At 44.6% G+C, this 132,670-nt stretch overlaps 4 protein-coding genes and 1 non-coding gene across 8 annotated transcripts; 4 read left to right on the top strand and 1 right to left on the bottom strand.

Annotated features, from left to right (window-relative positions):
* Positions 1-8,336: 8,336 nt before the first annotated feature.
* Positions 8,337-11,443, bottom strand: LOC124961417 (alpha-1,6-mannosyl-glycoprotein 4-beta-N-acetylglucosaminyltransferase-like). The gene is made up of 3 exons (XM_047519974.1): positions 11,339-11,443; positions 10,222-10,378; positions 8,337-9,466 (listed from the first exon to the last, which is right to left on the bottom strand). The coding sequence occupies exons 1-3, from the start codon at positions 11,441-11,443 to the stop codon at positions 8,337-8,339; spliced, it is 1,392 nt and encodes a 463-aa protein (XP_047375930.1).
* LOC124961416 (ubiquitin carboxyl-terminal hydrolase 12-like) lies at positions 11,442-15,271 on the top strand. The gene is made up of 2 exons (XM_047519973.1): positions 11,442-11,476; positions 14,023-15,271. The coding sequence occupies exons 1-2, from the start codon at positions 11,442-11,444 to the stop codon at positions 15,110-15,112; spliced, it is 1,125 nt and encodes a 374-aa protein (XP_047375929.1). The 3' UTR covers positions 15,113-15,271.
* Positions 15,272-66,891: 51,620 nt separating this feature from the next.
* On the top strand, positions 66,892-79,934 carry Tmem183a (transmembrane protein 183A). The gene is made up of 8 exons (XM_047521471.1): positions 66,892-67,094; positions 67,283-67,372; positions 68,196-68,363; positions 70,327-70,486; positions 71,444-71,624; positions 74,026-74,106; positions 76,312-76,467; positions 77,932-79,934. The coding sequence occupies exons 1-8, from the start codon at positions 66,986-66,988 to the stop codon at positions 78,115-78,117; spliced, it is 1,131 nt and encodes a 376-aa protein (XP_047377427.1). The 5' UTR covers positions 66,892-66,985; the 3' UTR covers positions 78,118-79,934.
* On the top strand, positions 69,670-69,743 carry Trnam-cau (transfer RNA methionine (anticodon CAU)). The gene has a single exon. It is a non-coding gene; the product is annotated as a tRNA-Met (tRNA).
* A 1,216-nt stretch (positions 79,935-81,150) lies between the features above and the next one.
* Positions 81,151-129,456, top strand: Ppfia4 (PTPRF interacting protein alpha 4). 4 transcript variants are annotated; one of them, XM_047520318.1, is made up of 31 exons: positions 81,151-81,307; positions 91,524-92,157; positions 95,638-95,739; positions 96,143-96,307; positions 96,576-96,650; positions 96,867-96,956; positions 97,536-97,727; positions 98,019-98,165; positions 98,432-98,566; positions 100,339-100,422; positions 100,675-100,806; positions 101,128-101,190; positions 101,802-101,893; positions 103,753-103,861; positions 105,375-105,583; positions 107,214-107,454; positions 108,091-108,126; positions 108,370-108,503; positions 108,800-108,966; positions 111,185-111,278; positions 111,749-111,830; positions 112,448-112,648; positions 113,261-113,323; positions 113,908-113,934; positions 115,700-115,875; positions 119,417-119,514; positions 120,038-120,213; positions 122,828-122,896; positions 126,448-126,625; positions 126,860-126,966; positions 127,207-129,456. In XM_047520318.1, exons 2-30 carry the CDS (start codon positions 91,924-91,926, stop codon positions 126,916-126,918), a joined length of 3,630 nt encoding a protein of 1,209 aa, XP_047376274.1. In that variant the 5' UTR covers positions 81,151-81,307; positions 91,524-91,923; the 3' UTR covers positions 126,919-126,966; positions 127,207-129,456. The 4 variants fall into 4 exon arrangements, with proteins under 4 accessions (XP_047376274.1, XP_047376276.1, XP_047376275.1 ...); XM_047520320.1 differs by lacking the exon at positions 113,908-113,934; XM_047520319.1 differs by lacking the exon at positions 126,860-126,966.
* Positions 129,457-132,670: the final 3,214 nt, after the last annotated feature.

Genomic DNA, 132,670 nt, shown 5'->3' with positions numbered 1-132,670 from the left:
TTCAGTGGTACAGTGCCCCTGGGTTCAATCCCCAGGAGCAAAAAATAAAAAAATAAAAAATAAAAAACCCCATAAAATATTCAAAGAAATCCTAATAGAAATGATTTGCTTTCACACTTGTGAATTCTTTCTTTTACAAACATTTTCCTACATGTGTATTTTCTAAACCACAACTTACTAAATCTGGATCTGCTACTCTGAACCAGGGTAGAATTGAACCTTTTGGTGTCTCAGTTCCCTGGTTTGTCCAGCGGAGGTCACAGCATCTGTGTCTCAGGGTGGTGGCTCGGAGTGCTGCCTTTTGTGAAGGAAAGCAGTTTTTGGATCCATCTGCGGTTTGAAAGATCTAGTCTTTCCTTATATGACTTCTACACCTCCTGCTATTAGTATACTGGTTTGCTTGTTTGCAGTGCTGGGGATTGAACCTGGGAGTCTTACTGCATGGTAGGCAAGTGCTCCGCCACTGAGCCACATCCCCAGCCCAGCATATTGCTTTCAACTTCTTTGCATCCCCAACTTCTTTGCACTAGATGTAAATGGCATCGTCCACTTGGGACAACCAAAAATATATCCAGACACTGTTGAAGGTCCCCCAGGAGCAAAAATCATCCTGGTTGAGAACACTGTTGAAGATGATCTGGGGACAATAGGCTGCGTGGAGATTGGCATGAAGACATATGCCCAACAGTTCTTTATTGTCTCTTTTTATTTTTGCCTCTGTTCTGGTCTGTGTTACTCTTTGTTATTTAAACAACCCACATCCCTGGGGAATACTGTGTTTCTGGGTCTGCCACACCTTTTGTGACTCTTTTTGGGGGTGGCACAGGCTGAGGGTGAGGAGCTGGTATCTGGAGAGGATTAATTCCTTGCATGTGTACAGAAAGAGCCCTGGGTATTACTGAGATCAATTGCTTCTTTCTCTTTTTCAATTCTTTTTTATCTTAGTTTTCCTGCCTGCTACTCATTGATCGATCTTTCCTAAGGACTAAGGTCTGAATCATGTCCAAGGTCTTCATGTCTTTTTGAACATCGTAATTTTGTCAAACACTAAAGGAAGAAATGACAATCCAGAGATTGAGTACAACAGGATGTTTGGTAGCAAATGAGGCAGCAGATAGAGTTAGTAGTTAGATTGTATTGTTGCTAAAGAACTAGGAGTTAACCCTTTAAGTAATAATGAGAGTAGTAGTTAATATAAACAAGCTCTCCTCTAGTCCTCACAACCCCATGAGTGAGAACTACTATTTTCAGTTATTTTATTTTTTATTTGTTCTTTTTACATATACGTGACAGTAGAGTGTATTTTGACATATTATACACACCTGGAGTAAAACTTCCCATTCTTGGGGTTGTACGTGATGTGGAGTTACATTGGTCATGTATTCATACATGAACACAGGAAAATGATGTCCCATTTGTTCTACTAAGAACTATTTTGATTCCTGTATCAGAGATGAGAAGCGTAAAGCCCAGAGGGGTCAAAATAACTTGCCCGAGAGGTAAAGCTATGTTTGGAATTCATGAATTCCAAGCCTCATCCTAAAGCCCAGTGATATTTACAAACCATAGGCTCACTCTAGAAAAAGCAAGTGACATTGAGAAAGGTTCCTTACAGAAATTTGGGGTTGCTTTGCTAGATTTTTGTTTCTTTCGTTTTGCTTATTGGAATATCTGTGGTTCTGCAGTCACTGGATTGTTGTCCTAGGGGAAGATTTCCCCCAGTACTTGCATAAGAGTGCTGACAAAAATGAAATGTCACCTGGGTCCCTCATGTCTTATATCACTGACACCACATACTGACCATGCATTAAACTGTCCCCTCCACCCCCACTTTTTTTTTTTTTTTTTTTGGTACCAGGGATTGAACCCAGAGGGGCTTAACCATTGAGCTACACACCCAGCCCTTTAGAGACAGGGTCTCACTGAGTTGCTTAGGGCCTTGTTAAGTGGCTGAGGCTGGCTTTGAACTTGTGATCCTCCTGCCTCAGCTCCCTCAGTCCCTGGGGTTACAGCTCAGTTTCCACTTTTTTTTTTTTTTTTTTTTGGGGGTGCTTGGGAATCGAACCCAGGGCCTTGTGCTTACAAGGCAAGCACTCTACCGACTGAGCTATCTCCCCAGCCCCTCAGTTTCTGCTTTCGATCATGCTTCACTCACAGGATGTGCTTTTCCCTTGCTTACCCAGATTTAATGCAGCGGTCTCTTCTATAGTCATGGTCTTGTTTATACTTGTAACTTTGCTTCTGAACTCATTGTGCAACTTGGCAAACTCACAACCCTGTTTAAATTCAATGGTCCATTTCTCTATCTATTCTGAGCCTGCACCTATTCAGCTGACCATGGCAGGGAGAAACACACAATCTGCTGATAAGTGTCACTTTGAATTTGTAGTCATGTACCTTGAGTGGCCCTTAATGCTGCCTGTAGTGCTTCTCTAGTTCATTCTTTTTTATTCTTTAGACAATGTCCCACCTTCTCTGTCCTCTAAAAAACCCTCCAAGACCTTTTCTCTCTCCTCACTCTCAGTTGATGACTTTGCCTCTCTATTCACTGAGAAATCGAAGCAACCAGAATGTCCACACGTTCCTTCTGTCACATCTCCACGCCCACCAGCTCACACCCCCACCTAATTCCCCACCTGCTAACATTGGTTAATTAATCTAAAGTCACTCCATTGTGCCAGCACTGGACCCCATCCCCTTCCCTTCGTCAAGGACCTGGCTATCGAATTTTCCTGTCTATCTTCTACATCATCAACTTTTCTCTCTTTGCTGGCTTCTTACCATCCACATTCTCAAAAAAAGAGAGAAAACTTCTCTGGGCCCTATTTCCTCTACCAGCTACCTATTTATTTGTTTATTTATTGGCTTCCTTTGTATCAAAACTTCTCCAAAGAGTTGTTTCTACGTTTTTTGAATTTTTTCTGGTACTGGGGACTGAACCTGGAGCACTTTGCCACTGAGTTACATCCCCAGCCTTTTTTAGTTTCTGAGACAGGGTCTGGCTGAGTTACCCCAGGCTAGCCTTGAACTTGCCATCCTCTTGCCTCAGCCTCCTGAGTTGGTAGGATTACAGGCATGTGTATTACTGCCCCTAGTTTTTCTAGTTTTTCTGCTTCCAACTTTTCTCCCATTCTTCTTAAGCTCAGTCTAATCAGGTTTCTACCTCTACCATGGAACTAGATATATTTTCCATCGATCTGTGAAAAAAAAAAATGTCTGGCGGGGGAACAAATCCACTGAGCTCCAGGTAATTTTCTACTTCTTACATTACCAGCACTTTGGGTGCCATTATACATACTCCGGTCACTACCTCTCAGAAGTAACCGCTGTGTAGACTTCTCACACCACAAATGAGTTTTGCCTGTTTTAGGAATTTTATAAATGGCACCATACATTATACGTTCTTTATGTCTGCTTCTTTTACATTGTTCATGAGATATATCCACATTGTTGTGGTAGCAGTAATTTTTGCATTTTCCATTGTGTGACTAGACCAAATTTATTTACCCATTCTACTGTACAGATGTACATTTGGATTTTTCTCCAATTTGTGACCATTACACATCATGCTCCTCTACACATTATTGTACATAGACTTGTGCACATAGATTTCTGATGAATACACGCCTAGGAATGCAATCACTCCATCATAAGGTTCAATTGTGGTAGATACTATATGCTGAACAGTTTTCCAAAGTGATTGTGTTGATTTGCCCTACCACCAGCAGCAAAGAGAATTCTTACTTCTCTACATCAGAGGTTGACAAACTTTTCCTGTAAACAGTCAGTCTGTAAACACTTTAGACTGTGAGCTGTAATGCCTGTCATAGCTACTCACCTCTGCCCGTAGAGCATGAGGGCAGTTTTAGACAGGGCATGAGCAAATGATCATGACTGTTATCCAATAAAACTTCATCTGCAAAAATACTTGATGGACTATGTTTGGCCCTTGGGCTACTGCCCTGTTCTGCTTCTACTACATCACAAGGCACTATCAGATTTTTTAAAATTTTAGCCATTTTTGTTTTTACTTGAAGTAATCTGAAGAGAAATGAGATAAGCACCTTTGAAACCAAACCTCTTTTGTCAAACCTCTTGTTGCAGTTTTGACCCGTCGCATATTCTCTCTTTTCTTAGTGACTTGTGGCATTTCTTTTGTGTTTCTGGATAGGTATTCTGTGTCCATTCTTTGTATTGTGATTTTCTCCAATTTGTGATTGACTTGCTCTTTAATTCTCTTTATGATGTTTCTAGATATGTCATTACATACAACAGTATTTTCTTCCTTGTACTTTGTTTTTTGAGATGGGATCTCACTATGTTGCCCAGGTTGGCTTCAAACTCATGAGCTCAAAGGATTCTCTTGTCTCAGTCACCCAAGTATCTAGGACTAAAGCCACATGTCACCATGTGAATTTTTACTTGTTTCTGCTATTTTGCTAAATTTTTATGCTGGTTGCTTAACTTATTAACTTTTAGCCTTATTTACTTTCTAATTTATTAGTCTTATTTTCATTACCTTCGACAACAGGGTTAACTGCATGCATTTGGCTAAATTGTTCAGGCTGAGCTCAAACTTTGGATCCTCTGCCTCAGCCTCCCAAGTAGCTGAAATTATTACGGGGGTGCAATATTATGCCAGCAGTCACTTGTTTCCTTTACTCTCAGCTTCATTATTCAAAGAACATAATAGAAGTTACTTATTATTCTGTGTCTAATAGTTTTAATATTTGAATATTTGAAGTCTTTTCAACTCTGATTCAGTTTTTTTTCTTCTGATTCTCATGGAAACTTATTTCCTTGTGGATATATATATATATATATATATATATATATATATACACACACACACATATATATGTGGAGATATGTATATATATACATGTATATATATATAATTTTTATTTTTATTTTTTTAACTATGAACTTGTGTTTTTAGAATTTTGTGGGGATTCTGTGAGTCCCAGGTTATGCCAAAAGACTTGCATTTGTTTTTTCCATGTATCTTGAGGGGCGGGCACTACCAACTGTGATTGTAATCAATTTAAAACGATTTTGCCGGGTGTGGTAGCACATGCCTGTAATCCTAGCAGCTCGGGAGGCTGAGGCAGGGGGATGGCGAGTTTAAAGGCAACCTCAGCAATTTAGCGAGGCCCTAGGCAACTTAGCATGACCCTGTCTCTAAATAAAATATTAAAAAGGGAGAGGGGCTGGGGATGTGACTCGGTGCTTAAGCACCCCTGAGTTCAATCCCCAGTATCTATCAGTAGATCAGTCAATCAGTAGAACAACAACAAAAAAACTATAATCCTGACTAGAGATTTTGGGGAGCCTCTGGTAGTGTTAATTTGAGGGATTGGCAAATGGAAGGTTTATGTTAGGAATTACCAAGGAAGATAATTTTTTTCTCTGTCTACTAGTGCAAGGATTGAAAAAGGTAATTTTACCTCTGTCCCATTTTGTGGCGTGTGTTTATTTCTAGAGCTCTGTGATGAGTCTGGTCCTTTGATGTTGCAGGTTTCCGGGGTGACCTCCTGTCACATTCTTTGTCTTGGGTAGTCCCTGACATGTTCTCTTGTCTCCTGCACCCCCTGCTGCTGTTAAAAGAGGAACTCAGTGTCCCTGGTGTTTGGCTAATGCCTCCAAGGGCAAAAGCCAGCGTAAGCCCAATTTGTCCATCAGGATTCTTACTTTGGACTCTGAGAATATCTTTTCTTTTAATTTTATTGATAAACTTAAAAACAGCTTTTAAGTATTACATGAAATATATTTAGTTGTTTCAATCAGGAGAGTTTTTGTAGCGATCATAGTTGAACCACATTGACAGAATCCTCTGTAGTTTTTTTGTAATTACACTGAATAGAGATGTATGAATGAATAATTTATTTTACTGAAGTTTGGTCTTTTTATTTAATGGTGTGTCTTCAAGATCTTTTCAAGTTATACATAAAAGCTTTTATCATAGCAAACTAGGCAATCTGAGCCAATCCTCTCATTGAAGATGACTTAAAAAGCTGAAAAAAAAATACAAAATACATTTGCCTGAAAATAATTGTGAAGTAATAAGTTAAAGAATTATCAGGACAATGCAAGAAAGGTTTCTGCCAGTTGACTAAACCCTTGTTGGATTTTTTTTTCATGGAAAGCTTACCCAGAGACTTTTGCTTTTATAGGTCAACCTAAACTTCGAGGGACATGGGAATTCTGTTATTCTTGTCTATTTTATTTTACTTTTTAACAAGAAATTCATATATATACATATTAGTTGTCAATAGACCTTTAATTAATTAATTTATTTATTTATTTACTTATGGTACCTGGGATTGAACTCAGGGGCACTCAACCACTGAGCTACATCCCCTGCCCTATTTTGTATTTTATTTAGAGACAGAGTCTCACTGAATTGCTTAGCACTTCGCTTTTGCTGAGGCTGGCTTTGAACTTGCAATTCTCCTGCCTCAGCCTCCCCAGCTGCTGGGATTATGGGCATGCGCCACTGCACCCAGCTATTTTATTTATTATTTATATGCAGTTCTGAGAGTCGAACCCAGTGCCTCACACATGCCTGAAAAACTCTCTAACATGGAACCACAATCCCAGCCCCTATATTTTATTTTGTTTTTTGAGATGTGGTTTCACTAAGTTGCCCAGGCAGGCCTCAAGCTCATGATCCTTCTGCTTCGGCCGCCTGAGTAGCTGGGATTACAGGCATGCACCACTGTGCCCAATTTTGTTCTCTTTTAGATGTGCACATTATTTTATTTTTAATGAAATGGGAGAATCAATATTGTAATGAAAGGCAACTAGCTATACACAAATATTGTTTTCCATAACTTCAGGGAAAATTTCAAACTAGTAGAAAGACGCTATAAAAAAACTCTCATTTATGTTTTTATTGAAGTTCATCGATTTTATTCATCAATTTGGAGAGAAATGACATTTATGACACATTTTATTTTAATTACTGATTTTTACTATTAAGTCCCTTACTGGTAGAATCCATATTTGGTTCATCTATTATCCAGTCTTTAAAAGGACCCAACATTAAGTATGCTCCCAGACATTTTTAGATACATACACAAAGGAATGAAGGAGTGTGTGGTCCTAACTACTTATTTTTCAATGGAGATAGATATCTCTATAAGAAACATATTGTTTCTTCCCACAAGAAGTTTATGGCTGCCCGTTCAGCTATTCTAAACTTTTTAGGGAATGTATGGAACACTTCAGTGCTCTGATGAGAGTCAAATAGCCACTCCTTAGGAAATAGCACATAAGAGTCTCTACCAAATTTGCACATAATTCCAGGATATTCATGGATACTTGAAACAGCCATTCCTGAATCCCAGATCAGTAAACTTTACTCCAGCAACATCTCAACCTTGGCTCACAGGAGGTTTGAGTCTACACGTAGGAGCCAAAGTCAGTACTAACTTCATGAATATAGTTCTATTGACTTGCCAACTCTAGATAGAGAAATATCTCCCTCAAGGAAAGATCCTAGGACATTGTACCTATGTGTAGTCAAGAACCAAGGCAGCTCATGGTGATGATTCCTCTCTGGTGCTTGGAAACCGGAAGACCATTGGTCTCTGCCCCTCATCCCTGATTATACTGTGTCATTTTATCTGAAGAAGCCTGGAAAACTCAGATTTAGGTAACCACATATATCTCATTTTGCTCAGGACATTCGTGGTTTACATCTATTTATTGTTCTAGTAGAGATTTGTTTTCTTCTTCTCCTCCCTCCACTCCTCTCCCACCTTTTTTTTTTTTTTTTTCTTTTGAGATACTGGGGATTGACCAAGGTGTACTTTACACCCCCAGTGCTTTTTAATTCAATTTAATTTATTTTATTTTAAAATCTTTTTCTACCAGCCCGTGCCTTGTCTTTTCATCTTCTTTTTCCCCCATGTATAACTCTTTCTAAATATTTTTCTTTTATTCATTTATTTTTTTTATGTGGTGCTGAGGATTGAACCCAGTGCCTCACACGTGCAAGGCAAGTGCTCTACCACTGAGCCCCAAACCTAGCTCCTTTTATTTTATTTTGAGACAGAGTCTTACTAAATTACCAAGGCTGACCTCAAACTTGAGATCCTCCTGCCTCAGCCTCTGAAGTAGCTGGGATTATAGGCAGGTACTATCATGTGGGCGCCCTTTAGTATAGTTTTTAACAGCATGTTCTTTCATTTTCTGAAGGATGCCAGTTTGGACAATAAATTACATCATAACTTTATTCAAAAGGACCAGCTCTTGTTCAGTTTCTGGATTTATTTGCCAATCCTGTAGAGCAATTCCCAAGCCCTATTCTTCCAGAATTCCTGCTGTGACCTCTAACTCTCCTCGTCCTCAGGGTCTGTCCAGACTTTGATCTGCCTGATCACAAGCCAGTGCTCTTGAGATGCTGACACCTCCAGTCGTATACAACTCAACTTCTCCATAGAATCTTCATCATAAAATACCCTCTGGTCCAAATTTCCTCCTACCAGTGGCCCTAGCAGGGAATAACGAACACAGTGTTTGGGTTGCTCCATGATGTCATAGCCCAGCAGTACTCTGCCCTTTTGCAGGTGATACATCCCATTTTCCTCAGTGCCTGTCAGCACCACGATTCGGAGGATTTTTTGTGGTCTATCCAGAATCACTGTGAGGTGGTTGCCTTCTATGGGATCCAAGGTAGTGTAGGACTCCTCATTCAGAACATAAGCATATAGTGGAATGATATTCAGCATCGACACCATGTCAGTGAGGACAATAGCAGTGGGATTGTCTGGCTCACCAAAGACCTTGTCCTTCTCCACAGGAAAGCATGTGGCCTCCAATTCAGAATAATTACCCATGTGGTAGAACATGGAGGGACTGAGATGAATTGGACTATTTTGAGCCAAGAGAAGATGGAATCTAGAGAGAAGTAAGTGAGCTGAAGTGTGCTCATGGAAGAGGAGGAAGAAGGAGGCCAGGCGGGAGAGGTCACCAGAGTGGAAAACTTTCCCAGAGAATCTCAGGTTGGAGAACTCCACAATCACCCAAGGGTATTCTTTCCAGGCTGATAATGCCCAGTAGATGGAAGAAACAAAATAGAGGGTGCACTGAACATTATCATCCATCAACAGGAAGTAATCAGAGAGGTTGCTTGCAAAGTTCATGAGGAGGGCATAATCCACTTTCTGCCTGAAATCAAGTTCTTCACAGGGTGAGGACTGGTTTACATTCCTCAGTGGGGAGCCATCCAGAAGTCCGTGGATCACAAGCAGCTCCCTGGCCTCAATGTGTGGCTCAAAGAGGTCTGAAATATTGGCAACTGCTTGGCCCAGCCATTCAGGGTCAGGGTCTGACAGGTGCACCAGCACCACCATAGTCTCCAGCTCAGCTTCGGAGGAAGCTTGGAACAGGGACTGCAGGGTGTCCAGGAGGTAGCTCCCTTGGGGGCGTTGCACTGAGGAGATGCCCACTGTCAGCAGTTCTGGGGGAGACAGGAGGACCTTTAGCACTTCAGGATGGTGGAGAATTCCTAGGACTCTCCTAAGACCCTCCCGTTCATGCCAATCCCTGCAACAAATTCACCTTTCTTCTCACTGGGAGTGTATGGCCCAGGTGAGAGGTTAGTAAGGGATCAGAAGTTGTGAAGCAGTTTCTTTTGTTCAGTACTTTGAAAGGATGTGGAGGAAGCTTTGTGAAGGACATGGTTATCTCTGATGGGGGAGGTCACCATGTAGCAAAGGCAAATATTCTTAGCAAGATCTCGACCTTCAGAATGATCTCAGTCATCATGGATCACTCAGACCTAGATCAGAGGATCTCCATGGACCCCTGTAAGCCCCAGGGCCAGGCAGTGCAGTGCACCGGGACACAAAGCCCACATGCCCTCTTTTCCTTCTACCTGGTTCTCTTTCCCATGGCTCCCCTGGGCTCCTGTCTCATCCTGTCTTCCCTCCCTGGGGGCCTGCCATGAATGAGCTTCACATGGGATGGCTCCATCACAGGGTCACACGATGGTGTCCTCATCCTGTTGGCACTGAAGGGGTGAACAGGCGAGAGGGAAATGCACCCAGCATGCAGCCTGCTGGGAATTCCCTAGCCTGGCCCTGGCTCACAGTGCCCTCCTGTCTGGTCAGCTACCAGCTCACTCCTGCTTTTGACCCTCCCTCCCTTTTCTTGTTGAAATCCCTTGTCAGACCCTCACCCAGTCTCGCTGCTCCCTGCAGCCCCCATACTCACTCTTTTCCTTGGGAAGGGCTCCAGCCAGGAGTTCGTAGTTGGCATGCTGGAGCAGAGGGGAGTTTTTCTGCAGCTCCCTGAAAACTTCCAGGTGGTTACTGACTTCAGAGTTGATTTGTTCCCGAACTGTCTGCTGAAGGATTTCCTTCTTTTCCTTCTGAGGACCAGATAGATACACATCAACCCTGAGGTTTACCCCCAGATCCTCTGGAGACAGTTGAGGAGCACATCCCCCTTGAGGCAGGCTGAGTGAGCCCCAGGACCCTCACCAGGGAGAATGAATGTCAGGACTTGGCTACCCACTCCGTCCACCTTGTCAGGAGACCTCCAGGTGCTTCCCAGCAGAAGCCAGGGTCCTGAGTCAGGCAAGTGTGGCCCAGGTTAGTGTGGAAAGTCTCTAGGGGGTTCCTGTGCCTGTTCAGAGGCAGACTTGCCTGCTGGCCACGCCCCGCATCTCCTGTCTTTACCATCAGCAGGCTGGCCAATGTGGTCTGACTCTCCTGAGGCCTGGGCTGGGTTCTCAGAGAGATGCTGAGGACAAGACCTGGTCCTGTGCTTAGGGAACTTACAGCCACACCTCAGTCTGAGTCTTTTCTCTTGCACAGTCTGACCAGCCAGTTCTGCACCACTTCCCTGGCCACCCTGTGCTGTGTCTGACTGGTCTGAGGTGGTCCAAAGCCTCAGTGGGCCCGTGTGGGATTGGGTGTTCTCATTTGCAGATGTTTACATTGGGGAAGTTCCTTCAAGTCCCTTCATGTGAGAAATGGGATGAATTGCATCTCCCCTGGCAGGCCCTGGTGAGGAAAGTGGCAGCAACCAGGTGGACATGGTAGCCTTCGGTTCTGCCAATCAGCATGGTCCTGCTAATCAGCATAGTCCTCTAGAGGTGGCTGTTTACTACCACACCTCAAGTGCCCCCTTCCTCTTCCCTGCCCCTCCTCAAGTCCTAACCATATCTCAAGGCTGGTTCTAAGTCTATCTCTTCTCTGACACTCTCCGAATTCTTCAGGCACTCTCAGAATGCCTGTGATGAGCCTAGAGTGTTTCACATAATTGTGAACATTTCTCTCCCACTGATGGGTTGGCAACGGGTCCAGCTTGCATCTCTGGTACTCACCAATTTTGTACCATAGTCAACATGTTCTTTATTCTCTTGAAAGTAGAATCTCAGGATGACTAAGGACACAGCAACTATGATACATCTCCACAGGCAAGAGTGCATGGTGCTGGACCTAGAGCAGCTACACAAAAAAATGTGAGCAGCTATGAATTTTTTGTTTGTGTGTGCTGGGAATTGGACCCAGGGCCTTGTGCATGCAAAGCAAACACTCTACCACCTGAGCTCTATCCCCAGGCCCATTTATTTTTACAGTGCTAAGAATTGAACTAGGAACACTCTTCTACTTCCTTTTTATTTTATTTTGAGACAGAATCTCTCAAAATTGTCCAGGCTGGCCTTCAATTTATAATCTTCCTGCCTTAGCCTCCAGAATTATTGGGACTATAGGCATGCTCCATCGTGACCACTTTGTATCACCTATGGATCTTGAGTTCTTCCTGCTCAGAGAACCTGGGGGTGAGCCAGCTTTGATGGAGCATGCCTATAATCCCAGTGACTTGAGAGACTGAGGCAGGGGGAATGCAAGTTGGGGGCCAGACTGGTCAACTTAGGGAGACCTTGTCTCAAAATGATATAAAAAGTGTTGGAGATACAGCTTATTGGTAGAGTGTCCCTGGGTTCTATCCCCAGTACTGATAATGATGATGATGATGATGATGATGATGATGATGATGATAGTGAGGATGTCTGGAAGACTGCCACTTCCTCTTCCCCATTCTTCCTCCTGGACACCATGATCTGTTTTATTATTGCCTTAATCTTTTCCTTTCAAATTCTTCTCTTTCCTCACACATGTACCCATCTGAAGGCATGTGATTCTAATCAGTTTCTACCTTCTCTCTGGGTTACCAAGTGAAACTGGAGGAGCTTCCCTGTTTATCTGCTCTTGGAGACTCAACAAGAAACACTGTGTTGCCCAGAAAAGGAAACTGAGGCTTCAGTGTTCATTACATTCTTCCCAACTTCAAACCCAAAGTCTCCTCATGGGTTCTATGGATCAATAAATTGCATCTTGTCTTTCAGTTCCACACTTACTTTTGTCTGATCCTTTCCAGGATTTTGTAGGTAGATTTTGAATCAAGTCAGAAGGACCCAAGGAAAGCTTGTTGATATATCTCTCAAATGCTAGACTGGTAAGAAGGATGGAAACTTGCAAGTGACCCAAAATTTCTATTCATGTACCTATCTTCACAGTGTCTGGAGTGTTATCTCTATTGAGACAGAGAATAAAATGGCTTGAGGTTTAGCAAAGGGCAAGGATTTCACTTTGGATGGGTTCCCAAAGTGACTTCTATGAGGTAGCTGAAATTAGTCATCCTCCTAGGAAACTGCCCCCTGACAACCATTGTTCACCCTGACTGGGAGCTGCACACCTCTTTGATCTCAAAACAAGCATGTTTCTGGGCAAGATGGAGGCTCTTATGGTTTAATTAAGTGGTGTTCCCCTAAAAGCTCATATGTGAAATAATGCAAGAAATTTAAGAGGTGAAATGATTAGGTTATGAGGGTCTTAACCTAATGAATGGATTAATCCACTGATATGGACTAACTGGTTGGTAACCAGTAGGGAGGTAGAGTGTGACTGGAAGAAGTGGGTCACTGGGGTCATGCCTTTGGGGTTTATATTTTATCTTGGTAACTAGATCTCTCTCTGCTTCTTGATTGCCATGTCCTGAATTGCTTTCCTCTGCCACGCCCTTCCCATGATGTTTGACTTCATCTTGAGTCCATATCTATGGTTTCAGCCAACCACAGACTGAGCCTCTGAAACTGTGAGCCAAAATAAACTTGTCTTCCATTATGTTGTTCTTGTCCAGTCTTCTTGTTACAGCAGTGTGCAACTAACTGAAACAGAGGTGTAGTTTCAAAGCCAGTTTTTCAGTCTTTTGATTTGAAATTTGGAAATTACCTGTCAGTTTGAATCAAACCAGCAAGGGTGGATTCTGAGTTACCCCTCCTTCTATTGGAAGGTGCCTCTGGATAAAGCATGGCTGCCTCCCTCCGCAGATGGGTGTCATGCTAACTGTAGACTTCTACTGCATAACTTCCTTTAAACCTTTTCCCTTTTCTTCTCCCCCTTTTTGAAGTCTCTTCTTTCAATTTTTCCTCTTTCATTCCAGTCACACTGCTTCTAGAAATCAACCAACCAACCAACGAAACTTTAACAATATTTATATTAAAGTTAAGATCAAGAATGCAATTTAGTTTACATTAAAGTTACATGTAATTTCTTTTTCTTTCTTTCTTTCTTTTTTTCTTTTGCAGTGCTGGGGAATTGAACCTAGGGCCTTGAGCTTTCAAGACAAGCACTCTACCAACTGAGCTATATCCCCAGCCCCAAAGTTACATATAATTTTTATGAAGTTTAATTTTTTACTTTTTCTTTTGTGACCAGTGATTTTTCATCTTATTTAAAAATATAATTATTGGAGCGGCGGCCCAGCAGGCTCTGTGCGTGGGTCCGCGGCGGCTCGGGGTCCGCCCGCGGGTTGCGGTGCGAGCGGGGGGCCCGGCTGCCCTCCTCCCCCGCCCGCCGCCGCCGCTGTGATTGGGTGGAAGATGGCGCTGGGCGGATGGAAATCCTAATGACAGTCTCCAAATTCGCTTCCATCTGTACCATGTCTGGACCTGTCAGGAAGTTGAGGACAGGAGTGTAATAAACATGGGCTTCCCAGATTCAGGAGCAGCTCAGTAAGGAAGCAGCAGGGCGCCAATGCCTCGGCATTAGAGAAAGAGATTGGTCCAGAACAGTTTCCAGTTAATGAGCACTATTTTGGATTAGTCAATTTTGGGAATACCTGCTACTGCAATTCAGTTCTTCAAGCACTTTATTTTTGTCGTCCATTTCGGGAAAAAGTTCTAGCATACAAGAGTCAGCCTAGGAAGAAGGAGAACCTTCTTACGTGCTTAGCAGATCTCTTCCATAGCATAGCCACTCAGAAGAAAAAGGTTGGAGTAATTCCTCCGAAGAAGTTCATAACAAGATTACGGAAAGAAAATGAACTTTTTGACAACTACATGCAGCAAGATGCCCATGAATTCTTAAATTACCTACTAAATACAATTGCTGATATTTTACAAGAAGAGAGAAAGCAGGAAAAACAAAATGGTCGTTTACCTAATGGAAATATTGATAGTGAAAATAATAACAGCACACCAGACCCAACGTGGGTACATGAGATTTTTCAGGGAACATTAACTAATGAAACCAGATGTCTTACTTGTGAAACTATAAGCAGCAAAGATGAAGATTTTTTAGACCTTTCTGTTGACGTGGAACAAAACACATCAATTACTCACTGTTTAAGGGGCTTTAGCAACACAGAAACTCTGTGCAGTGAATACAAATATTACTGTGAAGAGTGTCGTAGCAAGCAGGAAGCACATAAACGGATGAAAGTTAAAAAACTGCCTATGATTCTAGCTCTGCACCTGAAGAGATTTAAATATATGGATCAACTTCATCGATACACAAAACTTTCTTACCGGGTAGTTTTTCCTTTAGAACTCCGTCTGTTTAACACTTCAGGTGATGCGACCAATCCTGACAGAATGTACGACCTAGTTGCTGTTGTGGTTCACTGTGGAAGTGGTCCCAATCGAGGCCATTATATTGCAATAGTTAAGAGTCATGACTTTTGGTTGTTGTTTGATGACGACATTGTAGAAAAAATAGATGCACAAGCTATTGAAGAATTCTACGGGTTGACATCAGATATCTCAAAGAACTCTGAGTCTGGTTACATCCTTTTCTATCAGTCTCGGGACTGAGGGGGAACCGTGATGAAGAGATATTTTCTGCCTCATTTCTTCTCTGGTTATTTTGGAAAGGATCAAGCACTGATTTTTCAAGAAAAGAGAAATGCAGGAAGCTCAGGGGGCAGTAGCACACTTTGCACACAATAAAGCAAAGACTCTGGATTAACAAGCCCTTCCTATCATGGTAGTTGATTTATTTGCTCAGGTATCATGCTGTCTGTGCAGTTCCATACAACAAGGAATCTAAATCAGAGATACCAGCTCCTCTTGTAAAACAGCCTTCCAGTTGTTGATATGCATTTTCTCTTTATTAATTGCACCAATAATGATTTGAATTCTTTGGGAGTGTGGTAGAAAGAATTGGAATCTGTGCTAGGTTGTATTGATGATTTAAGGAGAGGATACTCAACACACCGCACACATGCCTGTGTTCGGTATGGTTAGAAGCATATTCCATGGTCTTTTGAAGCATACACCAGAAATACTTTTGGGCCCAACACTTGCAGTTGCCTTCCTGATATAAAAAAACTAACAGATACTAGAATCCAGTGTCAGGAAGACAAATATGTTTTGCTTCTCTGAAGAAGCTTATAATAATATACAGTATATGTATATGTAGGGAACAATTGGTCAAAAGTGGCTTTTTGTTTCCCCAAGGGGAAAGACTGGCTTTGTAATTATAATTTTTTCCTTATTTATTTTACTTAAAACTGGTAGAGTCTAAGTATTGTATGAAGTGCCCATGATTCTGTCAGTAAATTTTAGCATATTTTTATTAGTTGTGTCAGCTTAAGTAGTCCTTTAGTTTGTTTCTATTTTTAAAAAGTGAATTTTAAATTTTATCTGAAATCACTAAGATACCTTGAAAAATTGCAATTAGAGAAGGTAAATATTCTTTTTCAGGAGGAACTGATATCTCTGGCTAAATATTTATTCTTTTGTCATAGTTTATAAGTCAGTTATTTTATTCTGCTTTAATTTCACTAAAATAAAAACTTAAAAATTCCCTGTAGTTCTTGGAATGAAAAAAGTAATTCTGGTGCAGTGGTGATATACCAGTCTTTAGAATTCTTGAATATTTTAATGTTCCAAGTTGAGCCACACTTGGGAAAAATTCATGTCATTGCAGTTATATTATTTTCAAATGTCTTTTCTTTTACTTTGGAAAGAAGTAATATATTCTTTGTAACTCTAGAAACCTGGATAGTAGCTAAAATCCTTTTCAAGATTACATTTTGAAGAAATAGTCCAGTAATCCAAAAACAAGCCCCCCCCCAACCTTACAAATCTGAGTGTTCAGAAATTAAAATTTGTTCATTGAGGGTTTTAAGAAGTAATAAATGTAATGTAAAATGTATGTAAACCATTGCAGTTGGCATTTTCCCATGCATCAGTAAGTTGTCTGACAGTGGTTGAATGTAACTTGCAGGAAACAATGGAAAATTATATTCAAAATAATAATAATCAGGCATTCAATTTTTTTATTGAACTCTTTTCAGGCATAAATTTTTTTAAATTCTCTAAATTTTCTAAAGTTATTTTACTAAAACTGTTGACTCTGGAAAAATAACAAGAGAGTGTTTTTTGTGCTGCTATTTTAACAGTTATTATCTGTATCTTTTAGCTCAGGAAATGACTTCACCTATTCATCCCATAAACAGATCTTTAACAGGGTCACTTACTAATTGGGTTGCTTAGACAGATGTGCTGGAGGAAAATTATGATATTTAGTATTTAGTATTCATACTAAGTATCAAAAATATTTTGACAAATTCATTTTTAAGATGCAGTTTCTAATGCCTTACCCTGGCTGGAGATGTTTTATACAAATTATATATAGCCTGCCTGATCTACTGACATTGCACAGAGAATCACAACCAAGAATGTGAGGAAAGTCTGAGCAGTGGAAGTGCTTGTATTTTAAGGGCTTAAACCAAATTGTGTTGGAACTTAAAACTGTACTTTTACAGTTTTCTGTACAGAGAAAAAGGGTAAAGTGAAGCAGAGTCAGTTTTACCATCAGCTAGGACACAATATGTATAAGAAAGATAGATGAAGTCATTTGCATAAAGGTACAGCATCGAAATACTGTGTTGTGTTTGCTTTTATGTCTTTGGATTAAAAACATGCAGGAAAAACCAAGTTAAATTTCATGGTAGAGCGAGTTCTAGCGTTTGTGTTGGGTTCAATGGTAGTCACACACTTTGTTCACATTTACACCGTTTTTCATAGTATGATTTGTCGGGGGAGGGAGTATGGGGTGATGGTTCTAAATTTACTTTTTACTCTTGGTGCAGCTGGATCTAAGTAAAAATGTTTTGAAGTTTATCAGAAACTCAGTATACTTTTAGAAGAACATTTAGGGTTTAGATTGGGGGAAAAAAATAAAAGTATATAATAAGTAAGAAAAGTGACCCACCTAGAAAGCAATGTGAGTTTGTCCATTGGTTGGCTGTGATTAAAGTGAGGGGCAGGTTCAAGCTGTAAATGGGGCTAATTGCTATATAACTGTACATGTTTGTTGGGATAGCTGTCCCATATTTTGTATATTGGAATAAAAATTTCTATAAATTATAACTAAAAGTAAATATTCTAAATTAAGTCCCACTTCCAAGTCACATGGCTTCTGTCTTAGAAATTTTACTTTTAGAAGTACTTTTAAGACAGGAACCAGAAGACTTTAGGAAAAGGGAAGGAAATGTACTATATGGGTCTTGTGGCCTCTAACCATCAGTGTAGGGTTTTTTCTTTCCTTGATGGCAGTAGAAAGACCTCATGTTCATAACATACTACCCTTGATACTTTCTTTAAAGATACTTTTCATTAAAGATTCTCTCATGAGGTATTTGGCTGGGAGCTGGGAGGCTAAGGCGCTTGGGTCCTGGCTCTTCAGTGAACTTAACTGTGTGACCTTGGGCAAGTCACTTAACCTCTCTGTGCTTCAGTCTCCCTGTCTTGTAAAATGGGAGTAATACCTACCTCACAGGGTTGTTGTGGGGATTAATTAGAGATAATGTCTGTAAAGCATTTAAGGTTCTTGAAGAAGGCGCTATATAAATACAAAATAATATCTATTAAAGTTGGTTTATTTGTGAAAAAAAAATATAATTATTGAGTTGCAAAGATATTCTTCCCTTCTGCTTTTTTTTTTTTTTTTTTTTTTTTTTTTTTTTTTAGTGCTGGGGATTGAACCAAAGGCCTCTGTCACTAAGCTACATCCCCAAATCCCAAGATACTCTCCTATGTTCCCTTTTGGAAGATTTGTAGTGTTCCTTTACCTTTAGGTCTATGATTCATCTCAAATTAATATTTGTTTATAGAACAAGGATCATTTTTGGTATCAACATCCAGTTGTTCCAGCACCTATAGGAAAGACTTTCCCTTACCCTTTGAATTACCTTGGCATCTTTTCACAATTAACTGTGAATGTTTGTGGTTATTTTTTTTACTATTTTTACTTTCACTCATCTATTTAACTATCTTTGCTAGTACACATAGCATTTATTTCCCTCGCCCCTGATTCTGAGTTTTTAAGAGTGGTTTTAGTGTATTCTTCTTATAGTTATGTAGGATAAATTTCTATGTATAAGGTGTTTCAGCATTCCAATCCTATTATTTTCTCCACGTGGATGGCAGTGCATCCTTGTGCTGTTTATTGAAATGAACTTTCTTTCCCACGCATCTGCAGCACCATCTCTTTTATAAATCCAGTTTCTATATATTTCTATTCTTGGGGATTATTTTCTACCAATGTGCTTAAACTATGTCACTATGATTAGAATAATTACCAGTTTTTAAAAAATTTAATTCCACATCACTGAAAAATAATGTATAAATCATTTTAAGCGTACAGTTCATTAAATTTTGACAAATGTCAAAATTACCACCACTACCAACCATGATTGAGATATAGAACAGTTTTTTTTTTAAGTACTGGGGGAACCCAGGGGCATTTTACCACTGAGCTATATCTTCAGTCCCTTTTATTTTTTAAATTTGAAATAGGGTCTCACTAAGATGCTGGGTCAATCCTCAAATTTGAGATCCTCCTGCCTCAATGTCCTGAGTCACTGGGATTACAGGCAAGGACCACCATGGCAATACAGAACAGTTTTATTACCTTAAAAAATTCCTTTGTGGTCCTTTAGAGTGAATCCCTCCCTTTCCCCACCTCTCTTTCCAGGAAATCACTGTGCTTTCTATCACTATGGTTTGCCTTTTCTAGAATTGAATATAAATAGAATCATACAGCATATAGTCTTTCATGTCTAACCCTTAGCATAATGCTTTTGAGATTCATCCATATCATTACATGTATCAGCAATTTGTTCTCTTTTTATTACAGGGTAGTATTCCATTGTATGGATATATCCCACTTTGTTTATTCAAGGTTTTTGATGAACACTTGGGTCGTTTCAGCTTTGTCTTTAATGAATAAAGTACTATGAAAATTATGTGCAAAACTTTGCGTGAAATATGCTTTCTTTTTTATTTGTTCTTTTTACATATATGTGACAGTAGAATGTATTTTGACATATTATACATACATGGAGCATAACTTATTATAATCAGAATCCCATTCTTGTGGTTGCATATGATGAGGAGTTACACTGGTCGTATATTCATTTACGAACATAGGAAAGTTATGTCTGCATTCTACTGTCTTTCCTATTCCCATCCTCTCCCTTCCCTTCATTCCCCTTTGTCTAATCTAATGAACTTCTATTCTTCCCTTCCTCCTGGACATATGCTTTCATTTCTTTTTGGGAAACATCCGAGAATAGAATGGCTGACTTGAGTGGCAGATGTTGATTTAACTTTATAAGAGATCAGCAAACCATTTACTAAAGTGGTTGTGTCATTTTGCATTCCCACTAGCAACATATGAGAATTCAGTCTGTTCAACTCTTTGGCAACGTTTGGCATTGTCAATCCTTTTAGTTTTAACCATTCTAGTAGGCAGATACGAGTATCTCATTGGGTATTTCTTTTATAAATTAAAATATAGCTTTATTTATAATAAAGCCATGTGTTTTAATGTACAGTTTCGACAAACACGTACAGTCAAGTAATCACCACCAAAATCAAGGTACAGGACCATCCATTATCTCTCCAAATATCCCACGCCTTGTTGTGAATCCTAGGAGAGGGAAAAAAAGAATAAGACCTTGCCCAGTGGCTACTGGAGGCCAGTTCAATATGGGAGACAGTAAGTAAAAGATTCAATGGACTTTCCTCTTAGCACTGCCTTCATAGTGTCCCTGAGATCTTGATATGTTGTATTGGTGCTCTCATTTCCCTCTAAGTATTTTTTAATTTCCTCCCTGATTTCTTCTGCTATCCATTGGTCATTCAATAGGATGCTATTTAGTCTCCAGGTGATGGAATATCTTCTTTTTTTTTTTTTTTTTTTGTGGTGTTGGGGATTGAACCCAGGGCCTTGTGCTTGCAAGGCAAGCACTCTGCCAACTGAGCTATATCCCCAGCCTGGAATATCTTCTATTTTTTATTTGATCGTTGATTTCTAGTTTCATTCCATTATGATCTGATAGAATGCAGGGTGGTATTTTTATTTTTTAATTTTTTGTATTTTCTGAGAGTTGCTTTGTGGCATAGTATGGTCTATTTTAGAGAAGGATCCATGTGCTGCTGAGAAGAAATATATTCACTCGATGATGGATAAAATACTCTATATATGTCCGTTAAGTCTAAGTCATTGATTGTATTATTTAGTCCTATAGTTTCTTTTTTTCATTTTTGTTTGGAAGATCTATCCAGTGGTGAGAGAGGTGTGTTAAAGTCACCCAGTATTATTGCATTGTTGTCTATTTGATTCTTGAAATTGAGAAAGGTTTGTTTGATGTACATAGAGACTCCACTGTTTGGGGCATATATATTTACAGTTGTTATGTCTGTTGGTGTATGATTCCCTTAAGCAGTATGAAATGTCCTTCTTTATCCCTACTAATAACTTTGGTTTGAAGTTCACTTTGTCTGATATGAGGATGGAAACCCCTACTTGTTTATGAAGTCCATGTGAGTGATATGTTTTTTTCCCAAACTTTCACCTTCAGTCTGTGGATGTTTTTTCCTAGGAGGTGAGTCTCTTGAAGATGGCATTCTCTTGGGTCTTTTTTTTTTTTTTTTTTTTAAGATATCTTTTCTTTTTTAGTTTGGTTTAGTTTTATTTTGTGTGCGTGTGATTTAAAAAAAAATGTTGTTGGGTCTTTTTAAAAAATCCAATCTGCGTCTATTGACAGATGAATTTAGGCCACTAACATTCAGGGTTATTATAGAGATATGATTTTTATTCCCAGTCATTTTGGTTTATTTTTGGTTTTTAACTTCACTTAGTTTCTCCTTTGATTGGCCTTTCCTTTAGTGTAGTTCCTCCTTTTGCTGATTTTCATTGTTTTTCTTTCTATTTGTTTGTTTCATTTCGTCTTTGTGGACTATTTTGTTGAGAATGTTCTGTCGTGCAGGCTTTCTAGTTGTGAATTCTTTTAACTTTTGTTAATCATGGAAGATTTTTATTTCATCTTCAAATATGAAGTTTAATTTTGCTGGATATAAAATTCTCAGTTGACATCCATTTTCTTTCAGAGCTTGATGTTATTCTAGGACCTCCTGGCATTGAGGGTCTGAGTTGAAATATCAGCTGAAGTCTGAATTATTTTTCCCCTATATATAATTTGATTTTTCTCTCTTGCAGCCTTTAAAATTTTATCTTTATTCTGTATATTAGTCATTCTCATTATAATGTGCCTTGGTGTGGGACTGCTGTAATTTTGTATATTTGGGGTCCTGTAAGTCTCGTGTAGTTGATTTTCCATTTCATTCTTTAGATTTGGGAAGTTTTCAGATATTATGTCATTGAAAAGATTGTGCATTCCTTTGGTTTGTATCTCCATGCCTTTGTCTATTCCAATACCTTTTAAATTTGGTCTTTGCATGTTATCCCATATTTTTTGGAATTTCTGTTCATAGTTTCTTACTATCCTCTCTGTTCAGTTGACTTTATTTTCAGGAGTATATATTTTGTCTTCATTTTCTGAGGTTCTGTCTTCTAAGTGGTCTAGTCTGTTGGTGATACTTCCCATTGAATTTTTAATTTGGTTTATTTATCCTTCATTTCAAGGATTTCTGCTTGATTCCTTTTTATAAACTCCACCTTTTTATTGATCTTTATTTCCTGTATTTTCTCTCTCATACCATCCTTTATTTCAAAGATAAATCTAACTATGTATTTTCTAAACTCCTTCTCTGACATTTCTTCTACTGTGTTGTTTCTGGATTCTGTTGTTGGAATATCTTAGTTTGTTTGAAGTGCTTTGTTCCCTTGTTTTTCATGTTGTTTGTGTGTCTTCTCATCTAGCGGTCTGGATCTAATGCAGTAAAGTTTCTACCCTGTAGTCTTATAGTGTCCCTGAAGGCTTCCAGTACCTCACCTTTAAGGGGGAGACCAATAGTAACAGCACCCAATGCAAACAATATACAACCTTAAACCAAATGACTCCTGTTAAGGCATCTACAGTTTTGGCACGATAAACAGAAATGTGTTCATTTATTGTCTACAGTATAAAAAGTAGGTTTGCTAAAAGGGTTTACCATTTCAAATGGTGAACAATGAGGGAACAGAAATATTGTAAGATGTGATATTCAAGAGGAAGGCGAGAAGATAGAGGTAAAAATTTATAGTAAGAGCGAGCGAGGAATTAATAGAGATTGCCTACTAGGATGAGAGAAGTGAGAAAGACAATTCAGGGAGATAGGTGAGTGAAAAAATATATACAGATTTTAAAAAAAGTAAAAATATAAGAATATACCACAAACTATTCAGAAATCCCATTCCTCAATAAATTAATGCATGAATAATATTTGGATTCAAAGATGTTAGAGGTGTGAGAGAGGGGAACAAAAAAATAAAATAAAGCGAAAAAATCTCAATGGAAAACTAAATAATTGCTTCCATTGGCTTTCAAAAATTTTCTCAGCTTCCCTTCTCTGCCAATAGGTGGGGTTGTCTGAAGTTTGATGTTAGCTCCAGTCCAGTGGGTGTTGGACCGGCTCGGTGGGCAAGCCAATAGCAAGATGCCCTCACAGCCTCTTCCAGTCTTTCCACCTGTTATAGCTGGCCCATTCAGTCCCTGAGCACTTCAGGAATCACTGAGCTGGAGAGAGCCCAGATTTGTCCAGTTCTGCAACCTGTGATCCCCCTGGGAAATTATCCCTAGTCTCCACCTTTCCCTAGGCTTTCCAGACCCAGACTGGCCCACACAAATCCAGCTGCAATCCTGTGGACCTAGGCTTCAGCTTTCCCAGGCTCTGCCTTGCTGCAGTTCCAAGATCTCAGTGCCCTTTCAACTTGGAGAGAGACCTTTCTAGGGATGCACTCACACAAAGGAGAGACCCTGCAAAGAAGCAGCCAGATGGTGGCCACTAGTACATCTAGCAGAAAGACCTGCAGATACCCCAATATATCTCCAGGCCCTGGCCAGTGTTCCCAGACTGTGGTGGCCACGCCCCAGGGGGGCAGCGGTGGCAGCAGTAAACCTGCAGATGTAGGCCCGTGTCCCAAGATGGTGGCAGCTGCGTGTAACCAAACTTGTGGATACTGTGACAATGGATTTCCAGGCAACAATGGGCAGCAGGTGATCCGCTGGCAGTCTGCGATCACTCTGTAGGCTGACAGCAGGTGATCGGCGGGTGAACTGGGAGGCGGGCAATGGGCAGGCAAGAGGCGGGCAGGCAAGAGGTGGCAAATGGGCAAATGGCAGATGATAGGCAGTGATCTGAGATCCATCTGTGTTCACAATGCGGGTTATATGCTGGCAGATGGCATGTGATCACAACGGACTGTTGAATGGGGAATAAACAGCTGGGGATCAGTGGGCAGTGATGGCTGCCACAGGGAGAAAAAGTATTTCCTCTGCTTGAATTCAGAGTCATGAAGCGACAAGGGATGAAGTCTTCCTCTAGTCTGCCATCTTGGGCTCCTTAATATATTTCTTGATTGAAAGAAGTATTATAACAAATTTCAGCATAAAATGTGAACATATCAAAAGGTGTTATTAACCATCTCTGGGTAATCGTGGAAGGTTTCAGAGAGGAGGTGACATTTTAGTCCAATTCATTCAGAATTGGAATTTAGGATTTTAATTAGGATTTTGTATTAGGCAAGACTAAGGAAAAAGGTATAGTGGACAATCTGAATTTGGGGTGGAGCAGGAGATAGTAGGATATGAGTCTGATTGGTCCAGATTATAAAGACTTTTGTAAGTAATGCAAGACTGATGTTCATCCAGGAACCAGTTAGTAAACACCTCTCCTTGGGTTTGTGTGCCTCTGTGTCCCAGCCACGTAGGCCCATTCCCTGAAATTTCTCAGACCTCCCATAATTAGCAGCAAAAGATTTAAGACCTGTCATGGCAGGGGACTTCCAACACCTGTTTTGATTGGAGGGTGCTTCTTCTATCCAGATTCTTAAACATTTCAAGCACCACTTCCTATATAATGCAAAGGAAAATGGAGCCAAGAGAGAGCTAACATTTGTTGAGTAACTCATGTACCAGACTTTGGGGTGATGGTGATGAAAAGTCTATTGCTAACGTGTTTATAGGGAGTCCTCACAAATGACATAAACATTTTTATTATTGTAGAATTAAATTATTATTAAGGGTGAGGAAATGAGGCTAAGAGAAGTAAAGAGAAGGAGCATTTATTAAGGTCCTGCTATTTCTACATGCTGCCTGACTCTTGCCTTTGATGCCTTGGTTCTTTTTGCTTTCATTGCCAGAACCTGACTCTTGGAAAGACTTACCTCAGTGGCCATAGATATCCCAAATTAATTCTAACCCCCCAGGACCAACTGTGTTCTTTGATCTTCACCCACAAATGGATCATAGAATGGACAGAAGGTCAGTAAAAGAGGATAGATTTGGAAGATGTATAAGAACAATATAGTAGAAGAATACCAACCAGGAAGTGGTTACTGAAGACAGGGTTTAGTGCCCCAGGGTTTGCGACCAACCTTTCTTCTATATTAGAGATTGGGAGAAGTTCCAAGTGGCTCATTAATCCTTGCCTTGATTTTGGCCTCATCACAGATATTTCAAATGAGTATTGGGCTCTTTACGGGTAACCTCAGGCCTCCTCTCAGAGAATTTGGTTCAGAGAGCGGGGCAGATCTATAGACCTTAGCCTACATTCCAGCAAGACATGGAACACAAGTCGACTATACTGCCTGTGGGTCCAAAAGTCCCTCAAGTCCATTGATGATATGGTCAGGATTTGCCTGTTCCATTGGTACAATCTCCTGACCTGGAAGACCAGGGGTTGTTGGAGTTTTTCTGAATCTATCCCCACTTTCCAACTGGCACATCATGCCTGGAGGGAATCCATGACTACGATCTAAGTCAGCTGACTGGGTCTTGACACTGTACTAACCTTCTTTTTAAATAACTAAGACCTATTTCTTTTTTGTTTTAAATGGATTTTCTGAAGTGCTACAGATTTGTTAGAAATGTGGCACATCTATAGGTAGAACATCTAAAGCTCAGGGCCTCGACATCTGTACGGTTATACAGACCACGTTCTGTACAAGGGGAGGGATAGGGAACCAAACCCCATCTCTGAGATGGTAGTTCAGTTGTATCTTTAAAAAGTGACTCCAGTGCCCTGTGAGATCAGCTGCTTCTGGGTGGTGCGTTGTTGTGGTTCAGATATGAGATGTCCCTCAAAATTTCATGCGTGAGACAATGCAAGTAGGTTTACAAGTGAAATGGATGGGTTATGAGGGCCCTAACCCAATCAGTGAATTAATCCCCTGATAGAGATTAACTGAGTGGTAACTGAAAACAGGGAGGGTGACTGGAGGAGGTGGGTCATGGGGACAGCCTTCAGGGTTTATATTTTGCTGTGGTAAGGAGAACTCTCTCTCTGCTTCCTGGGTGTCCTGCTCCCCACTGCTTTCCTCTGCCATACACTTCCACCATGATGTTCTGCCACACTTTGGGCCCAGAGCAATGGAGTCAGCCATCTATTGGACTGAGACCTCTGAAACCATGAGCCCCCAAATAAACTTTTCTCCTTGAATTGTTCTCGTCAGGTCTTTTGGTCACAGCAGTGAAAAAGCTGACTGAAACATGTGGTATACTATGACCAGTGAATCTCATGGGCCCCACTTCTGTAACTCCTTTGCTGTGAAGTGAGTCTCCTGCTGTTGTATGGGATTTCATGCCCAATGATTAGGCATTTTATGAACTTCTAGATAGTGGCACCAGCTGAGACTGTGGGCATGAAAGGACCAACCACACCCACCTCCCCAGTAGACATCTGTTTCTGTGAGGATGAACCACTGGCCCTTCCAGACTGGAAGGTCTCCATGTCTAGTCGAGAGTCCATGTCATTGAGCCCTTATGTATCCTCTACATCTTCCACTACACCACTCTGTTCATGTGCCCACTGTCTCATATCCAGGTTGAATATTGTCAATTGGTTGAGTCATTTTACTGCTTGGTTGTTTAGAGCTTCTTCCGTGGAGAAGCCTCCTGGTGAGTATTAACATATGACATAAAAATCTTCACTTTGTGCCCAAGCTCATGTGTTCTTCCACATTCCTCTCTCCCAGTCCTTATCTCCAGTCTTCTAGTTCTCTTCCTTCCAGCCCTGATCAGACAGCCATGCCCTTGGTCACTGCCCAGGAATTGTGAATAACGAGGTACAGTGTTTAGAGTCCTGCCAGGTGGGAAGGTCTTCCTTCTCTACACTCTTTCAAGGTCACCCCTGAATGTGGCAGCCACTATCCATTTTCAGATTATAACCACTTATTGAGCAGATCTATATGTGCACCAAGTTTGGGTCATTTCTCTTTACTCCTGCTGGTCATATGGGACTCTCCATCTGGCTAAAAGTATGAGCTGGGGTAGGATCTGGGGCAACTGTGTTGGGTGACACGGGAGTTCGGACTATCTGCTCAGGCTTGATCCCAGATGTATTGTTTCATCATTTGGTGGGTTGCTGCCAGGTCTATCTGACTTTATGACTTCTGACTTTATGAAAGAATTCAGCTCATAACAGGATGCTTTGCACTCATAGTTACTGGGTGTTCTATGTGGAAACATTTTGTATGTAACAGGGCTCATTGCATGCTAGGAGCTGCTTCTCCAAAGGCCTGTAATTCTCTGCTGCAGATGGCATGGCCTGGCTCCAGAATCCCAGGAGGATGTATTGTGTGTCTTCCGTGGGGGCTCGTCATAAACTCCACCCCTCATCTTTCCCTTTTACTATAACCTCAGAAACGTAGGGTCTGTTGGACTCTGGCCCAAGTTGGCAAGGTTTCTTGCCTTGTAGTCTGGACCTGCTGTGAAGCCTTTTCTTGCTCCAGGAGCCACTCTAAATTGGCACTTTGCAGTGTCACCCAGTAAATGAGCTAGAGCAGTATTCCTAGGTGTGACAAGTGTTGCCTCCAGAACCAAGAAAGCCTAGAAGGAACTTTGCTTTCTTTTTTGATGTAGAAGATACAAAATGTAGCAATTTGTTGTCTACATTGGAAAGAACCCTGCCATTCCCGATCCCTAAACTCTTCACTCAAGCTCACATCCCTAAATCTGTGAAGGGTTTATCTCTCACTCTGTTACCAAGGCCTCCAGCATCTAAGCCACTTCTTACTTGTCCTGCCTAATCAGCATGATGTCATTAATGTGATGGATGGGTAAGGTGTTCTGTGGGATGTCTAGGCAGTCCAAATCTGTTTGGACTGCATTATGAGAGAGGGCAGGAGAGTTAATACAGCTCTGAGGTGAAGATGAAAATGAATATTGTCTCACATGTCTGATATTTTCTAATCAGAATTGAGAAGAATGTATTTGCTAAACCAGTGGCTGCACAGCATATGCCCAAGGACTTATTAATTGTTTAAGCAATGATACCACTTCTGGCATAACAGCTGTGGTTGGGTTTCTAAGTGGATGAATTTGAGATAATCTATGATCATTTTTCAGGATTCATCTGGTTTCTGCAGGATCCAGACTAATGAATTAAACAGGTATTTGATAGGGACTTCACTGTATCCTTTAGGTCTGTAATGGCACTAATATCCTTCCCCAACCTGGGATATAGTATTTCTACTTACTATCTTTGCTTGAACTGGGGGCACTTCAGAGGATTGATCTTCCTCATTTTGAAAACTGCTATACCATAGGCCAAGGAACCAATGTGGAGTGACTTCAACTGTCAAATATATTGATTCTAGTTATACACAGAGTCTGGGAAAATGCTCGCTGTATGGGTCTGGGGACATAGTGGTCCTATGATAAGCATGAATTTAGCAAAGACTCCATTTATAACCTGGCCCCCTTAAGCTCCTAATCTACATGTTTTGAATCTTTGGATACCAGCATTAATCTTGTTTCCAGAGTCATGAAAATTGGCATTTTCCCTTTTCCCAGTTGTTCCCACACAAAAGGTACTTGGTCTCTTTGGGGAAAGATTGGAAAGTCATTACAGTGTATGTATATTTCAGAGTTATATTTCCTTGTAGGGACCTGGTCCCCCTCTTCCATCAATGCTGTGTGTGTGTGTGTGTGTGTGTGTGTGTGTGTGTGTGTGTGTGTGATGCAGGGAATTGAACCCAGTCCCGGCATGTGGTAGGCAAGCACTCTATCTCTGAGCTACATCCCCAGCCTGGATTGTGACTTTTCATTGGGGTGACTACCTCTCAGCCTTCTGCTTATTCATTCTTGGTTTTTGTTTATAGAAATTAGGTGGTGCTTTATTGGCTGCCTATTTTGACTATAGTGATGATACACTCACTTTAACCTCCGTGACCTTATTTTAACCTATAATCTAGTCCCTGAGGGTTGTGAGCAAGCCAGTTCCAAATCCTCATCTTACTGCCTGCTTTCTTAGTGCACTCTTGGAGGAACTTGCATTAGTTCACACCTCCCAAGAAATGGACACAAGACCAGGATTAGACATATTAGAGATTTATTGGTGGGGGAGATGGAAGAAGACAGGGAGAGGCTTTGGTTGATGAAGGTATGACAACTGTTCAAGAAGACAGAGAAGGGAGGGTGGCTAGGAAGAGTCTACCCCTGCAGTGTGGTTTCAAGGAAGTTTTTTTTTTTTTTTTTTTTGCATGGAGTTGGGGATTGAACCCAGGGCCTTGTGCTTACGAGGCAAGCACGCTACCAACTGAGCTATATCCCCAGCCCTTCAAGGAAGTTTTGAACAGGTCGACAGGGAGTCTTCAAGCTAGAGGACTTCCTCATCTTGCAAAAAGGGTCCAGCTTGGTACCCTGCAGTTGTCAGGCAGTCTTTGGGAAGCAAGGCCTTGATACTAACACTGAGGTAGATCCAGAGGGAAGACCTGGGTCTGTCCATTAATGATGACACCTTCATGGCTGCCATATGCATTTGCCCTGTTCTCCTGTATCTGATGCCCCCAGAGGTTCTATCTCTTATTCTTATTTCCTTTCCATTATCCTGTTTCCAGCTCTTTCTAACCATTTTGGTTACAACCGATTTAAGATACTCTGGTTTCCGATTTGAATTTTTCTCAAGTCATTCTCTTAAAATGCTCCTTCCCTTTTCTTTCTTTTCCTGCATTTGTGGATTATAGTTCTCAAACTAGTGAAAATTCCTGCTCAAACACTGCTTCCTAGTTGAGCTAAGGGCTCAGATTTTCTAGGAAGAAAGATTTCATAGTCAAACTAAAGTGAAGACAATAGTAAAACATCTAAACTTATTCCTTTCAGAAATATTCAGGTTACTTAGAGTCCCATAAATAAGCTATGGGGGAGACAGGAGCTACATAAAACCATGGTAAATTATTTCTAATAATAGAGATGCTATTTTAAAGGCATCCCCTGGCAGTTTGGGTGATCATATAGAAGAGAACTCTGACTAACCATAGAAGGCACTCCATAGATATCTATTGAATGAATGAGTACTTTATAGTGGAAATATGAGGTCACAGGAAAAAAATAGTCATGTTCCTGGCCAGTTTACCCTTCCCTGTCCCATAGGAAGTTCACCTCTTTGTGAGTTAATTTCTTGGTTGGTGGAAGGACCCTTTGTCTTTTCCCATGCTCTGTCATAGTCTGGTGATCTGAGAGCATCAATTAGTCTTACTTGCATATTCTTGGTGGTTTTAGAAGCTTTGTGCTCTTGATTCAGGAAAGAATTTTGGATGGTAGAACCATTTGGATAGGAAACCAGAGAAGGTCTTCACAACCCCTACCTTCTATCCTAGACTCTCTGGGACCAAGAGGATGGTACCTTCACTCTGACTTTCAACTGGCTTTGTTTTCTGTATTAAGATTCCTGAAAGGACCCAGAAAGAGATGTCTCTTGCTAATTTCAAGACTTTAATGTTTTGTTACCTCTGTAGAATCTACCTTCAGCCTGCTCACTCCCAGAACTCCAGTGGTTTCTCGTGTAGTTTTTAAACTTTCCTTAACCCAGAGATTGATGCTTCTGACTATTAATCCAGAGGGGAGAGTGGCTGTTATAAGCAATCTCACACATTTCACCTTCTTCCCAGAATCTTCAGATAACACCTGCTTATTTAAGATGCCATTTACTAGCATCCCCAGAAAAATATAGTCATCGCAGTCATGGATCAGATTGGTAGAATCATAGCCCAGTTCTACATGCCCTTCTTTTAGCTGATTCACCCCCTTTACGTTAGAGCCAGTCAGCACTTGAACTCGGAACACTGTGGCAGGTATATCCAAAATCACAGTCAGATGGCTGCCAGCCTTAGCCTCCTTGCTGTAAAAGAAATTTCTATCCAGGCTGTAGGCATTCTTGAGGACAGAGTCATTGGTGACATTAAGGTTGGTATAAATAGTGGCAGCAGGGTTACTGGGAGGGCCAATGTCATCTTCCTCAAACTCTTTATCTTTGAGAGTACTGAATTTGCCATCAAACGAGGAGTAACTGCCCATATGCTGGAAGAGGGAGGGGGAAAATCGGATTCGTTTTTGCTGCATTTGAAGGTCACGAAAATGGGACAAAAGGTAGTCACAGGGCCTTTCTTGGTAAAAGAGGAGAAGGAAACGAACAAAGTAAGGGAGGTCTCTAGTGTGAAAGAGTTTTCCAATGAAGCCCAGCTGAGAGAACTCCAGAGTCACCCAAAATTTCCTTTCCCAGGCAGAGAGTGTGGTAACAATCTGGGTGACAAATTCTGGGGCACATTTTACATCATCTTCAATCATCAGAAAATAGTCAGAGTAGTTGGTGGCAAAGTTCATGAGGAAGGCGTAATCCATGTTCTGCTTGGAGCGAAAGACTACGTAGGCAGGGGTGTCATTGACCCTTTTCTTAAGGTTCTTCAAAGGACGATAGCTTTTAAGAGGAGTATTGATCACTACTAGCTGCCTGGCCTGGATATGGGGTTTAAAGAGGACTGAGATGTTGTAGATCATTTTATCAAGCCATTTGGGGTCAGGATCTCCCAGGTGTACCACAACAGTGAAGTGTTTCTGCTCACACAAGGAAGAAGTAACAAAGAGAGATTGCAGGGTGTCCAAGAGGTAGCTCCCCTGGGGACGCCGCACTGAGGAAATCCCTATGGTCAGCAGTTCTAGGATTAGGGAGAAAAGAGGACCTGTATCAGCTTAGAGAAATGAGGAAGGTGACATTATGTACACTCATAGATCTTCCCATACGCCATCTTCATATGTTCATATGGTTATTTTAATTTTTTCTTTTCCAGGACTGAATATGACCATATTAGGAATTGCTCTCTGGTCAAAGGTGAACTTTTTTGTTTTAACCATTACCTTCCAAAAATTACTGTGAGGGAATTGGATAAAGATGACATACTAAACTTTTTCTAGGAGTTTTATTCTAGAGGCAAATGCTATAGTCAGCAGTCAACTTCTGACCCTCTCTGTTACCTGGAGATCTTGGCTTCAGTTCTAATGTTCTTTCCAGCCCCAGGACTCACCTGTGGGACTTTCTCCTAGCAGAACTTCTACTTTATTTAGACAAAATCCCTTAAAAGTTTAACTTGAGAGTGGATTTGCCACCACCAGCCCCTTGGTCAAATGCCAAATGGTCATGTGGTCAAATGCCAAATGCTATGATAGATCAAGTAAGATCCAGATTGGAAGCTGACCAGTGGGTACAACAATGTGAAAGCCACTGGTTACCTGCACAAGAGTAATTTTGGTAAAATGATGAGGGTAAAAATGTATGGTATCAAAAGAGGTATTCTTTCTTTCATCAAGATTAGAAAAATTACCAGGTGTGGTGGCACATGCCTGTAATCCCAGTGACTTGGAAGACTGAGGCAGGAGAACTGCAAGTTCAAAACCAGCCTCAGCAACTTAGCGAGGCCCTAAGCAACTCAGTGAGACCCTGTCTCTAAATAAAATATAAGAAAGGACTGGGGATGTGACTCAGTGGTTGAGTGCCCCTGGGTTCAATCCCCAGTACCCACCCGCCCACCAAAAAAATTGATGGCCCAGAAAAGAGAAACTCACTGGAGTGATATTCAAGAGTAAGTAAGAGGAGGTGGAATCTAGTGCGAAAGTGGAAAGACTGTAACTAGATAGGACCATGGGTGGTCCATCTACAAGAGGAAAGGGAACTTAGCTATGATTGACCATGAGTCCTAGGGAGCACAGTGGAAAGGTGTCAGAAGTCTAGGAGGTGGGGGTCAGCAAAGAAGGTGTAGAGGGGTTAATGGGAGGAGAGTGTGGGAATGAGAACTACCCTGGGTTTCCTGTAGCAACCTATTTAAACTGGAACATGTTTTTCTTAAAATAGTCTTGAAATACTCCCACTTCCCTCTCCCTGATACTGATTTATTTAGTGAGATGGCAAATATGATATCTCTTTGTCCCACAGTTTTATTTTAGGGTTGGGTTATGATAGCTAGCATGCATATGCAGCCTCATTCTCATCTTCTTTGGTCAAAACTTTCCATCTAGTAGAGCGAGAAGCAGGTGCAACTCTGTTGATTCGAATTTTAAGTGCCTACTCTACAGACCATTTTTCCAGGCTTTGCGTTCCTTTCTTCAGATTTGGGGCCTAAGGGCATTGGAACAGGTGGTAGTGTGATGTATTAGAAAGCTGATTGTGTTCTTAGCCCCCAAATGCACTCTCCAATCCAGATTTATGTGAAAAGGAGGGGCGAGGGATTGCTTCACTAAACTCCCTATTCAACCCCATATGTTTCTGACTTGGCCCAAGATCCATAGGGAAGAGAGACATCTGGAAAAATGTTAAATGAAATCTAGCTCTATATGTTGTATGAAAAACACACACATAAAGAACATGAAAATGTTGAAAAGATAGTAATGAAAACAAACATATATTGTGCAAATCTTGACAAATAGAACTTACATATTTCAACATTATATATGAAATAAAACTTCAGAAATATAAGCAGTAATAATAGATCCATATTACACTTGGAAACATTTTACCTGTGTCAGAAATCAACAGGCTAGCTGGGTGTGGTGGCATACACCTGTAATCCCAGCAGCTTGGGAGGCTGAGGCAGGAGGATTGTGAGTTCAAAGCCAGTCACAGCAATTTAGCGAGGCCCTAAGCAACTTGGTGAGATCCTGTCTCTACATAAAATATAAAAAGGGGCTGGGGATGTGGCTCAGTGGTTGAGTGCCCATGGGTTCAATCCACAGTTCAAAAAAAAAAAAAAAAAAAAAAAAAAGAAATCAACAGACTAAGTAAACAAAAATGAAGATCAAGAGTTCTGAATAACACAAAGAAATTCATTGTATATGTGTGTATATGTGTGTGTGTGTGTGTGTGTGTGTGTGTGTGGTGTACTGTTTATCAGAAGGTACACATTCCTTTCAGATATACTTCAAATATATATTAGACCATATATTAGACAATGAAGCCAATTTTAATTTTAATTATCCTGAAGATAGTAATTATATAGGTTGTATTCTCTGACTATAGCGCAATAAAATTTAGAGTAATCATGGAAGTCTAACCAAAAGCATCCATTTGGAAATGGAAAATCACTGTTCTAAATCTCTGGGATTGATGAATAAATCCAAATGGAAATTACCAGCTACTTAGAAGTAAAAGGGATAAGAATATCAGAGACCAAAACCTGTGGGAAATGGTTTAAAGTGGGATTTAGAGGAGACATAATAGCTCTCAATGTATTTGCTACAATGCAGCATAGAAAATAAATGAAATGAGAAACAAAGGAACTAGGGCAAAAACAAAACTAAGGGAAGCAAAGTGCAGAATTAAGAAGATGAAAGCAGAATGTAATTAAACACAACAGATTAAAGGATGTAGAAGATCAATAAAAGTTGATTTTTAGAAAAAAGATTAACTCGACTTAGAAAACACAAATAGCATTAAGAATGAAAATGCATGATAACTGGTGAAATGAAGAATTTAGAAAATAAGTGTGTGTTAAGTTAGTGTTTTGCGACCTAAATGTCCAACAAGAACAACTTAGAGGAGGAAAAGTTTATTTCAGACTCACGGTTTCAAAAGTTTAGTCCATGATTGACTGAGTCCATTGCTCTGGACCCAAGGTGAGGCAGAACATTATGGCAGAAGAATTTGGTAGAGGCATGCTGCTTCCCTCATTGTAGACAGAAAGCAGAGAGAGTGGACAGACAAGGATAGGGCTCCAGGGAAGATGAATCCTTTTAGGGCACTCCCCCAGTGACCCACCTCCGGCAGCCACATCCTACCTGCCTGCAGTTACCACCCCATCCATTTAAATTAAGAGGGACTGATTAGCTTACAGCTATCACAATCCAATTACTTCACCTCAGAACATTCCTGCATTTAACATAGGTGCTTTTGGGAGATAACTTATAGCCAAACTATAATAAAGTACTAATAAAAATTTTTAAAAATGGACAAAGTTTATGAATTGTCATGTCACAAAGAATAAAACATAAATGATCAATAGACAGTTGCTCAACTGTATTGATAATCAGGGAAGAACAAGTTAAAACCAAAGAATTTCAGAAATCGAACAATCTGACAATAGTAATAGGTGGCAAAGATACAGACCGACATAGATTTGTATCTTGATGGTGGGAATATAAACTGATAAGCCATTAAAAACATTTTTTTTTATTCTGGGTTTCTCTACGTTTCCTAGGCTGGTCTCGAACTCCTGAGCTAGAGAGATCCCTTGCCTCAGGCTCCTGAGCAGCTAAAAAATCTTTAGTATGTCAATTTATTTAAAACATAATTTGCATTAGAGAGTGAACCAGTGATAACTATGACGGGTGTACTTTTTTTTTTCCTTTTGGTAAGTCATTTTAGGGAACAATTTGGCAAAAATCTAATAAAGATATGCCTATCCTGTGTTCTAGCAATTTCACTCTAGGAATGTACCCTTGAAAATTTTTCACATGTATTTATAAGAATTCATGTGCAAGAATATTCATAGCAACATTCTTTTTTTAAAAAAACATTTTTTATACCTTTATTTATTTTTTATTTTTATGCGGTTGCTAAGGATTGAACCTAGCACCTCACACACTAGGTGAGGGCTCGACCACTGAACCACAACCCCAACACCCCCAAAGCAACATTCTTAGTAGTAAAAATCTGGAAGTAACCTAAGTGTTCATCAGCAGAGGAATGGATCAAAACATTGCAATGACTCAAGGGTGAATGAGCAACTACAATGTTTTGATTATACGTTGTATAATACAGATATGATAGTAGGTGGAAAGTAATGAAAGTACAGCATAAAACAAATATGAAGGGCTGGGGAGATAGCTCAGTCGGTAGAGTGCTTACCTTGCAAGCACAAGGCCCTGGGTTCGATCCCCAGCACCCAAAAAAAAACCAACAACAACAACAAAAAAAAACCAAACAAACAAAAAACAAATATGAGATTAAGTATCATCTTTGGGAAATATGATATTGAGTGAAAGGAATGTTATATAACAAGATACTTATAAATTCTATTATATATCCTATTAATAGGGAAGTAAGTGAATAGGAAGGGAAATGAGTCTCACAAAAATAATACTAAGATGGTAGATTGTGAGACAGACATTATTACCCTATATACATGTGTGAAAAGAATTTTAAAAATATTTATCACTGTCAAAAAAAAGTTAATGAAAAGAAATAAAAGTTTAAAAAAAATAATACTGGGGCTAGGGATATAGCTCAGTTGGTAAAGTACTTGCCTTGCAAGCACAGGGCCCTGGGTTTGATCCCCAGCACCGCAAGAAAAAAAAATAATAATAATACTAAGAGAAAAAAGCAAGTACAGGGAAAAAAAAAACACATATGGTTTTATATCACTTTTTTCTTTTCTTTTTTTTTTTTTTGGTGGTGCTGGGGATCAAACCTGAGACCTTACACACACTAAGCAAGCACTTTGCCCCTGAGCTACATCCCCAGCTCCTTCACTACTTTTGTGAAGTAAAAATAGGCAAAATAAAATCAGTTTAGGATAATTACATATCTAGTAAGATTATGAGAAATATAAGGGAATAATAAATATCAAATTCAGCAAAGTGCTACCTCTATGGGAGGGGAAAACCAGGGATTGGCACTATAGATTGGTGGTAAAGCACTTGCCTCTCATTTGTGCAGGTCTTGGGTTCAATCCCCAGCACTGCCAAGAACAACAAAATAAAAATAAGTGGGATTGGTAGGTGAAGAATATAGATCAGAACTTCAATTGTATAATTTATATTTAAACTGGGTATTCTTTTGATATATTTTACATATTGCATAAAATATTCAAAAATTATAAGACTATCAATTACATTATCTATTATGGTTGAAAATACAATGAAAATGAATAATGTCCTAGGAAAATAATGTCCAAATAATCAAAAAGAGTACAGAAAACCTGAATAAAATTAAAGAGTAATTAAAGAACTTTAAAAGAAAGTGAAACCAGGCCTGGTGGCACATGCCTACAATCCCAGCAACTTGGGAAACTGAGGCAGGAGGACTGTTATTTTGAGGTCAGCCTGGGCAATTTATCAAGACCCTATCTCAAAATAAAAATAAAAAGGGGGTCTGGGGGCATAACTCAGTGGTAGAACACCCCTTGGTTATATCCCCAATAGCTAATACACAGAGAGGCAGAGGGAGGGAGGGAGGGAAGGAAAGAGAGAGAGATAGAGATAGAGGGGACTTTAACTTTGTATAAAAAAAAAAAAAAGCATAACTTAGGTCCAGATGTTTTCATAGTAAAAATGAAATATTTGAGAAATAAGTAATTCATTAAGTGACTTGAAAAATATGGGAAATTTTTCCATTGATTCTATCATATCCTTGATTATAAAATTTCTAGTATTGTGCCTGGTATATAATAGGTACTTATATATTTGTTGAAAGAAAGTAAAAGAACAGAAAAATACATATAGAACTATAGCCCAACATAAAGTAAAACTTTCAAATAAGATATTTATATGTCAAATAAGATAAATTGTATTAAGGATACATCGTGATCAGGTAGCACTTAGGCTGGGAATGCAAGGACGACCATACAATGGAATAGTAATAGATTGAAGGAGGAAAACACATTTGCGTATTCAACTGAAGCCCCCAAAATCATCTGATGGAACTCAATACCTATTCTTGATACAGTCCTTAGCAAACTAGGAAATAAGGTGATATCCATAATAGGTTTGTAGAAATAGAATAGAACAAGTTCCTTCTTATAATAAATGGAAAATATGAATCACCTTGTGAAAAGGCAATCAGTTTTAATTTAAAGGAAACTATGAACCACATATTTTGGACATAAAAATATTTTTTTAAATTCAGACACTGGCTATAAAATGTTTTAATCTGTACAGTTAGGAAAGTTAAATTTACAAGCTTCTGACCAAAACTAAGATTTTCGGTTAGCTCATAGTCAGGGTGAGGTAATGTCAATTGACATAAAATATTTTTTTCCACTCCATTTTCTATTTTGCATAAGAGATTTTACCTCCTTATTTTCATTTTACTCAGTGCAAAGAGTTAAGGACCCTGATTAAATTGTTTGTGACAGTTTGTCTTTATTCATCTGAAATGTGAACCTTCATATTTTTACAATCATCAAAGTTTGTGAGACATGTTTCAAATACTTATAGATGATAAAAATGTATAGCTAACATAAGATATAATGATCCTTCACAAATTATATTTATTGTTAATACATTTTAAATGTTTACAGAATGGAAAATGAACTTGGTCATTTAAAAATATTTAAAATTCTCTTTCTGTTGTCAGTCAGTTTATGTGTCAATGGGACTAAGCTAAAGTCGCCAGTTATTCCAACACTAAGCTAGGTGTTGCTGCGATGGAATTATATAGGTGTAACTTTATGGAAGACATATTATCCTGGGTGATCTGGCTGAGCTGAATGAAGCAGGAGAAAGGCCTTCAGAGGCTACTTGAGGCTTCGCTAGAAGTTCCTCGAGGACAACAGCTTCAGTTCCTGACCTAGTAGTTCAACTTGCCCTTTTTCATGACCTTCCTCTGGGTCTTCTAACCTTCGAAAACTGCCCCCTGAATTGTTTCCTCCCAACTTCCTCCCCTTTACTTAATCTCCCTTCCCCTTGTTTCCTCCTAGATTTTCCTGTCGTCTCCCCAGTTTCAGGAGAGGGGATGGGAAATTAACAGACTCAGGGTTACTACTTGTCGCAGTGTCTGGATTCTAGGTGTCTGCTCTTTCCTTTCCACCTACCTTACTGCTCTCCTTTTGCCTGGACGATCTACATCCCTTATGGACACTCACTTTTTTCCCTGGGAAGGGCTCCAATCAAGATGTGGGAGTTCACATTTTTCAGTGGTTCTGAGTTTCTCTGCATATCTTTGAAGGCTTGGAGGTGTTTTGTTCTGCCATATTTGACCTGCATCCGGATTCTCTGCCAACTTACCAGCTTCTTTTCCTCCTGAGGACAGAAAAAGACTCAGTTCTGTGATTCATCACCTCTGGGAATAATGGCTGGATGAATTCCCCCTTTGCACTACATAATGAAATAATCTTCAGGACACAGGACTGATTTTTCAGGCTCAATTTTTTTGTCCTTTTCTTCTGGAAAAGTTCTATCCTACTGATTCTTATGGATCCTGGGGTAGAGAGAGTTGGGATTGCTCTATTTCTCCTGTGTTATACGCAAGAAATGAGCTGAGGTCATTCTTCACCCTCAATTATCCCTATGATTACAGTCTAATATGGATCATTAATTTCATGAAGGGACATAGCACGTATTAAGTGTGAGATGCAGGAGGCTATATAATACCACTCTAATCCCCAAACTCAAGTTCTTCCTGATAGGTAGTAGATAGTCATGAGCAGTAGGAACATGAAGTTAAGGGGATAATTCTGTACACTGGGCCTACGTACTGGCTCTCCACATGTTTTCTTTTAAGAAACAATTTACTCAAGGCCACTCTGGCCCTGCTCTGGTTTAAGTCAATAAGGTAGGTTGCATTCCTTGACAAGTAACCTGTTATACTCAGGGCTATTTTCAGGGCTGAGAAATTCATGTCCAAAGACTATTCTGCTGAGTTATCCTGAAAAGGGACCTTTGTGACCTTTACACAGACCAAACAAAAATAATTAAAAGTAAAGCCCACTGACGATAAAATCTATAAAAACAAGTTCCAGTTAGAACTGGTCAGTATGGTACAAGGTGACCAAGAATTGCCTTTAGATCTTTAGGGTCTTATTTTAATCTCATTGTAATTGTATATTTTCTTCACCCTATGGGATTTTACCTGTGGGTAAAATCATGTGCAGCAGGGACTTAAAAATCAGATGTAATTCCACTGTTGTTAAAAGTTCAGAAGTGGTACCTGGGCAGGACTCTCTAGAAGTGTCCTTAAGACCCAAGTGAAACAAAACAACAAAGGGGTGTGATGTCACTCTCCTCTCTGAAATGACCCACTGTCTCTCTTGAGGGGACTTTCCTCTTCTTTCGAATGCACTCTGCTTTACTTCTCCTACATCTCATATCTTGCTTGAAATTCTTTAGAAAACATGAGCTAAGAGACACATGCAACCCATGGTGACACTTCCCATTTGTTCACCACCCTCCTGTGTATCCTTTGCCTTTTCTGGCTTTTTAAAAAAGGTTTATTTATTTATTTACTTATTTACTTATTTATTTGGTTATCAGGGACTTTTCTAGCTTTTGGTGAATTCCTATACTCAAAATTTTTCTTGACTTGGAGAAATGACTTAACTTCTCTGAGGTTCAGGATCCTAATGGAGGATAAAATAGAGAAAAATGTATGACTTCGAAAACCAAGGGAAAATTTCTAAAACAGGAAGCTTACAAATATGGGGAAAAATTCCATCTCATCAATTACTATAAAAAGGGTCAAATCTTCAGAAGTATTAAATAAGTGCTATTCCTTCTAAACTCTGATATCTCCCCAGAATGCCATTATTCCTTATTAAATTCATGAAAGAAAACTGAGGGCTGGGGTTGTGGCTCAGTGGTAGAGTGCTCGCCTGTCATGTGTGAGGACCTAGGTTTGATTCTCAGCACCACATATAAATAAAATTAAAAGATCCATTAAAAAAAGAATTAAAAAAAAAACTGATACGTTGATTCCTCAAGAATTCTTGTCTTTCTCCTACTTTAAATGTCTGCAGTTATTTGTGATAATTTCACACATTAAGATAAAGTCTTTTCTTTCAGTCCAAGAATTTCAATTTGGCCCCATCCAAAATTTCTGGTACTCACCAAAGACAGGAAACTTGTGTTATCAAGGGGGTTTTCATTAATGAAATAGAAGATTGAGAACACTACTGCTGTCCAAATAATGATGAGTCTCCATTGGAAGGTTTTCATGGTGGCCAGGTTGGGAGCTTATGGAGCTGTTTCTCAATCTGCAATCCTTGAATCAGATGTCTGCAATATGTACACTATTGAGAAAAGTTTTCATTTGATGGTAATATGAAAAATACTCTAATTACAATGAAAAATATTTTCTCTTTGAAATTATAATTTACAATTGAAAGATACTGTCATTGAATAAGTATGATTTCCAAAGCCATTGATTCTGAACCCGAGGTTCTTAGATACATGTTCTTAAGAATCCTTAACAATTGTTCTCCTTCAAAAGAGAACTACATATTTCTCACATTTGAAAAAGAGAGGGGTATCGAAATGCATGCTCGGTTCTCTTAATCCCACAACCAGGGCTGCCCTCCACTTGCATGCAGGTCCAATTCTTCATTTCCCACCCTCTGAACAACTGTTTAATTAAATTTCCAGAGTTCTTTCCCACCTACATGTCTCCACCTTCATACTCCCTTGATTTCTGCTGAAGGTAAGGTGAAAGGCAGAAAGCTTGGTTCTGTTCCAATAGGAGCTTTCAGGTGCATTATGGGGAACTACTCTCATTCATATATTTGAATTAGACTGCATTTCTTGAGAAAGTAAGGAAGAAGTGGCGAGGGAATGAGTCAGGGATTGAGTGGCATTGATTTTTTTTTTTTTTTTTTTTTTTTTTTTTTTTTTTTTTTTTTAGGTACTGGGGATCGAACTCAGGGCCTTGTGCTTGCGAGGCAAGCACTCTACCAGCTGAGCTATCTCCCCAGCCTGAGTGGCATTGATTTTTAATGGATGTTTATGGTAGAGGAATCATGGAAGAGACTATTATTGACTCCTTTGCCCTTTGATTCCCTAGAGTTAGAAAGACAGTCTCTAGACTTTGCTCTTGTCTGTGTCCTACATTAAGCATCATGGAATGTTCTAGAGTGAGACATCTGAAGCCTTTACTTTTCTCCCCCTCAAACTCTATTCCCTCCAGTGTCCACTGGTCCCTTTGTCCATCATTAGTTCTTAGATTTGATACAGATTTTGATTAGGGTCATGATGAGCCAGGAGTTCTGTGAGGTGGTAGAGGTAGTAGTTTTAGACAGTACTAATTGTACTCTTTCTGATCTCTGTGCAATTCTTGATGAGATCAGAACATAAATAGCTCCAAGAAAATAGTGGATCCTTTTGTCTTCTCTAAACCTGAACTTCAAGTCAGTCTCTTATTTTTCAATTGTGATATTCCCTACCTCCCCACAGGGTTTTCTGTCCTTTCTATATTTGTTCTTTCTGTATTTCTCTAGGGTTTGCTTTTTAAGGGCTCTGGAGTAGCTTCAAGTTCTTCCAGGGTGCCCCCCGCTTCATGACCTGAGGCCTAGACCCTTTTTGGTTATGTATTCACCATTCCTGATCTTTTCCATGTCGTTTTCTTTTGACCTTCTGGATGACTCACTGAACAAAACAGCACAGGCACTGATTAAGGTACTTACTAAGGATCTAAGGTAGGGTATGAATGGGATTGAGTCAGAGGTCCAAGAGACAATCCCTCTTTCTAAAAAGAGTCTTCCAGTCCTCCAGAACTTCTGGGAAGATAATAAGTAAAGAGATTAAACAGTTGGTGGTTTTCTTTTTGTTTCAAACACAACACATGAACGTCCTCACCTTGGCTGCAGCTGCAGTTCCATCTGAGACTTCCTTGGGTAGACAAGAACTGAGATCCACAGCACTTGAGTGTTTAGAACTTTCCCCAATGTCAAGGATAAAATGTAATGTTGAGGGGACTGGGATGGGACCAGAATATGCATCCTCTGAGGCAAGTCAAAAGTGGCCACCACTCTCAGATGACAGCCCCTGGCAACCATTGTTCTCTCTGAATGCTGGCTGTTTATCAACCACACCTCGAATGAAGCGCCACTCCTTGGTAAGGGAGATGGTGAGGAAGACTTTGATATAGTCCTGGATTCTGGTCCAGGGATGTGGACTGTAACTTAGTCATATTTTTCTCCAAAATAGAAATAGTTTTATTGTCTTTTCCCCTAATTGTAAATATGATACATATTCAATGTAAAATATTAAATCAATTACAAATTTTAAAAAAGTAAAAATGACTCCAAATCCCAATGGTCTGAGATCTCTTGTTAATATCTGGCTGAACATCTTACCCCACAGTAAGAAAGGTGGATTGAAATTTGACTTTATGGCAACAGAAATGAAGTCACTGAGGAGCTCTCTGAGCATCATTTGAGCAATATAACTTACCAAGTGTGGCTACTCTCAGAGTGTTCAGAGAAGGGGTAAGTCTGTCTCCACAAATTGACCATTTTTAGCTTATTACTTTGAATTCTATTGTATCCCAGAGAGGCTGTCATATTCCCCTAAAATTCTCTATTGTGTCTCTTTATCTTGTCATCTTCTATGTCATCCTTCATAATTAATGTTCTATTTGTTTTTCCCACCCCTTACTCTCTTCCACCATTCCTACTCTGGATAATAGATACTTTGTTACTACCTAAGGAAAAAATGATGGAATACAACATCACTTTTATAAGTCTGGGATTGCAGTGTCTACTTTGAAGCCCCACCACCACCAAAAAACATACTAGATCCAAAGTAAGAATCAATTTTTAATTGGTGACGATATTACTTTGGTAACATCATTTGCTCAGAGCATTAGGATGCTCTTTCTCCTGTCCCTCTTCCCCTTTATTGTTTCTCGTTTCTCTTCCCTTCTTCATCTTCCCCTTCTTGGTCCTTGTTATTCCCTTCATATGCTTATGCTTCTTCTCCCTGTAACTGAAGACCATGCCTAAAAAGAATGATGTTGAGGGATGGGCATAGGCTCCGCCCCAAGAAGCTGCCTTGGGGGACTTGGTGCTCTCACCTTGTCTGCCTCTACTGCAGAATTCGATGCTGTGGCAAGCTGTTTAGAAGACAGCATGGATGAAGAGTTCCAGGTATTAGAAATCCCATTGACAAGTACCACCAGGAGTTCAGAGACACAGAAGAAAATAAAATTGCCTACACTGCCAAAAATTTTTATTGGAATATATTTCATTGGTAGAAAAGTGTATGGAGGAACAGCTGCTGGAGATTTCCTGTGTTTAACATGGTGGTTTTCACACCATTTACAGCTCAAATCATTAGTCGTCAGGGAAATGCAAATCAAAACTGAAGTGAGACACTCACATCCATTAGAATGACAATAATAACACAGATGGCTAATAATAGTTTGGTGGTGATGTGGAGAAATTGTGATCCTTCTACGTTGCTGGTGGGAATGTAAAGTGGAACAGCACCAAGGAAAACAATTGAGTAGTTCTTCAAAAGTTAAAGATGGGGTTACTATATGAACCAACTATTTTACTCCTGGCATATACCCAATTGAAAATATATGTCTACCCCCAAATTTGTACATAAATACTCATGCTCCATTATCTGAAATAGTTAAAAAAATGGAAACAACCCAAATGCCCATCAATTGTTAAATGGATAAACAAAATGTGGTATTCTATGCAATAGATATTATGCAGCAATTCAGGGAATGATATGTTGATTTATGTTGCAACATGGATGGATCTTGAAATCATGCTAAGTGAAAAAGCCAGACACGAAAGACTCTATAAAGTATGATTCCATTTATATAAAATGTCCAGAACAGGCCATCTATAAGGACAAAAAGTAGATCTGTGGTTGCTAGTGGTTTGGGAGAGGGGAAATGGGAATTGTTTGATATTGCCACAGGGTTTCTTTGGGTGATTAGAACGTTCTGGAATTAGATACTGGTGATGGTCACACAACTTCGTGAATAAGCTAAAAGTGCCAATTGTATGCTAAAAGGATATACAATTGTACATTAAAAGGATGATCTTTGTGGTGTATGAATATCCCATTTTAAAAAACGAAGGGAGAGAGGTCTGGGGTTGTAGCTTAGCAGTAGACTGCTTGCCTAGCATGTGCGAGGCATGAGGTTTGATCCTCAGCGCCACATCAAAATAAATAAATAGAATAAAAATGTCGTGTCCATACAACTAAAGAAAAAAAAAAAAAAAAAAACAACTAAGGGAGAGCCACATATGGTGGTACATGCTTGTAATCCCAGCTATGTGGGAGCCTGAGGCAGGAGGAGGCCTGAAAGTTAGCAGTCAGTCTTGAGAATTTAACAAGACCTTGTCTCAAAAATAAATAAAGAAAATAAATAAAGAAAAAAGTAAAGACCTGGGGGTAGTCAAAGAAAGAACATTATCTGATTCTCCTGGGACCACAACTTCTTATATTCAGTGACTCGAGTGCTCCTCCTAGAGCAGACATCTGTCCAGGGTGATTCTATGTCAGTTTATTGTGAGATAAACCCATGTTGGGTGCTTGAGGAGCTCCTTTCTCCACATGTATGTTCGTATGTCAACATCATAAACAACACAACATTATAAACCATCTCTGTTCCAAATACCACAGACAGGATCAACGTGACTTTAGTAGCTTTACATTTCTGTGATAAAATACCTGAGATAAACAACTTAAAAAGAAGATGACAACATTCCTTCAGTGGTGGCTGACGAGTCCTGGGGATTAGGAAGAGGGACTGGAGAAGCACTCTCCTGAAGTTAGTCCCCACCTGTCCTGCTCTCCTACTCGACGGCACAGGGCTTCTGCACTGTCCTGATTTTACTTTTGAAGACCCCAGAGTTCTAAGTTGCTTTGGATGTAGGGTCAGGTGGTTTGACCCAGAGAAGAACAGGGAAGAAGCAGGAGCTCAATTCCAACAGCTCCATTTTCTCCCTCTCAGTCTGGTTGACTCCTGTCCAGAAAAAGCCATCTGACTAGTTCAAAAGAGCTCACCTCATGCCTTCTGGGATTTCTCATTTATTTTCTCTGTGTCCTGGTGTTTTCCCCCAGGAATTCATCTTGGGAGAGAGAGGTCAGCATCTTTGAAGGGACTACTGGATGTGAGCACAAAAAGATCAGGCAGGACACAAACCTCAGGAGTCATCTCAGCTGTTTATTCAGGAACAGGGGGTGCAGTGGAACAGGAAATAGCACCCACGGACCCACTTCCTGGTGGAAAATGAGCCAGTGAACAAAGAAAGGGTGGGTTTATACAGGTTATTTTAAGGGGTGGTCTAGTGAACCAGTGGTCAATTTCCTTAGGCACTCGGGAATTTGAGCTTTTTTTGGTCAAGGTCTGTGGGCAGTGTCTGAAGAGGATTTACTTTGGAGGAGATTAACACCTCCCAGAGACTGTCGGTCTTAAGGATGATAAAACACCTCCCTGTCTGCAGCTGGCTGGTGCCTGGAAAATGTTTGTCTTGGGAGATGAAGGCTGTCAGTGCACGACGTTCATTTTCACTTCCTTTTCTCTGGCCTCATTATCTTGGGACTTCCCTTTCTCCATACCCATTATTGGGTACAGTTTTGTTTCCATGCTGTAGTTATGAAATGACCCAAAATATATGGGATAGTTTCCTATGTCCTATGCTCTGTGGCCTGGGAGAGTTTATGTAAGTAAGACAAATGACCAATAGCTATCTATTTATTCCTACCTCATGCTTGGCATTGTTCTGGGTGACAGGGAAATAACAGTAAATCAATACTGCTGACAGTGGGCATTTCTTCAGTGCAACACCCCCACGGGAGCTTCCTCCAAGACACCCTGCACCCTATTCTTAGAATCTTTACTACCTTGAATCGTCAAACAGAAAGAATTCACAAAATAAATACATACTAAAATGAAGGAGTGAATGAAGGAATGCTCTCAGTTCTTAAACTAAAAATGCAAAACAGGTAGTTTCATGTCTATAGATAATGGATTGTGCACTGTTGTCAAGAAAGTGTATCTAGTGCTGGGTGTGGTGGGGCCATGCCTGCATTCCCAGTGGCTCAGGAGGCTGAGGCAGAAGGATCATGACTTCAAAACCAGCCTCAGCAACTTAGCAAGGTCCTACACAACTCAGTGAGACCCTGTCTCAAAGTAAAAAAGGGCTAAGGAGGGTTGGGGATGTGGTTTGGTGGTTAAGTGCCCCTGTGTTCAATATCCAGTATCCCCAACTCAAAAAAAAAAAAAAAAAAGTGTATCTACCGGTTCAGTAATTTTCTTTCTTTCTTTCTTTTTGGCATTTGAAAAGCACCAGTAAATATTATGTGCCTTTTTCCTAGAGGAAGGTAGACATGAAAATATTCAAAGATTAGCATCCACATCTAAGGACTACACGAGCAGCCAAAAGCTCATTCTTGAATTCATAGTAAGGTCCGATGTTTGACATTTAGGAGGACTGGACCTTGTGTGAAGTCAAATTCCAGTTCTATGTTCATGTCATATCTCAGGCCATTTCCAAAACTCAGTAAAGCAGTACCTACCTCAGGGTAAAATCTTAGAGAAGGAGATCCGTGTGGAAAGAAAATGGGAAACTCTTGGTGAACATGTCCATCTCTGTAGCTCTTTGGGTTCAGGAAGAACCAGTCTTCTTTCTGCCTCTTATAAATCTGTGTCATCTGTATTAAGGAGCCTGAAATGACTATGAAGGTGATGTTCCTGATGAATTTAAAAGCTTTAATTCTCTGACATAGATCCATCCCCAAACCTCATCCTTCTAGAATCCACATTAGCCATTTTATTCCTACTTTTTCAGACATGAGTCCAGATATGGACCCCTGTGATACATACGTCAGATTCCTGAGGAGCTGTCACTAGCAGTCGCACGCATCTCACTTCCTCCACAAAGTCTTTGTCATGATATAACTTCTGATTGAGTTGGCCTTTCACCAATGGTCCTAGCAGGGCATAGCGGGTACAGACTTGTCCTTTCCCAATAGGAAGGTAGCCCAGTTCTACCTGGCCATGTTCCAAGCGACATATCCCCCATATGCCAACCCCCGTAATGACTTCTATCTGGATCACCTTGTAAGACGCTTTTAAAACCACAGTATAGGTGTGGCCTGGGAAGACATGTTGAGTCTTGAAGTAATTGAAGTCCAGAGAGTAGGCATAATGTGGGAGAAAGAAGCTTCCGAAGATCATGTTAGTGTAGATATGGGCGGGAGGATTGTGGGGCTTACCAAGCTTCTTTTCCTCTTCTTTCTCTTTGTAACAAGTATCCTCAGAAATAAAACCATTGTGCCCAGAGTGGAAGAGTTTGGGAGTAAGGCTAATTGGAGCCGTCTGGCCCAAGAGGAAAACAAAATTTGATAGAAGCAAATGAGTGGGAGTGTCTTTGAGAAAGAGGAGGAAGAAGGAGGCCAGGCGGGAGAGGTCACCAGAGTGGAACACTTTCCCAGAGAGTCTCAGGCTGGAGAACTCCAGGGTCACCCAAGAGTATTCTTTCCAGGCTGATAATGCCCAAGAGATGGCAGAAACAAAATGGAGGATACACTGAACATTATCGTCCATCAACAGGAAGTAATCAGAGAGGTTGCTTGCAAAGTTCATGAGGAGGGCATAATCCACTTTCTGCCTGAAATCAAGTTCTTCACAGGGTGAGGACTGGTTTACATTCCTCAGTGGGGAGCCATCCAGAAGTCCACGGACCACAAGCAACCCTCTGGTCTCAATGTGTGGCTCAAAGAGGTCTGAAATATTGGCAACTGCTTGGCCCAGCCATTCAGGGTCAGGGTCTGACAGGTGCACCAGCACCACCATAGTCTCCAGCTCAGCTTCGGAGGAAGCTTGGAACAGGGACTGCAGGGTGTCCAGGAGGTAGCTCCCTTGGGGGCGTTGCACTGAGGAGATGCCCACTGTCAGCAGTTCTGGGGGAGACAGGAGGACCTTTAGCACTTCAGGATGGTGGAGAATTCCTAGGACTCTCCTAAGACCCTCCCCTTCATGCCAATCCCTGCAACAAATTCACCTTTCTTCTCACTGGGAGTGTATGGCCCAGGTGAGAGGTTAGTAAGGGATCAGAAGTTGTGAAGCAGTTTCTTTTGTTCAGTACTTTGAAAGGATGTGGAGGAAGCTTTGTGAAGGACATGGTTATCTCTGATGGGGGAGGTCACCGTGTAGCAAAGGCAAATATTCTTAGCAAGATCTCGACCTTCAGAATGATCTCAGTCATCATGGATTACTCAGACCTAGATCAGAGGATCTCCATGGACCCCTGTAAGCCCCAGGGCCGGGCAGTGCAGTGCACCGGGACACAAAGCCCACATGCCCTCTTTTCCTTCTACCTGGTTCTCTTTCCCATGGCTCCCCTGGGTTCCTGTCTCATCCTGTCTTCCCTCCCTGGGGGCCTGCCATGAATGAGCTTCACATGGGATGGCTCCATCACAGGGTCACACGATGGTGTCCTCATCCTGTTGGCACTGAAGGGGTGAACAGGCGAGAGGGAAATGCACCCAGCATGCAACCTGCTGGGAATTCCCTAGCCTGGCCCTGGCTCACAGTGCCCTCCTGTCTGGTCAGCTACCAGCTCACTCCTGCTTTTGACCCTCCCTCCCTTTTCTTGTTGAAATCCCTTGTCAGACCTTCACCCTGTCTCGCTGCTCCCTGCAGCCCCCATACTCACTCTTTTCCTTGGGAAGGGCTCCAGCCAGGAGTTCGTAGTTGGCATGCTGGAGCAGAGGGGAGTTTTTCTGCAGCTCCCTGAAAACTTCCAGGTGGTTACTGACTTCAGAGTTGATTTGTTCCCGAACTGTCTGCTGAAGGATTTCCTTCTTTTCCTTCTGAGGACCAGATAGATACACATCAACCCTGAGGTTTACCCCCAGATCCTCTGGAGACAGTTGAGGAGCACATCCCCCTTGAGGCAGGCTGAGTGAGCCCCAGGACCCTCACCAGGGAGAATGAATGTCAGGACTTGGCTACCCACTCCGTCCACCTTGTCAGGAGACCTCCAGGTGCTTCCCAGCAGAAGCCAGGGTCCTGAGTCAGGCAAGTGTGGCCCAGGTTAGTGTGGAAAGTCTCTAGGGGGTTCCTGTGCCTGTTCAGAGGCAGACTTGCCTGCTGGCCACGCCCTGCATCTCCTGTCTTTACCATCAGCAGGCTGGCCAATGTGGTCTGACTCTCCTGAGGCCTGGGCTGGGTTCTCAGAGAGATGCTGAGGACAAGACCTGGTCCTGTGCTTAGGGAACTTACAGCCACACCTCAGTCTGAGTCCTTTCTCTCGCACAGTCTGACCAGCCAGTTCTGCACCACTTCCCTGGCCACCCTGTGCTGTGTCTGACTGGTCTGAGGCGGTCCAAAGCCTCAGTGGGCCCGTGTGGGATTGGGTGTTCTCATTTGCAGATGTTTACATTGGGGAAGTTCCTTCAAGTCCCTTCATGTGAGAAAAGGGATGAATTGCATCTCCCCTGGCAGACTGGGTAAGGGTAACAGCAGCCAGGAGGTCATCATTGCCTGCGATCCTGCCAATCAGCACAGTTCTCTAGAGGTATCTGTATACCACCATTTTCAACCCGAGAATGCCCCCTCCTCTTCCCTATCCCTATTCAGGTCCTATCCGTATCTCAAAGACCAGTGTAAAATGACTGTTTTAAAATCATGATTTTAAGAAAGTGTGAATCAGGTTGACGTGCTTTACTTTTAGCGCTTCCTTCAATAGTGTAGAAAACCCTATGGAATTTTTAAGGGAAGCTCCAGGAACTCCTGGAATTTCAGACAACTCCCATCCTTATCCCTCTGCTAGGTGTCTCTTAGGTACCCCAAATTGGCCATCATATCTCCAATTCTCTATGTCTAATGTTATTCTGTTTTACCCTGGAAATGTCCCCATTCTTGGTCTGTTCTTCTGCATGGTCACTACTGAGTTATAACAAATTGCTCTTTTTTTCCCTCCTTCTTGATGGGCAATTGACAGAAAATAAACTGCCTTTTGTTTAGGAAAGTAAATTTCTCAGTTATAAGTACTTTTTAAAGTTCAATTTAAAAATTTACTCTAAAAATCCACTTCTCTTTTCTAAGAATATTTGTAGTGATTTTAGAATGTTCTACATAGATGAGACCTAAATATTGACTATATTTATTTTCCCATTTAATACTTCAAAATCGGCTCCATTATCAGGTTCTGGTACTCACCCAAGATTGCTTATATTCATCATGGTAGATTTTCTCATAGAGGAAGATATTCATGATTGACAGCAACATGATTGCTATGATATATTTCCAATGACAACAGTACATGATGCCAGGGTGCGGTGTAGCTCTGCGGAGAAACATGGATCTTAAGTACCTTCTACTCAGAGGAGCACATGGATGCTCTTTCTTTTTCCATTTTATTTGTGTGTGTGCATGTGTGTGTGTAATATGTTAGGGATTGACCCCCATCAGGCATGTGCTTCACCACTGAACTACATCTCCAGCCCTTTTTATTTTTATTTTTAAATTGCGAGACAGCGTCTAAGTTGCTGAGGTTTTCCTCAAATTTGTGATTCTCCTTCCTCAGCCTTCTGAGTAGCTGGGATTACAGGCGTGCGCCACCTCACCCCGCTTCCACTTCTGTTTCAAGGAATCACTATCCTTTTCTGTATTTCCCCCCTATATTGACATCCCTTACCCCAACTTTTTGCCATCTTAAAATGAGAAAGGCCAAGCACAGAGATTGATGTTATTCACTCTCTACATTCTGTACCTTCTGCATGAATGACCAGATCTATTGTCATTTTTTAGTGTCTATGACAGGGATCTAACTAAAGCTGTCTTCGTTCATCCAATTAAGCTGAGGATACTTCTTAGGAAAGGTGAGGAAAGAAAATAGATAAGGCCATGCTGTGGAAGAGAAAAACTTTTTTGAGCTGGTATCCAACCAGAAAGGCTGTGGTGCCAAAGAAAGGAAACCAAAGAAGAAGGAAAAGGACTGAGATACTATGCTGTACCCCCAAATCTTCCATTCAAACTAGAGTTGCCTTTGGGGTTTTGTAGTTTTTCCGTATCTCCCAGCCAGCATGCTGTCTGATTTCTCAAATCTCACCTCAACATCTTCTTCCAAGCTCATGTTTGGTTGGGGTGGTAGGATGTTTGTAGCAACTTGTACCCAAGAGTCAAGTAAAGACAGTAGAATACAGGCCCTTCGTGGTAGGAACCATATTCCCCCAGAGCCACGGAGGTAGGAAGAAATTTGAAAGTAACCAGAAGTTTCCAGCCATGTGAGAATCCTTACCCTAACAGGCGCAGTCAGTCCTTTGGAGTAGTGCTGTCTAGCTGATGGCTCTCAGACCACACATACTCAAAAGGAATTTGAAATTCCTCAGAGAGCAGGGATTTCCCTGAAACTATAAGAAAACAGGTGAGGCTGAGGCCACCAAATGGCTGCAACGAGATGGCCAAACATGATGATCCTTCCCAGGAGACAGCCCGTGGCAACCATTGTTCTCTGTGAATGGGGAACAGGCAGCTCCCAGTCCTCACCATCACAGCAACTCCTGATGGCAAGTGCAGGTCACCTTCGGATGGTGAGAAATTGTGGAAGTCAGTTTTCCAGTGGTGGCAGAGACGGGAAGTCTCTCCAAAGATTCCATGTGCTCCCTTACATTTCCAGGCCCTCTCACAGTTACCAAAATAGAAATCCTATATTCGACTTTTAAATTCTGAACAATAAATATGACAACTACAATATTATTAAGCTTTACTTCCTAACAGTATTGTTTTGTCAAACATTCATGTTTAAAACTACAGCCTTATGCCATAGGTCATGGCTTATCTGAGACGACGATAAATAAGCTTCCCCTTCCTCTCTCTTTTCTCCTCTTCTTTTTTCTTAGTCCTTCCTAAATCCTTTGCCTTCTCAGTTAAAAAACAAAACTTTCCCTCATCCTCTTCCTTCTCTTAACCAAAACACTTTTTAACAAACACATTTTTATTTTAATTAATTTGTAGCAACTGTACCTATTTAAGGATGCAGGGCAGTCCACATATTCCCACACCTATATTCAGCGTGTAATAATCAGATCAGAGTAATTGGCTTATCTATTATCTCAGACAAACATATCTTCTTTCTGATGGGAACATTCAAAACCCTCTACTATCTCTTTTGAAATATTCAGTGACTGCTGTCAACCACATTATCCCATGACGCCGCAGAGCATGATTCCAGCGGTACCTTTGTATGTATTGCCCATCATCTCTCCTTCCCGTTCCCATAACACTTCCCAGGCTCTGGTAACCACTATTCTGTTCATGCCATTCAGTAATCATACATATATACCGGGTAATACTGTCTGTTTCGTTCTACTGTTTTTCCATGCCCACCCCTCCCACCCCTTTTTCCTCTACACCATCCAAAGTTCCTTCATTCTTCTCTTCCCCCGCCACCCCCATCATATATTGTCATGCACTTACAAGAGAAAACATTCGGCCTTTGGTTTTTTGGGCTTGGCCTATTTCACTTAGCATGATATTTTCCAACTTCATCTATTTACCAGAAAATGTCATAATTTTACTATTCTTGACTGAGTAATATTCCATTGTGTATATATACCACAGTTTCTTTATCCATTCGTCAATTGAAGGGCATCTAGGTTGGTTTCACAATCTAGCTATTGTAAATTGAGCTGCTATGAATACCGATGTGGCTGCATCACTGTAGTATGCTGATTTTAAGTCCTTTTTGTATAAACTGAGGAGTGGGATAGCTGGGTCAAATGGTGGGTTCATTTTAAGCTTTCTGAGGAATCTCCATACTGCTTTCCAGAGTGGCTGCACCAGTTTGCAACTCCATCAGCAATGTATGGGTGTGCCTTTTTCCCCACAGCCATGCCAACACTTATTATTGCTTGTGTTCTTGATAATAGCTATTCTAATTGGAGTTAGATGAAATCTTAGGGTAGTTTTAATTTGCATTTCTCTAATTACTAGGGATGATGAGCACTTTTTCATATATTTGTTGATAACCTGTATATCTTCTTCGGTGAAGTGTCTGCCCATTTCCTTAGCCCATTTATTGATTGAGTTCTTTGTATTTTGGATGTAAAGTTTTTAAGTTCTTTGTATGAACTTTGGAGATAATTGCTCTGTCCGAGGTGTGTGTGGAAAAGATTTTCTCTCACTCTGTAGGCTCTCTATTCACATTATTGATTGTTTCCTGTGCTGAGAAAAAACTTTTTAGTTTGAATCTATCCCATTTATTGATTCTTGCTTTTATTTCTTGTGCTATGGGGGTCTTGTTAAGGAAGTCTGGTCCTAAGCCAACATGATGGGGATTCTGGGCTACTTTTTCTTCTATTTGGTGAAGGGTCTCAGGTCTAATTCCTAGATCCTTCATCTATTTTGAGTTGAGTTTTGTACAAGGTGAGAGATAGGAGTTTAATTTAATTTTACTGCATGTGAATTTCCAGGTTTCCCAGCACTATTTGTTGACGAGGCTATCTTTTCTCCATTGTAAGTTTTTGGCACCCTTGTCTAGTATGAGTTTACTGTACTTACATGGGTATGTCTCTGTGTCTTCTATCCTGTACCATTGATCTACCTGTCTATTTTGGTGCCAGTACCATGCCGTTTTTGTTACTATTGCCCTGTAGTAGAGTTTAAGGTCTGGTGTTGTGATACCTCCTGCATCACTCTTCGTGCCCAGGATTGCTTTGGCTATTCTGGGTCTTTTGTTCTTCCAGATGAATTTCATGATTGCTTTTTCTATTTCTATGAGAAATGTCATAGGGATTTTAATTGGAATTGCGTTAAATCTGTATAGCACCTTTGGAAGTATGCCATTTTGATAATATTAATTCTGCCTATCCAAGAACATGGGAGATCTTTCCATCTTCTAAGGTCTTCCTCAATTTCATTCTTCAATGTTTTGTAGTTTTTATTGTAGAGATCTTTCATCTCTTTGGTTAGATTGATTCCCCAGTATTTTATTTTTTTTGAGGCTATTGCGAATCAAGTTGTTTTCCTCATTTCCCTTTCACATGTTTCATTGCTTATGTGTAAAAATGCTTTAGATTTATGTGTGTTGATTTTATAACCTGCTATTTTGCTGAATTCATTGATGAGGTCTAGAAGTTTTCTGGAGGAGTTTCTTGGATCCTCTAAATAGAGAATCATGTCATCAGCAAATAGTGACAGCTTAAGCTCCTCTTTTCTTATTCATATTCCTTTAATTTCTTTAGTCTGTCTAATTGCTCTGGCTAGTATTTCAAGTATGATGTTGAATAGAAATGGTGAAAGAGGACATCCCTGTCCTGTTCCCGTTTTTAAAGGAAATGGTTTCAGTTTTTCTTCATTAAGAATGATGTTAGCCGTGGGCTTAGCACAAATAGCCTTTACAATGTTCAGGTATGTTCCTACTATCCCTATTTTTTCCTAGTGTTTTGAGCCTGAAGGGGTGTTGTATTTTGTTGAACGCTTTTTCTGTGTCATTTGAAATAACCAAATGATTCTTATCTTTAAGTCTATTGACATGATGAATTATGTTTATTGATTTATGGATGTTGAACCAACCTTGCATTCCTGGGATGAACTCCACTTGATCGTGGTGCACAACTTTCTTAATATGCTTTTGGATATAGTTTGCCAGTTTTTTGTTAAGGATCTTTGCATCTATATTCATCAAGGATATTGGTCTAAATTTTTCTTTCCTTGATGTGTCTTTGTCTGGTTTGGGTATGAAGGTGATATTAGCTTCATAGAATGAGTTTGGTAGGGTTCCCTCCTTTTCTATTTCCTGGAATACTTTGAGAAGTATTGGAATGAGTTCTTCTTTGAAGGTCTTGTAGAACTCAGTTGAGAATCTATCTGGTCCTGGGATTTTCTTGCTTGGTAGGCTTTTGATGACCTCTTCTATTTCATTGCTTGATATTGATCTGTTTAAATTGTGTATGTCCTCTTGGTTCAGTTTGGGAGGAGCATATGTCTCTAGAAATTTGTCAATGTCTTCAGTATTTTCTATTTTGTTGGAATATAAATTTTCGAAGTAGCTTCTCATTATGTTATGTATTTCAGTGGTGTCTGTCATGATATTTCCTTTTTCATCATGAATTCTAGTAATTTGAGTTTTCTCTCTCCTTCTCTTTGTTAATGTGGCTAAGGGTTTGTCTATTTTGTTTACTTGTTCAAAGAACCAACTTTCTGTTTTGTAAAATTTTTAAATTTTCTTTTGTTTCAATTTCATTGATTTCAGCTCTGATTTTAATTATTTCCTGTCTTCTACTACTTTTGGTGTTGGTCTGTTTTTCTTTTTCTAGAACTTTGAGCTGAATGTTAGGTCATTTAATTGTTGACTTTTTATTCTTTTCTTGAACGCGCTCCATACAATGAATTTTCTTCTTAGTACTGCTTTCATAGTGTCCCAGAGATTTTGATATGTTGTATCGTCATTCTCATTTACCTCTAAGAAATTTTTATCTCCTCCCTGATATTTTCTATTATCCATCATTCAATAGCATATTATTTAGTCTCCAGGTATTGAAGTAATTTCTGTTTTTTATTTTGTCATTGATTTCTAATTTCATTCCATTGTGGTCTGATAGAACACAAGGCAGTATCTCTATTTTTTTGCATTTAGTAAGGGCTGTTGTTTGGCATAACATATAGTCTATTTTCAAGAAGGTTTCATGTGCTGCTGAGAAGAAAGTGAATTCGCTTGTTGATGGATGGAATATTCTGTATATGTCTGTTAAGTCTAGGTTATTGATTGTGTTATTCAGTTCTATGGTTTCTTTGTTTAGTTTTTGTTTGGAAGATCTGTCCAGTGGTGACAGCGGTGTGTTAAAGTCACCTAGAATTATTGTGCTGTGGTCTATTTGATTCCTGGAATTGAGAAGAATTTGTTTGATGTACATGGATGCACCGTTGTTTGGGGCATAAATATTTACGATCATTATGTCTTCCTGATTTATGGTTCCCTTAAGCAGTATGAAATGTCCTTCTTTATCCCTTCTGACTAACTTTGGCTTGAAGTCCACTTTATCTGAAATAAGGACAGAAACCCCCGCTTTTTTACTGAGTCCATGTGCTTGGTAGTTTTTCTCCCATCCTTTCACCTTTAGTCTGTGGTTGTCTTTTTCTATGAGATGAGTCTCTTGAAGGCAGCATATTGTTAGGTCTTTCTTTTTAATCCATTCTGCCAGTCTGTATCTTTTGATTGATGAGTTTAGGCCATTAACATTCAGGGCTATTATTGAGAATGATTTGTATTCCCAGTCATTTGAGCTTGTTTTTGGTTTTTAACTTGACTTGGTTTCCTCTTTGAATGGATTTTCCTTTAAGGTAGTTCCTCCCTTTGCTAACCTACATTGCTGTTTTTCATTTCCTCCTCATGGAATATTTTGTTGAGAATATTCTGTAGTGTAGGCATTCTACTTGTAAATTCTTTTAACTTTTGTTTATCATGGAAGGATTTTATTTCACCTTCAAATCTGAAGGTTAGTTTTGCTGGGTATAGGATTCTTGGTTGGCAACCGTGTTCTTTCAGAGCTTGAAATATGTTGTTCCAGGCCCTTCTAGCTTTTAGAGTCTGGGCTGAGAAATCTGCTGATATCCATATTGGTTTCCCCCTAAGATATGTAACCTGATACTTTTTCTCTTGCAGCCTTCAAAATCCTATCTTTATTTTGTATGATAGGCATTTTCATTATAATGTGCCTTGGTGTGGATCTGTTGTGATTTTGTGCATTTGGTGTTCTGTAAGTCTCTTGTATTTGATGTTTCATTTCATTCTTCAGGTTTGGGAAATTTTCTGATATTATTTCACTTAATAGATTGTTCATTCCTTTAGTTTGTATCTCTGTGCCTTCCTCGATCTCAATAATTCTTAAATTTGGTCTTTTCAGGATGTCCCATAGTTCTTGGAGATTCTGTTCATGATTTCTTACCATCTTCTCTGTTTGGGCAACTTTATTTTCAAGATGAAATCTTTTGTCTTCATTGTCTGAGGTTCTGTCTTCCAAGTGGTCTAGTCTTTTGGTGATGCTTTCCATTGAGTTTTTTATTTGGTTTATTGTTCCATTCATTTCAAGGATTTCCATTTGGTTTTTCTTTTTTTGAGAATCTCTACTCTTTGTTGAAATGATCTTTTGCTTCCTGCAGTTGCTCTTTCAACTGCTTATTAGTATTATCATTCACTGCCTGCATTTGCTTTCTTATCTCATCCTTTGCTTCATGAATCATCTTAATCATGTATAATCTGAAGTCCTTTTCTGACATTTCTTCTACCATACTGTCACTGGATTCTATTAATATAGAATCTAGATTTGTTTGGATCATTTTCTTCCCTCATTTTTTCATGTTGTTCATGTATCTTCCCCTCTAGCAGTGCAGATCTGGGGTATTGCAGTTTCCCCCCTATAGGCTTATAGTGACCCTATAGGTTTCCAAAACCTTTTCTTTAAGGGGGAGATCAATATCAGCAGTGCCCAGTTCAGACAGTATGCAACCTGACACCAAATAGCCCTTATGAGGAGGTTAACAATATTGTCATAATAAACAGAATGAGTTCAATTATTATCTTCAGTATAACAAATAGATTTGCAATAAAGTCTACAGTATCTAATGGAGGACAAAGAGGATGTGGAGGGGTATAGGATGTAACTGTTAATGGGATAAGAAAAGAACATATAGAAGTTATAGATCATAGAAAGAGTGTGAGTATAATCAAAAGAAGTCAGTTGTTAGCATGGAAAAAGGGAGAAAGAGATTCTGAGGGAACAGGTAAACAAAAGGAAAAGAGAGCAAGACAAGTAAAGAAATAAAAACTTAAAAATTTTCAATAAGGAGAAAAAAGAAAATCTACACTACAACAGTCATGTATTATTCAAACCTCTCAGTCTTCAGTAGTCTGATGTATGAGAGGTACCTGACAATGAGCTTCTAGTCTCCAGCAGGTGTCTCAGGATGGGATTTGCCCCACCTAAAGATGGGAAAAACAGCTTCCAGGATTATCCAAGGTGGCCGCTCTGACTTCCAAATGAGTTGGCAAATGGGGAGCTGCAGCTCAGGGTGTGGGTGTGGTCGGCTGGAGGTTTTGGAGGCGGGGTGCAATCAGTGGGTATGGGGGTTCTGGTGACGGGGAGCAGTCAGTCGATGTGAGGGCCCCGAAGGCAGGGAGTGATAGGTCGGGTTGAAGGATCCTGGAGACCGGTCTCAGTCAGTTCAGCCAGGAGTCCTACAAGTCCTGGCTGTTGTCTTCTTTATGTTTTCTTGTAGTGGTTTCAGATTTTACGGTCTTACATTTAAGTCTTTGATCCATTCTGAATTGAATAAAAAATTTTTTTTTAGTTGTAGATGGACATAATACCATTATTTTATTTATTTTTATGTGTGCTGAGGATGCAACCCAGTACCTCACATATGCTAGGTGAACACTACCACTGAGCCACAACCCCAGTCACTTGAATTGATATTTTTTGGGGAAGGAGGGGAACCTGGGATTGAACTCAGGGGTCACTCAAACACTGAACCACATCCTCAGCCCTATTTTGTATTTTATTTAGAGACAGGTCTCACTGAGTTGCTTAGCACCTTGCCATTGCTGAGGCTGGCTTTGAATTCATGATCCTCCTGCCTTGGCCTCCCAAGCTGTTGGGATTACAGGTGTATGCCACAGAGCCCAACTTGTGTTGATTTTTATATATGGTAAGAGGTAAGGCTCCAGTTTATTTCTTCTCCATAAGTATATCCAGTTTTCCCAGAACTATTTATTGAGGAGACTTTCCTTTCTCCAAGGTATGTTCTTGCTACCTTTGTTGAAAATCAGTTGACTGTAAATACATGTATTTATTTCTTGATTCTCTATTCTGTTCCATTGCTCTATGTATCTGTTTTAGTGCAATACAATGCTGTTTGAGTTACTTTTGCTTTGTGGTGTTTTGAAGTCCAGCATTGTAATGCCTCCATCTTTGTTCTTTTTGCTCAGGATTGTTTTGGTTATTGGAGCCTTTGGGGGCTCCACACAAATTTTAGGAATGTTTTTTCTATGTCTGAAGAAAATCATGGATGTTTTGATAGGAATTGCATTGACAATTTAGATCACTTTGGGTAGTAAGAACATGTTAACAATATTAATTCTAGTTCATCGACATGGGATTTCTTTCCATTTTTGGTATGTCTTCTTTAATTTCTTTCATTAGTGTTTTATAATTTTCATTGTAGAGATCATTTACTTCCTTGATTAAATTTACTCCTAAGTATTTTTTATAGCTATTATAAATAAAATTGCTTTCTTGATTTCTTTTTTTTGTATTTAAAAATTTTATTTTTTATATTTTAGTTATACATGACAGTAGAATCCATTTGGATATAATTACACAAGCATAAAATATATCTTACTCTACTTTGGACTCCAGTCTTATGGATGTACCTGATGGTGAATTTCACTGTGTATTCATATATTTACATAGAAAATCTATGTCAGATTCATTCAATGGGGGAAAGGATAGTCTTTTCAACAAATGTTGTAGGGTAAAGTAGATATTCATATGCAAAAGAATGAAGTTGGACTCTTACCTTAAATTAAATACAAAAACTAAATCAAAATGGACCAAAGACTTAATTTTGAGAGATAAAACTATAAAGCTCTTGAAGCAAACATAGGCAAAAATCTTCAAATATTGGATTTGGCAAGATTTCTTAGGCATGACATGAAAGGCGTTGTCAACAAAAGAAAGACTAAAACTTCGCATTTCATGAGAATTAAGATTTTTGATGCATTAGAAAAGATACCATGAACAAAGTAAAGGGGCAAACCTATAAAATAAGAGAAGATATTTGCTAGTCATGTACCTGATAAGGGGTTATTATTCATAATATATAGAGAGTTCCTAAAATTCAATGACAAAAAAAAGAATAACCTGATCAAATAATGGGTGAAGGACTTGAATAGCTGTTACTCCACAGAAAGTATGCAAATAAACAAAAGCACATGAAAAGATGATCAACATCACTAATTACCAGGGAGTACAAATCAAATCACAGTGAAATACTACTTCACACCTATTCGGATGGCTACTATCAAAAGCAAACAGAAACTGGGTGTAGTGTGCACGCCTGTAATTCCAGGGGCCACAGAGGCTGAGGAAGGATTGTAAGTTCAAAGCCAGCCTCAGCAACTTAGCAAGATCCTGTCTCAAAATAAAGAATAAAAATGGGCTGGGGATGTGGTTCAGTGGTTGAGTGCCCCTGGCTTAAATCCCTGGTAACAAAACAAAACAAAACAAACAAAACAAAAGAAAAGAAACACCGGCAGCCAGGACAATCACAAGTTTGAGGCCAGTCTCAGTGATTTAGTGAGGCACTTAGTGATGCCTTGTCTCCAAATAAAAAAAAGAAAGGACTGGGGATGTGGCTCAGTGGTAAAGCATCCTTGAATTCAATCCCCAGTACCAAAAGAAAAAAAGAAAAGAAAAAGAAGAAAGCAGGGTTTCCAAGACATATATGTGAGCTCATGTTTATGGCAGCATTATGCACAATAGCTAAAAGGAGGAAGCAACCCAAACGTCCATAGACTCATGAATAAGTTACCAGCCGTTCTCTTCCTTTTTATTTCTAGGAGATCCCACCCTTCTTGAAACCATTTCATTGAGGCTCCACTTTCTTAGTTTCCTTCCTAACTCCCTGGCCACATCACAGTAAAATGCTCTTTGTTCTTTTCCCAAAAGCTATATTTTCTTAATCTTCTGTGTTTGGGAGGGGCATCAGTCCAAGTAGGCATTGTTTATTGATTCTGCTTTTGTAAACTGTTTTAATCTTGAGAGGTTCTGGAATCATAGTATAATTTACCAGGGGCATTGCCAGAGTTTACCATGAAGTGGGACCAAAATTTATACTAGTTGAAGAGGTTTGATTAAATGTTATGTCTGAAGGGCAGACCAGAGCAAGTCAAGGAGTGGATACAATCCTCTTCAGCTGCATAACTCTATGCTTACTGACCCAGTCAACTTTAGGAGCCATTTGGGAATTTATGCTGCATCCTCGATCTGAGAATATCTGATTCATTTCTTTCTTCTGGTAACATGGGATCTCTGTGGGGTGTAAAAAACCAAACAAACAGAAAGTGGAGATATTTTGCTATCTGTAACACTGTTTGCATTTTATATAGCTGAGAATTCTGGGAATTTTCAAGTTTGATTCATATTGTAATATGAATCAATTAGGAGGTCATTAGTTATCCTGGAAAGTAAGTTGCAATGAACAAATAAGTTTTGAAGCCAGAATTTGGAGACATAAGAAATGAATAGGTGGTAAAGAAATAAAGACCATGAGTTAAAGCTGTTCTTACTAGTCACAGACAGTAGGTAGAGAAGGAGCAGTGTTTGGTATATGGATATTTCAAAGACATAATAGAGTTGTGTATATCTGGAAATCAGAGAAAGGAGATCTAAGCAGGAAAAACATTAAATTCTGTAATTCCTGATATGTTTCAGTTTTGCAGTCTTTATTAGTTCCCCCATTCTTGATGCTACACTGCCACCATGTGGTGTAGACTGTCCAGGAAATTTATTCTTAACTAGGAGTCGGCAACTTGATGTAAAGAGCCAGATGGCACTTTGAGTGTCATATGGTCTTTGTCACAACTATTCAATTGCCCTTGTAGAATCAAAGTAACCACAGCCAATTATTCAATTGCCCTTGTAGAAATAAAGTAACCACAGATAGTTCTTTGAGGAAGACTTGTTTGAAGCTGTAGCAGAACTCTGGTCCACAGGCTTCTGCTTCTGATTCCCAGGTGTGACTTTTAAAAACACAGGAAAGAAATCAGTGGAAGCAGAGGTGGCAATTCACTGAATTAGAATTACCCTAACAAGCCACAGTGGAAAACCTCTGGCAAAGATGTGCGTTGACTTAATCAGAGACTCAAAGGAAAAGAATCCCAAAGTAAAAGGACAAGCTTCAGCCCCCTACCAAGATTCTGAGAATCACTTTCAAGAAGAGTGATAGAGGTTCTAAGACTCAGTAGAATCCCATATGCATTCACATGAGAATCTGGGTGAGACTCTGCAAGTGATTCACTGACTCACATGGTACTTCTGAGACAGGTGAGCAGATTACTCCCATCAGCATCAGGCCAGGTGCCAAGGCTGAAGTCACAACTGTAGATAATGAATCAATTTTAATTAATTGGTTATCCATTGTTTAAAAAAGAGGAAAGTAACCACAGTTAAAGCATAAATGAATAGACCTATATGTCATCTAATAAAACCTTGTTTACTAAATCAGGTTAGGAGTTGGATTTGGTCTGCAGCCTCTGGATTGCTGGCCCTTGATCTAAACCTGTGGTTTCTAGTATGTGGGCTAAATATTAAAGTTACTTGGGGAGTGGCTTCTAAAAATGTAGGTACTCAGAAACTTTGGGACCAGGTCACTGGTTGTTCATAAAATTTCACCAGGAAGTCTGTTGTGCAGTCAAGGTTGAGAATTACTGACTCAAATGAATATACTTCTAGATGTATGTGTGGCTAACATTTGTTGAGTACTTATTATATACCAGATACTGAATCCAAAACTTTCCATATGTTATCTTGTTTAATCCTCACAACTTAATGAATTGGGTACCATTATCATGCCCATTTTATAGGTAGGGAAACTGAATTTTGGTTAGCTTAAGTAATTTGCTCAAGGTCAAATAGCTGTTAACAGGAAGAGCAGTGATTCAAACCTAGAGATCTGCCACCGGAGCCTGAGTCTCCTATCAGGATGCTACTCTTTTTGTTATTGTTATGTTTAAATGAAACACACTCAACTGCAATCTTAACTAAACTATTCTTACCATATATTATATTTTAAATAAGGCATAGGAAGTTAGTCACAACACTTTCCCCAGATTTAGTGTACTTTTTCTAGTGGCACTAAATTGTTATTATTATTATTATTTTTAGGTACCAGGTATTGAACTTAGGGGCATTTGACCACTGAGCCCCATCTCCACTCCTATTTTGTATTTTATTTAGAGACAGTTCTCACTGAGTTGCTTAGCACCTCAGTGGCTTTGAACTCATGATCCTCCTGCCTCGGCCTCCCAAGCTGCTGGGATTACAGGCGTGTGCCACTGTGCCTACCCTGAATTGTTATTTTGAATCAAATTCTTCTCAGACCTTAAATAATGAATAATAATTCATTATTTAAGTACCCTTTCAGTTTGTTTCGTACCTATTTTCCCCATGTTAACGACTGTTTGACTGTACATCTGCTTGGGCTCTTAGTATACTTTTAGGTTATTAGTGTCAATAGAAAGGTAAAGGCTTAGTATGATTTTCTTCATTTTAGAGGTGATACATTATAGTTGTTTTATATATGGACTTTGAAGATAGTCTTCAGTTTGAATTTTGACCCCACCATTTACAAGCTAAGTACTTGTGTTAACTTTATGTTGCTGTGACCAAAATACCTGACATAAACAACTTAATAGAGGAAAAGCTTAATTTGACTCAGAGTTTCAGACCATGGTTGGCTGGCTCCCTTGCTCTGGGCCTGAGATGAGGCAGAACATCAAGGTGGAAGGGCATGGCAGAAGAAAGCTGGCTCAGCTCATGGCAGCCAAAAAGAAGGTGAGAAGGAAGGGTCTGCAGAGAAAATAAACCCTTCCAGGACATGGCCCCAGTGACTTACTTCCCCCAACTAGATCGCATCTCCCAGTAGTCCTTTCAATCATCAATGAACTGATCTACTGATGAGATCAGAGCCCTCATGATCTGATCATTTCCCAAAAGCCCCACCTCTGAACACATGAGACTTTGGGGGGCATCCCTGATCCAAACTGTAAAAGTACTCAAATATCTGCTTGTCTTCTAGCACTTTAATCAATTGGAATGGGCTGTTTTGCTTCTGACTACCCCATGTAATCTCTTCATGCAGCAGCAGCAAAAAGTAATTAGTCACCCAAAGTGTCTTTAACTACACTTTTATCACCATCACCACCACCCAATAATAATAGCTGATGTTTATTTAGTGTTTACTATCTGCTATTTTATATGCTTTTATGGGTTAATTAATTTAATTACTTCACTAATTCCATGAAGAAGGAGTTATTATCTCCAATTTATAGGCAAGGAAACTGGGCTTAGACAGGTTAACGTTTCTAAGGTCACCTAGATAATAAGTGGTAGAGACAGGTTTTGAACCCAAGCAAGTCTGACTTCATAATCTTTGCTAACTACTCCTTTAAGATATTGCTTCATGTTGTGCTAGACTGCCTTCAATAGGAAATTTCACTGTCACCTATTTCTTAAAAAATGTGGGGGAGGCTGGGGTCGTGGCTCAGTGGTAGCGCGCTTGCCAAGCATGCGTGAGATCCTGGGTTCGATCCTCAGCACCACATAAAAAAATAAAATAAAGGTATAATGTTCACTTACAACAAAAATATATTTTAAAAAACGTGAGGGAACAATTTTCCAATGTTTCCAAAGCAATGATCCCCAGGCTTTAGGATTTCACAAGCTACTAAAATTCAACCAATATAGACTTCTGGCAAAAATATAGATTTTGCAACTTTAAATTTTGACAAGAAAGGATCTCAAAACTCAAACATTCTCTACTATCATTTACTATTAGTACAAAATAAAGGACCATTTAATAGCAAAAAATTAGGGTGGATATAATATGTAAAGATAGCATCCTACTATTACATGTATTCAAAAATTATCCTTAAACTCCTCACTTTGTTGAGGAGAAAGTTTAGAATAACATTTTCCACCCTCTTCCTAATAGCAAAGTTAAACAACTTCCATTTAAATATAATAGCAACTTTAGTAACTTTTACAACTTGTCTTTCTAGAAAGAACTTATATCTTTGAGTCTGGAAATTAACAGTATCATTAATTCAAAACTGTTGCTTTTTAATGAAAGGGGGAATAAAAGATCTATGGATCTTTTGTACTAAAGTGGCCACAGGATTTAAGAGTCTGAGAGGCCTTGCTTAAGATCTTTTCAGTCTTCAAATTTTCAAAGATGAAATAGCTTCCAGAACTAGCACTTCTTTCATTCTAATACATTAAAAGTGGTAACTATATTGTTGAAAAATGAGAGCACATTCTTTTTTTATAGTTTTTTTTTTTAATAGTGACAGCATATTAATAGGGTCTATGTCTCTTGCATCTTTGGTTCCCTCCAAAGTCTGAATGTGAGTTTTTGGCAGAGTGCCACATGAGCAGAAATCCACATGCATGAAGGCCGCATGAATTTTTTACTTATAAAATGAAATGAGAAGACTCAGTGCTTATCACCTGCATTTTGAACTTAACTACAAACACGAATTATTTATGCGAGGAAAATTATTTGAGACAGTTTTCTTTTAAAGTATTATACACTTGTTTCATTTTATGAATTTAAATTAAATTTGAATATTTCACAACTATAATAAATTATGCTCAGCTTCAAGTATAATTCCTAATTGATTCAAGCCTATTAGCATGACCCTTGCTGGTAGTCTGTTACATAATGCTAGTAAAATGCCCCTGGTTGCTCCTAATGAATTTTTGTGTACAGTACTAGCTAATAAGATTATAGAGTCTCCTTCTAAGTATATCAGGGTGGCACTGTCTGGTGGATTCGGCAGATAAGATGTCTGAACCCTTAGTACTGTTTCTCAAGCCAGGGGTTGTCACCCCTTGTGAGCTGCAAGGAAGTTAGAAGGACAAAAGACATCACAAGTCAGGATTACTCTCATTACAAAGGAGTTGATATTCATTCCTCAATGATCCTTCTGAAATTTTACTTGGGGATGGCGATAGATTGAGAAGTTTTTAAGAACCCTTCTTCCTATGTCGAGAATTCAGAAATGTATGGTCTTCGTAAATAAAATTGTAGTTAAGGCTCTTACAGATTTAGGTCGGAATAGCTGTTGCTCAAGTCTACGTTGCACGAGTGCAAGCGAAAGCGGGAAGACGACAACGTATGTGCATTTGGGAGTTGAAGTGGACCTAGAACGTGGGTAGAGGCTTTTGCAGGAAGAATCCTGGACACCAGGATGTAAACTCGTGGTGAGAGTTTAGGGTCTGACACACCAAACATTTCATAGGAAATAGTGCTAAAACCGACACCACTCATCACCACAGTACTCCACACTACTGGAATGCAGACCCCGCAAGGTCTGAGGGCGCCAGATGATGACGTTTCCTAGGACCAGGCGGTGATTGGTTTCCGTAGAGAGGCGGTGTCCGCCTACGAGATTTGGAGCCCTGGCCTAAGTCATCGCGAGAGCAGCGGCCTCGGGTGCGGGATGGCCGCGGAGCCAGCGGGAGCTGGCCCGAGGCTCCGGGCGCCGGCTCTCCCGCCCGAGACATGGCCCGGGGTCCCGGCCCGCTAGGTCGGCCTCGTCCCGACACGGTCGCCATGCCCAAGAGAGGAAAGCGACTCAAGTTCCGGGCCCACGATGCCTGTTCGGGTCGAGGTGGGCGAGGAGGCGGGGGTGCTGAAAGATCTTGGGCTGTCGGCAGGGAGGGGACTGGACCGTAAGGAGGCAAGCGCTCGCCTGCCGGAAGAGGGAGGGGACTGGGGCCGGGGACCTGCAGTGAGCAGGTCTTAGTGGGAAAGACTGAAGGGAAGGCCTCTGCCTTGAGGGTTGGTACTCTGTTTCAGTGACCGTGGCGGATTATGCCAACTCGGATCCGGCAGTCGTGAAGTCTGGACGGATCAAGAAAGCCGTCGCCAACGCTGTTCAGCAGGAAGGTAGGCTTTCGGTTAGTCTATTTATTTTAGACCCAGGTCCGAAGACAGAACTCGTTATTTCCCTGGGATTCTGTTTCAGTGTTTTTCCCGCAATTCTTTGGGCATCTTTCCATAAACGTGTTTGCTTTCCTCCGTGTTTGCTTTTATGTTCCGGGCAGGGTGGCATCGGGTGGCGTGAGGATTAGCCAAGAATGGCAGTTTTTGTAGCTGAAATATTGTATATCTGTCTTTGCATTAAAAACAAGAGCAACAACTTTGTGTTCATTAGTTTCCACTGCTTTATTTTTAGGCATTAATCTCTTTCCTGTAATTCACATATATTTTACTTTGCAGTTTGCTTCTTTAATAACCTTGGTGTGTTCTTTTCCTTTTCTCATGTTTCTCCCTTTCAAGCTTTTCATTCCTGGGTCTCTGAGACTTGTGTTTTATGAGACATACTGTACAGCCTAGGACAAGGGTTAAATTGAATCCAGTTTGTCTCTAACACTATTTTTCAGAGTTTGTGTAAATGAAAACATAATTCACCTTTTGCTTTTATCCCACAGGGTGCATAGTGGAGGAATTGTGCATTCTTTTTTTTTTTTTTCTAGGGCTGAAGTTGACACTTTTTAAGAGGTGAATTCTGCAATGTTGGACTCAGTTTGCCTATTGCTTTCCTATTTTTTATTGTTAAAGTGATAACATTTTGTTTTAACTTGGTGATCGGTTCTCAGCTTTCTCTCATACTACCCCCGACCCCCACCCCATGATGCTGATGTCTTGGTCAAGCTGTGTTTCTGGATGGGACTGGGTGCCATCTCATTTATCCCTTTTTTTCTTCTAGTAAAATCTCTTTGTGGCTTGGAAGCCTCCCAGCTTCCTGCAGAGGAAGCTCTTTCTGGGACTGGTGAGTCCTGTGACATCATCGACAGCAGTGATGAGATGGATGCCCAGGAGGAAAACATCCATGAGAGAACTGTCTCCAGAAAAAAGAAAAGCAAAAGGCACAAAGGTATAGGTTTGCTTTCTTTTGGCAGTCCTGTCTGTGGTGATAAATGAACCTGTTATTTTCTCAGCACAAGAGGAGATCAAAGTGGTGATCCTCTGGGGAACTAGAGTTTGGAGAAAACCTAGCTCTTAACTAAAATGTTAATAGTGGGACAATACCTGTTAATAGACCTGGACTTTTAACTATTGTCTAAATTTGAGAAGGAAGGAGACTGATAAGAGTCATAGCCATTATTGAGAACATTAAAAACCTGCATTTCTAGATTTCTGAATGTGTCAGGAAGCTGAAATGTGACAAAAATGTTTCCCAAATATGTGGATTATACATAATCAGTTTTGCTTCAGATAAAGGTAGATACTATCATGGACTTCTAAGTGTTGTGCAGTTTTAATGTCTGCTTTATGTCTAATAGGTACTGTGGAAAATAGAAAAGTATATGACGGTTACATCTTAAAGGTGATAAGACCTTTAAATGAAACTAATAAACTGATGCTATATAATGTCCCAAATCATTGGTCAGATTCTCACATTGGTACTCTAGATTTAATGAATCAGACTCTCTTGGGGTAGAGCCTAGAATAGCTAATCTTAAGGCCAAAGTGGTTCTGATGATGAGCTTGGCTTAGGGGAAAGCTGACAAATAAGAAATGATTTATGTATTTTTGGTCTCAGATCTACCTGAACTTTCACCTCTACTTGAAAATCACATAATAGATATTTGTGTTTGTTGAAATAATCAGTACATTAATGAACTTGTATTACTTTGCTGTTATAGCAGGAAGCAGCTAGAGAAGCAGGGGCAACCTTGGGAAGGTGGTGTAGGGGCATTTTACCCAGGAAAGAAGAAAGACTGCTTTTAATTTTATAATTAGGGCTGAATTAAGGGCTAACCCTTAGTGTTAGCCCACGTACAGATATCTTTGTGGAATGTGTTTGTTACCTGAACCTAAGATGTTTAGTGGACTCAGGGTCAAGAGAATTAACACTAATGAGGTCTGAAGGAGCAGGAGGAGGTAGGGATACATTGTCAGGGAGTGACTGACTGCCTCTGGTCAGGATTTTAGACCAAACTGGCAGTGACATAAAAAAAAAAAAAAACAGAAAAAAAGAAACATGTTTACAGGAAGTTATTGAGTAACGAGTACATACTGCAGCTCATCGGGTTTTTTATTTAGTCTGCACTTGAAGTTTCCTCATGCCATTTAAAATCAATTTGTTTTTTTACATGACTGAAGTGAAGAAAACATTTGGTAGATGGGGTCTGTGAGGAATATCAAAGTCAGGGTTTATAGTGCAAAACTGTGGGGCTGGGGATGTAGCTCAGTTGGTAGAGTGCTTGCCTCATATGCACAAGGCCCTGGGTTCAATCCCCAGCACCACACACACACACAAAAATAATAATAAAATAGTGCAAAACTGTAGTGCCTAGGTGGCCAGACTTTGTTTTATTTTTACTAAAAGGGACACAATACAGGCACGATAGCTCATGCCTATAATCCTATTGACTAGAGAGGTTGAGGCAAGAGATTTGACACCAGCTTTGGCAACTTAGTGAGAACCTGTCTCAAAATAAAAAGGTCTGGGATATAGCTCAGTGGGAGAGTGCTTATGGGTTCAATCCCAAGTACCACATAAAAAATAAATAAATAAAATAGGCACAATAATATTTTCCTTATTTCTTTTGAAAAATTATTAAAGTTGAATGATATAATGTATGTGAAGACACTTGACAAACTTCCTAATAGTATGTAAGTATTTGTTTTAAATGGCCTGAAGAATGAAGCTTATTCACTCAGGCAAAAGTTTTCAGCAGCTAGAATTAGGAAATTATAACCTTGAGGGGCTTCTTTGGACCTATTTAAACCTTTTTCTTAACTGTGCAGGACTTGAGAGAATTGAAATGATTGAGTATCTTTAGATATATATGCAATCAAAGGTTATTTTATTTTATTTTTTTCTGTTTCAGAGGACCTGGACAGGGCTGGAGGAGAGGAGTATCCCATGGATATTTGGCTATTGCTGGCCTCCTACATCCGTCCTGAGGACATTGTGAATTTTTCCTTGATTTGTAAGAATGCCTGGACTGTCACTTGCACTGCTGCCTTTTGGACCAGGTTGTACCGAAGGTGCGACCACAGAGAGCTCACTCCATTTTGTCTGTAGCTGATTTCATTGCTGTTTGTGGTTTGGCGCTACTCCCTGGATGGTGATCTCTTTTCACTTTCTCTCCTCCATATCTGGGCATGACCCTAACTTTGGACTTCTTGACCCCTCTCTAATTTAAATTTAATATTGTTAATTCATTCAGGTAATTGTCTTCCTTATGGTTACCTTCTTCCCTGTAGTATTTTTATTTAGCAGGTCTTGCTTCAGGTCTCAGAAAAAAATGTCTTTGACTTTTCTCCTGAGATGTATGTTAGCTAGAATGTTTAAAAGCTACAAATGGCTACCTGTTTATCTTTCCACTGGATTGTTTCTTAGATATTTCTAGTCACTTGAAATTATCCTGTAGTTTTTGTATTTATGCTGCCCTGTATAGAATAGTAGTGGTGAGGAGTGAATAAATTGTATGATTAGTCAGAGGGCTAGCTTTTGATGTAGAGTGTGAAAGTATAGTAGAGATTGTAAATTGTAAGGTTGTGGTTGGAATGGATGTGGAGGTAGGGTAGCAGGGAGTAGAAAACTTGTTGAGATATCTGATAGGGAAACCTAGGGGTGCTTTACCACTGACCTATGTCCTGTCCAGAGTCTCCCTGAGTGGCTGAGGTGGCCTGGAACTTAGGATCCTTCTCTCTTAGTCTTCTGGTCTTTGTGAATTGTGTGTACTACTGCTGAAGTATATTATACCGTTGTCAGTTCAGAGATTTTGAAAATAGGTGGAAAATTACAGGATTATTAGCTGAAGAAGCAGAAGTCACTGAGTTGAGTTGGTGATTTGTATGTATGTGAACACTGGGAGTAGCTAACTACTGGCCAATGGAGTAAAGCAGTGGCAGTCACATAGAGACCAGGAGTCCTAGGAGACTGACATAGAGGAAGAGAGACAGGTCACATATTGGTAGGAGTAATGTGTCGTGTTTCAGGCACTACACGCTGGATGCTTCTCTGCCTTTGCGCCTGCGACCAGAGTCAATGGAGAAGCTGCGCTGTCTTCGGGCATGTGTGATCCGTTCTCTGTACCATATGTATGAACCATTTGCTGCTCGAATCTCCAAGAATCCAGCCATTCCAGAAAGCACTCCCAGCACATTAAAGAATTCCAAAGTAAGTGAGAATTAGTGTTGGGGTTTGACTAATGGACTCTTGTATGGTGGGCCTGTTACTGTGGCTTGTTTTCAGCTTCTCTGATGGGGAGGGCTGTAGGTCCCAGGCTTCTAGAGGACTAATGTAAACTTGTAGAGCTCAGAGATTTCATTTGACATTCCTGCTGTGCTGGGCTGGCTTATGTTATCTTTACCTATAGCTTTCTTGTGCTTTTAGTGTATCCCTTATTCCATTTTAATTTATTTTCATGCATTGTACATTGGACCACTTTAGGTTTTTATGGTTTGGGCTAGGAAGAACACAACTCAAAAGATAGATATGTGCTATAGTTTTTAAAAGGTGCTTAAAACATGATACAAAGATGTAACCTGAGTAACTCATATACTCTCTTTCTAATGTAATCTTGACATCTGGGATTCCCTTTATTATTCTTGACCTTCTTAAAGGATTCTGGTGTAGACTTCTCTAGCATTTGCTGTGTCCAGTGCTAGGCTGTTGTCGGGCTCTGTGATAGATTGTTTCAGAGACCATCAGTTCCTCCAGTGCATAAGCTTTAGGGCTCTAAGATTATATGTGCTGTAGGCTATTTTTATCTCAGGATTCTCCCAGTATTTTATATTCATACATGTATTCAAGTTTGTGGCATTCTTCTGATTAGTAAATAGGTCTAATAGTCTTTGGTGTAGTCTCTCCTTTTCGCTTCCCTGAGTCTAGTGAAATCACCTTTGCCAAGCTAGACTAATATAGTAGAAATGGTTATTCAGGCAAGTTGATGTCTTAACCCTTTTCTTATTCAACTAATATCATTGCCTAAATTTCATCTTTTGAGGTTTTAGCTAATTTTTATTATTCCTGTTCTTATCCAAAGTGATGTTCTAAAACACTTCAGTTCTCTTGTACTTTATTGTCATGGACATTACATAATGATTCTTCTCTAGCTTAGCTCTAAGGTGATAATATTCTACCTGATACATTTGAATTAAAAGGGTACTATTGGTTGCAAGATAATCAGTGTTTCTCCTCTAGGCTTGCAAACTGAGGTAGACAGGGCCACTGGCTGAGCTCAATTTAATATCATGCTAGTTGATGGATTTAGGGCATGTGTGAGTAGAATTTCACCCAGCAGCTGCTTCTGCCTGTAACATGAGTGGACAGTGTATCAGCTCACATTTACAGTGCCCCTTCCCCCAGAACCATTTGATAGTATTAGACTAACTATGCCGGGCGGGGCATCATCCCAGTGTTAGCCATGCCAGGTGTGAATCAGTTGCTGGGAGAAGAGCAGCATTGGGCAAACTCCTCATGCTTGACGCATCTTAGCGGCTCCAGTGCACAATGCAAGTGCTACTGCTTAGCTTCTGAAATACCCATGTCTTCATATTCTTAGCACTGTATATTAATTTTTAAAAAGTAGACTATGAAAAGCCAAAGCAGAATGAAAACCAGGATCTTAATCTAGTTAGTAAGCCCATGCCATCTGGCTGCTTCTTTTGTGCCATATTAGAGATCTTCTGAAGAGGGTGTGGGACCTGAAGTGGCAGGTGTCCCATGCATGGCCTTGCCATTAGCGTGCCCACAATCGCATGGCATTCAGGGAGTTGCCAGCATGCCTAAAGGAAGTTGTCCCATGTTCTTGGACTCCAGCTTTTCGTATTTGATCCCCCCTCTCTCTCTTTCAGTAGCATAGCTTGTGTGGGACACTGGAGCCGTTGTGATGGCAGCAGAAGTGTTTTCCCCTTAAAGCCAAGCCCATTATTTTTGATGGAACAGCAGGACGTACAGGGCATGTCTGAAGGGCAGGACAGCTGGCACGGCGGACGACCCACCCCTTATCCCCTGGGAGGTACCTCACTTCTTGTGCTTAACCCTAGCTGTAGCCTGACTTTCATCAGGGGTTCACTTTAGACTGAGTTTAGCCAGCTCTGTGGTTTCTGTACTGGCTCTCTGCTCCCAGAAGATCCTGAGCGGCTTGCTCCTGTTATAGGGCCGGCCCTTCTTGCCTGCCTTATGGCCTTGTTATCATCTTGCCTGGTGGCTACTTGCTGCCCTTATATTTTAATGTAGAGCAGTGGCCTGCTGAATTAGAAAATGCCCCAGTTTCTAGAGACTATGTTTCTGTCTTAAAAGAAGAGAACAATAGGGGTTGATCTCAAATAGCCTCTGAGGTTGACATATTGGTCCCTCTTCTCCTTATTGAACAGCCCTGGGGTTGTCTTCATGTTGCATCAGTGACAGGTTGGGGGTCTACCTGTGTCTAAGTAAAATATCAGCGTTAGGACTATGGTTGGCTTTAGAGTTGTCAAACAGAGAGGTTTATCCTGATTTGTTTGTTTGTTTGTTACCTTATAGTGTATTTTTATGTTTTCTCCCCTTAGTTTGTTTTATTGTTATTTTCCTACAGTGCTTACTTTTCTGGTGCAGAAAGATTGTTGGGAACAGACAGGAACCAATGTGGGAATTCAACTTCAAGTTCAAAAAACAGGTATGTGGCTTTTGCTTTGTCATTCAGGTAATACCTTCTGATGAATTTCACTCGATATCTTAGTCCATTTCTGTTATCATAACAAAGTGCCACAGAGTAGGTAATTTTTGAAGATCGAAATTAACTTCCTTGTAGTTCTGGAGGCTGGGAAGTACAGGATCAGGGTGCGTGCAGGTCCTGTGCCTGGCAAGGCTGTTTTCTTTGCTTCCAAGGTAGTGCCTTATTGTTGCATCCTTCAGAGGAAAGGGATACGGTCCTCACACAGCAGAGGGTAGAAGGCCAAAGGGTTGAACCCAATCTGAAGCCTCTTTTGAAAGGGCCTTGATCCCATTTATAAGGGAGGAGCCCTCATAACCTAATCACTGCCTAAATCCCACCTCTTACTACTATTGCAGTGGAGTTTAAATTTCAGTGTGAACATTGGAGGGGCACAGGCATTCCAGCTATAAGCCTAGGCATGAAATGTTTTTATTACAAATCAAATAATAGGACTGGGGGTGTGGCTCAATGGCAGAGTACTTACCTGGAATGCATGAGGCCCTGTGTTTGATCCCCAGAAGTGCCATAACAACAACAACAAAAAAACTAAATAATATACACCAAAACTTAATACCATGAAAAGAAAAAGGAGGAGGAACTATTTTATATTGAAAGACAAAGATGAGAACCTAATGCAAAGAGTAAACCTTGAGTGGCTCCTGACCGGAGAACAAAGAACTATAAAAGACATTTGGAGGCAGTTGAAGAAATTTGAACTTTGTGGCTATTAGATGATATGAAACTATTAATTTTCTTATTTGTGGTGATGGTATTGTGATTATGTGTTAAGTATCTTTATTCATGTTGAATTGTTAAGGGTGGAGTGTCAATGTTACTTCCCAAAGGCTTTATACCTCATTCTTCCCAAAGTGTGTGTGCTTTTTAAGTATGTAGGTGTCTACGATGAGAGGAAGTTGGGAAAGTAAATATAGCAAAATATTCAGTGGTGGAGTGTATACAGTTTAGTGTACTATACCTTTCTATATATTTGAAGACTTAAAAAGTGAAAAAGAGAAAAATTTACTGTAATCATGCATTGAACTTATTTGTCTAAGTTTTCTTTTTTCTTTTGTTCAAAACAAATATATTTGTTACAGCAAAAATTAATATGGCTTTATGTTCAAGACACTTTTTGGGAAACCCTAAGAAGAGAGTTTGCCAGAAGGCTTTTTATAAAAAGTGAATACTTGGGCTGGGGTTGTGGCTCAGTGGTAGAGCGCTTGCCTAGCATGTGTGAGGGACTGGGTTTGATTCTCAGCACCATATGTAAATAAATGAGTAAAATAAAGATCTATCAACATCTTAAAAAATATTAAAAAAAATGAATACTTGTTCATTTTGTCTCTGCCTTTTGCTTACACTATAAGGTCTTAGCTATAATGTGGATCTATTTTGCCATTCTTCACTTCTTATCCTCAGCATTTGCATTTTAAAAATCTTTCCTCTAGATAGTAGCTCACTGGTAGGACAGATTACAGATACAGTTAGTTATCCCTGAATGATGGGAGGTGGGTTATAGATAGTTCTAAAAGTAAATTGTATTTTCCTATTTTTTTAAAAACATGTTTCAGGGGAAGAAATTTAGCTCTCATTGTTTACATTTAGGAAGATATGATGCTCAAAATCTGTGAAATCTGTTAGACATTGCTAGAAAGTGAACCATAGGAGTTTTCTAGGAGGAGACTGAGGGGTAGTCTTGGTAGTGGAGAGATGTAACTAGAAGCAGAGACCACAGTTACTGCAGGAAAGTGAAGACTAAGAATCTCTTGAGTTCTGAGACTTGGAAATCTTTGGTTTAATGACACCTGATACTAGGAGGCCCCTTCTTCTTCCATCCCTTTTGTGCAGCAGATATTCTTTAAAGTCTGACAAGTCATAAGGAGTTTGCAATCTTTCAGACATTGGAGAGTCTCTGACAGAGACTTTAAGTTTCTATTTGGTGGCAGGAGTACCATCCAAGTGAAGCGTAAACCTATAGCTACATTTGCTCATCCAAATATATTTTCTCTTCTTGCAAAGGGCAGATTTTCTTTGATCTTCACATAGAAAATAATAAACATATAAAGAGGAGATAGCAAAAGTACTGGCTGTTGAATTTTTGTTGATGGACTTTTAGAGAAATAAATATTTCCTCTAGGTCATTAGATTAATTTTAGTTCTCTTCAGTCCCCTAGATTAAAGAGCAAGTGTACGGAACGATTGCAGCCTCCCATTCAATATGAAGATGTTCATACCAACCCAGACCAAGACTGCTGCTTGCTGCAGGTCACCACCCTTAATTTCATCTTTATTCCAATTGTCATGGGAATGATATTCACCCTGGTAAGTGGAGACTCAGGATTTCATCCACAGCTCTTCTATAGACTTTCATTATATTTAGAGTTTAAGAGAGATTTGTGAATTTAACCATTGAGAAAAAAATACCTGAGGAATAATTTCTAAAAATCTGAAATTAGATTTGTATATTAACAACAGACAGAGTTGGGGATTAGTATATCTGAGAATATGTTACCTGTTCTCTGTAGGTGAGGGGATGTTTTGTATCATTATGTGTGTGCAATGATCATTAATGACTGAAAGACATTATCCTGAGAGGAATAATGAGGAAGCGTGTGCATGAGCACTGTATGTCAGGACTGTGAGGCATGCATGTGGTATCCAGCAGAACTTTAAATATAGGGTGATCGGCTCTACCTTTGTAGAGCAGTGTTCTGGCTGTTCAGCATTTGACTGAGAATCAGATTAGTAAACAATGAATGTGCCTGTGGCTTATTTTTTCCATATTTTAAAATATTTTAATTTGATTGGCAACTGGAAAGTTTGTGCTGTTTGTATTTTCTTTTCTTTTCTTTCTTTTTTTTGGTGTTGGGGATCGAACCCAGGGCCTTGTGCTTGCAAGGCAAGCACTCTACTGACTGAGCTATCTCCCCAGCCCTGTTTGTCTTTTCTGTGTTTGGGGCTTATGTTCATAGATACGCAGAGTTCCCCTCTGAGTGACTTAGACTTGCGCTGTCTTATAACTGCAGTTAACCTGGGAACTGTTTTTCTAAGGTGTCTGTTAATATGTTCATGTATATATCCTCTCAGATAATTTTGAGTAATTGAGATTATGTCATGTATGCTACATTTGTTGTAGGTAGTTTCTTCCTCTAGGTCGAGCCATATTCATGAACTAGTTATGTACTCATATTCCATATCCTTCATACTAACTCTATATAGAACTACATATGAATATTTGGCCATTTTGTAATTTTACTTTACAAAAAAGGGAATGAGGTTTATGTTTCATGCATCTTCCTTAACTTGTTCAATGGTAACTCATCAAAATCCCTTCAAGTCATCTCTTACTTGATTTTAATTTAGACTATGTGTGTGTGTCCTAATTTATTCATCCATCTAGGAGACTTTCTTTAGCCTAGTTTAAATATATTCAGCTGAGAAGACTTTACACACCTGTAATCTCAGCAGCTTCAGGAGGCTGATGAGGCAGGAGGATTGCAAGTTGCAAGACCCTGTCTCAAAATAAAATATAAAAAAGGCTGGGGATGAGGCTCAGTGGTTAAATGCCCCTGGGTTCAATCCCTGATACCACAATTATAAAAAATAAAAAAATAAAAATTATCCTTTTTTAAAATGTCTTTACAAAGGTGTTGGTGTTATAACTTGATATTAATGTTGTTACTTAGTCAGTATAAATTATGTCTGGACTGTCTCAGGGCGAGCCAGAGGAAACCAAGGTTTTTTTGGTTTTTTGAGTTGGGTATTAAATTTGTTTTTCTCTTCTAGTTTACCATTAATGTGAGCACAGACATGCGGCATCATCGAGTGAGACTGGTGTTCCAAGATTCTCCTGTCCATGGTGGTCGGAACCTGCGCAGTGAACAGGGTGTGCAAGTCATCCTGGATCCAGTGCACAGCGTTCGACTCTTTGACTGGTGGCATCCGCAGTATCCGTTCTCCCTGAGAGCATAGTTATTGCTTACCATCCTTTGGGGCAACCCTGAGTCTAGTCCATTAGTAATCAGATTCTGGTTTGGAGGGGATGGTTCTATTGTATATCTGATTAGTAATGCATATGCTCTTTTGGTTCCTGGGGCTCCTAATGGAGGGAGAAGGGTTGAATCAAGAGGAAAACAACTATGGTTTATAAACATATTTTAATGTAAAATTTGCATTTGAAAGGAGAAACCTGGCCCTGTTTTCTGTGTTAAATCCCATTTGGTGCTATTGAGTTTATTGTTCTATATTCTTTCATCCTATTGAAAATGGATGATCTTGCTCTAGGGGAAAATTAAACTCTAAATCTTCAAGCAAGAAAGTTTTCCCTTGTGGATCAGAGGAACAGAATGCAGAGGCCTAAAATTGTTGTAACTACTGCTTTCAATGTAGCTGCCCCTCAAATTCAAGTGAATATTTTCTCATCTCCCTTTACCTTTCTCCAGAAATAAAACAGGTGACAGGGTTTTCAGAATCTTATGAGATCAACTTGTGAATCTTTCTTTTAAAAAATAATTTTTGGATATTTATTGCATAAATACTGTTTTGCCAGTTTTGGGCTTTAGGGTTCTTTTTTCCCCCCCTTTTCCTTTTTTGCATGAGGCTGATAGTGATAATGACTTTGTACCCTTGGTGGTATACTAGGAACTTTACATAGTATTCTAATCCTCATAATCTTGCAAGGTAGGTGAAAGAAACTATTTCCAATTTATGATTGAGTAACTGAATTGGTGAGTTATCCAACACCATAACTGCCAATAAATTTGCAGAGCTAAGATTCAGACCCAGGTCTTTTTTGCTATGCCACAATTTAAAAAGTTTCATTTTTTTCTTGTGGTAGATAGTGGTGAGAATAGGCAGTATAATAGTCTTAAAGGTATGAGGGTGAGAAAAAATTTGATCAGCCTAAAAAGTATATAAGATTGATGAACGAGTCTTTAAATATGTGTTTTTTAGTAAACTATAAACTAACCAAGAAAGTTATTTCAGGAAGGATAGTGGCATTTTCATTAATTTGTTAGAAAAGCATTTTTTATGCTAAAGGTCATTTTTAAAAAATGCATGTTGAAATCAGCCTCTTAAACCAGAAGCACTTAGTGACTTTATTTTGCTCTGCCTTCTGTTGCACTGCTTCTGCTGTCAGGCCTTTTGTCCAGGCAGAGATGCTGATGTCTTCCTGTTGATCAGAGGACTTGCTATGGCTGGTGTATTCTGAGAAGAGGATCGTATGTGATTTTTGTTTTGCTAAGAAGATAGCCTTGCTGCTCCCCCACACCCCCTATTAACCAGTAACCTATTTTCAAGAGGTGGGCATTAAGACAGTATTTTTAAACATGAAAATCTGTGGGGGAGATATTATTGTGAGTCAAATATCTAAATTAGTGTGTTTTTTTTTTCCTTACTGTCTTTCCTACTCCCTGCTATTTAAAGAACGTTCTTAGGAAGCATCTGCCTAATACTGTTGCTAACAGCTAGCCTTACCCCACATTGATGGTGGTACTTAAGCTGTTCATAGAAAGTGAGCCTGGGTCAGTGAAAAACAGAATTTGGGCAGTTAAGTAATTAAAACAAGCAGGAAAAAAAAAAAAAAAATCTAAGAATAAGCACCTCACAGATCTCTACAATCAAAAGTTACCTCTTGTGGCAGAAGGAAAGAAGCACAGTCTCTAGTTCCCTAAACAAAAGATGCCATGGAGTGGGAGGAAGCTGTCCTGGTGGATTGTGTGTCCCCCACTTAGGAGTTACCTTTAAAAAGGGGGTGAAATAAATTCAGCTTAATAATTGTGTTCTGATTCAACTTCTGAGTTTTTGTGTCAAACTCCATGGTTAAATGATAGATACATCTTGCATAATGCCTTTGCTCTTCTCTCATAATTGACAAACTCTTGGTAAAATGTGTTATAGTTGGTTGTCATGGCTTCAGCCTTCTTTTGCATTGGCTAAGTTGCATTTACTAGCACAATTCACATTTTGTTGGTGAAAGGATGTGAAGTCTTAGGGATTTCCCTTGGAAAAAACTCCATCTGGAGAAGAGTTGGAACTTTCTGGACTCTAGGTTAGAAACCGCTTAATAATTTCTTTCTCTCCCCCACCCCCAATTTTGCTCAGAGGGTCACAGTAATACAAATATAGCCTTAGCCCCTCTCCAATAAATTGGAATTACTCAGAGTTCTTGCCTTCTTCCAGTAATGTAAGAACAAATGATGAATATATTGGGGAAAAATAATAAGTGAAAGATTGTGTCACTGATCTCAACTACAGCCTTTGCTGCTGATATAGGATGTGTATGTATCTATATATAAACGCATGTGTACACATTCCATGTATATGAAGATTAGCAGTGCTTATGGGTAAAGGATTGAGTAGGCACAGCGAAGAAACTTAACAAACCAGATGGAAAAGATGCATTAATAGCCATGGGGCAGGAGAGAGTTGTGGACAGGGTAAGGGAGCAATTCAGGAAAATGGAGGGGTTTAGCTATAGATTTTCAGTCAGGAATTTTGGCCTTTGAGTCAGTTTTCATACTATGTATATACAACAGACAAACACTTCATTTTATAGTAACAGTGTTAGAACAGTCAGATGTCTGAAGGCAAGTGATACAATTCATTTAAGTGTATACTATGAAATGTATCTGGATTTCAAGTTTTAAGTTAAAAAATGGATGGGAGAGAGCAGGTGTGAAAGCTGACAAGCCACTGCCAATTTAGGTTACAGTTTGTTAGGCCAAGGACGGGTGAGTTCAGAGGCAGGGGTGGGATACTCGCTGCACTCAAGGCCCTGAGACCTTACTCCTGCCAGGTAAAACCCTGGCACTCTGCCACCTCGCTTCCACTTTCCAGGCCGAACCAAGATGGCGCGTAGCATCAAAGCGGCGCCCTAGTCACGTGCCAGGGCCGGGGAGCGCCTGGAGGCGGGAGGCGTGGCACAGTGGGGGGAGGTGGTCAGGCCCCGCCCCTAGGGGTGGGCCAGGGGTATCGCGGGGGAGGGGGCGGAGTCTCGAGGCAGGGCGCTAGGGTGGCGGAGGCTGCATCTACCTCTGCGCGCTCGGTTCTCTAGGACGTGTCTCGTTGCCCCGGCCGGGGGCGGCTCCCTGCTGCCTCCGAGCCGAGCCAAGCCGAGCCGAGCTGCCCGCTGCTGGGCCTTCGGCGATTGCAGACAGAGGTGAGCGCCCAGAGCCTAAGCTGGGGGGAAGGATGCCTCTTATTCCCAGCTCCAGCTCCCCTCTAGTTTGGGGAGTGGGGGGGGGGGTCCTCTGTCTAGCGCACCTTGGGAAACTACCGTTTTACTCTGGATGTGTCTGCGGCGGCGTAGATACTGTTCCCTCCGCCGCCCCTCACCAGTATTTGCGGTGCCCTGTGCCCTTGGGGATGAGAATGGGGGGCGATGCCCAATTTGCAGGGAGGGCGTGGAGTTCGTCCTCGGCTCCATCGACTTCGCGGGAGGGGGGCTGAGTTGGCTAGTCCCCGGGTGGGAACTGGGTGGACTGACTGCACCCTCATTTCCCCTCCAGGAGAATCAGAGAAATAGTGCTCCTTGGCCAGTGCTTGGGGCAGTCTTCTGAGGGACAGAGGTCTTCGTGTTTCTGGGGGTCTTAATCCCTCCCGCGTGCTTCATTTCACCCCTCATTATTATTGCCACCTCTCCATTCCTGGAGCTGTCAGTCTCAAGCCGTGCCAGAGATGCCCCCATCTCCGCAGTGCCAGGGCGGTGGGGTGGAAGGAGAGGCCAACCGGAGGCCTGGTGGGGGCGGGGATGAGGGTGGGCGCAACAGGAAAAGACAACTGGAATAGAGATTCCTGAACTGGGAGGGTGCGAGTGGGGAGCTGACTTTTGTCCACGCAGTAGGGATGTTTTCCAGTACAGATCTCGAGGTTTTTGATGGTGGGTAGGAAGAGAGGTCGGGTTGGAGGACTTGGAATGGGTGTGGGTGGTTTTCTTGAGAAGGAGGAGAGATCTAGGACAAAGTGCCACTAGGTGCTGATGTCACCTTTGAGGAGGGATATGTTGGTAGTATTCATTAAGAGGTAGGGGAGTTGAGGCTGCTGTTCAATTCTGTGAGGAGAGCAAGTGGTTAGGAAGGACCCTTGGCTTAGCATGGAGATCCCCTCCTGGTGTGATCATAAAGGGCCCTTCCAGGAGCCAGGTTGCAGGGACTTCCTGCAGTCCTTTCCAGAGTTGTTGGTACTTTGTTCAACATCCAGCAAACATTTATTGGGCCAGGCACCATATTAAATACTTGGCCTTCTGAAGGCAATGTAATGCCATGGAGCAACTGAAAGGTACCCAATGTAAGCACAAATATTAGGTAGTCTGTTAACATCCCCTTACACACACAATTTAACTACATTGCTTTTGAATTAGCAAAAGACAGGGCCTAACAGGATTCCAACCCCATGCTGTCCCTACCACTATGAGTTGGTCAGTCCCAGGGAAGTTGCCTTAGAAAAAGGAAAGCTTGAATGATTTCCCTTGGTTATTTTCTTAGATTTTGTCCTGAGATCTAAGGGGGCTGCCCGAGGTAAATAGTATCTCAAAGTAATGAAATGATGGATAGCCCAGTGGTTACCGGGAGCCTCTCTGCAAAGTGGGAGACACCATCTCTGGAAGATGGAAAAGCATGGGGGAGGGGACATGGAGGGGAAAGCTCATCAATGGTATTTGAGTGTGTGCTGCTGAGCATGTCATGATGTCAGAGTGTGAGAGGTTTGGCAGCTGGGTTTTAAAGGAAGGATGAGAAGGGGCAGGGAAGGCATCAGGCTTCTGAGTCCCCTGAGTTAACTGATGGAACCTCAGAGTTGGAAGAATTATCAGGGATTGTTATGGGTCTCTTCTGAGCCTTTGAGGGTAGCAGGACCAGAACTGGGGAGAGGATGAGGAGTTGGACTGTGGTGGCAATTAGATAGGTGTGAAGACTCAGGAGGGCCAGGGAGCTTGGTGTCAAGGAGGATTTCTGATACCCAGAAGCCTGCTAGTACCTTCTTATGCCAGGGATACTCTGTTCTGAGCCTTTGGCTCTATTTCGTTCAGTTGGTAGAAGAACTGCTTTGTGAACAAGGTGTGGTGACTGGGTGTCTGGAGTTGTGTGAGTATGTGTGGTCTGTGTGTATGTGTATTGTGTGTGTGTGTGTGTGTGTGTGTGTGCGCGCACGCGCGCGCGTACTGGAGAAGAAGAGTTAGTGAGGAGCAGGGAAGACTGAGGGATTGGAAGTTGCTTCAGAGTCTGGGTCCCAGGTGGGGAATTGAGAGAAATGGAGGGGAGGGAGTGGGGTCAGAGGGAGAGACAAGTGTCTATTGCAGCCACATGAAGTCACCATCTGTCCCCCTCTGGCCTGCTAGCTCACTGACCTATAATTAGCTCTGGAGGGCATACGGTGCTGGCTCACAGGAACGTGGCACTTTGGGTGGCCAGCAGAGTGAAGAGTACTCAGAGGAACTGTGATCCTACGCTGAGGACCATATGCCCAGGACCATGGCTTCTCTGAATACTGTTGGAAAGGGGCTGCTTCTAGGTGAGCCTTGATATCTGCTGTACTGGGAGGGTCCTGGAGGAACTGAGCATGCATTGGGGGTAGGTCTGGTGGGGCGAGACAGCAGTGGGGCAAGGAGCTCTAAGGGAGGATGGTGTGAGTTTGAGGGCCAGCAAGACCCTCAGGACTCCCTGTTCACTGCCTGCCCTTGCCTGGCAACTGCCTTGCCACACAGACTAACTGCTGCCCAGCTATTTGTCCTACCTGCAGAAAGGCTTAGGTACTACTGCCTCAGGGCCTCCCTCAGGTGTCTTCAGTTCCTCCGGAAGAAGTTAGCTGTAGTATACAGGGCAGCTGCTTACCTTTCCGCTGGAGGCTGAGACCTTGGCTGGGGCCACTTCCTTCTCAGAGCCAGTGAGAAACTGCTGCCAGCTGATTCAATTGGTCATATTCCAAGTCATGCTTAGCACTGACCCCCAGTCTGGACCAGAGACTGTCTTTGTCTATGCTACTCTTCATTGCTCTCAGATGAGTATGTGTATATCTACGTTCTCCCAAGTAGCCTGTGAACTTCCTGAGGATAGAGATGTATTTTCCTTGTCGTCTGCATCTATAACAGTGTTGGATTCATGGAAATCACTCACTGAGAGATTGTTAGATTGAATTGAAGAGGTCTGCCTTCAGGTCCCCTGAGCTCCATGATGCAGTGCCTCCTTGCAACTAGAAATATTTAACCTGGAGCAGAGAAGCCTCTAGAGACCCAATACAGTGCTATTATATCTCACTGGGAGAATTGGATTCCATAGTCAGTAGATAAGATCCATGAATCTCTCATAAAATATGGTCTGTGGGTTTAGGTTTATGACCCTGAATAATAGTATGAATGTATAGACTTTGTATATATTATATGCATTCTTTGTTAATTACATAATATGTTATATATATTATTGGATGATAATTTTAAAAAGAGTACATATGCCTGATACGATTTTGTAGTTCAATGTCAGATGAAATAACTGGTTTGCATTTAATGGTCTTTGTTGCTTATTTTGCCCAACCAGCAGTTGAATTCTCATAAATTAAACACATATCTGAGTGCCTTCATCGTTACTCTCTTCAGATAGATCACTGTCATTTCAAAGGGGAGATAGGTTTCCATGCAATTTAAAAAGAACTTCCTTGGAACCATGAGGCTTCCTTATTGAGTAGTGAGGTCCTTAGTCTTGAGGAATAATCAAGACTGAGCTGTCAGGGATGTTGTGTCCACCACTCCCACACAGGGTGAGGGAATCTGCAGTTCCAAGTGGGGTTGGGTGTGGATAGCTACTGGATGGAGGGGTCCTTGGCAACTGCTTCAGAAAATGGCTCTTCTTATCTGCTGAGAATGGAGTAGTGAAGTACTGGGTAGTGGGGCCAGGCCCAGGGCTTGGCCTGTACTGGTCCAGGAGAGTGGGCATTCTGGGAGATGCAGAGGATGACCCCAGCCATCTCTCATGGACATGGAGCAGTGTGTCCTGATAGGAGGTGGTAATTAAACGGGTGAGCTGGAGGGGGCTGTATTGTGGCTCAGCGGTAGAGCACTTGCCTAGCATGTGTGAGGCACTGGGTTACATCCTCAGCACCACATAAAAATTAAATAAAAGGCCCAGGTCCATGACCTCAGCTCACACTGGGCCAGTTGCAGAGTACCTGAAATTTTTGGTCCTTTGAGGCAGAGCACCTGGAACAAGTGGCGTTTTCATTCTCTTACTCCTGTCCTTCCTCCCCATCCCTCACACATTCTCCTAGAGGTTCTAGACCACTCACACACTTACACTCTTCGTGCCCAGTAGCACGCGTTCCTGATCACACCTGCATGCATACACAAGCTCTTGTGGCCCCCTGGGAACACACGATCTGGAGACTCCTATTTTAGGGAGGGAAGCAGTAGGTAGGTATATTGAGTATTTCTGTAGACAGTACTTAAACCAGGAATTTTCTAACCTCTTTTTTAGACTTGGAACCTTTTTATACAAATGAAACCTTAATCAGATGTCCTGTAAAACTAACATATTTAGAGTTGATGGAATTAAAGTACAGAAAGGGAGTTCTGAGCCCTTTGAGTTTGTCACATTGCTTTACCCTGTTCTTTGCCCCAAGTGCTCTTGTCATAGGCCCAGTTTGCAATCCACCTCTGAAGTTAGAGGGAGTTGTATGATGTGAGTGTCACAGAAGAGGGTCAGTTTTGGAAGGGCACAAAAAACTTGTAGTCCTCCCTTCCCCTTTGGTCTTTGATGTTAATCCTCTCAGGGTGGCACAGTGAGAGTGAACATTCTGCTAAGTGTGCAGGGACAGACTCAGTTCCCACCTGCATCCTGGTGTGATTGTTAGCAATGTCTCCTTCACCCTCAAGGGGGTCTGGTTTGGACAGTATGTTGTATGCTTGCCCAACTGATAGGCTGCATCTTGGGAAGAGTGGCCCATGCCTAACTCCTGGGGAGCAGTTGGAAAGATGAGCTTCCTAGACTCAGGTCCAGAGAACCTGTTGGGTGAGCAGATACCTCCTGTGTCTACCTGAATGTGTCAGGCATCAGGTGGCTGTGCCAGGGCTGACAGCTGATGTCATTCTATGCTTTGGTCATCTTTGATACTTGAGAACTGTTTCTTGTCTGCTATCTCCTCTGAACGTCATGACAACCTGTGGGGTTACTGGAGTGGTTATGTGTTGTGTCCCTCATTTTCCAGATTCAGAAATCCAAAGTCCAGAGGGGCAAAGTGCCTCTGATAATCTTGTGGGGTCGAGAGAACTTGGATGCCTTTAAAGGGATTTGGGGCTAACGATGAGAAGCTCTAGGAGATTGTCCAAGACTATTCTTGGGAATGGTATTCCATTCCCAAAAGCCAGGTGACTTTTGATTTTCTTATTGTGTTTAGAGTGGGCCTAATCTTGAGGGCTTTGGCAGCCTCGGGCACTAAGAGATAACACAGAGCGTTGAGTGTCCACTGGGCACTAATCTGGGCACTTAATGGATGTCAACTTTTGTAGTTCCCCTGCCAGCTACCTGGGGTGGATACTCGTTTTGCCTGCATTTCACAGAGGAGGAACTGACGCTCAGAAAAGGCAAATATCTTCCCAGGTCTCACAGGGAGGAGCCTATGTCCAGGCCCATCAGCCTGTTCTAGAGTCTTCAAGACAGGATTGGCTGCAGCTTGCTCCCAAGAAGCTGTAGTTTTCAGAGGGCAAGTTAAATGACCCTATTCCCAGACCTTGAGCCTGGTTTTCCTGTTCTGGAGTTACCTCCCAGAAATCACTGTCACACATCTATGCTCAGTTTCGTTCATGTTCGAGCATCCAAAGCAAAGGAGGCACACACTCATTCTTACCCTGGAACCTGGAGCCTGCAGGTGAGATGATGTAAAATAAGAGAAGTGCCAGGAAGAGGTATAAATAAAAGATGATGTTGGGACAATGAAGGGCACAGCTTGCCTTCTAGAACCAGGAAAGGCCCCATGAGGGAAGTGGTGTTGAGGTGAGCTTAGAAGGACTGTTCGAGTTCTTCAGGTTGACACGGGAGATGAGAAGCGGGCCAGGTGAAGTGCAGGACTTGAGTCATAGGTGGGCTCTGGGAGCACGTGCCTGGGCAGGGGCTGCAGGGAGGGGAGGAGAAGTGGAAGTGGGGCTTCTCAGGGTGGCGAGCTGGACAGAGGAGGAGAAGCTTCTGGGTGCGAGGAAAAGAGATGGGCAGCCTAAGGACATGGGCACCTGTGCTTCACTGCCACTGGGGGATAGCGCCTGCACCCACAGGGCGTGGAGAGCCATGACATGGCCTCTGAGGTGTTGCGGGAGTGCGGCTGGTGGGGGATTCAGAGGGCTCACAATGGTATGGGGCCAGCTGGGGGGTGAGGAGAGAAATTTGGGTGGGTGGCTGGGGCCATGGGCATAGGTCACTTCTAGTAGGCAAGGGGCCACTTCTTGAGGTGACAGTCTTACCCCCAGACTTGAGGAGGAGAGGAGGAGAGGAGGAGGGCTGGCCAGGATGAGCTGTCCTCCCACTGCCCACCCTGATGAGGGTGGGAAGGGCCACGGCCTCAGGCTTTGCCTCCCTGGAGTAGACATGATGCCCAGAGTCATCTCCGCGCTCCCTCTTCCTCTGTCCCCTACCCCTCTCTGGGGTCAGACAGACCAGCTGAATCCTAGATCTTCCCTTTAGCAGCTGTGGAGACCTGCTTATATGACTTTGAGTCCATCTCTCACATCTGTGAGATGGAAGAAGGATCATATCTTCCTTGTAAGGAATCATGATTGAAAATCAATTGATAGGGGCTGGGTCGTGGCTCAGTGGTAGAGCGCTTGCCTAACACGAGTGAGGCACTGGGTTCCATCCTCAGCACCTCATAAAATAAATAAATAAATAAATAAATAAATAAAGGTATTGTGTCCATCTACAACTAAAAAAGTTTCTTAAAAAGTCAGTTGATAGATGTCACTGGTTGGCTTAGTGCAGCACATGGTAAATATTGATAAATCATAGCAGATATTATTTTTCTGATAATCACCTCCATCCTGTTTCTTCAGGTCCCCACCCTTCCTGCAGCTGAGGTGTGTATGACCCTCCTCTTTTGCTCTCAGCTCTGAGGACTCCTGCTCTGAGGCCCCTCTGCCTGGCTCAGGGGCCAGCAGCCTCATGGTTGCCATGCGCGCTCTCAGTGGTGGGGCCTGCCATCTGGTAGGGTGGTAGGAAGCCAGGCCTGTGTGTGCGTGGTCAGCCAGGGCATCAGACCCAAGTACCCATCCCTTCTGTTTGTTAGGAAAAGGTGTGTGTGGGGGTGACACTCGAGAAACCTTTGGTTTTTCCGTGTTTATAAAGCCAGAGGCCTACTTTTTGTCTGACCCCTCCCTACACCACACACACACACACACACACACACACACACACTCACTCACTCCTGAGCCCTCTTCCTCGGTTTCGCAGCCTGCCACATTCCTCCCCACCAAAGCCCCTGGCAGGTGCTTACTTTGGGGGCTGGCAGGTTTCGCCTCCGCATCAGGACCTGTGAGTGTTACTTAGAATTGTGCAGCAATTGAGGAGGCTTCTGCTAGTCTGAGATGATAATTGCTCTATTTAAAGATGGCCCTGGAGCCAGAAGAAGCCAGGTGTCCCCATGTGTCTGTTCTAGAGGTGCCTTCTGCTTACTGGTTTGTGCAGTGGGTAGGGGCAGGGCAGGAGGTCCTAGGCAGTCACCTCAGGGGTTTCCACCTGGCATTCTTCCCTGGGCTCATTTTTAACTGACTCTGTGTGCCATTTGGCCAGAGGAAGTGGAATTGCTACCTGGCACCTGGTTTGCAGGGAGGCTGGGAAAGGGCTGGTGGCATTGAAACCAACTTCTCAGTTGTTAGAATGACCAGGAGGATTTGGGAGAATAAGTTGAACCAAATAGCACCTCACAGCCTGTTCTCCACTCCTGAGAACTTTCCTAATCCCTTTCCTATAAAGAACTCTAAAACTCCACCCACAGTCCTGCCTTGGCTCTGCACTAAGGTGATTCCTTCTCCCCTGCCATTGTGGGGTGCTTTCTTCTTCTCAGAGTTCTGCTCATCCATGATCTCATCCCTCTAAGGTAGACAAAACAAGGGTGGGAGGTTCCATCTTATAGTAGAAGCCTCAGTAGTGGTGACAAGGCAGATACCCCAAATCAACTGGGCAGATACCCCTGGGGTGACTTCCCAGGACCTCCTGACCTGGTCTAGCTAGTCTCTGGTAGAAAGAACCATAGCCCAAATCTCCTAAGGCCCAGAGCCTTCCTTTGCCTTATACTGCAGGCTGCCTGGGTATCTGCTGGGCTGAGGCCCTTCCCAGGACACCTGAATGCCTGAGCACACTTTGATCTCAAAGGACAGACTCTGCTGCAAGGGCCTTTCCCAGCCTGCTCTCCTCTTGTGGTCTTTTATTTCTTTTTGATGAGTGGCTGAGTGGGAGAATAGAAGGAATGTGGGTCCAGCTGTTGTTTGGAGGGGAGGGTGAGGCCTGGGCACAGGGGATGGGAGAATGGGAGGACTTGCTGTTAGCATCAGTGAGATGGCAGCTCTGGCCAGACTGGGACAGCAACCCCTCCCTCCACTTCCACCTGCTCTGTGGTGAGCATGGGTTGCCCAGGCGGCCCAACACTGGTAGGTAGGGTGCAGACCAGGATGCTCCTTTGCACCTTGGTAACTTTTGGGAATCCTGCCTTGCATGGTGGGTGTCCAACTGGGGGAAAGGATTCTTATGATCAGAACTTGTGTCCAGGACCTGTGTCTGGGAGCATGTGTGTGACCTCATGTGTATCAGCCCTAGGTCTCTACATTCCTGTGTCTGCTTCAGTGTGTGTGTGTGTGGACCAGCTTGAACTATGGGCTCCTCTGGGAATGGCTATGGATGTGAATTCTGGAGTTTTCATCTCTTTCATCTGATCATTCCTCCCTGCCCCTCATTTCTATAGGCAGGGGCTTCTGATACCATGGGAGAAGCCCCTGCCTACCTGTCCACTTGCCTGCCACTGACTGCTCTGATATCCAGAACTCTGGAGAGAGGTCAGAGAAGCTTTGCCCTCCTGTGTTTCCCCTGATGGGTTAGCCCTGCCACAGGCCTGCCAGTGTCTGACCTCTCACCTCACACTGGGTCCTGAAGCCTCCTCCATCCTGATCCTCCCATTCTGCCTACCCTCACATCTTCTGGTGGACAGGAGGCTGCCTGTGCATCTCTTGAAAAGGGATGGGAAGGCAAAGAAGGAAAGCACCACAGGTGGAACACCTCCAGTGTCCCCTCGGGTGTGCTGGAAGCTTCACACCTTTCAGAGCCCTCCTGCAGTGGGAGACCTGAAGATACTCCCTCTGAAGACTGGTTAAGATGGTGGCCTTCCCGCAGCAGGCAGGCAGGTTGGAAGTCGAGGGTAGGCAGAGGAATGCTGCCTTCTTTGTTTTGCCTTCCTTTGCTCTGACCACTGGACTTCCCTGTGCCAGGGCATCACTGGAGCCAGGCTGTGCCTATGCTGAGTGCCCTAGCTGGTGACTTCTTGCAGTGCCAACGATGGATAATTCACATGGAGGGAGCGGATTCTCAGCCATGAGCTGGTTGCCCCACACCAAAGCTACGCTGGGAGAGTGACCCAGTCCCCATGTAGACCCTGGGTTCCTTTCCATCATTCAAGCCCTGCCCAATGCAAGGTGGTAGGCCGTGAATCCAGAATCAAAGACTGCTGTCTGCCAGACCTGCTCGCAGTCCTCCTTGGCAGGTTTCAGATGTGGGGAATTACCTGAGCCAGAGCTATCTCCCTGAATGGTGGGGCACTGTTGCAGGTCAGGGCTCTCTGCCTGTCCCAGTGCCCAGCCCGTGCCTCTCCAAGGCCTTAGCCATGTGGTGCCAGTGGTCAGGGCAGGACCTATTCTGCCCGTGTTTCCTGTGACCCCCTGGAGTCCCACCTCTGTGGCACTCCACCTACTGAGCCCTTTAACCTCTTCTGCACTTGCCTTGGCTTGAGTGGGGGAAGAGGGTGGAGCGGGGAGGGTCAGAGACCCTGTTTCCTCTCCTCCCACCCTTAGGTCTCAGGAGGACTCTGGGCAGCCTGCCTGCTCCCCTACCGCTGACTGAATCATTTCTATATTTGGCCCGCGAGCCACGTGGGTGGGGAACCACTGCGGCTGCACTTCTGACAGCTGCGGGGGGCGGGGGCGGGGGCAGGGGCTGCAGGCGGCAGAGGCCCGGGCAGTAGGCATGTGCATTCCTTGGGAGAACTAAGGCGCCATCAGAGTGAGTAAAGCCCTGAGAAGGGGCATGCGCCAACGGCTCCCTCTCCTCCCCCACGTGCTGGTTCAGGGTCGGCCTCCTCCGCCCCGCCCTTCCTGAATGCCCTTCTCCCTTCAGCAGTCCTCACAGCAGTCTCTTCTCCCACAGACCACACCGCCCTCCAGAAACGATGGGTGTCGCTAGACCCAGCTGGAACTCTACCAGGCTCCGGTGCTCAGTCTAAGATAAGGGTCATCTCCCAGCCCTGCTCTCCCTGCCTGTCATGGCCACACTCCGATGCTGCCCACTTGTCTGGGGACACAGGGCACCCAGCCCTAGCCCTGAGACGTTAAGCCAGGCCTTCTGGCTCCACTCTACAGGGGCACTGCAGGCCCCAGGCTCCCTTCAGAGCAAGAGCAACTGATGCCATGGGAGAAGCCCTTGCCTACCTGTCCACTTGCCTGGCACTGCCCGCTCTGATACCCATGCATTGGGTCCTCCTGCAGGTGCCAGTCCTGTGAGTCCGTCCCCAACCCACTGACACTGAGAAGGCCCTGCCACCCCCACCATGTGTGAGGTGATGCCCACAATCAATGAGGGGGACCCCCTAGGGCCCCCCCACGGCGCCGATGCTGACGCCAACTTTGAGCAGCTTATGGTGAACATGCTGGATGAGCGGGAGAAGTTGCTGGAGTCCCTTCGGGAGAGTCAGGAAACCTTGGCAGCCACGCAGAGCCGGCTCCAGGATGCCCTGCATGAGCGGGACCAGCTCCAGCGACACCTTAACTCTGCCCTCCCTCAGGTAAGGCCTAAAACTCTGTGACTCCCTCAGCCCCTCCTCCTGCCCCTCCCCCAGCCCTGTGGAATCCAGCCCCCCTTGGGCCCTCAGTTTATCTGCATCTATTTGCATATCAAATAGTGGAATTCACAGAACATTTACTCTCCATCTTCCTCCATAAATCCTTTCTCTGTCACTTCCAAGTGCCTCAGCCTGGAATTGGCTTCACCTGGAGAAATGGATGGAATTTAATGCAGGAGGAAACCCAGCAGTAGTTGCCAACTGCAGTGAGCCCAGGCTGCCTGTAGATGGCACCCTAGACTGGAAAGAAACAGCTCTGACTGCTTCTCACCAGAAGCCTTTTCTTGGAGGGGGAAGGAGGGGGGGTAATCACCGAAAGTGGAGGTGGGAGAAGCCCTGGAGCTCATCTCGTCCAGTTCCACTATTGCACAGACGTCACATAGGTAACTACGGGCAGAGCTGAGTATCTCAACACCCACGTCATGGACCTCAGCAGCACTGCTACTAGCTCTAATGTAGTCACCCTTTACCGTGTATTTCCTAAGGACTGAGCACTGGGTGGGTGTTTGTCTCACTAAATTCTCAGAATGATGAAGTTAGTACTGTGATCGCCAGCATTCTGCTTTACAAACGATGAAGCTTGGGGAGACGAACCCACTGCTCATGACTATGCAGGAGTTGACCCTTGAAAGGCTGTGTGCCTCGAGGGGCTCAGTGTCTCAGTGCCACTAAACCTCATGGACCCGGGGGGCTCTGTGTTCCTTTCTCCTTGCCCATCATTTCATAGATATTCCAGGCCAAATGCATGGAAGTGGCGAAGGGAGCAGGGACTAAGTTATCCTGCTGCTTGTCAAAGGAGTGAGCCCTGCCTGGTAACCAGGCCCCAGGTGGGCTGGGGCAAGCATGGTGCTCACAGGGACTGCTTATATGTCCTGCTTTCTCCACCGCCTCTTAGGAGAGAGATGGGTCTGGAAACCAGGCACTAGGTGCATTGCATAGTGCACCTGGGGCAGGTGGGGGCCCTGCAGGGGCTAAGGAAGGTAGCCTGAGTCACCTAATACCTTGGGCCTCAGAGCCAGGCCATTTTCCCAGGTGCAGGGAAAAGGGCCAGGACTGGGCCTGGATGGGTGAGTTTTCTGCTCATGGCTCAGATGTGACAGGAGGCAGTCTTAGATGTTTTATCAATATGAATATTTAGCCCTGGTGAAGAGGTGAGGTGGGCAAGTGGGCCCCTCCTACCTCACTTCACAGGGGGCCCTGAGCATGCCTTGAAGTGAATGAGCCAGTTCCTGCTCCCAAGGAGCTCAGAGATGAGAAAGGAGACATGAGAACTCAAGTGACTAGGAGAGAATGTAGAGAAAGGTAAAAGAGGCCTGAAAGACAACATCCGTGATAAAAATAGCTGCCTTTGATGGGCTTGTGCTAGGTACTCTCTGTACATTGCGCTCATTTAGTCCTCATAAGTAATTCCTGGAGAGAGACTGTTTACCTCTGTCTTTCAAATCAGAGAATGGAATTCAGAGAGGTTAGGTAATTTGTCCAAGGTCACATAGCTAACCAGGGCAGAGCTGAGATTTGATCCTGGGCCTGCCTGACTTCCTGCACTTCTTGAGGGCAAGGGTTGTATCTTTTTTGTCACTATGTCCCCAGCGACCACCATAGGTAGGACCTAGTATTCACAAATATTTGTGGTTGGATGGTGTGGACTCCCAAACCTGCATCCTTGATGTTTGTTCTGAAATGTTTTCAAGGGACAGAGGAAGACTTCCACTGGGCAGCCTCGAAGGGGCCCAAGGAGGCTGGAGCCTTTCAGATGGGCTTTGAAAGAGGAATTTTCTTATCAGGTGGTGACAGAGGCTTGTGCTCTGCAGTGGGAGGGAGACTGCTGAGCTAAGGTTGGCATCACGAAGGCTTGCTGGGGTTTGGGAATAGCAAGTGACCCAGGTTGACTGGGTTTTAGGGTGAATGTAAAGGAACCATGAGAGAGAGTTTGAAAACCAGAATAAGCTTGTGTTTAACTTTGCGGGCAACATTGTGCTATGGGAAATAAACCTGGCAGCAGTCTGTCAGATGGGTGAGAGTTGACGAGGGAGGGGACAGGCGTCCTAGGATGGAGACACCAGGCAGTGCTGAGCTCAAGACCAGAGAGGAGAGAACTTCACAGCCCTTTGGTAGTGGTGTCATGGTATAGGACTGGGGACATGCCATTAAGTCCTTTCTCGGTGTACAAGCATGTATGGATGTGCGTGTGTGTGTGAGTGTGTGTGTGTGCATGCATGCATGTGAAAGTATGACTGTGTGCATGCATGTGTGTAAGCTGAGGGGTGAGCTTCCAGGGTGTGGAATGCTTGACCTGACTGTCTTTGGCCATGTTCTTGATAGAAAGATAATAATCAAGGAACAGGGTCAGAAGTCCTTAATTTCTTGTGCTCTGGAAGGGATAGTCCCTTGCTCTTTCCTGCAACCCTTTTGCCTGATCCAGAGTGACTGTGGGTCTGCGTTGGGAATTCTTCATTAGTCATGAATTCTTGGTGTGCAAGGGAAGCTGCAGGTTGGGGTGGAGGTGCTGCAGCCTCTGTTCAGTTATTCTCAGATCTTGGACCCATAGAGTTTGGGCCATTCATCTGAAAACCTTTGTGGAATGAAGTGATGTTGATTAAGTAGATGATGGGCCTGGAGCTGTGGGGCTGGCCTCTCACCCTCGATGCTTGGGCTGATGGCAGAGGTGAGATGGAAAGGTCTTTGAAGTGTCTGGGCTTGACACTTAGGATGAGTCCCCCTCAAAGGGACACTTGGTATGTGGGTGTTCAGTGAAGCCAGGGCATGGGTTTTGGTATCAGGGGCTGGCAAGAAGCTCTGGCTTAGCAGGGCTCCTGGGGAGCCGGGACTGAAGCTGCATGGCCAGCTGTTTGGGCAAGTCCAGGTGCCCTCTTGCTTCCATGTAGGTGCGTCTTTCAATCGGCTTTCTCACTGGCCACCTGCAGCTTGTGAAGCCCTGGGGAGGGGATGAAAGAAAGCTCCCTGGGACTCACTCAGACTTAAGCTTCAGAACACGCTTCTCTTCCCCTGGTAACATCCATCATCTTCCAGATGAACCTCACTCCGCCAAACCCACAGCAGCCTGCCCCTCCATCAGTTCTAAAGGAAAAGGCCACTGAATTACTGGAGAACCAGAAGGCTGAGTGGGAGGGACAGCAGAATCTGGTCACATTGGCTGGTGGGGGGAAAGGACTGCAGAGCAGACTTGGTAGCTTTCCCATTCCTGTGTGCGGCTGTTTGCTCAGGTCCTAACCCACACCTGGAGTGCATGGAGCGCTCTGGGGGGAGCTCACGCAAGCTCTAGGTTTACTGCCCTGCAATGTGGATGGATCGGACTTTTGGGGTGGGGGGCAGATGGAAGTAAGGGATGGGTGAGAGGAGACCACCACAGATCGCGTGTACAGGATGGACTCCCCAAGCACTCAGGAACCTTGGGGTTTTTAGGAATTTGCCACCTTGACCCGGGAGCTGAGCATGTGTCGGGAGCAGCTTCTCGAGCGGGAGGAAGAGATATCAGAGCTGAAAGCAGAACGGAATAACACAAGGGTAAGTGGGGATGACTGTGTGTGTATGTGTGTGTGTGTGTGTGTGTGTGTGTGTGTGTGTGAACACCTTCACTGAGGCAGGACCAGGGCTGGCCCCACCCCATCTGATCTCTGCCAGCCTCTTCTCCTAGGGTCATAGCCAGATAGTTTAACCATCAGTACTAGGCTTTTCATCTGCAGCTGCTGGGTCGTAGAAACTCAGGTCCTGGGGGAGAAGCCAGGACAACCGAGTTAGGGTCCAGTGTTTAATTTAGGAGATGCTATTTACCAAAGTGGAAGAACTTCAACATTTTAAGGATGGTATGGCTGTACTTGTGTCTACTGGTGATTATGTGGGCCCTGCTTGTTGCTCCTAGAACACATGGTCATAGTCCTCCCTCCTGTCTTCCCCTGCTTCCTGCCAGCTGCTTCTGGAACATCTGGAGTGCCTGGTGTCCCGCCATGAGCGGTCACTGCGGATGACGGTGGTAAAGCGCCAGGCCCAGTCACCTTCAGGGGTCTCCAGTGAGGTGGAGGTGCTAAAGGCCCTCAAGTCACTGTTTGAGCACCACAAGGCCCTGGATGAGAAGGTACCCCGCCCCTACTCTCTCCCTAGTCCAACCAAGCTTCCCTGAAAGTGTCCCTTCTCTGAGATTTCTGCATTCAGTGCTTCGGGAAATCCAGCTTCAGACCTGGCTCCCTCCTACCTGGGCCTCATTTCAAGTCTTATTAGGTTCCCTCCTAGGAATCCACTTCCTGGTGGGCCTTTACTTTCCCTCCTGTCTGGCAGTGGTAGACCAAGCCCAGACTCCTTCAGCCTGGGTCCTTTCTTTCTCCATCTCCTCTTGTCTCGGGCAGGTACGAGAGAGGCTCCGGGCAGCACTGGAGCGGGTTACCACCTTGGAGGAGCAGCTGGCAGGAGCCCACCAGCAGGTAAGCAGCCCACCTTCAGTTTATAGATGGCAGCTCTCAGAAGTCCAGCTGGCTGACCCCTTAGCCATACCCTGTACCTCATGGAAGTTTTCTTCACTGTGGCTAGAGTCTGGTAGCCAAGGCTGGGCCAGGAACCCCTTTCCAGGAAGTGGGACTCAGGTCTGGAATGTGTTGGAAGCTCTCTTTGACTCACTGCCCTGGGCCTGTGCCCTACAGGTGTCTGCCCTGCAGCAGGGGGCAGGGGTGCGGGATGGAGTGGCAGAAGAGGAGGGGACGGTGGAGCTGGGACCGAAACGCCTGTGGAAGGTGGGTAATGGGGAGCAGTATGGCAGGGGCCTGTATTCCCCAAGACAGGGTGGGAGGCCTTGCCTGCTGACTTTAGAAGGGTGGTTGCTTGAATTAAACATGGCGTTTTCTGCAGCATCCCCACTTCTCTTTCCTTCTTCCTTTCCTATCCCATCTTCAAAGAAATCTATAGTTTTTTTTTTTTTTTTTGTGCTAGGTACATAAGATGTTTGTCCACTTGAATTGTTAGGAGCCATTGGCCTAGTATCAGTGCCAGGCAAGATGCCTTCTATCTCTGAGGCTTTCTTTGTTCCTTAATTATGCCCCTTTCTGGGTTAAAGAGCCCGAGATAACATAAAACTGGAAACTTGTTTTTCAAGAGATACACAGCAGAGCCAGGGTATTTGGTTATTGTCAGGAGTGAGCTGCTGGGGCCCAGAGGAAGAAAGGTGTACCTGGGGCTGTGCTCTGATGTGGGGACAGAGCTGTGGTCTGCTGTGGGTGTGCGGTCCCTCCTACCACCTCCCTGGGGCAGGCAGGGTGTAGGATGTCCTGGGCCGCCATGACTGCTGACTGACTGATGGCTCACTGTCCCTGGAGGATGACACGGGCCGGGTGGAGGAGCTGCAGGAGCTCCTGGAGAAGCAAAACTTTGAGTTGAGCCAGGCCCGGGAGCGGCTGGTCACCCTGACAGCAACCGTAACCGAACTTGAGGAGGACCTGGGAACAGCCCGCCGGGACCTCATCAAATCAGAGGAGCTGAGCAGTAAGCATCAACGGGACCTCCGAGAGGTGAGGAAGGGTCTGTTCTCAGTGACCTCATCCTGCTGGGTGCAGGTGTTTGGCACTTGGGAGGATGTGGACAAAGGTCCAGGCAGGAGCAGGGAAGAATAAGATTGAACACTTGGCAGGGTCCAGTGTGGAGAGGAGTAATGGGGGGGTTGGGTTAAGGCCAGAAGCTGACAGGGGCCTTCATGCTCCCTTCTGAGTTACAGCCAGCCAGGTGTCGTGGGGAAGTACAGAAAGGATCAGGGCAGGGAAAGACTGGCGACCTTTTCTCTCATCCTCTCTGCTGCCACCCAGGCTCTGGCCCAGAAGGAGGACATGGAAGAACGAATCACCACACTGGAGAAGCGCTATCTAGCTGCTCAGCGTGAGGCCACATCCATCCATGACCTCAATGACAAACTGGAGAATGAACTGGCCAACAAGGAGTCCCTGCACCGCCAGGTAACTCCTCCAGATGGAGCTGGGGTGGGCATTGTACTTGACCCTTGAGGTTCCAATGATCACACCAAAACTATCCCATGGTGGCCCAGGAGCCCCTGGAATCCTGAAGATTGTCTTGGAAAAGAGGAAGTCAGGCATCTTGGGCAGTCAAGAACCAAGGTTGTCCCTTACAACTTCTGACCTGTCACTTGCTCTCTACTGAGGTGGAGTGGGGGTGGGATGTTCAGTGCTCGCTCTTGAATCGCTTTCCTGCCCCACATTGCTAGTGCGAGGAGAAGGCCCGACACCTACAAGAGCTGCTGGAGGTGGCAGAGCAGAAGCTGCAGCAGACAATGCGCAAGGCGGAGACGCTGCCAGAGGTGGAGGCTGAGCTGGCCCAGAGAATCGCAGCTCTCACCAAGGCAAGTGGGCCAGGAGCCTGGGGTCTGCCTCTGTCCCCCACGTCCAGTGGAGCCAGCTCTTGTGGAACCAGGCAGGGAGTGGACAGAGTGGAGGGCACATTGGGCAGGGAGCCAGAGAACTGCTCACTGTGTGATGCTGGGAACACAGTACCTCTTGTCTGTCTGTCAGAAGGGGGATCCCTGCCCTCTTCACCCCATAGGAAGGTAATAGTCCCATAAGAAGGTGGTAAAAATAACTTGAAAGAGAAGAAACTACATTGGCGCAAAGTATTTTTATTATCATTACACCATTGTAATTGATTCCTCTGTTTGTTTAGGGCTGGAGAGGAAAAATTAGGATTTTCAACTCTGGAAAAATGAAACCTAAGGGGAGATATGATCAATCTGTATATCCCTGAAGGGGGTGCAGGGTGGGAATTTAGGTTGAGCACATCTTTCTTTACCAAAGTGAAGCATTCTAGATCTAGGGACCACACCTGGTAGCTTAAAGCTTTAGGATGAATAAAAGACAATATAATTTACCTAGTGAGAGGTTACTTTATGGCATAGTAATCACTAAGAGGTGTACAGGCAGATAGCCACTGGGTTCTGGAAAAGCTCGGTAAACGCATGGACTTACATGTGTGGTGGGTTAATCAAAAGGACTTAGGAGTCTTTTCAGCTGGTTGGAGGCTTTTGGGGGCCTCATGGGGAATCACTATAGCTACCCCCAAACTCAGGGACAGAAGGAAACCAGTTTTTAGCAAGCACCCAGCCCCAGAGCCTTTGAAGGATTAGACGCTGGACAGTGTCCCAGTATGGCATCTCGGGTGCTCTGGAGATGGAATCACAGCCCCAGTAGATCCAGGACCAAGTCTGCTTCTGCCACTGACTGGCTTTGTGACCTGGGGAAAGTCACGCCCCTCCCTAACTGAGCTCAGTGTTCTACCTCTATGGTCATGCAGCTGGCCTTGGTGGTCCATAGGATCTTTCCAGCTCCTAGGAATGGAGGGTTAGGTTTAAATTACAGCAGAGGATGTTATGTGTGGGATGCTGAGCAAACACTGACAAGAAGGGATGGGCTGAAGTGATTAATATGTTCAAGTGAGTCATAGCAGGAGGAGTTAAAGGAGGGCTTTCCTGACTGTAAGAGGTGTGATATTCTGGAAAATCTTGTCAGCAGAAACAATAGGGTCTCCATCTCTGGAGATACTTGACAGGAAGGAAGAACATTCTACCTGGGCTGGTTTAATAGCAAAGGTAATAATCATGGTGAGACTAGCATTGTTGAGTGCTTATTGTGTTCTAAATTATGGGCCCTTGAAATGGACCAGTGTGCATAGGTGCTGCCAGTCACATTTTATAGTTGAGGAAACTAGGCACTTAAAAGTTTCAGTTCCAGATCACATGACTGGTGAGAGATTTGAATTAGGCTTTCTGGCCTAAGCCTGTGTTCTCAAGTACAGTTCCATCTATCTGGAGGCACGGAGATGTATGGTTGCTGATGCTTTCAAGTGGAGTTTTTGTTTTTGTTTTCTGAAAACGGGGAGGATTTACCACCTCCGGATGCCAGCTCTGAGCAGGAACTGGAGAAGGACCTAGCAGGGGTTGAAGTTCTGGGGGAAGAAAGGCAGTGGTTCTGCACCATGATGATAGACAGATGGAGGGCTGGGTTTCCTTGGCACCTGAGGCCCTGATCCCCAAGATTGTCTTGGTGCCAGAATCCACAGGATACGGGGCCTAAGCAGGAGGAACAGAGATCTCCAGGATCCACTGACCCATCCCTCTTCTAGGCTGAAGAACGGCATGGCAACATTGAGGAGCACCTGCGGCAGCTGGAAGGACAGCTGGAGGAGAAGAACCAGGAGTTGGCAAGGGTGAGGGCACGAGGCTGGGCTCTCGGGCGCCCTTCCTGAGGGGCACAGGGGAAGGACCTGTGAAAGAGCCACACAGGGGTGGGAGAAGCCCACAGCTGGGGGAGGAGGTGGTTGAGAGGCTCTGGGAGGATGGAGAACAGGGGACAAGAAGGGGACAGGTGAAGCAGGTAAAGCGGGAACGGGTGATTCCCGAGGAGGGCGGCGTCGACCAGGCCCTGAGGTGGCCTTGTGCAAGGCGGCCCGGCTGTGCAGGTGCGCCAGCGGGAGAAGATGAACGAGGACCACAACAAGCGGCTGTCAGACACCGTGGACAGGCTGCTTAGCGAGTCGAACGAGCGCCTGCAGCTCCATCTCAAGGAGCGCATGGCCGCCCTGGAGGAGAAGGTGCAGGGGCTAGGGGCGCGGGGGGCGGGGCTACTCGGAGGGGCGTGTCGAGCCCAGAGCAGGGGCGGGGCGGGACCGGCCTGGAGGGCGGGGTTTTGGGATGCGAGAGGCTAGTGAGGGGCGGGGCTGGGGCCCATGAGTGCTACCTTTACTGAAGCTGGGGAAGCTGGGAGCTTTTCCCGCTGGGGAGGGCGGGCTGGAGAGGTGGGTTGGGAAAGCAGGCCTGGAGGGTCGGCCCGGGCTGGGAGGGAAGGCTCTGGCCTGAACCAGAGCAGGGAACTGGCGAGGCAAAGGTCCCTGCTCACAGCTGTTTTTCCCCAGAACACGCTGATCCAGGAGTTGGAGAGCTCCCAGCGTCAGATCGAGGAGCAGCACCACCACAAGGTACCCAGCTGCGGGGCCAGCCCACCCAGCCTAGAGGGCTCCAGTCGCTGGGAGGAAAGTACAAGCTCTGATACCCAACATTGTGTTAGCTTCTGTGTTAGTTCATGTGCATTACGTTATATCGTCCCAATTCAGTAGATACACCACTACCCAGAGGTAAAAGAGAAACATGCCAGAAGCATAGGACATAGGATGGGCAGCAGAGTCAGGGCCCAGTGAATGGCTTAACCAAAGAATTTGGTGGGACCCTCAAACCCTGGTAAGAGTCAGGTGACTCTGGGAAGATTGGCTATTGTCCCTGCCTCAGCAATGTGCAGAAGGCACCTGGGTTCTCTGCCTGGTTTGCCATGCTTCGTGTGATGGTAAGCAATCAGCTGGCTTATTCCAGTAGAGACCTTCCCCAAACAACCTTCTCCTGCCTGGCCCCTCTGCCATCTTCTGCTTACTTTCCAGTTGTTCCTCTTCTCTTTGGTGATCTGGGTCCTGGCCTGGGGCCCCTGACTTTGGACTTTGCAGGGCATTCTGCTGTCCTTTTTGTCCCTCTCTGATTCCCACTCTCCCCTCTCTGCCCCTCCCTGGCCCCCACCCCACCCTGGGTCTGCCTGGCACAGGGCCGCCTGTCTGAAGAGATTGAGAAGCTGCGCCAAGAGGTGGACCAGCTGAAGGGTCGAGGGGGGCCATTTGTGGATGGCATCCACTCCAGGTACTGGAGTGTGTGAGGTGGGGCGTGCTGGGATGGGGTCCTGCTTGGCCCCTGAGGAAGGAGACTTCCCCCAACCAAAAGACTGCCCAGGACCTCAGGGTCCTCCTCCTATTCAGGGTGGGACACTGAAGCTCAGAGAAGTTGGTCAGAGACACCTCATCACTTGGGTATTTAGAAGGGGCACACCTGTCCTCTGAAGGGTGCAGAGATAAGAATCAGATGATACTCCTTTCCTTTTGTCTTGGGCCATGGGCCATGGGACACTTCTTGCATCCTCAACAGAGAGTATGCCTTGAGAGGTGTCTGCCTAAGTTCCATGCTCTCCCAAGCTCCACAGGGTCCACTGGTAGAGAGTGCCACTCACTCTTGTTCTGAGATGCCATCTTTAGGATTGCTGTTTGAGAGTTAGGAACCAGCTGAGTTCAGATAGGAGGCGGTAAGCAAAAAGCATTTGGAGAGACTGGGAATGAGGCAACAAAAACTCCTTCCTGCTGGAAGCCGATGTGCCCTGTTACTCATGGTTGTGGCATCCCTTTATCTGAAAACATTGTAAGAACTTTTACCTCTGGATTTTTCTCCACATTTCGTGAAGCACTTGGCATTGAACTCAGGCCACAAACCTGTCCTCAATTCTCAGCCCAGAGAAGATCAAGGAGACTGAAGTGAAAGGGGCCCTCAAAGTTTAAGGTTCCCTTCTGTCCATGTTCTTGTATATCAGGGATCAGCTACTATGAGGAAATGTTAAGGGATATATGTATGGGGGGCAGTGCTTGAATTAGGGACAGGAATGTTGCGCTTGAGAGGAGAGGCCTGTGGGAACCCCGGGTTGGTAGATACTCAAGTACCAACTTCAAGTTCATTAGGAATTACTGTACCTGTATAGGGGTATGAAGAGGAGCAAGGAACAGAGACTTATAATGATAGCTGGGTTTCTTCCTGTAGATTGACCAATTCAATTAATAAGACTTGGCCCAGATAGGCCAAACCATTTGCCACTGCTTGTTTTCCTTACTGGCTGGGAATTCTTGGCTTTGACTTAGAATATCTATCACAGAATGGGGCTCAGTTGCTGAGGAGAAGAGGAGGCTAGGCAGGTGCTCCCTCTCACTCCAGCTACCTGTACAGTCTGTAGGCTCTCATGGCCCCTTTGCATTGCTTTCTCTCAAGGGCCCCGATCTGGGAGGTATAGAGAAGAAGCATCACAGGAAGGCTTCTTGACACTCCTGAGATTGTCACTGGGACCCTAAAATCTCAGGTTCGGATAGACCTTTGGGGCAGTCGAAGTGGTTTCTAGATAGTGTCTCTGATATAATCAGGGCCTCCCAAAGCTTCCTGGGGATAGGGTGGGGATGTGACTGGGTTGAATTTTAGCCAGGAACTCAGTCCAGATTATTGGGAAACCTGAGGAAAGTTGCTGAGGAGAAGACCACAGAACAAAGACCATCATAGTTAAAGACCTCAGAGATCATCTTGTCCATCCTTTCCCAGTGCCCAGTGCCCGGAGCCTTGTACTGTTCTTGGCAGAAAATCAGAGAACGCACACTTGAATACCTCTCTGATGGGGAGCTCAATTTTTTAAAAGCATTGTAAACCAACTCTTGCTATGAGAAGATCCTTCTTAGGCTAAATGGAAAACCACTCCCTAGAATTTTCTCCCATGGGTCATTCTGACCCCTGGAGCATCAGAGAATAAGTCTCATCTTGGGCTCACATGACAGCCCTTCAAATATTTCTGATAGCTTTATGTCCTGTTAAGACTCCTCTAGGGTGAAGATCCCTGACTCTTTGAGCCCCGTGCGTGCAAGCTGGGGCTCCCAGTCCTCAGGACCTGTCATTTCTGTTTTCTTTCACCACTCAAGGTCGCACATGGGCAGCGCAGCGGACGTGCGGTTCTCCCTGAGCACAACCACCCACGTGCCCCCGGCTCTGCATCGCCGCTACTCCGCACTGAGGGAAGATTCGGCCAAGGTGAGGGGGTGGCGGGGTGAGTGTGTGTGTGGGTCTCCTGGGGAATTTGGGGTCAGTTTGGCCGTGTGCCTGGCTCCAGTTTCACGGACGGCTGGCGTGTGGTGCAAATCCTCTCCCCTGCCCTCCCCGATTTCAGTGACAGCTGCAACCCTGGGGTTGGGGCCATTGTCAACTGCAACAGCTGTGACCCCCCTTGCCTCGGCCTCCTGGTGGGCAAGAGGTAGGGGCTGGAAGGCAGCCAGCCAGTCCCTGAGGCCCCACTGAAGCATGTGTGCGTGTGCCTGGGTGTGCAGGCGTGTGTGTCTGGTGGCTAGGGAGGGGGCTGCAGGGGCAAGGTGGAATTGGCCGGCTTCCTGAGACAAAGATGTAGTTTACAGGGAGGTGAGGGAGGGATGATATAGGTCAGCTGGCACTGGGAGTGGCACCTGGAGTTTTCTGAGAAGCAGTGATGGGTTCCTGCTGAGTTGGCCTAGGGAGACGAGGTGGGGATGAGGAAAGAGAAGGGACAGAAGGGCTGATGTCATCTTTCGGGCCCAGTCCTCATTGTTAGTCATGTTTCCTCTCCATGCTCTGGGGCACTAGAAGATGCAGATGGAGGAGGAGGGAACTCCTAGTCCAGGGGGAAGACACATCCCTGCCCTTAAGGCCCTAGTCTGTTGGCAGCATGAGAGCACCTGTGTCTCACTCCTTTACTCTTCTGTGAACACAGCAGCTGCCCAGAGGCTCTGACTAAAGGCAGCAGGAGCTTGAACAGGAGTCCTCAGGGGATTTGGGGGACCTGGGTCCTAGAGGCTGTGTTAGAGCCCCTCTGTCCCTGGCACCCTTTCTTATCTCCTGCACCTCTTCTGGCTCTTCTAGTCCATTCCTGTGCTCTCCCCTCTTCTGGGCCTTTGTCTGATGAAGAGGTTTGTGGATGATTTCTGAAAAGTCACCACCTCTTGAGGTTGTCCACAGGATCCTGCGATGGGCTGAAATTATGGGAGACATGAGATAATCAGGTCTGCTTGGCCTTGTCTCAGTCCCTGAATTAGTCACAGTTTTTATGAATAGAAACTAGTGACCTTTCTATAGTGCCTACTTTGTGTCAGACCCTATTTCCTCATTTTAAGCCTCACAAACACCTGTGAGTTCGGTACTGTTACTGTCCTGTTTTACCAATGAAAAAACCGAGGCAGAGAGAGGCTTCACAATTTTCCCATGGTTGCACAGCTAGTATTTGGTGGAATCAAGATTCGAAGCAAGGCTACTCTTTCTCTATTCTTCTTAATCACTCTGTTTGCAAGATCCTTGAGTTAGAGCAGAATCTCTTAGACTTTCATATGCAAACAAATCATCTGGGAATCTTGTTAAAATGCAGATTTTGAATCAGTAGGTGTGGCAATGGGGCCTGAGATTCTGCATTTCTAACAAGCTCCCAGGAGATGCCAGTCCTGCCCAGTGGCAGTGGGGAGGGTCCTGCTCCTCAGCTCTCTGGGGTGTCATTACCACTTCTTTATCTTCTTCCTTTGCAAAGGACTGGGAGTCATCTCCACTGCCTGGGTTGTTGGCCTCCACAGCCACTCCTGCCTTTGACAGTGACCCCGAGATCTCTGATGTGGATGAAGATGAGCCAGGGGCTTTGGTGGGCTCCGTTGATGTTGTCTCGCCTGGTGGCCATTCAGATGCCCAGACCCTGGCCATGATGCTGCAGGAGCAGCTGGATGCCATCAACGAGGAGATCAGGTTGGGGCAGGGGAGAAGGCCTGGGAGGTGCTTTCAAGGAAGACAGCCCTTTTCTTTGTGTTTGGGCAATGCCAGAAAAAGTTCACATGACTTACAACTGCATCTTAGTGCCAGTTTAGGCACCTTCTGTAGGGCATCAGACAAGGTTCTGGTCTAGCATTTACCCAAAAGGGAAGTCTGATTCTCAAGTGTCCATCTGGTGAAGTGGCTGGGTTTGGGGGTGAGGAGTGGTAGTCCTGGTATTCATCCTGATCTCTAAGACTGTAGCCTCCACTACTGAAGCCATCTCAGGGTGAGAGAGCTTTGCGAACATTACTGTCAGTCTTAGCCTAGTCCCTGAGGTAGGTAGCATGATCTTTGTTTTATAGACAAGGGAACAGAAACTCAGAGGTTACATGACTTCCCCAAAGCCCCACAGTAAGTGGCAGAGCCGAGATTCAAACTGAAGTTGAAACTCAGTCTACTGTACCTTGCTCCTGTCCCTAATGAGGCATCAAACAGGAACTGGTAGCAGGGACAGTTGTCAAGACTATCCCTTGATCCTGCCTTTTTCGTGAACTTATTAATGTTAATGACAAATAGCAAGGGAAAATCTGAACCAGAGTGTGTAACTCTCCAGGCTACTGAGGTCACCTAGTCAATGGCTCCTAGACTTTTGGATTTCACAGTTACAGGGAAGACACCCGCCCCTCCCACCACAGCAACTGGGAACTGCCATCATTTTGCTTTGCAAAGTAAATCATTAAAGACAGATAACTGCCATTCACCATCGAATCCATTCTGAAAAATAAAAGGGACATTTTAACATACCTAGAGTGGAAAAGATGTACATTCAGAATAAAGACATGTCCTTTTCCTTAAAGGACAGTTGGCATCTCCAGCATGTGTATGCGCGTGTTCCTCACTGAGTACTTTCCATGTACACACAAACCGTTATCATTATTTTTCTTGTTTTTTCATGGAACAGGGAAAAAACATTGGGGGCCAGCACCCATCAGGCATCAATTAAAAGTCCTGCATCTGGGAACTACTAAGACCCACTCCAGACATTGCATATGTTGGGAAACTGAGGCATTTAGAGCAAAGTGCCTGGCCTGAGGTCACCTCTGTAGTTAGTAGTAGGTTAAGAATTTGGACTTTGCCAGGCATGGTGGCATATGCCTGTATCCCAGTGGCTCAGGAGGCTGAGGCAGGAGGATCGCAAGTTCAAAGCCAGCCTCAGCCACTTAGTGAGACCCTAAGCAGTTTAGCAAGACCTCGTCCCAAAACAAAAAATTAAAAGGGCTGAGGGTGTCAGTGGTTGAGTGCCCTGGGCTCAATACTTAGTAACCAAAAAAAAAAAAAAAAAAAAAAAAAAAAAAGAATTTGTACTTTGTGTTTCAAGGACCAAATTACTTCCCTCCTCTGCAATTACTTTTGTTAAACTGAGGACACAGGCCAGCTAACAAGAGAGAGAAATGTTTCTGAGTTCCAGACCTTGTATATCCGAACAATGCTAGAAACAACAGGGCGCCCTTAGGCATTGCCGTGTGTGGGGGCCTGGGGTGGCGAGTGTGGGCAGCGCCTGGCACCACCTCCTGCTGCTTCTTGCTGGGGCTCTTGGCCAGGTTCCCCTTTGCCTGTCTTCCAGGATGATCCAGGAAGAGAAGGAGTCCACGGAGCTCCGGGCAGAAGAGATTGAGACACGAGTAACCAGCGGCAGTATGGAGGCCTTAAACTTGACACAGCTGCGCAAGCGTGGTTCTATCCCCACCTCTCTGACTGCCTTGTCTCTGGCCAGTGCATCCCCTCCACTCAGCGGCCGCTCCACACCGAAGCTCACCTCCCGCAGCGCTGCCCAGGACCTGGACCGGATGGGGGTCATGACCCTGGTGAGTCTTTAGGCAGATGATGAACAGCTCTGCCTCACATGACTCTGTCTTGGGGGAGTTTATAAGGAATGGCTGGCTCCCTCCTAGTTATGGGTGTGGCATCTTCTTCCCTTGATGGGTGCGGGCCCTGTGTGTTAGGCCACCAACATGTCTTTCTGGGTTAGGAAAGGGCTTTTTAAATAACTTTCTTACCCTCTTCCTTGGATGAGCACAGAAGCTTAAGAATCTCACCCACAGCCTACACCACGTCTCTCTTCCAGAGATGACCATTTTTTTGGTACCAGGGATTGAACTCAGGGGTACTTAACCACTGAGTCACATTCTTAGCCCTTTTTATATTTTATTTAGAGACAGGGTCTCATTGAGTTGCTTAGGGCCTTGCTAAGTGGCTGAATCTGGTTTTGAACTTGCAATCCTCCTGCCTCAGCCTCCTGAGGCCCTGGGATTATAGGCATGTGCCACCGTGCCTGGCTTGACTTCTTTTTCCAGGCCTGCTTTTTCTGCGGTGATATTCTCTCCAGGCCTGTGTGAAGTGCTGAATTCTATGTTCTCATCCTAGGACCTTTGGGTTCCCCTTGGGGTGGGCTGTAGGGCAGCCGGGGTTGAGCCCGAGCTCATCCTCACTCTCTCTTCCAGCCCAGTGACTTAAGAAAGCATCGGAGGAAGCTGCTGGTGAGTGCTGCCCAGTGACCCAGGTACTACTGGGTTAATTGCTCCCAGGCCCTTTCCTTTTGGCTTCTCCCCCAGGGCCCTGGGGTCCAAATTTGAACTTGAGGGGCTGCAGGGTCTTCCTACTGCGTGTCTCCTCCGTTTCTCTGCCTCTCGGTCTCTCTCTGCTCCTCTGCCTTGTCAGGGCTGGGTAGGCAGGCCCCAGATCTCTCCCTCTATCCCCTGACGGCTCCACTGTCTGTTCAGTCGCCAGTGTCTCGGGAAGAGAACCGAGAGGATAAAGCCACCATAAAATGTGAGACTTCTCCTCCTTCCTCACCCAGGACGCTGCGGCTAGAGAAGCTTGGCCACCCAGCCCTGAGCCAGGAAGAAGGCAAAAGGTAAGTGAACCAGGCCCTACCTCTAGCCTCTCTGTCCCCAAGGTCATCTCATTTCCTCCCTCTGCCTCTGAAGGGACTGCATCTTACCTGTTCTAGGTGCTCAACTGTCTTCTCTTTGAAACGCCATCAGGAAAGGCGTTTCCATGTCTCCCTTGGTCACCTGCGCTGATCATACCCCATTGCCCCCACCCCAACACTGACACTTAAGTTCTTCCTGAGGTCTAACTCCCATCTCTCTTGCTGTAATTTAAGTATGTTTCTTCTTATTCCACCCCCTCCTGGCTGTCATCCTGTAGTGCCTTGGAGGATCAGGGCAGCAACCCCAGCAGCAGCAACAGCAGCCAGGACTCCTTGCACAAGGGCGCCAAGCGCAAGGGCATCAAGTCGTCCATTGGCCGCCTGTTTGGGAAGAAGGAGAAGGGCAGGCTGATCCAGCTGAGTCGGGATGGAGCCACAGGCCATGGTCTCTGCCCCCTTTGTAGCAGAGGGCTGGGTGGGCATGGGGGGAGTCAGGAGCTGGAGGGCGCGCTCACACGCGGCCTTCTCTGCCTCCAAGGGCCAGTGGGTGGAAGCTGCAGGCAGGCAGATTTGAGCTCCAGAGAAACTGCACTTTTCTGTGAGCCATTTCGCGCTGGGATGGATTGCCTCATGGGGGGGTGAGCTCCTGCGCCCAGAAGTGTCAGGCATTGGCATCCACCTTGGATTCCCATATCCAGTGAAAGACTGGACTACTGTGCTTTCTTCCACCTCGAGGTTTTGTGACGGACTGTTTGGGGTTTTTAGGGGACATGTCTTAGGGCTTTCTTCAGAAGAGTCAGTTCTTGATTAGCACTTATTTCTGGTACATCTCTCAGGACTCAGAATATGAAAACGCCTAATTATGACTTTGTAGACATTGAGTTCAAGAAAGTGCTTGGGCAAGGGTGGGGCTTTTGTCACCGCTGTGGTGGCCCAAAGCTCTTGTTCATGCTTGGCGTCTGGTAGGTACATAATAAGTGTTCACTTTCCTCCTCCCTGCCCCCCATTCTTTTTATTTTTCCTTTCTTCTTTACCTTCCCTCCCTCCTTTTCTTTCCATCATCTCTTCAGTCATTTGTTCAAACATTTGAGAACTCAACTCTTTTTTTTCATACTGGGGATTGAACCCAGGGGCACTTAAACATGAAGCCACATCCCCAGCCCTTTTTATATTTTATTTAGAGACAGGGTCTCACTGAGTTGCTTAGGGCCTTACTAAATTGCTGAGGCTGGCTTCGAACTCATGATCCTCCTGCCTCAGCCTCTTGAGCTGCTGGGATTACAGGTGTGCGCCACTGTGCCTGACTTGTTGAAAACTCTTGTATGGCATAGTACAGGGGGTTGGAGCCATAGCTCATTCCTCAAGGAACCCCATGTCTGATGAAAAAGAAAAAAAAATAACAAGATGATTCCAAACCAGTATAATGGTGGAGATGTTTCAGGCACTTGCAGCTAGTGGTGGAGTGGGCGATGGCAGGAACGGCTTCCTCTGCTCGGCAGTCCCGAGCTGAAGCTTGAAGGCTCACAGGAATTAGCCAAATGCAGCAGAGGTGTGTGTACAGCAGAGGGGTGCAGTCTGAGGAGAGGAGGCCGTGTGGGTGAGAGTTCCGTACCCCCGACATATGCCCAGAGTGGAGGAGGAGGGCGGGAGGAGAGAATGGACAGCCTCTGGGCCAGCTCCTGGGCCTGTTCAAGGGGTGAGAAGTTCCCTGGAGGCACATGAAATGGATGCATTTCGTGCAGGGGAGGAACTTGATCATCTAGAGGAAAGAAACCTTTGAACCCAAATGCATAATTAGACCTTCCCTCACCCCAGGAAGGTGTGAATCAGAACACAGCTAGCTGGCTGAGGAGGCGGAGGTGGAGGAGCGGGAGGTGGGTACCTCTGTTGCGGATGTGGGGATGAGGTAGAGCACCCTCCTCCCCATCCTCCAGTGAGGGGAACTGTGGAGCCAGCAGGGAAGCAGGAAGGTCTGATAAGTGGCGGAGGTGTTTGGTGCAAAAAAATATCATGATTTCTTGTTCCCCATATGGTGTTGGCACCTAAACCCAAGACAGCAACTCAGACTGGTTTCTAGATAACCTGTACCTGCTGCCCATGTGCACCGTGGGGTGACCAGGACTTCACTGAATTCTGAGATGCTGCCTTTTGCCATCAGTATTGTAGCGGAATTCAGGAGGTCCTCAGTAGAAGGCAGAGCAGTTTGTGTAAGCCAGTGTGCTCAGAGAAAGGTTGGGAGACAGAGCTCTCTGGGCCAGTTTCCCCACCCTGACCCAAGCCAAAATAATCCTCTCTGAGCCTCATAGGCAGCTCGCATCTGCTCTCTGGGTTTGCGTTGCATCTTAGCTTGGAGAGTGGATAGGTTTTGTGTAGGATTCTAGGGTGGGACAACTTTGGTCCTGCTGGCTGAAGGTCACTCCCAGGGTTGAGGCTCCCAAGGGGATACCACGTTGGATGGGAATGATTCACCCAGTCCCACTCCAGAACTGCCTGTATGCAGAGGCGTTGGGTGGAGGCTCCAGGAATAACGTGGGGTCCCATCAGACCCGCATGGGCTGACCTATACTGAGGAGCCTCCTGCTGCTTCTGTTCTGCAACCCCCAGCCCAGGCCAAGGGAGGAGAGGCAGAGGGCCTGCCGACACACCCATCTCTTCCCTTCCAGTTATGCTAACAGACTCCGAGCTCAGTCTGCAGGAACCCATGGTACCTGCCAAGCTGGGGACCCAGGCAGAGAAGGACCGGCGACTGAAGAAGAAGTAAGAGCCACAAGCTGGGCTTTGCCTGGGCCCCGCTCACTTTCCTTCCCCTAAGCTACCATGGGGCTGAGCTCTGGGAGCTGGAGCCCAGCATGGCCCTCCCTGAGCTGAGTTGGCCATCTGTGGGCACATCAGGGGCTGTCCTGAGTTGGGAGAGGTTCTTAGAGTAATCCCAGGGAGAAGGAGGCAAGGGGACTTCGGGAGAGTGACCTGGGACCCATGGGTCTTGGCAGGGCAGCTTGAAATGCCTGAGTCAGTAGGTGTCAGGTCATGGGCACAGTGAGAGCCCTTGCCCTCTTGGCATGGAGAGGTGTTCTCGCCCCACTTCTTGGTGTCACATTGCTGCAGGCATAAAGAGACCTTGTGCCTTCATGGTGGGGAGCAGGGGTAGTGGGAGTCCCAACTCTTGACCCGCCTCAGTGGTCCCCAGGAGTCAGCCTGGTTGAGTCTTTTGTTCCTCCTTTTACAAGACACCAGCTGCTTGAGGATGCCCGCAGGAAAGGAATGCCCTTTGCCCAGTGGGATGGCCCCACTGTGGTCTCCTGGCTGGAGGTGAGCCTGGCTGAGGGCACCTGCTCTGGGGTCTGGAGGGAAGATAGTGTGGGGTGGGATGAGACTCCTGGCAGCAGGTGGTGTTCCTGCAGCTTTCCCAGCATGTGTCTCTCCTGTTCAGTGTGCATGTGCCACGCCAAGCATCTACTGCCTCTCCCCCACAAATGCCCAGGGCACTTTGAAGGACAGAATTGATGCTACTTTGAGTTTGGATAAGAGGGACCAATTACTCAGGCCACAGGCAATTCGACTCTTCCTATAGGCTGCTTCAGGAGCCATGCAAAGAAAATCCCTTCACCTTCCCAGGCTCCAATTTTTAACCCCCATCTGGTCCCATCATCCTATATAGGATACCTATAAAGACTCAAATTAATTAAGCAACTTTATAGGTGTCCTCTAAATGTAGTGGGGTAATCTGAAATATGGGAAAGAGGGTTTGATGATAGTCATCTCCACACTCCTGAGTTCCTGTGCTCTGTGTTGGCTACACCAAGACCATGAACGAGGCCTAGCCTTTGACCCTTGCTTGGTATGGCCAAAGTCTTGGCAGTGGGCTCAGGTCGTGGGGAAGAGACTGAATTATTGCCCCCACCCCATGCTGTGTCCCATGTCTGCAGCTATGGGTAGGGATGCCTGCCTGGTACGTGGCAGCCTGCCGGGCCAATGTCAAGAGTGGTGCCATCATGTCTGCCCTGTCGGACACAGAGATCCAGCGGGAGATCGGCATCAGCAATGCCCTGCACCGGCTCAAGCTCCGGCTGGCCATCCAGGAGATGGTGTCACTGACTAGCCCCTCAGCTCCACCTACCTCCAGGACTGTGAGTGGCTCCCCTCACCCAGGACATTTACAGAAAGCCTGGAATAGTGTTGCCACAGTCTCCCATTGGTCTTCAGAAAGATGGGAGCACTGAGCCCTTCACTTCCATCCCCACACAATGTTCTCCCTGGTCTTTAGGAGGGTTCGACATTGGTTCTAAGAGAATCCAGTCAGCCTGGTTCCCTGCCTGCCACATACTACTCATGGCTCCATTTCTCTATCCCTGCCTGACAAAAATTTCTCATCTCTGGGAGGGGACTTTGGGGTTCTGTGTTATTGCCAGGTTGGGGAAAATAGAGGCAATAGGGCATTTATGAATTTTGTCCTGTCCTCTAACCTCAACACAAGAGTGCAGACTACTCCATGGACCCCCAGGGCGAAACGTCATTGTTGAGCACTTTCTACGTGCCACACACTGTGCAAGCAGTGAGGTTACCATGGTACCCACGCTGCTGTCAGGTTGTTCAGAGTTGGCACTGTGCAGAGCTCTGGGCTGAGCATACAGAGGACTCAGGGGAAGGAGCTCTGTTCTTGCCCTTGGGCTTCCAGGCCTTCTGGGGATCCCAGGACACTGCCCTCCCTACCCAGGACTAACCAGGCTTTCTCCCTGCAGTCTTCTGGGAATGTCTGGGTCACCCATGAGGAGATGGAAACTCTGGCAACGTCCACCAAAACAGTGAGTCTGGCCCTTGGCCCTGGCTCTGGGGAAGGGTGGACGGCTCCCAGGAGAACGAGAGGAAGGCTGTGGGAGGCCGAGGGGCTGGCAGCCGACCAGGGTTGTTATCCTGGGTTCTCTTCACAGGGCAGAGTGTTCTGGGGAAGGGGTGAGACTGGGAGTAGTCAGTGTCTGTGTAGGGTCTCCTGGGGATCATGAGCTTACTCACGGCCCCTGAAACGCTGCAGTGGAGAAGAGCTGGGCAGGAGAGTGCTTTACCCTGCTATGGGCCCAAGCCCTGACCTTGATTTTGACCCTTGGTGGAGGAACCGGGAAGGTTGGGGGAGTTGGCATCTTGCTGGGCACCTAGCCAAGCCTGGGAGGCATGGAAGCAGGTTTTTTGCTATACATGTTTGCTCCCGGCTCACCACAAACACGGCCACATGCACCATCCTGCTGCCCTCTCCTCACCATCCCGTAAGCTTTCCCCAGGTATCCACCCGCTACTGGGGCATCTCCTCCCCGTCTTTAGTGGGGCCTGGGGAAGGAGCTACAGTTTCTTGACTTTGCCTGTTTCCCTGACATGCTGCACTTGTTCCTGCTAGGACAGTGAGGAGGGCAGCTGGGCTCAGGTAAGACTCTATCCTTATCAGAACCAATTCTCAGGTGGTCAGGCCAGGAGCCTTCCAGCAGGTTCTCTTCCCAGCAGGACTCTCCTAGTCCCAGCGTGTGTCTTCTCTGCTTACTAAACCCTGGATGTAGGTTCCCTCCTGCTGAACCCCCCACCAGCTCCCCTTTAGCTACTTGTTCTGGTTGCTCAGGATGGCAGATGAGGAGCCCTGGAGGGCTGTGCCCCCGGTGTGCCTGACGCTTCTCCTCAGTTGACTCTCCTCTCAGAAACAGTGATACTCAGATTGGTAGGAACCTCCTTCCTCTCCTGGTCCCTCCCAGGGGTACACAGGTGAACTGACCAAAGACCTTCCATACATTCCTCTAGTGAGTGAATAATTATTAAGCATCTAGTAGGTACTAGACCCTTCTGAGCTTTCTGGATGCAAAGTGAACAAGCAAAGCCCTCATGGAGCAGTAAACAAGGAAAGGCATACTATCAAACAGCAAGCAGTATCAATAGGAATACAGAGGACAGCACTGGCAGATAAATTAAGGGACAATATCAGATAGTGACAAGTGTCATGAGGAAGACCGAAGCTGCAGCAGCACTGTTACTACCTGCAGGGAAAACCCCATCAGCTGGAGACCCGGCAGGTCAGCAACAGCGCATTTACCTGTAAAACACTAACCCGCAGAGGAAATGGAGGGACCTGAGGAATGTGTTAAAAGAAATATGCAAGTCCCAGTGGCTTGATATTAAAAATTTTTAAAAAGCAAAGTTATTAATATATTGTGTGGAAAAAATACATTGATGATCATAAAACTTAAGTTTTTTTTTTTTTTTTTTTAAAGCAGAGGAATGCTGGACAGAAATCTCAGCATGATGGGGTGCTTCTGAGCAGTAGGAAACAGGATGGGGTGATTTGAGGGTGCAGAGAATGTTTTGGTTCTTAGCATGGATGCTGCCTGCAGATGTTAACTTCATTTTTATGCTTAATAATGAACATATGGGACACATAGTTTTATAGGTGGCAACAATTTCATTTTAAAAGAAACAATGGAATTTTTCAATCTGGAAACATCAATCAGGGCAAGGGAAGAGTGGTGGAAGGTTTGCTGTCAAAACTAAAGCTTTCTAAAGATGGGCGCTCACATCAGGAGGGGTGTCTAAACATTCAGGCTTAGAGCCACGTGGCGGGTGTGCCCAGTGAGAACAACAGCAAAGATTCTGGAGAGTTCTTAGAGCAGAAGACCAAGCCTTAGAGACCGAACTGGCTCTTCTGACACAGCCCACTGCTCTTTGTTTTTTTTTTTTTTTTCTTTGGCTAACATTCAATATCCCTGTGGACTATGAGGCCAGCCATTTGCAGTGAGGCTGTGTCCTGTGCCCCTCCACAGGTCACCAGAACACAGCCTCGCCCCTGAGCTCAGTGGCTGGAGGCTCCCTGAGAACCAGGGAGGCAGGTGTGCTGCACAACGCCACCCAGGCATTCCAAAGTGGCAGGAAGGACTTCATGTTCTCCACTGCCTGGACAGTTGCCCCCATTTGTTAGTGTAAATAATTAACATGTGAGTAGAACTGGGTCCTTCTGATATCTTGAAAAGTTCTATTTAGAATCCCCCACCACGGTGAGCCCTTTAGTGAAAAGAAACTGAAATTTTCTCAAACCGCTCTTCCTCCCTTGTAGGTGGAGGATGGCTTAATGTTTCTCCCAGCCAGATATTCCAGGCGCAGCCTAATGGCACTGCCGCCTCCCGCCCCAGCCTCTTCCTTCTCATCCCCAGACCCTGGCCTACGGAGACATGAACCACGAGTGGATTGGCAACGAGTGGCTGCCCAGCCTGGGGCTCCCCCAGTACCGCAGCTACTTCATGGAGTGCCTGGTGGATGCACGCATGCTGGACCACCTCACCAAGAAGGACCTGCGCGTCCACCTGAAGATGGTGGACAGCTTCCATCGGTGAGCCAGGCTGGAGCCCAGGCCACCTCCCTGACACTGGCCATCTGACACTGGGCTGGGCTCTGTCTCCAGGAATAGAGGCCTCTCTCATCTCTTTCTGTGGCTTGCTCTAGGTGGTAACAGGTCTCCCATTGGGACAGTCTTCCTCTCTCAGTGTTCGCCTCATCCTGCAGTTTGAGGATTTGACCCTCGGAGCTCTAACGCGAAAAGTCATTTCTCTCTAGCATCATCTTCTTTTTGATTTTCCTCCTAGTCTGAACTTCATTGCTCACCTCTGGGATTCCTAAATTCTCTGTGCTTACTCCAGAGAGACTCAAACTGAGTCTGGCATTTGATTTAGGTATCTCATTCCTTCCAAGTTGGGAGGAAAGAACTTTCTGGGCCTTTGCCCTGCCAACATCCCAGATGGGAGTCCCTCAGCTTTGGACCCATGTATTTTTGTACAGGGTATCCAGTTCTCTCCTCTTCTTTACTGAAGGGATCTTTTGTTCAAAAGTATCATGGCTGAAGTCCCAAACTGGCAGCCTGTGGGCAGAATTTGGCCTACAGATATGTTTTGTTTGGCCCACATGTATTTTAAAAATCATGAGTTTAGTTGCCAGTACTTAAACAGTAGGAGATTTTATGCAAATTTCTGGATTTCTGGCTTCTCCTGAAAACTTGAAAGTGCTCTCAGTACACTTTAGCTTGGAACAGCAGCTGCAGCTGGAGAGCGACTCCTTCTCCAGGACAGGGAGTCCTTCTCCAAATCTCCCCAGCCCCTTCCTGCTTCCCTCACTTAGTTACCTGCTTGGTCGCAGGAGGCATTTGGGTTGGAGAGCGAGATGGGTGGTGATAGTTCCAGGAGTTGACAGTTTTTACAAAGTCCTTCATAGCATCCAGCTTCAAGCAGCTCAGCCTGCTAAGTTGAGTCTTTTGCCTTGAGTGGATAGTGAGACAGGAGTGGAGCCTGGGGTCAGTGGTTTTTCAAGGTTCCCTCAGGGCTCTGTGGATGTCCCCCAACAATGTGGGGAAACATGGATGTCCTCCAACTCAGATACTGTGGAGATTTAAATCTGGAATGGATCCAGTCAGTCTCTTCCTTGGGTAGATGAGGAACCTGAGGCATAGAAAGGAGTAGGCTACGGCCACTCAGGGATTATGCCAGAGTGCAGGTGGAACTGAGTCTGCTGACTTGAGTCCAGTGCTCTTGCCACCGCACTTCAGAGACTGCTGTCTGGACCCCTCATCCTTCCTTACCCCGTGGGACTTGTAAGGGCCAACTCATGGGGGAAGCCTGTGTCCTCCCTTCCCCCACCCCACTGGGACTGAAAGGGAATCTTTTGTCTCTGTGCAGGAGGCTGCCAGACCCAGCTGCACCTGTCCCCTCCTTGGTGATTGATGGCACTGGGGAGAAGGACTGGAGCTGGGACACGCCTGGGTTGCTGGAGGACCCAAGTCCTCCCCGTGGCCCTCTGCCCAGAGCCCAGCTGCCACGTGGGTGCAGGCTCTGCTCTGACTCTGAGTTTCTAAGGCATTTCCACACGCCTCACCTCCGCTGTGCGCTTGGCCTGCTTTTATTCCACCCGACATTTTGTCAGCAAGTTCTTAAGTCTTGGAAAATTGTTTCACGTCATGATTTTTATGACAAGGAGGGGATATTTAAAAACTATTTTATAGAGAAACGAGCCCCATCCAGGTTGAGTTCCACCAGGTCACTCAGCCAGGTGGGAACAGTGACACCCAGTTCGGAGAGCTTTTCCTTGGGACAGGGCATTCTGTTGCGCAGTGTCCCCAGGGAGTTCCTGTTTGGCTAGAACCCACACACACAATAATCAGAATTGTCATCCTAACAGTGGCCCCATTCCTGAGCACCTCTGATGTTCCAGGGGCTGGACCAAACCCTTGCAGCCCCTCACCTTTGTTCTCACCACGACCCTGATGTAGAGGTAGGACCCAGCCTCACAGTGCTCCTCAGCCAGTGGGTGGCGGACTGGCGTTGAAACCCAGTGTGACCAAACTTAAAGTCTTTATGTTTACGGTTTTGCTGTGCTATAACGGCTTTGAAAGTCATAGTGATTGTACTGAGAATTACAGCAAAATTGAAATTAGAGGGCATTTACCATATGAGCTGTGTGTGTATGTCCCTCACAGGGGACCAGAACCTAAACCAGTGACTTAAGCATTAAACGGGTGGTTTAGCCAGAAAAAGGTTCCTAGAATGATGTCTCTGAGCTATGGAAGGGACACTGTACTAGGCAGTGGGGCTCCCTGAGTAGAACCTAGGAGAAGAGGAGAGAATAATCTGCACAATTTAATCTCACTATGCCTCGATAATAGAGTGTCAACAGCAGTTGCAGCTGGGGCAACTTCTATTCTTTCTATTTTCTGGATGGGGAAACCCAGAAAGACTGAGGGACAAAGGTGTATTTAAGTTAACCAAGAACCCTGCCCTTCTTCCAAGGTGGAATGAACTCCCCTGAGAAGGTGGTCACTGGAGGTGTTCAGGTCTTGGCTCCATGACTGCTCTGGAGCATGCTGCAGAGACAACGCCTGCCTCAGGGGGAACTCGGGCTTTTCTAGGGTCCCCTCTAACCCACAGACTCTGCAGTTCCCAGCCTGGCTTAGTTATTATTTATTCAGTGCTTATGATGACCTGGTATTCTTTAAGTACTCTTAGTAATGTATATGAATTATTCCATTTAAATCATTCGGTATTTATAAAGAGCCTATTATGTACTAGGTATTTAAGATCAGTGAACAAGTTAAAGTTCCTTGCCCTGACAGAGCTTACGTTCTAACTTGGAAAGACGGTTCAGGAACAATAAACCTATGGTATGTTACTAGACAAAAAGTGGTAGAAAAAAATTAGACTAAAGGAAGGGAGATTGGGAGTGTGGGCTGGGGTTAATGGTGCTGATGGTGCAGTTTCCAATCTGATGAACAATGTGACTGGTGAATTGGATTGAGAAGGTGATATTTGAGCAATGACTTCAAGAGAAGGAGTGAGCTGTGCAGCAGATTCAGGGAAGAATGTTCCAAGCAGAGGGAGCAGCCAGTGCAAAGTCCCTGAGGCACCCAGGCCTAGGGAGCCTGCCATGTTTGAGGAACAGCAGGGGATCAATGTGTCCACAGCAGAGAGAGCAAGGGGAGCTTGCCAGCCAGAGGGAGGGTGAGACGTGAGGTAAGGGTGCAGATCATGAGGAATCTGTCTTGTAGGCTGTGGTAAGGACCCTGACTCACATGGGGATGTAAAGAGGTATCTTGCTTTTGCCTTTCTTTGACTTCTGGGTGGTAGGGGTCTTGTCACTCCAGTGCCTGGAGAGAAAGAACATGTTGGTTTCATTCAAAGCACTTTTCTTCTATCAGTCAGGGATGCAGGGTAGCAGAGAGAGCGACATAACCTGCTGCAGGGTCCGCAGCAGGAGAAGCATGAGGGGACTGGGGCACTCTTGTGGTGGAGGTGACAGGCCTGGATGGACCTGTTGTGGCTGGTGCAGGATGTGGGGCCTGCAGGGGGACGTGGCCCCGCTGAGGTTCTGGCTCGGGTGTGTGCCTGCAGAACCAGTCTTCAGTACGGCATCATGTGTCTGAAGAGGCTGAATTATGACCGGAAGGAGTTGGAGAAGAGGCGGGAAGAGAGCCAGCATGAGATCAAGGGTAAGCTGGGCAGGCCTGGTGGGCCCTCCTCAGAAAGGGTGCAGGAGCAGCCTGGCCTGCTGGTCCCAGCTTTGGGCTGCTTGGAGAGGAGGCATTCTGAGCTCAGGGAAGCTCCCAACTGTCCCTAACTGGGACAATGCTGTAGACTGCTCTTCTCATGGAACTTGGTGATCTGGGTGGGGTTGGAGGAGAAACAAGCAGAGACTTAGAAGAGACTTTAAGGCGGAGGAATGAGAAGGCCACTCTGGCCCTGGGTAGGGGGAGGATCCTTGCAGAGGCTCTGGGGAAAAACTGGGACCCTGTAGGCCTCATTCCAAGTCCTGCAGGCTGGCAGGGGTACAGTGAGGTGGGGCTGGTTCTCCAGGAGCCCAGGTGTCAGGGAAACAGAAAGAAGGTGTAGGTAGTTGGGGGAGGGGTGGGGACCAGAGAGCAGAGTGATGGGGCTTTGAGTCACAAGACCCCTAGAGGGGCCTGGGCCAAACCTACTGTCTCTTTCTGTCCCTTTTCTTCCCCTTCCCTCCAGATGTGCTGGTTTGGACCAATGACCAGGTGGTTCATTGGGTCCAGTCTATTGGGCTTCGGGACTATGCAGGAAACCTGCATGAGAGTGGTGTTCATGGTGCTCTGCTGGCCCTGGATGAGAACTTTGACCACAACACGCTGGCCTTGGTCCTCCAGATCCCCACGCAGAACACCCAGGTGGGCAGCCCTTTGATCAATCAATCTCACTCTTTTTTCTTTTCTTCCTTCCTGGTGTGTGTGGGGCGTGCTTTTCTGGGGCATGCCCAGAGGGTACTGTAATGCCCTCAAACCTCCAAGAGTGGTCCATTTGCCTAGCCAAGGCCCATAGGGAACATGTGTTTCTCACATGACGAGACGTCCACTGCCAACACTCTGCATTCCTTTTCCTTGACCTGCTTCTCTGACCTGACTTCTCTTAGAAGAGAACTAGCCTTAGTCCCCATGGGAACCAGAAAGCCCATATCTCCTTTGTCTGCCATCCTATGGACCTGCTTCTGCCTCCCCCCACCAGGCTTAAGAAAGCTAAATATACCAGCTAGCACAGCCCATGCCAGGGCTTTGTCTGCCCAGCAACAACTCAAAAGATTAGACATCTCCTTAAATTACCTTTCATAATTACTATAGAGCTGTCATCCAAGAATATATCTAAATTCTCTTGAACCTATTTATATTTTTGGCCTTGCTAACTTCCTGTGGGTAATGGATTCTAGAAGTACTAACAGTTGTATAAAGTACTTCCTGATTTTATTTGTCCTAAAAATGACCCTGTCAGGTTCCCCCTGGGGAAGGAACTCTAGTTTAGATTTGATAAGGATGTTTATATTTGATCACAAAAGGTGAGAACTGTGAATTTCATAAACTCTGAGTGTATTACCTCTGGGCCCAAGCCTTTGTCTCTCCAGACAGAGTGGTCTTAATTCTTTTAGCCTTTCCTCATATAGACTCGCCTCTGTCCCCTGATCATTTTAGCTGCCCTTGTCTGGACTGTTTGCAGCTGTCAGATCGCTTTTGAAATTCAGCCACCAGGGCTGCACAGGCTATTCTGGGAGCAGATGTGTTTTAGCTTGAGGGAGGGCGGTGCTGTGTTGTCTCCGAGTTCTGGGGGGGGGCGTTTGGCCTTTGGGGGTGATGGTAGCACACAAGGCCAGTGTGATTTATAGTGATCCTTTCTAACCAGCCAAAATGGATAGCGCAGATCCCTCTTCTCTAAGAAGAGCTTGGATGTCCCCCCAGTGCAATTTCCTTACCCCTGCCCACCTCCATCCTCATTTGCCCCCTTCCTGCTCACTCACACAACTCTGCAAGGTGTTTCTGAAGTTGATACCTGTCCACTTCACCATCCACTACCCAGAGGAACAGCATCATTGGATCCTTGAAAATGTTACCAGACTTCTCCTTTCAGATCATGTGTCAAAACTCTTGTTCTCAATACTGACAAAGACAGTATTAGACTGTGAAGACTGACATAGAACGCTATGGTTGATTTTATCCACTCCAAAATGGGCTTTTCTCTTTATTTTACTTCCTATCTCAAAATGCCTTCAGTTTTTTTTTTTTGTTTGTTTGGTGGCCAGGGCGAAGCTGGGGGTGCCAGGGATTGAACCCAGGGGTGCTTAACCACTGAGCCACATTCCCAGCCCTTTTTATATTTTATTTTGAGACAGGGTCTTGCTAAGTTGCGTTGGGCCTCATTAAGTTGCTGAGGCTGACTTTGAATTTGTGATCCTCCTGCCTTAGCCTCCCCAGCACCTGGGATTATAGGCGTGTACCACTATGCACGGCTGCCTTCAGTTTCTGTGGACAGCAATGATTCTGTAAATTGTAGCAGTGACATCTCTCTATTTTTCTATTTGTAGCAGTGACATCTATCTTTCTAGCCTTTCTTATTTTCCTGACTCATTCATGTAACTTATTAGCTATTGGGGGAAGTATCATATGATCCAACATGGAGTTCATTGTTTAAAATGGTCAAAAATATCTGTTAGCATAAAAGTTTGAAAACTGTCCTGTTTCTGGCAATGTTCTTAATGAGTTCATTTCTCGGAGGCCTAGAGAAAGCCTCTGTGTATCACACAGCCCAGGGCCACCAACACCTATGACTGAGCAGTCCTCCTGATTTAAGTTCATGATATGGAAACCTTGCCAAATATATTTATTTACTCCAAATAAATTGTTTTGGTTATCCATGGTCTGCATACTCATCCCCCAATCTCCTCCAGGGGTAGTCAGACTTATGTCCCCCTTGTAGACAAAATGTGTTTTGGTTTTTTTCCCCTCAGTAGGTAGAGCTTGTCCATCCATGTGTTCTGTCATCCTATTTTTTTTTAATTACATTTTTTTCTGTTTTCACCATATGAAGACACATTTCCAAGAAGACACTGAGGTTTGCTTGGAGGAGTAGCCTCAGGAGGGGGCATGATGGTTTCCAATGGGCTAAGTGTATCAAGTCCCAAGTGTCCTATAGTGACTCCTCCTAACCAGTCAAAATGGATAACACAGATCCCCTCTTCTCTAAGAAGAGCTTGGATGTCCCCACCACAATGCAGTTTCCTTACACCTGCCCACCTCCAACCTCATACATTTAGCTTATTCGCTATTGGGGGAAGTATCATCTGATTTTGTTAAAAATGGTCAAAAATATCTGTTGGCATAAAATTTTGAAAACTTTCCTGTTTCCTGCAAAGTGTGTTGCATCTCTGTCCTTGGACCCTAGGAAGCAGGTGAAAGATGATATAAAAATCCTTAACTAATGCCCCTTTCACCTTCCCTTCTCTCACCTTGTGGACTCTAGGCCCGCCAGGTGATGGAGAGAGAGTTCAATAACCTGTTGGCCTTGGGCACAGACCGGAAGCTTGATGATGTGAGTACCTGCCATGAATTCAGGGCCTTGGGGATTTGGTCATGGTCAGTTGGGTTGAGGTTCATGAGTTCTTTTCCTGGGCTGATGATTAGTGGGCTGGCCTAAGGGAGGGGAGCCAGAGGGGATAGGGATGATGCTAGGCGGTTGGGGTGGCAGGCCAGGCTTAGCTGGGCTTGTCTTTGGGTAGCAGTGGACTGTGGAGAGGTCTGTGAAACTCTTTTCTGATATAAAGGCTGAAGGTCCCTGTAAGTTATATTCTAGCATCTTCCAACTCTGTGTCCAGCCCTCCTAACCAGGCAGGATCCAGGGTCTTCCCCCAAGGCAGTATCTTTGGGATCATACCTCCTTTTGTCTCTGAGACCCCGTGTCTTTAGTGCTGATAGCCAGCTCATCTCTGACCTGCTCAGTAAGACTGCAGCCCACCCACTGTGGTGTGGTTGTTTGGGGACAGATGCTCTGCTGAGGCTGCAGAATAACTGCCCTACTCCCTGTTTTCAGGGAGCCTGATACAGCTGCTGGGTCTCCCTTCACACCACATGAAAGTTTTCCTCTCACAGCCCTCCTGCTCACTGAAGAAACAGTCCTTTGCCCTGGATTTCCTCAGGCCTTCCCTCTGGGTTTAGGGACAACCCTGACATCCTAAGCCACAGTACTCCCCTAGAGATGCCTGCTTATGCTCACCTGTTTCCTGAGGACGTATCCCTCCTCGGCCCCACCTACCCCCACCCCCACTCACTATCCTGCCACCAACCTTGCCTGTCCTTGCCTGTCATGGCTGCCTTAGATGATTTGGCTCCAAACACATTAAAAAAGAGCCCAGACTCGTTTATTTTTAGGTTCTCCATCTTCAGTCAGATCGTTGTTTCTTAGTTGGGCTTAATAAGGCTAAAAACCACCTTTGTAGAGTGATTACCCTGCCCTTGCACAGAATTTGTGGAGGTATGCTTTCTTCACAGAAATGGTTGGGGTGGTAACTGTGTGTGTGTATGTGTGTGTGTGTGTGTGTGTGTGTGTGCGTGTATCTCCATCAAGGAGATAAATTCATAACTCTCCACTGTCCCCACTCTCAGAGATTTTAATTTTCTCATTGCCTACCACTTAGCCCACACACACCAAGGTAGGATCTTAGCTTTTTCATTGCTATCTGGAAAAATGAGTTCCGTATATATTAGCATGGTGCTTCCAATTGAAAAAATTACCCATTCCTTCAGTGCTTACAAAAATACTCTGAATGCCTGCTCTGTGCCAGGGACAAGCCAGGCAAGGTTGCCCAATGGTTATGGATGTTTCACTTTGTGCTAATAGTTATCTATGGAATGGGTTATTATCCCCATCTTAGAGATGAAGAAATTGAAGCTTGAAGAAATACTTTACTAGGCTGGGGTGTAGCTCAGTGGTGGAGCACTTGCCTAGCATGTGCTAGGGTTCGATCCCCACCACTGGAAAAAAAAGTGCCTTACTGGCATTGCAGAGTGGATATGTACAGAGCAGAAATGGAGTAGATGTGTGTTAGGTTCCTGTGCTCTTTCCTGGGCGTCCTGCTGCCTACTGGAGGTGGTTGGTCTATAAGGCTTCAGACCTTGGGTGGAGCTATTGAGTTGAGTGTTGATACCATTGGTCAGTACAGTGGGGTTTCTGAGTTGCAATTAGATGTGAGACTAGAGAGGACTGGTTCTTACAGGGAGTTTAAAGCAGAAGCCAAGTCCTGGGAATAGGTGAAATTTGGTGAGGAAGCTGGGCAGAGGAGAGGCTCTGAGATACATGGAAATTGCTTCCTATCCAGCCATCTAGTACTTCATCAACAACCTTGGGCTGCCTCTTGCAACTAGTCCTTCTGCCAGTTCTGGTTCTGTTTCCTTTTTCCAACTTCAAGACTCTGAAAGGCTGCATCAAGTTCTCCCTCTCCATGGAGATCAGGACTGAAGGGAAATCAGGAGAGACAGGAAGAACATGTGCTTGTTAAGGGACAGAGGAGGAATATAGTAAAAAGTTCTTAGGATTGACTGAAAGTAGAAATGGGGGCTGAGAGGAAGGGCTCCCAGGCTAGGTTAAGGGCAGAATCATGGGGGAACAATGGTGATGAGGAAGGTCCCTGCCAAGTTCAGGGATGCACTCCTGTGTAGGGAGCCAACTGCTACCCATTATTTAGCAAATACTGGTTGAATGCCACAGTATTCCCAGACACTATTCAGGAACTGGGGATACATTGGTTGGAACAAAAAAGATCGTTGTTTCTGCCCTCACGGAGCATAGAATTTGAGAGAGAGGAAGAGTGAGGGAGAAAGTGAAAGGGTAGGGGATAGGGAGGGTTTGAGGAGGCAAATGAAGGGGAGGGGGAAAAGAAAAATTAATGAAATAATCTCTTAAATCCATAAAAAATGTTACTGGAACTAGTGCTATGACAGAGAGGTACCTGGTGCTAAGAATCTATTGGAATGTTTGGCCTCCATAGGGCTCAAACAACAAATGGTAGCCAAGCCAGATGACATGCCTATAATCCCAGCTACTCCAGAGGCTGAGGTAGGAGGATTGCAAGCTCAAGGCTAGCCTGAGAAACTAAGCAAGGAGACTGCCTCAAAATAAAACAAAAACAAATCCTAAGGGCTTGGCAGGGGTTGTTGAGGTGAAAGCTGAAGGGTTAGCGTCTTTTTCCTACTGGGACCACTCTGCCTGCACCTTGGTGCCCTGGTAGTTCTGAGACAGAGGGGTGGGAGAAAATGAGGTGTGACTGCAAAGCAGGGTGGGTGTGGCTTGGCTCCAAAGTGGGGAGTGGGAGGCCTTTGCAGTGTGGCATCCTGTAGGGTTGTGGCCCTGGGTGGCCTCTGGGAGAGATAGTTATTTTGGAGACTTGGTGGCATCTGTGAGGCAGCAGATGGCTGGGGGCTGCCAGTCATGTCCTTTGGAGGAGGACTACGTGTCTGGTCATATACTTCACCCATCACCATCAAAGAGTTCTCTTGTCTGATCCTGTTGGGTAGGTAATCTGAGAAGTAGATAGGACTGAGGTTGGTGTTCCTATTTTACAGAGGAAGAGACTGAATTTTAGAGAGTCACTTAACTCGCCCAAGATCACACAGCTGGCAGGAGTCAAGATGGGAAGCCAAATGTCCTGACTGCAGACACAGTGCTTTCCCAGGATACCTTGGGTGATAGTCTTACTGAGGATGCAGAGGAGCATGAGGAGAGCATGTGTGGGGACTGTACTGTGCTTTCTGTGCGAGGCTGAGAAGAGGAACACATTGGAAGACCAGTGGGTACCCCAAATTCAGGATGAGAAGATCGGCGTGGGTAGGGAGGCAGAGTCCAATGCCAGATGACACCCTCACTTGCCCTCACCCAATGCAGACATTATAAAGTTGCCAGGACCCGTGGGAGTCATCCCTCTGGTTCAGTCCACAGGTGGAAACACTGAGGGCTAGAAAGGAAAAGTGACCTTGCGCCCTTTTTTCCAAAGGGAGTAGTACCCCTGGAACCAGCCCCAACCGAGGCGGGGAGTGAGGGTGACAATCTCAATGCCCGCCTTTGGGCCTCTGCGTGTCTCCCCCTTGCAGGGGGAGGACAAGGTGTTCCGCCGCGCGCCCTCCTGGAGGAAACGCTTCCGGCCGCGGGACCACCACAGTGGCGGAATGCTGGGCACCTCGGCAGAGACGCTCCCGGCCGGCTTCCGCGTGTCCACCCTGGGGCCCCTGCAGCCCCCTCCCGGCCCGCCGAAGAAAGTCATGCCTGAAGGTGAGTGGCAGGCTGGCCGGGCGTGGGCTCCTGGCCTGGCCTCCAGGGCCGGGCCGGGTGGAGGGCGCGAGGCCGGAGCCGGGCCCCAAGCACCCTCGGGCTGACGCTGCACTAAGGCTGCCGCGGGGCGCTGCGGGCAGCCCCGCCGAGGCGTGTGTCGCTGCGCTGCGGCCGGGCGGTGCGCGCACTAACCCCGCGCTCTGTGTGTTCTCCCGCGCTGCCGACTCCTCCCAGCCGGGCCGGCGGGGGCGCAGAGACTGGAGACCTCCACGGTTCGGACCTACTCCTGCTGACCCCCACCCTCCCGCCCGGGTCTGACGGGGGTGTGCCCCCGGCTCGGGGTAAGTGGGCCAGGCCCTGGGACGCGGGCGCCTGCTGCTGGCCCTGGCCCCACGCGCCTGTCCCTGGCCGCCGGCCTGGCCCTGCCGCTGCAGCCCCGCTTGCCAGCACCGCCCGGCTTGCCCCTTCCTGCTTCGTGTGGCCTGGGGTGCTTTGCGCTTGGGAGTATGCCGCAGACCCCTGGCCAGCTGCCTCCCGGGGACGGCCCACTCACCGCGGTGCCTGTCTCTCTTCTCTCTCAGCTCATTCCCACTATCTCTACGGACACATGCTCTCCGCCTTCCGGGACTAGCCACGGCCGGGCCGGCGTCCTTCTGGTTTCACAGGCTCGGCCGGCCCTGACCCCTCCTGCTCGTTCCCCTTCCTCCCACGGCTCCTAGTCTCGTCCGTCTGTGACTTTCCAGTTGCCCTGGATCTCAATATACTCATCTCTCCTCCCGGCATCCCACTAGCCCTGAGTCCCATCGCGTGTCCTTTGTAAGTCTCTCATGGATGTGACTGGGGTCTCCCGTGTTGTGGAGGCACTCAGGTTGTCCATGCTTGGGATTCTGGGGGAGGAGAGATGGGCAGCCCAGGGTGGATGTGACCTCACTTACCCTCCCTTCTTCTGGACCTGGCCTGGCCTGGACTGTGCCCTCCACCAGGACCAGGATCCTGGACCAAGCACTGAGATGGCCTTTCCAGAAAAAGGGGGCACTTCACACTCTCCTGCCTGGGCCTTTTGATCCCTGCCCACTCTGGTTGTGTCAGATTGTCTGAGGGTCGGTGTTGGCACCCTCAGCTCCACCCTCCCCAAGTCCATCACCACAACTTGCAGCTTCTGCCTCCAGAACTTGCTTGAGGGTCAGGATGCTGAGGCCAGGAGAGTTCTGAGGAAACCTGAGGTAGAAATTCTGAGCCCGCGCTCAAGCTGAATCCCAAACATGAGTTTTTGAGAAGAATCAGAGAAAAATGGATCTCAAATTTGGGCTAAGAGTGGGGAAACTCTCAGCCCCCTGCCCAGTGAGAGGGGTAGGCAGGCAAGCCAGAGACAGAGCTGATGGCCTCTGGTAGCCTTAAGCTCAAAGGACAGTAGGAATGTACCCAGCCCCAACCAGAGGTGGAGCTCCAGAGGGTGGCTGGGAGGAGGGGAGATTGAGTGCATCATAATCCTGGGGCAGAACAGATCCCACTATGTTCTGCCAGCTGTGCCCCCAGCATCTTTTCCCTTGCCCTCCTCTGCCTCAGTAATCCCAGCCCCACAAGAATGGACCTGATGGGTGGATTGAATATATATTGACCCTAAAATCAGATTTGGGAAAAAGACAGTCTGATGCTTCCTTCCTCTGACCTGCTGGGAAGATAAAGCTTCCTCTTCTGAGAATCATGTCCCAGGCCCCAGAAATCCAGTGTTGATGAAGGATTCACTCCTGCTTGTCCCTAAGTCATTCAACCCTCTTCAGGATTCTTGTGGTGTGCAGGGACTCTCACCTCCAGAAATTCTGAGACCCACCCAGCTTTCCCCATTTTGTTCTCACTAGCAGCATGGTAGGAATGGGGCAGAGGGATGCAGGTCCTGGTTTGGGAGGAATATTATTCCCAGAAATCTCTCTTCCTTACCCATTCCTTCATCTGACTGAGGTGCCTGAAAGTGCTTGGGACCCAAGTTCAGGGCGGGTTGATGGGATCTAGGGCTTCATCCAGGTGAGAGGGGAGGAGAGCGTCTGGGCGTGTTTGCTGGAGGGAGGCCAGTGCAGTGCTGTCCTACAGGTGACTGGAGCAGCTGTTTGCAGGCTTTCACTTGGCTCGGAGCAGGGCTAGGCTAGCAGGTGGGATAATGGGCCCCTGCACCCTGTCCTGAAGGAGTGCTGGACCTGGAGCTGTGCTGGGGCTTAGAGCCTCGTGCTGCCCCTCAGTAGGGGGCTTGACCAGTGGTGTGTCGGGGGCCTCTCCACGGGCTGGGCCAGGCAGCCACCTGCCCTTGCTCTCGGTCATTGCTTCCTGCCCTTCCTGCCATCAGGCTTCTAAGAGTGGAGATGGAACACCCATGAATTGGATAGAGAGGAAATGCCCCTATGAAGTTATGGACATACTCCAGGTTCCCGAGATGGGTGGGATGAGCAGCTGAAGGCCATCTGCCTCCTGCAGGGGAGTCTTGGGGCTCCCTGTGTAGGAGAGTCAGCCCTCGCCTCCTCATGCATCTTAACCCGTGGTGGTTGGCCTTGTCAGGAGGCAGCAGCTGGGCCCCTTGGGAAGTATTGCAGGGAGATGCTGGAGAAGAGGGGCCATGCGGTGTGGAAGGCTGTTGTTTCGGTGTCCCCCTTGCCTCCTAGTCGATATATTTTTTTCTTTGAGAGTCCCCAGTGACCCTAGCCCTCCTCACCAGCCCCCTGTGTCTCACCAGGTCCCTTCTCAGTACTGTACCGGCTCAGTGCACCAGGAGTGGGTGTGTGGGTGTGTGTGGGTGTGAGTGTGGGTATGTGCGTACCAATAAACAACCTGGTTTTAAGACAATGTGCAAAAAGCCTCTGGTCCTTTTTTTTTTATGACTTTGAGTTCACTTGACGGTCCAGCTCCTTTGAGTCCAGAGGACTGCTGTACTCTGGGAAGGAAGTATCAAAGTTTTCAAAACTTATAGTTGATACCTTCTGTTTACTTATATAACCACAGGGTTGATGGGGAGGTTAATGCCTAGGTCGCTGGTGCCACGAAAGTAGAGGCCAAGGTAGAGGGCCGAGGAGCCCGACGCCAGGCTTATTTCCTTCTTCATCTCTGAATCGCCTGCCCAGGCCTATTCTGCTCATGTCTGTTCGCTGCTCTCAGTTGCTGCTGCTGTCCACCCTTTCAGCAGCTCCCCACCACCTCCAGATCAGGGACCCAGCTCCTCCTCCTGGTGGCCATTAGAAACCATTCTGGTTCTTTGGCCCTCTTCTCCTGTCAGTCTCAAGTCCCCCGAGCCCCTCACCAGAACACAGTCCTTATTTCTTTTCTCGCCTTTGCAGCTTCAGGCCTTTAAGGCCACTGCAAGCATCACCTGGGAGACAGTACCTGCCCTTCCCCAGTGTAATAGATGACCAACACCCCTCCCAGCCAGCCACTCCGTGCGTTCATGCTGGGGGTCACTGTTGTCTCCTGGCCGGTCTCACACTGGGCTGAAGATGCTCTTTAGGTCAGTCTCGTTGCTCTCTACATCCCTAGAGGTACATATTTGAATGACAAGCCAACCTTATCTCAGAGGCTTGTTAAAGGATCAGTATTAGTAAGAGCTGAAAATTATTGGGTATTGTGTACCGGACACTGTTCTAACCATTTTTTCTTACTTTGTTCTGGTGCTATAACAAAATACCTTAGGCTGGGTCATTTATAAATAGAAATTTATTCGTTATAGTTCTGGAGGCTGGGAAGTTGAAGATCAAGGCACCAGCAGAGTGGGTGTCTGGCAAGACCCCAGTCCTCAGAGATGGCACTTTCTTGAGGCATTTGCACATGGTTGAAGGGGCAGAAGGTCTCAGACCGTTTATAAGGGCACAAAGGCCATGATTGAGGGTTCCACTCTCATGACCTAATCGCCTCCTAAAGGCCTGTTTTTGTTTGTTTGTTTTGCGGTGCTAGGCATTGAATCCAGGGGCTCTCTGACACTGAGACACATCCCCAACCCTTTTTTATTTTTTATCTGTGACAGGGTCTCTCTAAGTTGCTGAGGCTGGCCTCAAACTTGCCATCCTCCTGCCTCAGGCTCCTGAGTCTATGGGATTACAGGTGTGTGCTACTGCTCTTGGCTCAGGCCTATCTGTTAATACTGTCGCATTGGGGACTAAGTTTCAACATGAATTTTTGGAGAAACAAACTTCACCCATAGCACATACCAAGTAGACTAATTTATTTAATCTTTACAAATCTATCTTTGTATAGAACAAGAAATTCTAAGGCTAAGATCATAGAGCTCTACATCCCTACAGGTAGTTGTCAAACCTGGTCTGCCTAACTCCAGTGTCCTTAACAACAGTCTGTCTGTTAAAAGTCCTGAACCAGGACCAGGAGTGCTTGGCAGTTATGTGCTTCTTTTTTAAGTGAACTCATGCTTTCCCCATCTACCCCAGCTCTCTTTCCTCACCTCCCAGATTGTCTGTGCCACTCAGATGGCTTATGAATTGTCATGGGGCCACGTTTGCTCTGTTCATTTAAATGTCAGATTCCTGCACATTCAGCATAATGCATTATGTATCCTTGTATCCTCTGTGTGGTCAGCAGTGCCCCGACACTAATGGCATAAGGTGGCAGAGTCCATAGCACAGGTGACTGGAGAGGAGCAAGACAAAGCAATGTGACAGCCAGGAAGGGCAGACAGAGGGAGGGAAGACTCTCCCCTCCCCAGCGGAACCAGTGAGCCTTGGCTATAGGAGTGACATCAAGGGTCTGGGAAACCGTGCCTTCCAGGTGTTGCTGTCCATGGGATGGGGATGCAGAAGGAGGAGGCTCGTGTAGAAATGTGAGTTTGATTTGGGACATGCTGAGCTTGAGACAAGACCCCCCGCATCATGTTTCTTTTAGTGTTTGTAGTAAAGAAAGAAGAATCTAGCTTTCTTTCCCAGAATCCTTTTCTTGCCCCCTCTAGGAATGTTCTAAGAAGAGTGAGAGGTAGGGAGTCTGGGTCTGAATGCTTACCTGTGGCTGAGGGGGACAGGGACCCCAAGTGGGGTGGTGATGTGGGTTCCCACCCAGGCCTAGGCTGTGCTTCCTTAGCCAGGACCCCAGGTCAGCTTGGAATCTTCCAGTCCTCATTCCAAACTCTAGCTAAACATCAGGTTTCTGGGCACCAGCCTGGAACCCAGAAACCAGGAATCCAAAGAAGTTCAAGGACCGTGACATGTAGGGAATGGTATTTTATCCATGAAACGTATCTGAGTTGGGGGGCTCTTCCCCCCTCACCCTCCATCCAGCCCTCCCCGCAACATCCCTCTCCAGTTGGTCCAACCACCTACTACACCAGCATTTAAAAAGGTTTTCCAGCCTGCCAAATAAATTACCTGGAGAAATTAGATACCAAGAATGTTTATTGGGGTGTACAAATAGTACTTAAAGCATCCTGCAATTCACACTAATTATCTGAGAGGTTCCCATTTCCACATTAACAACTGGTATGCCAATTTCAAGTAATATTTATCTTTTAATTCTAGTGCATTCCCTAACGTCCATTATTAGGTGACATTTGATTAACCTAGTTTGATTTATGGTAGGTGCTTCCACTGAAGGAAACTAAGCTGATTTCCCTAAAGAATCCACCTTATTATTCATTAAATGGAGTTTTATCTGTAATTCTCTTGTGAAGGTTAAGGATCTGTTAATTTAAGAAAGCTCCTTTGATGACAGCTGTTTATTCTGTGAAAATGCTGGGTAGCCAGGCTCCTCTGTGTCGCTGTGTGCCACTCACCCCTGTGTAGTTCCACAAAGTTGTTTCTCCCTTACGGACTTAAAGGCTGTGATGACGTAGGTAGGTGACAAGGGCAGGGATCTGTTGACTTTAGCAGCCATGGCTGAGGACCATCTGTGTGAGCGTGAACCTTGGTTTCCAACTGACAGGACGACTGGAGAGGAATGGACTTGGAAAATGCGTCCTGCACTGAGATGTGGCTTGGTGATAGAGCACTGGTCTAGCGTGTGCAAGGCCCTGGGTTTGATCCCCAGCACCACCACCCCTCACCCCAAAAAAGCATCCAGTGGTCCCAG

The sequence above is a fragment of the Sciurus carolinensis genome, chromosome 12 (genome assembly GCF_902686445.1).
Source record: "Sciurus carolinensis chromosome 12, mSciCar1.2, whole genome shotgun sequence".
In the NCBI taxonomy this organism is placed as follows: Eukaryota; Metazoa; Chordata; class Mammalia; order Rodentia; family Sciuridae; genus Sciurus; species Sciurus carolinensis.
Note: the sequence above shows the minus strand (reverse complement) of the source record. Positions and strands in the feature narration are given on the sequence as shown.

What these genes read in the sequence shown, in the direction of transcription:
- LOC124961416 (XM_047519973.1), top strand. Translation starts at nt 11,442, where the DNA reads ATGGTGCTGGACCTAGAGCAGCTACACAAAAAAAT. An exon ending in GAGCAGCTACACAAAAAAAT is followed by an intron (nt 11,477 to 14,022) that starts GTGAGCAGCTAT and finishes TCCCAGATTCAG; the next exon opens with GAGCAGCTCAGTAAGGAAGC.
- Ppfia4 (XM_047520318.1), top strand. Translation starts at nt 91,924, where the DNA reads ATGTGTGAGGTGATGCCCACAATCAATGAGGGGGACCCCCTAGGGCCC. An exon ending in AGGAGCAGCACCACCACAAG is followed by an intron (nt 101,191 to 101,801) that starts GTACCCAGCTGC and finishes TGCCTGGCACAG; the next exon opens with GGCCGCCTGTCTGAAGAGAT. An exon ending in CAGACCGGAAGCTTGATGAT is followed by an intron (nt 122,897 to 126,447) that starts GTGAGTACCTGC and finishes TCCCCCTTGCAG; the next exon opens with GGGGAGGACAAGGTGTTCCG.
- LOC124961417 (XM_047519974.1), bottom strand. Translation starts at nt 11,443, where the DNA reads ATGCACTCTTGCCTGTGGAGATGTATCATAGTTGCTGTGTCCTTAGTC. An exon ending in TTGACTATGGTACAAAATTG is followed by an intron (nt 10,379 to 11,338) that starts GTGAGTACCAGA and finishes TCTGGTCCTCAG; the next exon opens with AAGGAAAAGAAGGAAATCCT. An exon ending in AGCCCTTCCCAAGGAAAAGA is followed by an intron (nt 9,467 to 10,221) that starts GTGAGTATGGGG and finishes TGTCTCCCCCAG; the next exon opens with AACTGCTGACAGTGGGCATC.
- Tmem183a (XM_047521471.1), top strand. Translation starts at nt 66,986, where the DNA reads ATGGCCCGGGGTCCCGGCCCGCTAGGTCGGCCTCGTCCCGACACGGTC. An exon ending in CGATGCCTGTTCGGGTCGAG is followed by an intron (nt 67,095 to 67,282) that starts GTGGGCGAGGAG and finishes ACTCTGTTTCAG; the next exon opens with TGACCGTGGCGGATTATGCC. An exon ending in TGGACCAGGTTGTACCGAAG is followed by an intron (nt 70,487 to 71,443) that starts GTGCGACCACAG and finishes GTCGTGTTTCAG; the next exon opens with GCACTACACGCTGGATGCTT.